Below are 144,179 nucleotides of genomic sequence, written 5' to 3'. Positions count from 1 at the left end.
AGGTCAGATACCCCGGACCTGGCGGCTCTCAGCTCCTCCTGTACCACTGAACGGATGCTTTCTGTAAGCGAGGGCTGTTCCTGGCGGATTATTTCCAAGATGCAGTCCTTGCATAAATTTTTTAGCATATCCCTCAGGTAAATTTTTTGAGCAAGTTAAGAAACGTGGAGGCTTTTAAAAAAAATTCTGTGCCTCTTTTACCTGGGAATATGGAAAAAAGAATGGAGGAGAGCCGACAGAGAAATACATCAAGAATGTAGTAAGTTAATAAAAAATGGGGGTCCCACCAGGGGAACTTACAAAGGGCAAAAATGGGGGCATCGAGTTCCATAGAACCCTGTAGCTCAGGACCAGACATGCTGGCGGTGCCAGTGGAAACTGGTACTTAAACCTCAGATCAGCGTCGGCCATGGCTTGCCCGCTTTTATCTGCTTTCCGTCCCAGAGATCTTCTGGGTTGGGTCACATGACCAGAACCCGGAAGTGACTGCAATTGTCCTCAACGTCAGCGTGCGTGCACGCTGGCCGCTACACTGCCTGCCCCACCATGTGAGAGGAGGAACCATGCGGCACGGGGGCTCCAGATAGACCGGAACGAGTCCTCCCGATATCCCCAGCCAAGCATAAGCACGCGGCTGCCGGCGGACTGGGGAGCTCCCGTCTGGAGCTAAGGTAATACCAGGAGACCGTCCTCGGAACCTCCTGGAGATGAGAAATAACAAAAAAGGATAATTTCCTCTTCATCTCCCTGGCGCGCAGGGAGACTCTTCTCAGCCCCTGGCCTCAGTAGGGACAGGAACACTTTAGAGTGGTGGTGGGAGGGGGCAATTTAACCTCTTCTCTGTTCCTGACCTTACATTAACCTCTTCTCTGTTCCTGACCTTACATGGTGAAAAAATGAATCCAGCCAGCAAAGGAAGCAATATGGATAATAACAATACGTTAGTAATTGCCCTGTATTAGCTTTCTCTACATGATAAATGCCACTTACTGAAGTCAGAGGACGCCTTTAACGTATACATAAAAAATTTTTTTACCAGGCTCTGCAGGATAAAAAAAAAGCATGGCATGCTGCCCTTTTGTATCCTTTTCCCCTCTCCCAAATGTATACATCTCAAACAGATGGAAAAACGTGTTGTGAACCCACACTCATCTGTCTGTGAAAAGGTGCTGATCAATCATCATGCAGTGTAAAGAATGATTCTGTATGTGATGGCATTAGTGATCACTCATTCCCATACTGTGGAGGCGACCGCGGCATGCAAATAAAGTGGTCTCCTCTGCTGACGTGCTCAAATAAGCAGTGTAAAATTAAGGCCCAGTTCACACTTCAGCGGTCAGTTATATCCATCAGTTATTGTGAGCCAAAAACACAGAAACAGAACAGTGTCTTTGAAGGTTCCAGTCCTGATTTTGGCTCAATCGTTGTAGGTAGGTTTAACGCCTCACTCACATTTCTTGCATGTAGGGTTGTCACGATACCAAAATTTTGATTCAATTTCAATACCATAAAAAAGAATTGTGATTAGGGTTGCACAGGGTATTAAATTATCAATACCGGGATTTGCCATTTCCTGATACTAGGCTGCGCAGTGCAGTGCTCCCAGCGCGCCATGTTCTCTTCAGCAGCAGTGGAGGAGTCCCTCCCCTGTGCCGCTGCTACCAATGAGGGGAGGGGCTGTGGCCACTGCGCCACCAATGAAGAGAACTTACCTTTTAATACAAATAGAGGCGGCGGGTGCTGGCGTCACAATCACATACCTGGCATCTGTGACAGGGTGCTGCGATCCGGAGGGGTTAATTGGATCACAGCGCCTTGTCATAGAGGTCGGGTGCCGGGTATGTGATTCTGCCACCTACAATTGTGTTCAAAATTATTCAACCCCCAATGCTGTAAAGGGTTTTAGGGAATTTAGTATACATTTGTAATTGTGTTCAGAATGAAATCTTACAAGGACTTTTTAAAGAACCAAATGCAACTAAAATGACATCAATTGTTTATGTAATACAGTATTAAATTTTTTTTGTGATTTCTTCATTGACACAATTATTCAACCCCTTAGACTACCACTCTTAAGAACAGAGGTTCATTCAAGTGTTTTCGATCAGGTATTGAAAACACCTGTGGATGTCAAGGATCAGCAATCAAGCATAATAAGCACCAATTAGGCAGATTTAAAAGGACTGTGATACTCAGCTCCTTCTAGACATTTACTGGTGTGTTTACAAACATGGTGAAGTCAAGAGAATGGTCCAGGAAGACAAAAGAAGAGGTGATTTCTCTTCACAGGAAGGGCAATGGCTATAAGAAGATTGCAAAGATGTTAAACATACCAAGAGACACCATAGGAAGCATCATTCGCAAATTCAATTCAAAGGGCACTGTTGAAACGCTACCTGGACGTGGCAGAAAGAAGATGCTGACTTCGACTGCTGTGCGCTACCTGAAGCGCAAAGTGGAGAAAAGTCCCTGTGTGACTGCTGAGGAACTGAAAAAAGATTTGTCAGATGTGGGTACTGAAGTTTCAGCTCAGACAATAAGGCGCACACTGCGTAATGAAGGCCTCCATGCCAGAACTCCCAGGCGCACCCCCTTGCTGTCTCCAAAGAATAAGAGTTGACTGCAGTATGCCAAAAGTCATGTGGACAAACCACAAAAGTTTTGGGATAGTGTTCTGTGGACTGATTAAACAAAATTAGAACTGTCTGGGCCCATGGATCAACGCTATGTTTGGAGGAGGAAGAACAAGGCCTATGAAGAAAAGAACACCTTGCCTACTGTGAAGCATGGTGGGGGGGGGGGGGGGGGGGTCAATCATGCTTTGGGGCTGTTTTGCTTCTACAGGTACAGGGAAGCTTCAGCGTGTGCAAGGTACCATGAATTCTTTTCAGTACCAGGAGATGATATTGGATGAAAATGTGATGCAGTCCATCACAAACCTGAGGCTTGGGAGACGTTGGACCTTTCAACAGGACAATGATCCCAAGCAGACCTCCAAGTCCACTAGAGCATGGTTGCAGATTAAAGGCTGGAATATTTTGAAGAGGCCATCGCAGTCACCAGACTTAAATCCGATTGAGAACCTCTGGTGGGACTTAAAGAAAGCAGTTGCAGCGCGCAAGCCTAAGAATGTGACTGAACTGGAGGCTTTTGCCCATGAAGAATGGGCGAAGATACCCGTAGATCGCTGCAAGACACTTGTGTCAAGCTATGCTTCACGTTTAAAAGCGGTTATAACTGGAAAAGGATGTTGTACTAAGTACTAAGATTCAATGTCACTTGGGGGTTGAATAAAACTGATAATGATGCGAGCACAGAAAATACATTTGTGGTAATTTCGTTATAAATGTTAAGTTATATTTGTCTGACTTACAAGAGCCTCTTTGATTTAATTGTAAAAGATGACTGAAATGATCAAAATCAATGTCAAACTGGCCAAAACACTCAATTTCAGTGGGGGTTGAATAATTTTGAACACAACTGTACATTTGTATTAAAGGGGGTTCTGCACTTTCAATTAACTGATGATCTATCCTCTGGATAGATCATCAGCTTCTGATCGGCCGGGGTCCGACACCCGGGACCCCCGCCGATCAGCTGTTTGAGAAGGCAGCGGCGCTCCAGCAGCGCCGCGGCCTTCTCACTGTTTACCGCCGGGCCGCCCGCCCACTGACGTCACGACTTGTATCAACTAGAGTGGGCGCGGCTAAGCTCTGTTCACTTGAATGGAGCTTAGCCGCGCCCACTCTAGTTGATACAAGTCGTGACGTCAGTGGGCGGGCGGCCCGGCGGTAAACAGTGAGAAGGCCGCGCCGCTGCCTTCTCAAACAGCTGATCGGTGGGGGTCCCGGGTGTCGGACCCCCGCCGATCAGAAGCTGATCTATCCAGAGGATAGATCATCAGTTAATTGAAAGTGCAGAACCCCTTTAAAAGGTAAGTTTTCTTCATTGGTGGCGCAGTGTCCCCTCTCCTCCATTGGTAGCAGCCACGGGGCGGGGGTATGGACTACCTCCTTCTCCACTGTGCTGCTGAAGAGAATCCATCTTTCTATCAAACACAGATGGATTTTGCAGATCCAAACTAGAAAGAAAAAAAATTGAACATGCACTATTTTTTTATCGGGGCAACGGAACGGCCATACTGATGCGGACAGCACTGAAATGAATGGGTCCGCATCCTATCCGCTAAAAAATGCAACTGACACTGAAACAAACATTTGTGTGCATGTAGCCCAAGTCTGAGGTGGGGTTTTTGCAGGGATTTCAGCTCGGACACTTGCTTCAGACTGGAGGGTAAATTCACTTGCAGCAGATTTGTGACAGTAATGTCAACGACTAATCCATTTGTCTGAATGAGGCCTGCAGAAACCACTGGACGTATGGAACAGACCTGTAGTCACAAAATTCTCTGCAACAATACCTTTAAAGGGGTTTTCCCATGACAAACACTTAACCGCTATCCACAGAAAGGGGATAAGTGTCTGGATAGGCATGGGGTCTGACCACAAGAATGGGGGGCATCGAGGCCCCGTTGGAATGAAGTGGTGGGCAGGCATGCTCACTACTGCTCCACGTTGCTCTCTCTGACTGTCCCATGGGGGTGAATGTAGCTGCAGCGCACATGAATCACGGCCGCTCCATTCAGCCAGGGGAATGGGCCTAGTCATAAATTATGCGCATCCTCTGCCAGTCCCTGCGGCTAGAGGAAATCTACTCCGGCCCGACTGTAGCAGACGTCAATCGTCACTTAGGCCAATAAAGTCGTGTAAATAATAGTGAATGAGTCGTCAAACTTGTCCAGCTGTTGCAAAACTACAACTCCCAGCATGCCCTGAGTTGTAGTTTTGCAACACCTCAAGGGCCATAAGTTTGAAATCCCTGCATTAGGCAAAAAAAAAATTATAATAATAATTGCTGTCATGTTGCAGGTGAGATGCAATCGCACAGGACTTAGGCCTCATTCACATTTCAGATTTCCACTGACACGTGCTGTCCACGTTTTCTGCAGACCACACGTAGCCATTGATTTTAATGTGTCTGTTCACATATGGGTATATTTTTACTTACTGTGGTCAGTGAACACAATCAAAAAAGAAAAAATGTAGCAGCACTACAAAAATGAGGATTGTTCCTTACTGTGGTGGTGCTTGCTGTGTCAGAAGCCAGTCTTGTGCTTCCCCAAATCCAGATGCAATTGTAATAGAAAACTGCAGCACTCTCCAGCCTTGATCTTTCCAAACTTTATTTCACCAATACAAATGCGACGTTTTGATCTGTGTGATCTTTCTCAATTACAATTGCATCTGAACACAATCAAAGAGACCTGCACTACTTTGGTCCGTGATGCGAACCGAACACGCCCACTGAAGTCTAAGGGTCCGTGAAAATCACTGACACAACAGATGGTATCTGGATATTACATTTCAGCTGAGCAGTGTTCGTGGATTATGGATGAGACACAGACACACGAACCAAACACCGATCCTTGACAGATGAAAAACAGATGGATTTTTTTCACGGACACACAAATGTGAACAAGGCTTTAGGCTGCGCTCACATCACGTTTTTGTCTCATGTTTAATGTATATGTTAAACAGATGCCTTACAATGGAATCCATCACCACTGTAAAGAACCTCCAAAACAAGCCACGTACCCGTTTAATGTATACACCTTCCTGCCAGACTCTGCAGGAGGGGAAAGTATTGTACGATCTTTTTTACATGATGTATGTTAAATGTGAGACACGCTGTGAACCGCCCCCGACACTGATCGCTCTGCTGTAATGTAGTCGTCCGCAGCACCGCAACCACTTTCACAGTCATTACCTGCAACGTGACAGGTGTGAAAGACGACTTATTCATATACAAACCGGCTCCCAAGTCCCCCGTGGGCAGGCGGTGCCCAAGCCGGCTGCTCTTCCCCGATGTCTGCTTCTCCCCACCCCAAACCTGCCAAGCACCTCCAAATATTAAGCAGGCGCCCCCTGCTGCTCTCCTGGCGCCTGTGCACTACAAACCATTTTGGAGGCCATCACATCAGGGACATGCTCTGAGACACATCAGGGACATGCTCTGTGCAGGCACCTGCACGCATTTAGGAGACACATTAGGGCCTGTTCACAGGCGGCATTTTGGTACGGACACCAGCACTACCAATGTAGTTTCTGCCTCCTGTTCACCTAATGGGAGGCAGTGCTGAAGATGGGGAGGGGCTTTTAAAGGCCGTGGTGAGAACAGACATCCCTTCTTCAGGACGGCCTCCCACTGAAATGAATTGGGTCCTTATTGTAACATCATGGTAAAAAGCGGAGGAGGCTAGAGCTAGGGCACTATGACCAGGACCACCCAGCTGGACACTTGATAGAAGTTTTGCTAATTAATAGGGAGTACAGCTACACTAGTGTGAGGGGAAAGTGGGTGACATTCCATGTAATGCATTTAAAGAGGACCTGTCATCTGGATATCTATAATCTAATTATCCTACCATATAGTGCGGCCCCCACTGATGTCTTTGCAAATTTTTATATTTTTGTCTAAATAATCCCCCATTTGTCCGCTGTGATCACGTATCTTTTGGTGCCTCATATGCTATTCCCGCAAAAACTTGAGCTCCTTCTCCCTGGCTATGAAAAAAAAAAAAAAAAATAATAATTGCTAAGACATCAGCGGGGGTCGCACTATACGGTAGGATAATAATTAGATTATAGATATCCAGGTGACAGGTCCTCTTTAAATGGGGTCGCAATGCAACATGCTGCTACTCCGACAGCCGCAAAAAATTCTGATTTGGAGTTTTTGGGACTGTCCCGTTGCCGTAAATCACATTGCGACATTTACATGGCTTTCTTGTTGGCGTTTAGTCCCAGCTTAAGGATACACGACATGTGTCACTCGACAAAAAGGGTACAACTACACTGCAACATGTTAATGACGGTCAATGGCGTGGCCCTGAGAGTGTCACATCGCAGTATGACACCAATGACTATGGTGCAACTTTTCTGCGCCAGCCCTAGCCTAAAAGATCATCTCCTGAAGAATCAATGAGCACCCACATGTCACTCAGGTAGGTTGAGAAAGCTTTTACCACGTATTGAGGGTCATTGCTGGCAGTTATCTTAACCGCCTCCGGACCGCCTAACGCAGATGTGCGGTCCGGAGGCGGCAGCCCTGCGCACGACGACGCATATACGCGTCATCTCGCAAGGGCCGGGATTTCCTGTGAACGCGCGCACACAGGCGCGCGCGCTCACAGGAACGGAAGGTAAGCGAGTGGATCTCCAGCCTGCCAGCGGCGATCGCTCGCTGGCAGGCTGGAGATCTGATTTTTTTTAACCCCTAACAGGTATATTAGACGCTGTTTTGATAACAGCGTCTAATATACCTGCTACCTGGTCCTCTGGTGGTCCCTTTTGTTAGGATCGACCACCAGAGGACACAGGCAGCTCAGTACAGTCGCACCAAACACCACACTACACCCCCCCCCCGTCACTTATTAACCCCTTATAAACCCCTGATCACCCCATATAAACTCCCTGGTCACCCCCCTGTCATTGGTCACCCCCCTGTCATGCTCCGTTCAGACGTCCGTATGATTTTTACGGATCCACGGATACATGGATCGGATCCGCAAAACACATGCGGACGTCTGAATGGAGCCTTACAGGGGGGTGATCAATGACAGGCGGGTGATCACCCATATACACTCCCTGATCACCCCCTTTCATTGATCACCCCCCTGTAAGGCTCCATTCAGACGTCCGCATGTGTTTTGCGGATCCGATCCATGTATCCATGGATCCGTAAAAATCATACGGACGTCTGAATGGAGCCTTACAGGGGGGTGATCAATGATAGGGGGGGTGATCACCCATATACACTCCCTGATCACCCCCTGTCATTGATCACCCCCCTGTAAGGCTCCATTCAGACGTCCGTATGATTTTTACGGATACATGGATCGGATCCGCAAAACACATGCGGACGTCTGAATGGAGCCTTACAGGGGGGTGATCAATGATAGGGGGGGTGATCACCCATATACACTCCCTGATCACCCCCTGTCATTGATCACCCCCCTGTCATTGATCCGTAAAAATCATACGGACGTCTGAATGGAGCCTTACAGGGGGGGGGGGGGGTGATCAATGACAGGGGGATGATCACCCTGATCACCCCCTGTAAGGCTCCATTCAGACGTCCGCATGTGTTTTGCGGATCCGATCCATGTATCAGTGGATTCGTAAAAATCATACGGACGTCTGAATGGAGCCTTACCAGGGGGGTGATCACCCTGATCACCCCCTGTCATTGATCACCCCCCTGTAAGGCTCCATTCAGACGTCCGCATGTGTTTTGCGGATCCGATCCATGTATCCATGGATCCGTAAAAATCATACGGACGTCTGAATGGAGCCTTACAGGGGGGGTGATCAATGACAGGGGGGTGATCAGGGAGTCTATATGGGTGATCACCCCCCCTGTCATTGATCACCCCCCCCCCCCCCCCCCTGTAAGGCTCCATTCAGACATTTTTTTGGCCCAAGTTAGCGGAAATATATATATTTTTTTGTTTGTTTTTTCTTACAAAGTCTCATATTCCACTAACTTGTGTCAAAAAATAAAATCTCACATGAACTCACCATACCCCTCACGGAATCCAAATAAATAAACATTTTTAGACATTTATATTCCAGACTTCTTCTCACGCTTTAGGGCCCCTAAAAAGCCAGGGCAGTATAAATACCCCACATGTGACCCCATTTCGGAAAGAAGACACCCCAAAGGTATTCCGTGAGGGGCATATTGAGTCCATGAAAGATTGAAATTTTTGCCCTAAGTTAGCGGAAAGTGAGACTTTGTGAGAAAAAAAACAAAAAAAAAAAATCAATTTCCGCTAACTTATGCAAAAAATAAAATAAAAATTCTAGGAACTCGCCAGGCCCCTCATTGAATACCTTGGGGTGTCTTCTTTCCAAAGTGGGGTCACATGTGGGGTATTTATACTGCCCTGGCTTTTTAGGGGCCCGAAAGTGTGAGAAGAAGTCTGGGATCCAAATGTCTAAAAATGCCCTCCTAAAAGGAATTTGGGCACCTTTGCGCATCTAGGCTGCAAAAAAGTGTCACACATCTGGTATCGCCGTACTCAGGAGAAGTTGGGCAATGTGTTTTGGGGTGTCATTTTACATATACCCATGCTGGGTGAGAAAAATATCTTGGTCAAATGCCAACTTTGTATAAAAAAATTGGAAAAGTTGTCTTTTGCCAAGATATTTCTCTCACCCAGCATGGGTATATGTAAAATGACACCCCAAAACACATTGCCCAACTTCTCCTGAGTACGGCGATACCAGATGTGTGACACTTTTTTGCAGCCAAGGTGGGCAAAGGGACCCACATTCCAAAGAGCACCTTTCGGATTTCACAGGCCATTTTTAACAGATTTTGATTGCAAGGTACTTCTCACACATATGGGCCCCTAAATTGCCAGGGCAGTATAACTACGCCACAAGTGACCCCATTTTGGAAAGAAGACACCCCAAGGTATTCCGTGAGGGGCACGGCGAGTTCCTCGAATTTTTTATTTTTTGTCACAAGTTAGCGGAAAATGATGATTTTTCATTTTTTTTCTTTTTTCCTTACAAAGTTTCATATTCCACTAACTTGCGACAAAAAATAAAAAATTCTAGGAACTCGCCATGCCCCTCACAGAATACCTTGGGGTGTCTTCTTTCCAAAATGGGGTCACTTGTGGCGTAGTTATACTGCCCTGGCAATTTAGGGGCCCATATGTGTGAGAAGTACCTTGCAATCAAAATCTGTAAAAAATGGCCTGTGAAATCCAAAAGGTGCTCTTTGGAATGTGTGCCCCTTTGCCCACCTTGGCTGCAAAAAAGTGTCACACATCTGGTATCGCCGTACTCAGGAGAAGTTGGGGAATGTGTTTTGGGGTGTCATTTTACATATACCCATGCTGGGTGAGAAAAATATCTTGGTCAAATGCCAACTTTGTATAAAAAAATTGGAAAAGTTGTCTTTTGCCAAGATATTTCTCACCCAGCATTTTTTACACATTTTGATTGCAAAGTACTTCTCACACATTTGGGCCCCTAAATTGCCAGGGCAGTATAACTACCCCACAAGTGACCCCATTTTGGAAAGAAGACACCCCAAGGTATTCCGTGAGGGGCCTGGCGAGTTCCTAGAATTTTTTATTTTTTGTCGCAAGTTAGTGGAATATGAGACTTTGTAAGAAAAAAAATTTTTAAATAAAAATCATCATTTTCCGCTAACTTGTGACAAAAAATAAAAAGTTCTATGAACTCACTATGCCCATCAGCGAATACCTTAGGGTGTCTACTTTCCGAAATGGGGTCATTTGTGGGGTTTTTCTACTGTCTGGACATTGTAGAACCTCAGGAAACATGACAGGTGCTCAGAAAGTCAGAGCTGCTTCAAAAAGCGGAAATTCAAATTTTTGTACCATAGTTTGTAAACGCTATAACTTTTACCCAAACCATTTTTTTTTTTTGCCCAAACATTTTTTTTTTATCAAAGACATGTAGAACAATAAATTTAGCGAAAAATTTATATATGGATGTCGTTTTTTTTTTGCAAAATTTTACAGCTGAAAGTGAAAAATGACTTTTTTGCAAAAAAAATCGCTACATTTCGATTAATAACAAAAAAAGTAAAAATGTCAGCAGCAATGAAATACCACCAAATGAAAGCTCTATTAGTGAGAAGAAAAGGAGGTAAAATTCATTTGGGTGGTAAGTTGCATGACCGAGCGATAAACGGTGAAAGGAGTGTAGTGCAGAAGTGTAAAAAGTGCTCTGGTCATGAAGGGGGTTTTAGCTAGCAGGGCTGAAGTGGTTAACGCTCTGTTCACAGTGGTGTTTTGGCTTTCCGTTTCTGAGATCCGTTTCTGAGATCCGTTTTGGACCTGAATGGATCAGTTTGCATTCTAATGCATTCTGAATGGAAAAGGACCCGCTCAGAAGGCATCAGTTCAGTCTCCGTTACGTTTGGAGACAGACACCAAAACGGATGCGTGTGGTTGCATTATTGTAACAGATCCGTTTTTGCAGATCCATGACTGATACGCCCAAAACGCGAGTCTGAAAGTAGCCTTAATTGAGCTCTGTTCACACCAGGACGCATTCCGTATCCATAGGTTTCTACTGTGCAGATGGCAGAATATGTTTACTTTCAGCAAAATGTCTGACAGGTTTATTGCATGAAGGACTCTAAATCCCACGAGACGCTCCACCACCGAACAACCATCCACAATGGAAACCCACGGCCGACAAATCCACCGCAGAGGTCACTACCTCATGAAAAAACGTAAAACGCACACTGTATCATGTCTGCGGCAACCAAACCTGCATGAAAAACCTCATCTGAACTAAGAGGTCCTTTCACTTCAGCAAGTGGCATGTATCATGCAGAGTAAGGCTAGGTCTACACGACGACATTTGTCGCGTGACATTTTGTTGCACTAATGTCGCGGGACAATTTTTATAATGGCAGTCTATGGTGTCGCACTGCAACATGCGGATGCGGATTTTTCTGCGACTGTCGCAGTGCGACACCATAGACTGCCATTATACAAATTGTCACGTGACATTAGTGTAACAAAATGTTGCGCAACAAATGTCGTCGTGTAGACCTAGCCTAAGGCTACTTTCACACTTGTGTTCGGAGCGGATCCGTCTGGTGTCTGCACAGACGGATACCCTCCTATAATGCAGACATGCGAACATTGTAAGTCTGGACGGATCCGTTTGGCTCCGCACGGCCAGGAAAACGCTGCAAGCAGCGTTCGGGCGTCCACCTGCTGTGCGGAACGGAGGCCAAACTGAGCGGATCCGCATCCACTCAGAATGCATTGGGACTGTGCGGATCCGTTCAGGGCCGCTTGTGAGAGCCTTCAAACGGAACTCACAAGCGGACACCCGAACGCAAGTGTGAAAGTAGCCTAAGTAAATACAAGGCACCTACTAATGTATTGTGAGTGTCCATATTGCCTCCTTTGCTGGCTTCATTTTCCCATCACATTATACACTGCTCGTTTCCATAGTTACGACCACCCTGTAATCCAGCAGTAGTGGTCGTGCCTGCACATTATAGGAAAATGCAGTGGCCTATCCACACTCCTGGCCACCAGAGAAGACTGTACTTTTTCCTATAGTGTGCAAGCACGACCACCACTGATGGATTGCAGGGTGGTCGTAACCATGGAAACGAGCAGTGTATAATGTGATGGAAAAAATTAATCCAGCCAGTAAAGGAAGCAATATGGAGAATCACATATAGTACATTAGGAAGTGCCTCATATTAACTTCCTCTAAGTAATTAATGCAATTTCCTGAAGTGACACAGCCCCTTCAAAGTGGTATTCCGGTAGGTAAAAGTTATCAGATCGGTGGGCGTCTTACCACTGGGACCCCCACCGACCGGTAGAACAGGGACCCCCGTACCCCCTGCAGTGACCGGAGCAGCCGGTTGCACATTCCTATGGGAGTTCCAGAGATAGCGGAGTGCAGCGCTCCCCTATCTCGGAACGCCCATAGAAATGAATGGGCTAAAAAATCTTTTTTTCAGTTGGTCTTTATTAAAAATATTGAGCCGTTCTGTCGCAAAGGGTTAACCGTTTTTCTAGACGTGTGACTGGTACTTTCACTTTGTGCCTCATCTAATAACCCCGATCTGTAATTTGGGGTCATAAAGACTTATCTGAGCCAAGGTAAGGACTGGGCGCTAATCCTGTATATAAGAGATAAGGAGCCGTCAGCCTCGCGGAGCAGAGATAAAAGTCAGATCCTGCTACTAGAGAATCTCGGGGCCGCACAGAGACAGGGGCTCACAATTTGTAACAAAGACCAATTGAAAAAAAAAGATTTTTAACTCACGAGTACAATGCAATTATATATATAAAAAAAAAAAAAAAAAAAAAAAAAAAAAAAAAGGTGTAAATAGCCTTTAATGGGGTACTCCCACATAATTTCATGGCAGAGCCTCCTACACGCGATCGTGTGTATTATGAGGGCTGCAAACCACTGATGAAGAAAATACGGAGACCGTTCCAAAAAGCCATCCACACGCTTTCCGCATTTCTTGTGACCAGATGGAAGAGAACCGGTCCACAACCTTAGCGTCACCGGAAGGTAGGCGGAGTTATGGAAACATCCGAGCGGCCCGCGCTCCGCCGTTCCCGTAATTCCCACAGCATTGAATGCACAAAATCGTGTTTTTTTTTTAAATACGTTTTCCCAAAGAATAACCACACATTTTATTATATGCGTCCTAATGCAAACTCATCCTGCAGAAAGAAAAACTTCATAGGGGTAATAAGAAAAAAAACTATGGAAGCTAAAAAATAAATAAATAAAAAAACTTTGAATTTATTAACTTCGTACAAACAATCGGCAATTCTCCGTTTCCACGCCGCCATTCCTGATCACTTCGGCCAATCGCAGATCACCATCACCAGCTGGGGTCAGGTGACGTGTTGTTGCTATGGGCAACCCACAGGGCTGGGGGGGGGGGGGGGGGAGAATTGACCCATACCTCCCAGGAGCCCATACACTCAGGGTCAGCTACGACTCCCAGCATGCCCCATTCACTTCTACAGGTGTTCTGAGAACAGCTAACCGAGCGTGCATGTTGGGAGTCGTAGTTTTACCACAGCTGATAGGGTGCTGAGCCCTGCTACTGCAAAGCACCTGCAGACGTACGGAAAAAGACGTAAAGTGAGAGTATGGACAGGGTAACGGCCAGAGCGCCCCTTGAAAACAAGTCTCATGATGGAATTAGTTTAATTTTTCCACATAAGGAACAAATACACACCGGGCGCCACAAAGTACCTCACATCAACAACCGACAAGACTACCGGAAGACGGCGCCATGACGGCGAAACTTTCCTCCCTCAGGCTCGGTCCCCGCTCCGCTACTTTACCTCTTTTCGATGGTTTTCTTCCACTAGAAGGTAGAACCGAGAAGCGATAGCCGCCCCTTCTCCGCTACAGCTCGGTGATGACACGACGTCCCGCCCGCTTAACGGTTGCGTCTCCGGAGCCGACCGACTTTGGAAAAGTAACTCTGGGCGCGAAGGGAGCTGATTGGCTGGCGGCAGCCATTTTACGTCTTCCCTTTGGCTGTGATTGGCTGACGGGAGTGGAGAGGAGGCGATGAAGCCACGCCCCCGCCCGTCCGTCTGTTTTGGGTGTTTGTTGAGGGTGAGAAAATGGACGTGCGGGAGGAGGGACGCTCTAACTGACAGACTGGGCACCGGCGCCCGTAAAAGTATCGTGTGCCCTCAATACCGCACCACTTTATGTAAAAAGGCAAAGTTTTCATACATTTATGGGAGGAAAACTTGTTTTTGAAGGCAAAACTATTAAAACGTCGTTATAAAAGTGCAGAAAATCGCAATAAATAGGTTGCAATTATAACTGCATCTATACAATTATACTGTGAGCCCCTCCATTAGTCTCTGTTCACACATTGCGGCAGATTTATGACGAGCAGCGGGGCGTACGCCGGCTTCTGACTGAAGTGCACTGACGTAAGACGTGCCAAAGGCCTCACGCACGCGGCCGTTGTGTGCCCGTATTGCAGCGCGCATACGGCAGGTCCGCAATACACCGGCCTGTGTGCACTCCGCATCACTAATGCGGACCTATTCACTTGAATGGGTCCACAATCACGGAGATGCGGATCAGAACCCCACAGAAGCACCACGGAGACGGAGTGCTTCCGTGTCATTTCCGGACGTGCCTCAACACCGCAAAAAATAAAATAGAACTTGTTCTTTTTTTTATGCGGTGCGGACTGATCACGGATCAGGCCTTAAAAAGGATGTTGCCCGTGCATTGGGGAACGCAAATTGCGGTCCCGAATGGACAGAACGGGCGCACAACGGCCGTGTGCATGAGGCCAAATGAAGAGGCACCTGTTAAATTGGAACACGTTTGCACCATTTCTTTTTTTATTTTTATTAAAATGTGATGTCAGAACGAGGTCGCCCACTTTTCTTGATGCTTTTTGCAAAGTGACGAGAGGCCAGAAAAGTTGCAAATTACAGCACAGATATAGCAAGTGCGACTTTTTCAAGCCAAAAGCGTTCAGGTAGACGTCGGGAACTAAATCTCCAACGAAAAGCAAAAGTCAAGTGTGCACAGAGGCTTAGGCCGCTCTCAGACCAGCGAGCGTCGCGCCCCAGACTCGCAGCACAGCTCCCGTCCTGACCTTCCAGCACTGCCGGGGTCACATAGCATTATATTCATTTATGATGCTATGTAACCCTTAGAGGTCTGGAATGTACTGAATAAGGGCTCACGCACAAAACCATATGTATTTTGCAGTCCGCAAAAAATACAGATGACGTTCGGATTCCGTATTTTGCGGAACGGAACAGCTGGCCCCTAATAGACCAGTCCTATCCTTGTCCATAATGCAGACAATAGGACATGTTCTATTTTTTTTGCAGAACGGACATACGGAATAAGTTCAGTTTTTTTGCGAAACCATTGAAATGAACACATACGGTCCGCAAAAAAAAAACTGAACGGACACGGAAATAAACTACATTTATGTGCATGAGGCCTAACTGACATAATGCTGTCAGTGTTTAGCTCCTTTCACACGAACAAGTTTTCTACGCGGGTGCGATGCGTGACGTGAACGCCTAGCACCCGCACTGAATCCTGACCCATTAAATTCAATGAGTCTGTGTACATGAGCCTTTTTTTTTACCATGCGCCTCCCCAACAGCACTAAGCAGGAGGGTTACCCCCGCCTCCCAGGGACAGGAAACAACGTGGAGAACCAACCTTTAAAAGCCTCCTCCCATGTTCCTTCTCCAGTTGTTTCCTGTCCCTCTGGGATGAAGTGGAGAACGGAGCCGGGTTTCCCTCCAGCTCTGTACCAATATCGCGCAGCCTAATACCTTCTTTTCTCCCTGTCCGGCTGTCAGGAGGGCTGCAGCAGGATGTCGGATCCTGGGGCAAGAGAGAGAGTCCCTTCCGACATCTAGGTATAAGCCCTGAGGTTTGCAGGCTACCCCGGGCGACGCGGTCTCCATTTGCGGCCTGCGTAGGCGGATGCCAGCAGGACAAGAACTTCCGGGCCGAAGTCTCACGAGATCTGGCCACATGGGTGCACGCATGCGCATGACCAGGAAGTAATACCTAAATGCCGGCTAGAGGCAGAGAAGAGCGCCTGTCTCGGGGTACAGCTCCAGAAGGGACCAGTATGTCTCTGTCTACGGAACTGCCCTCAGACCCTCCGAAGGCCCTGAGCCCGGTAAGCTTCCTCCTAAGTATACTCCTCCAGGAGTATTTTTTTGGGCATCTCTGCTCACCCCTGCCCTTTATAATTCACTGGGGGCTCTGTCCTGGGTGAAGGCTCATTTCACTGGCAAATTTTCCTTTATGAATACTTCCTAAAGGAAATTTTTTCTTTTAATTCTTAGGGAAAACCCAAGGTCGGGGAATCCGCTATTAAAAAGAAGTGTGCCATCTGCAAAAAACAGCTAGCGGGCCACTCCAAAAAGACACTCTGCCAAAAATGTGCAGATAAAGTAATGGCGGAGGAAACACTGTCTCTAGTGGACAGTCTAAGATCCATTATTAAAGAGGAAGTTTCCTCAGCAATCAAAACCAGGATAGCCTCCCTCCCACAGGCTCCCTCCACTTCAAAATCCATTCCATAGACTCCTTTAGAATCTGAATTTGATTTGGATGAAGGCGAACTATCCTCTGATTCAGATTCATCTGTTGATAATTCTGGTAGGCCCCTCTGATACCGCTATGTTACGGCCCAGCATTGCGCCCACTTGTACTGCCAGGACCCTTTCAATGTGGCCTGCCCAGTTAGAAGAGCATCTGCTTGCAGGTACTCCTACCGAAGACATTCTAGCCTCCCTTCCAGTCTTTAAGCAGGCCACTAGCTTTCTGTCAGACGCCTCTGCTGATCTGATAAAACTATCAGCCAGATCAGCCGCCTTGGCTAACTCAGCCAGGAGGTCAATATGGCTAAGGTCATGGTCAGGTTATAACACCTAAGAACAAACTATGTAATATCCCCTGCGAAGGAGACAGACTCTTTGGCTCTGTCTTGGATGATATCCTAGACAAAGCCTCAGACAAGAAAAAAGGGTTCCCATCAGAAGCCACATTTTTCCATAACCGCCTGTCCTTTCGTTCCCAAAAGGAAGGTACACCAGACCACAGAAAAATGGCAACCTTCCAGAGGAAGACGAAGGGGGGTTTCTCTTCAACCCGGACAACTCTTCCAAGCAAAATCGTATATATATAGTAGCTCACCCCTCCTGATATCATGAACAGGTGCTCACACTAAATGCGGTTCACCCCAACCACACAAGAAAGTTAAATAGTTATATAGAATATAGTGGGCACTCAATACCTGTAGCTACATATAGGGTACAACACATTTATTTATTATTATACAATATACATATATATAACTCAATAAAATTCTAAAAAATGACAATTAATATACTCATAAAAGTTGCAATTAATATATTCCTAAAAAAATTTCACTCCTATAAATTTATATCCTGTGTTGAAAGTTCATATGTCAAAGTCCGTATGCTGTATTAAAAATTCCTTTAAGGATTTGCCACATCAATTGGCAATAAAAAGTATTAAATTATAGTGCAGTTCACTTGATGTGCTGTATGCCAAAATTAGTACGGATATACGGGGTAATGTTGAATAATTCCAGGGATGGTATAATGCAGTATATTGACGGTACTTACTGCGTTAGTCCACTCTTTTTATATCTCTGACCGTAATGGCGTCCCACTACAGATCAGGTAAAGACCTGATCTGTAGTGGGACGCCATTACGGTCAGAGATATAAAAAGAGTGGACTAACGCAGTAAGTACCGTCAATATACTGCATTATACCATCCCTGGAATTATTCAACATTACCCCGTATATCCGTACTAATTTTGGCATACAGCACATCAAGTGAACTGCACTATAATTTAATACTTTTTATTGCCAATTGATGTGGCAAATCCTTAAAGGAATTTTTAATACAGCATACGGACTTTGACATATGAACTTTCAACACAGGATATAAATTTATAGGAGTGAAATTTTTTTAGGAATATATTAATTGCAACTTTTATGAGTATATTAATTGTCATTTTTTAGAATTTTATTGAGTTATATATATGTATATTGTATAATAATAAATAAATGTGTTGTACCCTATATGTAGCTACAGGTATTGAGTGCCCACTATATTCTATATAACTATTTAACTCTTCCAAGCAGCCTGGACAATGACGCCTGGAGCCCGGGGGGGGGGGGGGGGGGTGGTGAAGACTCCAAAAGTTTCTCCTATCCTGGGAAAAAATTGCAAAGTCTCCGTGGGTCTTGGACCTGATATCCTTGGGGTACAAAATAGAGTTCGCTTCCCCTCCCCCAAAAAGATTCCACATAAACAGGAAACTTTGAATAAAAGATCATTACCTTCTAAAAGCGCAAAATTCATTCCTTGCTCTTAAAACAGGCGGTGGCGGCAGTGCCCCGGGATCAGGAAGGAGAAGGCTTCTATTCACCTGGTGAAAAAACCGAATGGCTCCTACAGAGCAATCATAAACCTAAGAGACCTAAACAGACATGGTTTCTTACAAAAAATTCAAAATGGAAACAATAAAATCCACAATCAATCTGTTGTATCAAGACTGCTATATGGTGACCCTCGACCTGGCCGACGCCTATTATCACGTCCCCATCTACAAAGAACAAAAAATATTTGAGGTTTGCGATCTCTGGGCAGCCGTCTTGTTCATCTTAAATTCCAGGTACTTCCATTTGGCCTTTCATCCGCCTCTCGGGTGTTCACGAAAGTTATGGCGGAAGTATCGGCCTATGTCCATCAGCAGAAGAGCCTGTTCATCCCCTATCTGGACGACTTCCTGATAGCTGCTCATTCTCCGGAAAACCTTCTCAGTGACTTACAGGTAGTCAGGAACACGCTTCATTCCCTGGTGATGGATGTTAAACCTAGAAAAATCGGACCTCATTCCTACCCAAAGGAAAGAATTTCTAGGAGTTCTCCTGGATTCCCAAGTAATGACATCTTTTTTTCCCCAGTGAAAAAAAATTTAGGACCTGAGATTAAAAATCCTGTCATTCTGGTAGTCACCGAAAGGCTCCTTCAGACAAATTATGACTATCCTGGGGCTGATGACTTCAACCATTCCCTCCGTCAAATGAGCACAGTTCCACAGCAGGCCTCTACAAAATTTTCTTTCATCAACCTGGAACAAAAGCTCCCTTTCCCTGGACAGAAAAGCGTCACTCCCGTTTCAGATCAGAACGACTAATCTGGTGGTTAAAGAAAGATCACTTGACTCAAGGAGTCCAATGGAGACCGCAGAACCCAATTGTGATCACCACCGACACAAGCAGTTTAGTTTGGGGGGCTCACTGCGGAGACCTGGTTGTCCAGGGAGTTTGGAAGCAGTCGTACCTTCCCATGTCTTCAAACTTGAGTGAACTTAAAGGAATTTTCCTGGCCCTAAAATCCTTTCAATCAACCATACATCAAAAAGACGTAAAATTTTTATAGTACAGCAGTGGCTTATGTAAACAAGCAGGGGGGCACGAGAACCAAAAACCTCCGCCAGACAATTTACCTTTTTGTTCTCCTAGGCACAAGTCTGGGTAAATCTCAGAGGGAAAGAAAATCAGCTGGCAGACTACCTGAGCAGACAACCCCTAAAGTCAGGAGAATAGTCCCTGAACAAAAAGGTTTTCCAACTTCTGTGCGAAAAGTGGGGTACTCCAATCCTGGATCTTTTTGCCTAGAAAACAAACAGGCAAGTAGAACAATTCTTTTCCCTGTCTTTTCGGGACAACCCAAACGGGGTGGACGCATTCTCGAATACTTGGCCAACGGGCCTACTATATGCCTTCCCCCCCCCCCCTAGATCTCCAATCCCCAGAACCCTAGCCAAAATAATAGAGGATAGATGTGACATAATCCTGGTAGCCCCATTCTGGCCAAGGAGGACTTGGTTTCCCCTGTTAAGCCCAGCTAAAGGGAACTTCTGGACGCTTCCTCGGATCCCGGACCTTCATCTTCAGGGCCCTGTCCATCATCCGGATGCCCGGCAGCTGAATCTGACAGCCTGGAGACTGAGTGTTCCCTCCTAAGAGCTAGGGGTCTATCAGATGCGGTAATCAACACTCTTTTGTACAGCCGTAAGCCAATCGCCTAAAAAAAAAAAATCTACCTTAGGGTTTGGAAAGCCTATTTGCGATTTTCAGAGCATTGCTGGGATCCTTCAGAAAAGCCAGAAATTAAAACAATACTAGAATTTCTCCAGAAAGGTCTTGCAAGCAGTTTAAGAGTTAGTACTCTGAAAGTTCAGGTATCGGCCCTTAGTGCCTTTTAAGACTCTAAGCTAGCAGAGGTACCTCTAATCAGACCCCTCTTTAAAGGTGCCTGTAGGCTGAAACCTACAGTCAGAACCATGGTTCCTCCGTGGGACTTTAACCTGGTTCTTTCTGTTCTCTTGGACCCTCCTTTTGAACCCCTCTCAGAGATACCTCTTAGCCTGCTCTCCATGAAAACCGCCTTCTTAATCGCCATCATCTCTGCTAGAAGAGTAGGCGAAATCCAAGCCTTGTCCTGCCGTCCACCATACTTGACAGTGCTAGACGACAGAATACTACTAAAACATGAAACCTTTTCTACCTAAAGTGTTCTCTAAGTTTCATTGTGACCAACAGATCTCTTTGCCTACCTTCTGTCCACAGGCCAAGACTGAAAAGGAAGCCAAATTCCATAATCTGGACGTTAGAAGATGTGTCCTGGCCTACCTAGAATCCACAAAGGACTTTAGGAAGTCTAGCCGTCTGCTGATCCAATATGCAGGGAAAAATAAGGGCCTCTAACATGACTATCTCTCGTTGGATAAAAACAGTTATTTCCAGGGCATACAAAGAAAGCGGTTCTTCTCCTCCATCTCAGCTAACGGCCCATTCCACCAGGGCTGTTTCTACCTCCTGGGCGGAAAATGCTTCCGCCTCCCTAAATCAAATATGTCAGGCGGCCACCTGGTCTTGCCCAAACACCTTTTTCAAGCACTATAGGTTGGACATTGCGTCCAAAGGAGAGGTCCCTGTTGGAGGCAAGGTCCTGTCTGCGGTGGTCCCACCCTAAAAGGCCTGATGGCTTCTCTGATAATCCTCCTGCTTAGTGCCATTGGGGAGGCACATGGAAAAGCTGATAATTCCTTACCGGTAATTAGATTTTCCATTTAGCCTCCACAACGGCACTGGTATTTCCCACCCTTATGATTTCTTATGACAATTCTCGATGTGCCTTGATTATTTTTTTGCATGGTGCTTTGTTTCTTTCCTTTAATAAACTCTTATGTTCAGCATCATCTTTGAGTTACTCGGATACTTACTGGAGAAGGAACATGGGAGGAGGCTTTTAAAGGTTGGTTCTCCACGTTGTTTCCTGTCCCTGGGAGGCAGGGTAACCCTCCTGCTTAGTGCCGTTGTGGAGGCCAAATGGAAAATCTAATTACCAGTAAGTAATGATCATCTTTCACACATCAGTTCTGCGTTCCGTGAAAAACGCAGCATGTTCTATGTTCCGCGTTTTTAACACAGCCCTGGCCCCATAGAAGTGAATGGAGCTGCGTGAAAAACGCATTGCATCATATTGATGTCCTATCTTCAGGATAATCCATAGAAAAGTATTTTTCTTTGTATAATGAAAGTCATATTTTTATACTCTGTATCAGTTCCTCTTGGTCGTTAAGATCTTTCCTTGAGGGCTTAAAGGCACTTCTAGTGACAGAAGGACCTGAGCTGTGTGCGGGTCCCTGGTAGCCGTCCGCTCACCACTACGAGGACGCACCGTTACTCAGATGACAGGCTCATCACTGTTACAGCTGGCTGAACCTCTGCTTCCGGTATGGTACAGATTTCCTGTTTCAAGTATACCACAGCTTGCAACATGATATCATCAGCTCCCAAATCCGCGTTACTGTTACTTTAAGGATCAAAAAGTCATGAAGTGATGGGGGTCACTTTACCCCTGGTTCTCTTACACTGTAACATTTTGTATTGTGCAGTTCATTTTCATACGGCTATACAATTAAATGATCAAATTCTGTCTGCCTGCCACCACCACTAGGGGGAGCTCACTGCATAAAGCAATATATGTCTCACCTAGGCTAGTTTCACACTAGTGCTAGGGATCCAGCAGGCAATCTGTCTGCATTCCAGCATGGCCGGAAGCGTAAACGTCCCCCATTAACTGTAATGGTGACCAGCAGAGGTCTGGCTGCAACCAGGCAAATATCGGCCGGGAGAAAACCACAGCCACATAGTATGGTAGTATGGCCTCTCACTGAAAACAATGGGAGACTGTTACTTGACGGACAGAAGCCTTTGTGGATGAAAAACGTCATCACACCTGGTCCTGTCAATGAAAGTGCAGAGAGAGCAGAGCCTCTAGGTGTAATGGTAACACCCCCATTGCTCCTAGAGGCTCATTTGCATACATCAAAACATCATTTTTGCCTTCAGCTGCCAAGCGCACATGTAACAGGTCAGCCAGTGTCATAGGTACAAAACTGCTGACAGATGCCCTTTAAACATTGAAATTATAGCCACTGAGCTATTCAATAAAATCCCACCTGCCATTTGCTCTTTTTCTGATTTCTATGTCCAGCTGACGGAGATAGAAGCACAGCACCCGCTCAGCGCCATCCTTCAGCTGCAACAGAAAGGACACGCCCCTGAGAAAGGACACGCCCCCTGAGCTGCCAGCTTGGAATAAATCTAGCAGAGCAATGAATAGATAACCTCTGGATCCATGTGACGTACAGGGTTTTGCGCTGGTGCAATGCGTTTTGATGTGTTTTTTCTCACACACACACACACACACACACACACACACACACACGTGATAAAAAACAAGGTTTACAAACAACATCTCCTAGCAACCATCAGTGAAGAACGCATCGCATCCGCACTTTCTTCCAGATGCAATGGGTTTTTCACTGAAGCCCCATTTCACTTCTATGGGGCCAGGGCTGCAGACTATAGAACATGCTGCCATTTTAACGCAACGCAGAAGTGATGTGTGAAAAACAAACCGCTCATGTACACATACCCATTGAAATGAATGGGTCAGGATTCAGTGCGGGTCCAATGCGTTCACGTTACTCATTGCACCCGCGCGGAAATTTCGCTCGTGTGAAAGGGGCCTAAGGGCTATGCTCACCGCTGGCTGCAGCGTCTGGTGTTGGATTTAACACCTACCCCGGGCACCGAGGAGCTTTATGTTTCAGCCGATGGCACAGTAAGCCGTAAATGTGTCGTGAAGGAAGGGGTTAAACGCTCAGTGTCTTTCGTGCGCTCCTTGCTTATCCTTGGCATCTGCATTTCTTAAATATTTCTGCACTTTGTTGGAAAAACAAAAACCTGCCCGACTTTCCTTTGTACAGGATGTCTGCCCCATCTGCTGGAACGTAAGAGCTTACCATTTATCCTTCTGCACACAGGAGGCTTTCAGCTATTCTGCCTGCAGTCAGTCTCCAGCGCTCGTCCTGCTGCAGCTATACCCAATGCAAGTACGGAATGCGAAGAGTATTAGCTAAAGAAAACTGAAAAACCATTGCTAATAGCAGGGGAGTTGTAAGGTCCCAAAATATCTGTGCCCCAATGCATACGTGCCTAAGGCTTCCTTCACACTTGCCTTTAACTTTTCCATACGGGAGAAAAACGCTTCCGTTTTGTCCCCATTTATTGTCAATGGGGGACAAAACGTAACTTAACAGAACGGAGTGCTCCAAAATGGTTTGGTTGCGTTCCCATACCGGAGAGCAAACCACAGCAAGCTGCGGTTTTCTGTCAGACATGGAATGCGGAGCAAGACAGACAATAGAAAACAGATCCGGAACCCATTGACTTTCAATGCTGTTCATGTCGGATCCTTCCATTGCTATTTTACAGATAATACAACCGGATCCGTTCATAACGGATGCAGATTGTTGTATTATCAAAAACGGAGGCGTTTTTGCTGATCGCTGTCGGATCAGGCAAAAACGCAAATGTGAAGGTATCCTAATCCTCAAGGCAACTGCCCCATACAAACGAACCCCATCACTAAAGACAATTTACTTGCTGGATGGACATTATGTTCAGCTCTACCAAACATATCCTTAAATACAGGACCGACCAGGGCAAGGTTAATCATACACATATTTACAGATGCCTATACAGGCAATAGAAACCTATCTTGGCCCAAGTGTAATTAATACTTCACTTTTATTAGATAATTCGTAAAAAAGTATCACTGATGATTGTGATCCTCATATAAACAAACACAGACAACACACAAAATAACCTGCTAGGGTGTTAAAAACACAGTTTATGGCCCACTGTGAGAGATAGTATTTGTCATCAATTGGAGGCGACATGTGTAGTCACTCACTCCAGAACAAGTGAGAACAGCAGAAACCCTGCCGCATAACCATGGAGGTGTAATACGTGCTGGCTGTATTAATAGGCTGTTTACAGTCTATTAATTGCCAACACCCAGGGCGCTTAACATATGTGCCCTGGGATGAAGAGTGTGAATTTTTTGCTTAAATTGTGTGAGGGGATTTATACCATCCACCCTCTACACAATTTTGCCTACTCTGGGGTGACTGACCCTTAGATGCTGGCAATGGCTATACTGTTAGTGAACTGAAAGTGCGAGCTGCTGATGAATATCAGAGAGTTCACATCGGCACAATCAGTCATTGCTACTGATGCCGATTAAATGCCAGTGAACGAACCCAGCCACTATTTGTTATTGACTGGGAACATTGCCACGTCTCGGAATGCTGTTACCAACAATTAGCTGGTTAGCAGTAATAAGGCAACATTGGAAACCAATTGCTGCCCTTTAATTGCGAGGGAGGATTTGTTGCATCCAACCTTTACACTGCCAAAACGTGCTATTAGGGCAGCTAGCTCCTTAACAGAAGCGATGACTGCACTGTTAATGACCCAAATGTACAGGCTGCTGATGAAGCCAGACAATTGGTGTCAACACAGACAGGACCGGTGGCTCTACCAAACATACAGGAGAATACAGCACCAAGTGCCTCTTAGGCTACTTTCACACTAGTGTTCACAGATCCAGCAGGAACAGCCATGAATGGCTGGCAGCCCTAACAACTATAAAGTGGTCCATCAGAGATCTGGTAGCAACCCAGCAAATATGCCGACAATCGCCTGGACAAATAGGTTTTTGTCCGGCTGATTCCCAACTTTCCATGCCGGAAGAGCCGGCTAGAAGGGTGCAAAAGTAGTGTGAAACTAACCTTACATCCAGCGCCTCCCTTTTCTATCATCCTCCCCCTCCTGGTGTTATTCTGCTTCTACCCCCAATACTGGGCCCACTGTGCTCCCCCAAATACTATACTGCAGAAATAACAGCACCAAACAGATATCCCCATAGTAATATAAAAGTCTCACTAATTCCACATTTCTGTGCATACGCTCAACTGCTGCTTCAGGCAAACAGGGGACCCCAATTCTCGTGATCGGGCAGGGATCCAAGCATTTGGAACCCACCAATCAGACACATGTCATTCTAGGAAAACCTCTCTCTAGTGCGGTGTGAACAGAGGACGAGAATTACTGGACATCTGTGTGACTGCTGTTTGTCCAGCATCCTGCACAATCAATACAAGGAAATGTCCCCTCCCTAATAGGAACAGGTCCAGCTTCTCAGATTACTGCTCTGAATGATTCTTAAAGGGCAAACTATATATAAAAAGAAAGACGTATGTATGTTCCATGATCACTCAAAATCACAACCATCGATTTCAACAAAACTTGGTATACACCGCCCTAGCTACCTGGAAAGAAATATTGTGGGGGTCACAGCTCTGTAGGACATACTGTTCCTGAGATATTCCCAAAAAATGACCTGCATTAGCCAATACAAGCCTGCAAGTCTCTCTTCAAATCCCAACTGCCATACACACGGTCACATGTCCCTTATCAGCCAATAGAAGCTTGCAGGCCCTTAGTCTCCACATACACACAGTTTTTCTCCAGGTTTCCATAACAACCCAGCCATTTTTCTTCACTGCTGTAGGTCAGCTTTAGGCTAGGGCTACACAACAATAAGTCGCACGACACATAGGGCAGAACTACACTGCTACATGTGTTGCGCGACATTGATGTCGCACGACAATTTTTAAAATGATAGTCGTGTCGCAGTGCGACACCATAGCCTATAATTATAAAAATTGTTGAGACAAAATGTCACGCGACACATGTCGTTAGGCAGCCCTAGCATTAAGGCCTCCTGCACACGAACGTGTGCACCCCGTGGTCGTGCTGCAGGCCGCAATGCACGAACACCGTCTGTGGGGCAGCCGCAGCGGATCATGGACCCATTCACTTTAATGGGTCCGCGATCCGGCCGTTCCACAAAAAGATAGGACATGTTCTATCTTTTTGCGGAACGGAAGTACGGGACGAAATGCCACAGAAGCACTCTGTAGTGCTTCCGTAGTGTTCCGTTCCGCACCATTCCACCAAGTGTTTTGTTACATTACAGCCTTAAGTTCAATGTTTTGTAATTTTATGTGATTGATCAGAGCACAATAGTCTAAGGCCCCATGCACACGGCCGTTGTTCACAGCCGTGTGCGGGCCGTGGAACCGCGGCCTGGATCCCTCCTGAGAGCAGGAGCGCACGGCGTCACTGGTTGCTATGACGCCGTGCGCTCCCTGCTGCCGGCACAGTACATTAATACACTGGTACGATCTATACCAGTGTATTACTGTACTGTGCCGGCAGCAGGGAGCGCACGGCGTCATAGCAACCAGTGACGCCGTGCGCTCCTGCTCTCAGGAGGGATCCAGGCCGCGGTTCCACGGCCCGCACACGGCTGTGAACAACGGCCGTGTGCATGGGGCCTAAGTCAGTGAAATGAGAAAAATATATAAATAAAACTATTGTTTTTAAAAATAGAAAACAGAAAATTGGCATGTGCGTATGTATTCACCCCCCCTTTGTTAGGAAGCCCATAAAAATCTCTGGTGCAACCAATTACCTTCAGAAGTCACATTAGTGACATGATGTCCACCTGTGTGCAATCTAAGTGTCACATGATCTGTCATTACATATACACACCTTTCTTGAAAGGCCCAAGAGGTTGCAACACCTAAGCAAGAGGCATCACTGACCAAACATTGCTATGAAGACCAAGGAACTCTCCAAACAAGTAGGGGACAATGTTGTTGAGAAGTACAAGTCAGGGTTAGGTTATAATAAAAATATCCAAATCTATCATAACCAAATGGAAAGAATATGACACAACAGTAAACCTGCCAGAAGACGGCCACCACCAAAAAACTCACGGACCGGGCAAGGAGGGCATTAATTTGATAGGCAGTACAGAGGCCTAAGGTAACCCTGGAGGAGCTGCAGAGTTCCACAGCAGAGACTGGAGTATCTGTACAGAGGATGACAATAAGCCGTACGCCCCATAGAGTTGGGCTTTATGGCAGAGTGACCAGAAGAAAGCCATTACTTTCAGCAAAAAACCATAAGGAACTTTGTGAGTTTGGGAAAAGGCATGTGGGAGACTCCCAAAATGTATGGAGGAAGGTGCTCTGGTCTGATGAGACTAAAATTGAACTTTTCGGCCAAAGAAAACACTATGTCTGGTGCAAACCCAACACATCACATCACCCAAAGAACACCATCCCCACAGTGAGACATTGTGGTGGCAGCATCGTGCCGGGGGGACTGGGAAACTGGTCAGAGTGGAGGGAAAGATGGATGGTGCTAAATACAGGGATATTCTTCAGCAGAACCTGCACCACTCTGTGCGTGATCTGAGGCTCGGACGGAGGTTCACCTTCCAGCAGGACAATGACCCCAAACACACGACTAAAGCAACACTTGAGGGGTTTAAGGGGAAACGTAAATGTGTTGGAATGGCCGAGTCACAGCCCAGATCTCAAACCAATAGAAGATCTGTGGTCAGACGTAAAGATTGCTGTTCACAAGCGCAAACCATCCAACCTGAAGGAGCCGGAGCAGTTCTGAGACGGAATGGTCAAAAACCCCAGCGGTAAGATGTGGCGACTGCTCATAGAGACTTATCCAAAGCGACTTGGAGCCGTGATTGCTGCAAAAGGGGCTCTACAAAGTACTGACTTTAGGGGGTGAATAGTTATGCACATTGACTTTTTCTGTTATTTGTTGTTTGCTTCACAATGAATAATATATAAAAAAAAAAAAAAAAAAAAAAAAAAAAAAACACCTCTTCATAGTTGTGGGCATGTTCTGTAAATTACATGATGCAAATCCTCAAACAATCCATGTTAATTCCAGGTTGTGAGGCAATGTAGTGCAGACAGAACGAGTCTAACCTGTGATGTTCTGCGTTTTCCCCCATCACTGTGAATGCTTTTCTCTCCATGTATGCAGAGCGGACAAACTCCTCCGAATGTGAAGTTAGTGCTCAACACGCCACACATCTGCCCCCTCCCATGTGTGTCAGAAGCTGCAGCTGCATCCCCCTCCTGTCTTCTATACACTATTACTCTAGACCAGGGATCAGCAACCTGAAGCTGTTGTGAAACTACAACTACTAGCATGCTCCTTTCACTTCGGTGGGATTTCAGCCAAGCAGGTGTGAAACTACATCTCCCATCATGCACACCTGCTTGGATAGGAGCATGCTAGGAGTTGTAGTTTCATAGCACCTGGAATGCTGATCCCTGCTCTAGAGATGGATATTTATAGGTGACTGAGGAGATTTTGGAACATTTACAGCCCCTGTAGGGCAGGCACACGGTTCTTCCAGAGAGCTAGAGGAATATTCCACTGTTCCCTAATATATATGTATATAATTGGCTGCAGTGGTCACGTCTGTGTCAGGACTTTGTTTCTGCTGCAGGAAGGGGCCAGGCAGCCTCAAACAGGAGTTTATTTTTTTTTATTTACACCATGCTAAACCATTTTATAGACATTCCCCCCTATAAATTCTAATATTTTAGCCGTCTGCAGTCACCACTAGGGGGAGCTCACTGTATAGGAATGTCAGCTAGCACCATAGAACTCAGAAGTAAATGAGTCTTCAGGAAGTTCATACGATTTCCCCCTAGTGGCACCTGCAGAAAGATTTACGGCAAAGCCTTGGCAGACTTCTCTTGGCTATTGACTTGCCTACATGAACCACATCAGCCCATTTAGAGTAGGTGGTGTCTCGTTTGTGAAGGAAGGGGCTTTAAGCTGTGGCTTTTTACGTTGTTGCTTCATAATAAAGTGGGTCTCCTACCTCACAGAGTAATAGCATATTGCCATGACTTGATGATTGGGCCATGACTTGATGAGCTGTGCTTCCCCCCCCGTTTTCCTCTGCACCGTGGCACACCCCATTAATCTCAATGTTTCCTGCATAGCCAGGATCGGGTAAGATCCTCTCCAATTATAAAGTGATGGCATATCCTAGCAACACGTGATCACTTTCCGAGAAACCCATTTAACTTGTTTCTCATACACCGTCAACCCATTTTTTATTAATTTTTTTGCTAAAAATCCAGTTTTAAGATAAACCACGACAAGTGCGATTATATACAGTCTTCATTTATACATATTACATATTCTTACATTATCGGAGCGTATTCAATACTGGTAAAATGTATCTTCAAAATTAGAAAAATAATGATAGCGTATGTAAACCCTTCAAGAAGAGATACCGTAAAGTTATTTATAGGGCATTCAGCAATTTTTTTTTTCCATTTTTTTTGTTTAAAGTCACATTCAAGATAACCTGTCTGAAAAAGTTTTTCCCCCGCAGTCCAAAGATTAGAAGCCTTCACCAGACCAATGGTAGCAACACTTAATATTGCAATTTTATTTCATTTGCTCAAACAAAACAAAAAAAGTTAGCATGTAGTAAATTTAAAATGCAACAATGGTAAAAAATAGAGATGACATGAAAAAGAAAAAAAAAAGAAAAAACTAATGTGGTAAAAACAAGAAGCACGGGCAGGTGACATTCATAAGAGGATTCCGACTCCTGCTTCACATGAGACACATGTAACATGACCGGGATGACTGAAGGAGAGATTTCAGCACCAGCACACAGATTTTATACATTCAGTTTCATTGCAATTGATGATTTTTACCCCCCTTTGGGTATAATGGGTAAATATATATATATGTCACAGTGTTGCTAAAGAAAGTTCGCATAGGGCGGGATATCTCAAAACTTTGTAAGACACCCAACACAAACAAAAGACATAACCCCCTTGAAATGATTATCGTTTCCAGAATTTTTTTTTTTTAATTACGGTAGATTTTTAATAAAAATTAAGCTAGAAAATTTTAGAATTTTTTATTTTTTTAAAGAAAACAAAAAACCACCCTCTATAATTTATATTACAGAAAATCTCTAATGATCTAGTAATAACTGGTGGATATCCTTTAGTGTTAGCAAATATGAGACTATGGGGGTACTGCAAGAACATTTTGGAGGGGGAACTAAAAAGTAACTGATATCACATGAGATGTGAATGCAAGATGGAAAGACATATGATTACTCTAGAACAGAAAGATCAGGTTTCTTTTTTTTTTCCTTTTTTTTTAGACCAAGGCACAAAAACGCATAGTGCATAAAACCGGTATCATTCAAAAACACGGGGCGGAACCGTCCTCCCCGTCATGGGTTGTCATACTTTGGACTGATAGTCGTCGTAACAAAATGTTGGCTTTAGTCAGGGAGCCGACGGAAATGACCCGCGGGATCACATACATTGGCTGAACTCTTACAGCTGAAATGTCCACAGAAATGAACAGATAGTGGATGACAAATCCTCACGTGAGCCGGTCCTGGACAAGCCTGTCCCAAATAGTCCACAGTTCCATTACTTCGTACCATGCACGGCAGTTTATTTTTTTAGGAGGATGGGAGAGGGGTAATAGTGGCAGCTTGCACATTGAGATACTGGTTGAATCTTTTTTTTTTTTCGGTTTGGAATATCTATGGCCTTCGGTACAACATAGTAGATCGAGGTCCATATCTTCCAAGCTTGTAGAGGCATCTTGCTTTGGTGTCCAGCACTTGCTAGGGGGCAGGTTTCCCATTTTATGAGCTGCAGTAATATCCCATATATCCATAAGATCTCAGAGGTTCCATGTCAGTATGGCACAATTCCAACCAAGACTTCCAACATTACCAACGTCCTTCTCAAATCAGACATCCCACCAGAGTCACTTTAGCTGGTGACTTCCTTCAACCGCAGGAACCTTCAAATTCCAGACTAACTTTCCCTTCCGGCATAGAAAAACCTCAGTACCATCCAATCCGTCATCAGGGTCATGAACGAAAGGGCAGAACGTAAAGCCAGGTCATCATGGAGAAGAAGGTTACAAGAAGATGGCCAAGAAAAAGCTTATCTTAGATAATGGAGAGGTCTGGGACAGCCCGCTATCTGGACATGCAACTTTTAAATTTTTCTAGGTGCTGAGGATCCTACAATATTTTTCTCCGCATGCACGGTAAAGTAAATCTCTAATCATAGCTCTAATGGGTTTCTGATTTGGTAGAAGCGTTAACTTAAGAAAGGCTTTCCTTATTCTTTCACGCCCGTCACAGACACTTGGCTTGTCTTCTCGTCAACGAAACGACAAACACAAGTCGCCCTCTGCCAAAGTATCAAAAATTAGGTAGAAAATTAAAACGCTCAAGGTGCAACACTACGCCCCTGACCCCAACGTCTCCTAAATATCAGGCCTGTGACTGGCTTCCCCGAGAATAACTTAAAAAAAATATATATATGAGTGTGGTGCCCAGAATGTAGCGATAGTCTACACGGTGTGGGTGCTTCAAAAACCAAAAAATGATCAGATATCCTAGGAAGACGAACCTGAGTTACACTTGCAGTCAACGATCGGATAACTTGCTTGACTAGACACTTCTCTCCTCTGGAATACGTTATTGAAGGGCAATGCTTTTCTTTTTGAGGTGGTTGGATTCTCATATATATGTCAGCTCATTGGACAGGAGAAAAATATATTAAAAATAATCAGGAAATAGGAACTTCTGCATAATTGTTCAGTGTGTTTTTTTTTTTTTTAAGACCATCGCTCTTGAGGTGCAAGAAGGGGAAAATTTAAAGGCAGAAAACCATGAGAGATTCTGTATACATCCAAAACTGAAGTTTCTGAAAGGTCTTTATTTGCGGTTCCCAGGTTGCAGGATTCTCAGACTTCCTTTAAAACATCTTAGAAAAAAAGGAGAAGTCGTTTCTAATCAGGGCACTGCGTCGCCTCCCTTCAGTCTTTTCTATGTACTGTTTGATTTTCCGAGCTCTTGCCGGATGGCTAAAATAGGAGGAAGAAAAACAAAAACACGTACGTTAGAAAACCATGAGACGGTACGTGAAAGGTCTATAGTTAACCCCTTCTACCCTAGGCCAGTTTTTGCCTTCCTGTCTAGGCTATTTTTTGCTAATCTGACATATGTACCTTTATGTGGTAATAACTTTGGAACACTTACTTATCCAAGCCATTCTGAGATTGTTTTCTCCGGACACATTGTACTTCATGATAGTCATACATTTTAGTCAATATATTTTACCTTTATTTATGAAAAAAATCTCAAATTTACAAAACAAAAAATTGAAAAAAGTCACAATTTTAAAAATTTAAATTTCTCTGCTTTTAAAACAGAAAGTGATACCTCCTAAAATATTTATTACTTAACATTCCCCATGTGTCTACTTCATGTTGGCATCATTTCGTAAATGTCATTAAAAATTAAGAAAATTAAGAAAATTTCTAAAACCCACTTTTTAAGGACCAGTTCAGGTCTGAAGTAACTTTATGGGGCTTACATTGTGGAAGCCCTCATAAATGAACCCATTGTAGAAACTACACCCCTCAAGTTACTCAAAACCGATTTTACAGACTTTGTTAACCCTTAGGTGTTCCACAAGAATTAAAAGGAAAATGGAGATACAATTTCTAAATCTCACTTTTTTCACAGATTTTACATTGTAATCCATTTTTTTTCTTTAACACATCGAGGGTTAACAGTCAAACAAAACTCAATATTTATTACCCTGATGCTGGTTTATATAAACACCCCACATAGTCGCAAAGTGATGTAAGGGCACAGGGCAGGGAGCAGAAGAAAAGAAGCATCATATGGTTTTTGAAGGCATATTTTGCTGAACTGGTTTTTAGATGCCATGTCCCATTTGAAGCCCCCCTGATGCACCCTTACAGTGACCCCATTTTGGAACCTAGGGGATAAGGTGCCAGTTTTATTGGTACTATTTTGGGGTACATATGATTTTTAATTGCTCTGGCAAGGTAACCAAAAAATGGCTGTTTTGGCACAGTTTTTATTTTTTACAACATTCATCCGACGGGGTAGATCATGTGCTATTTTTATAGAGCAGGTTGTTACGGACGCAATGATATCAAATATGTCTAATTTCTTTGTTTCAGTTTTACATAATAAAGCATTTTTGAAAAACAAAAATATATGTTTGGGTCTCCATTTTCTGAACGCCATATTTTTTTATTTTTCTGCCGATCGTCTTGCAGAGGTTCGTTTTTTGCAGGAAGAGTTGAAGTTTTTATTGGTACCATTTTTGGGTACATATGATTTTTTTGATCATTCATTACTACACTTTATGGGGCAAGGTGACCAAAAAATTGGCTTTGGCATTTTTTTTTTTTACAACATTCACCTGAGGGATTAGGTCATGTGACATTTTTATAGAGCAGATCGTTATGGACGTGGCAATACCTAATAGGTATATTATTTTTATTTATTTCACTTTAACACAATAATAGCATTTTTTGGAACAAAAAAAAATGATGTTTTAATGTCTCCATGTTCTGAGAGCTATATATATATTTTTTTTTAGTGATTTTCTTATGTAGGGGCTCATTTTTTGCGGGATGAGGTGACTGTTTTATTGGTACCATTTTGTGGGACATACGCCTTTTTGATCAATTGTTTTTGCACTTTTTGTGAGGTGAAAAAAAAATTTTTTTTATTTTTTTTTAAATGGACGGGGTGGATTATGTGATATATTTATAGAGCCGGTCGTTACGGACCTAATGTGTATTTTTTTTATTATAAAATCAGGGGAAAGGGGAGTTTTTTTTTAATTAAAAATACTTAATAAAAATTCTCTCACCCTGGGACTTCAACTTTTGAGGGACTGATCTCCTCTGCAATGCATTACAATACATCTGTATTGTAATGCATTGCCTGTTAGTGTATTACACAGAGTAATACACTAACAGATTGCCTAGGAGACGATCCTGGGGCTTGACCTCCTCGGCCCCCGTAGAAGGCAGGCCCCGATGCCATGCAAGGCATTAGGCAGCCTCTGCACGGTATCGGGCTGCCTTCTCACCCATCGGGTACCCGCCACAGCAGCGCCGGCGGATACAGCAGGGGCCCAGCTATCAGGGACTGCCGGGAGCCTGCAGTGATCGGGCACACACTTGCCGCCATGACGTACTATTAAGTCATATGTCGGGAAGGGGTTAAACAAGATTATCACAACAATTAGTTCTGAGGGCAAAGAAAGCAAGGGTGCTTAAAGGGGTTTTACCATCACATACAATGCGGGCATATCCCTAGGATATGCCCCCATTGTCTGATAGGTGTGGGTAACACCTCTGTGACCCGCACCTACAACGGGAGCGGAGCGGGAAGATGAATGGAGGGAGAACTGCACGTGCGCAGCCGCCCTCTTCATTTCAATGGGGTGGCCGAAAATAGCCGAGCGATGGCTCTGCTATTTCCGTCTGCCCCATAGAGATAAATGGAAGCAGGGGCTGCACGTGCGCGGTGCGCCCCCCATTCACTTGTATGGGAGCAGCGCTTGGTGGTGCCACAGCTCTCCCCGCTCCATTCTCCTTGTACCTAACAAACAATAGGGGATTTTCTGAGTAAGATACTGATGACATCCTCAGGAATGGTCATCAATATCATTGTTATTTAAATGAAAGTGCCATTAATTCCATGGTGCTGTACATCTAAGAGGGGGTTCACACACATAATAAAAACACCACAAGTACAATATGCATGAACTTTGTAACAGACTGGTATGGAGCGGAGAGGGTCCTGCCTGCAAGAGCTTACAGTCTACAAGGGAAGGACACATCTGGCTGTGTGCATGCTTATTGCAGGTGGTAGGCTTTCAGGTTACTTTTGGAGGTTTGGATGTGGGGCGGGGGGGGGGAGTCTGATGTGTTGGGAGGATCAGAGATTACGTGTGGGGATGTATCTGAGAAGCAGGTTAGAGATGTAAGGAGGAGACTGGATGTGGACAGACTTCTATGGTGTTAATATCTTGCACTGAATTCGCTGGGCAATGGGGGGCCAGTGAAGGGATTGGCAGAGGAGTAACGGGGAGAGGTGGAATAACCGGACAGAAGAGTTATAGATTGGAGGGGTGTGAGGGTGTGATATGGGAGGCCACAGAGGAGAATGTTGCAGTAGTCCAGGCGGGAGATGTCAAGGGCATACACTGGCATTTTACTTGACTTGGGGGTGAGGAAGTAGTGAATACAAGAGATGTTCTTTAGTTGAAATCGGCGGGTGGAGGTGAGGGTTTGTATGTGTGGCTTGAAGGACAGGGCAGAATCCAATGTTATCCCCAGGCAGGAGACTGGAGAGAGCATAGCGCTGTTACCTGTAATGGAGAGGTCAGGTAGGGGGGCTGAGTGACATGGAGGGAAGAGAAAGAATTCTGTTTTCTCCACATTGAGTTTTAAGAAGTGGGAGGAGAAGAATGAAGACACCTGATCGGTGGGGTCTGACTCCCAGCACCCCGCGGCACTCCAGTAAGCACTGCAGCTACTCCGCACCGTACACTGTATAGCGGCTTTGCTTGGTATTGTAGCTAACGACCATTCACTTGAATGGGACTGAGTTACAACCACACCATGTGACCGATGAAAATGATGTCACAGGTCTAGGACGAGGTGCTCCCTGGCCTCTTCAAACGGTGTCCAGGCGGTGGTGCCAGGAGTCGGACCCTTACCTATCAGATAATAAGGGCCTATCCGGAAGATGGGTCATCAATATCAAATTCCTGGAAAATCCCTTTAAGTGCTGCCATGACACTTGATTCTCTCTGCGCAGTCTGACCAGCTCACTTTTTGGATGCTGGATAACAGGGGTTTCAGTGTACGGATAAATGTGCCAATTAAATGACTGCGCTCTTTTTTTTTTTTTTTTTTAGGTACGTACCGTCAATGAGCTCTTCTTTCAGTTTTGCTAATTCTTTTCTCATCTCTTCTAAAATATCCTGATAGGAGGGAAGGAAAACAAAAAATATAAGTGCATATATTTAACTGAACAGTCACAAACATCTCCCCGAAAAACTAGCAATTGGCGCCACAGGATCAAACAAACATGGCGATCTGAGTGGCAGGGTAACAGTATGACACTTGTAGGAGACGTTTCGGGGATTGTATTGTTGCCTTTAAAACAGATCACCAGGCCTGACGCTTCACTGTTGCATATGGCGCATCACAGCAGGAAATGCTACAGATTTTACGTTCAAAATAACCTCCCCCAAAAAACAAATTTCAAACAAAAATCAAGACCCTTGTCAGCAGGGACAAGAAACCTGAGTAGTCTGGTGTATCAAACCCCAGGAGGCTTGCAGTGTCGCTCTCTCCTACCTGTTTCAGTCTGTCGTAGTCCAAGGATTCGGACTGCACCCCGTTGGCACTTGGCTGCCCTGATGGTGTAGACTTTGGTCTGTGCAAACAAATTAAATAAATAGTTTTACAATTAACCTGATTACAGACTCCTACAGACAGACCTACTTCCCCCCCTCCCCCCCAGGCACCTGCTGATAACGCGTTTCGGGATTAATACAGTAACCCTGAGCTGGGAGAATACCAATGTAAAAAAAAATTACATCAAAAGATAAAAGCCCCTTCCAAACAACTTCTAGGAGCTTATTTTCTATACACGACGCCTACTATATCAATAAGTAAAAAAACAACAAAGGTACGCCTCATAAAGATTGCCATCCGACACCCATAGGATCCCCCCACCCAAAAAACAAAACAAAAAAAACAAACACCTGTACCACTGGATATACGTTTCTGCAAATGGCAATGTATGGAACGGCAAAGCAGACAGTACTATTCCATAAATCTGAAAATGTTATACCGATACATATCAGCAACTACGGTACATAATCTACTATAGAAATAAAATAGAAATACCAAGATTCTCCCAAAAACATAAAATAAAGTGTAAAAATATATACGAAAAGCCTAATAAATAAATATTCTTTCTGTGCATAGAAAAGTCTGAAGGGACTCATTCTCAGGATCCAAGGAGGTCCCAGGGATCAGACCCCCACTGTTCAGAATGTTATGGCTTAAAGAGTAACTACATTTTTGTTAACCTGTCCCTAATGTCCTAACACTTTGTGTAATACAGTTTCTTAATGTATGTTTATTACTCCATTTAATGGCGAAGGGAGAGAAATGGCTAACAAAATACACGTGCCTCTGCATAAAACTACACACGACACATGCCCTTGTATAGCAGTTGCTTTCCGAAACAAAAAGCAAAGTCTGTAGCAATAATACAGGCAGATCTGTCGTACCTGGAGATAACGGGGGATTTGCTACCATTTATCGTGTTGGTTCGTTCCCAAGGCTTTCTTGCAGGTTCTGTATAATATGAAAGATAAAAGGTTATAAAACTAACGCAACGGAGGACTGATGGGATTTTGAGGCACTGTGCAATTACCCAAAAACATTACGTGAAGTCATTACATGTCTGGATCGTACCTGGTGTGCCAGCAGAGGGCGCTTTTGTAGGTGTGGGCTCTTGCTCCTCCTGCATTGAAAATACACAAAAAAATAAAAAAATAAAAATAAAGAACTAGAATAATTCCCCGTAGTGCTTTCGTGGCCTTCCCCTCCTCGCCTCCACTTCAAATCTACCAGATTACGAAACTATTCAAGTGAACGGGTCCTCGTCCGTGGCACGGTGCACACGCGGCCTGTGCCCGTATATTGCAGACCCGCTGTTTGTGGGCCCCAATACGGGCCCGGACGGCACACGATGCAGTCTGACTCAGTAATAATAATAAATGAGCAGCACATGACTGTGGAGACACATCAGTCTGCATAGGAGCTGTATACACACACATTTCTTTTCGTTAAGACATTTTGCAGGTTTAAAGGGCTGTAAAATACAACATGGCTGCTTCCATTCAGACACAGCGACACGTCTCCCCATAGGTTATGTCCGGTACTGCAGCTGTAATTCCATACATTAACTGTGGGGTGTGGTGCTAGTTCTTGAAGAAAATGGCCATTTTGTTTTAACCCTGGACACACTTTTTTTTGCAAAGATGTACATACTCCAAAGGTGTAAACCTGTGTATAACCATAGGGGGCAGGAGACAAGTGTGTCTCAACATCTCTGCTTGCTGTCTGTAAATGGATGAAAAAAAATCTAGACCTGCTCACTGAAGGGTTGTTAGAATACGTCAATATAAATAACAGCTCAGATTCTGCTGAAAGCAGAAAACAAGCCAACAGTTATAAAAAAAAAATATATATATACTGCAGAAAAAAAAATAAATCAATGTTTGCATTTGCTGACTGCAAGCAGAGATCTCAGGAACTGAATGGAGATGAATTAAAGTATATTAAAAAGCTGCAGAACTTCTGATCATCTCAGGGTATTGAGATATGGTATGAAATGAAGGGGGGCGGTTTCAGGGTTTCTACTCAGACACTTGCACATTTCTGCACTCCCCACTCACCGTCTTGTCTTCTTTTGCATCAGGTTCTATGGTTGGTGCTTTTTCTACAATTCGTCTTCTACATATTGTAAAGGAAAATCATTTTAGTTGGGACAGTTAGTGCAGTTGTACGTATTACTACAGGTTTTACAGCACTGCCATAAATAGATAGCAATACATTAACCACTTTGCCCAAAAAATCTCCCTTCCCCCTATGTCGTACTTCCATGAGGCATGTGGTTTGTCTTAGTATTCCACGTTAATTCTTAACAAATGATCATGCAGTTCGGTGTCAGAGCAATTTCTTTAGCTTTCTGTGGTATAAAACGTTCACCAGTATTTGCCTAGAATGCTGTATAACAGTCCCAGCTCTCAATAGGTGACAACCGTAGATCTCCATCATCCTGTGTTGCTGTTGTCACTGGAATCCTCTGGGCCATCAATTAATGTTGATAATTTGAGGCCCTACGGTTATCCATGTTGCCCCCCCCCCCCCCTTTTCCACATTTTAACAATCTCTGTGCAGCACAGTTGCTTTGATGCTGACAGGGAGTGCTGTGGAAAGGAATACCAAGGAAAAGGACTTCATCTCCAACTGAAGATTTCTATACATGGAAATTAACTCCACAATTCTCAAGACTACTGCACTACAAGTCATCAATATTAACTCACCTTCTTGCTAATAATGCACTCATTTCTTCCATTAAACCTCCCCCAACCATTGGAAGAGGGCCATTCCCACGACTAGCTTCGGTCTTGGGAGGGGCCGAACTGGCTCCAGCAGAGCTTACACTGCTCTGATTTGACATATCATCAGTCTGGAAAACAGAGAATTAGTCATGTTAATATACATCAAAAACACATTTTGTACACCGTTTAGGCTACTTTCACGTTTTCAATTCCACTATTAAGATCCTATGACCGAAAACTCTTCCGTTTTGTCCCCAGTCATTGTCAATGGGGACAAAACTGAACTGAACGAAACGGAATGCACCAAAATGCGTTCTGTTCTGTTTGGTCGCGTCACCATCGCAGACAGAATAACGCTGAAAGCAGCGTTTTTCTGTTCGCGATTTGGTGCGGAGCAAGACGGATCTGTCCTGACACACCATGTAAGGCCTCATGCACACGGCCGTGGAACACGGACGTGTGTGGTCCGTGGTGTCCCGGCCTGGCATCCTGCTGACATTGGTTGCTATGACGCCGTGCGCTTCATGCCGCCGCTGCAGTACAGTAATACACTCGTATAGATCATATATGTCAACCAATGACACTGTGCGCTCCTGCTGTCAAGCAGGATGCCAGGCCGGGATACCAAGGACCGCTCACGTCAGTGTTCCACGGCCGTGTGCATGAGGCCTAAGTCAATGGGGACAGATCAGTTTTCTCTGACAATAGAAAACTGATCCGTTCCCCATTGACTTTCGATGGTGTTCATGACGGATCCGTCATGGCTATGTTAAAGATAATATAATAGATAATTCTTGCAACAGCGGTCACAATATAATAGTCTAAGAAGCTGAGGTAGAGAGGGACCAGTTTGTTAGTCCTCACAGTATACAACTTCTTTAGCAATACCTGTGCTGCCTGCGACATGAAAGGAGTGTGTTGGTCATAAGTAATAAAGAAACTGCCTTCTTTCACCCCGAAAAACCCTAAATCTAGACCGTTATGAGTATGTAATGTGAGCAGGATGTTGAAATCTGAAAAGGCTTTTAAAGTATAATAAAAAATAAAATAAAAAATGCTCATTAATAACATCACCATAGCTAAAAAAAAAAATACATATTTTCAATATTTTGCCCACCTCTGTGCAGCACAGTTGCTTTGATGCAGCCAGGGCTTGCTGTTGAATGGAAATGACTAAAGCTGCCATGATTAGTCTCCCAAAGACACTGCCCTCTATTAACAGCTGCATAGTCCTCTGAAAGGTAGTGCTGTAAGTACTTGCTGCCTTCACAGACAAGACACCTGCCTATCTCTAATAGAAAATATACTCTAACTTTTTTTTTTTTCCCTTAGGATTTAGTTATGACATTTTTTCCATATGCAAAAAGGTATCTCCCAAGAATTAGAACCATCTCGCTAGTGTTACTTCTTAGTAGTGGCTCCCCATCAGTCAAAATCCTGAAAGGTTCTTTTACGTGTGAATTTTATAGGCGTTTGTATGGACTTCCACAATATTGGGCAAGTTGTCATAGCCATCTGGAAAATGGCAAAAATTTTAGAATTCTCTTACCCGGGAAACTTTCCTCAGTCTGGCACCAGCCAGTGCAGCTGCCAAGCCCGATAACGGACGGTTTTCTTCTGAACTTGCGGAAGCCACAGAGAATGGAAGTGGAGGTGCAGGTGGTGGTGGAGGAGCCACAGCCATAGGTGCAGGTGGTGGAGGTCCTGGAGGAGGTGGCGGTCCAGGAGGAGGAGGAGGAGGAGGTGGTGAATGCCATAATGGAGGGAGGGGAGGAGGAGAAGGAGGTGGTGGAGCAGGGGCTGACTGAGACACACTTGCACCTAGAGGAAGAGGGGGTGGGGGAGGTGGTGCTGGTGGTCCCGGGACAACACCTACAGGAAACAGGAGTAAAAAAGTCAAAAAAACAATACTGGTATCAACAAAAAATAAATAAACACTAAATCCTGATCTAGTCTAGAAGATACTTAGTACTGATGGGCGCTATAAATTATACTTTTGGAAAGTCACATATTACAAAAAATGTTGAATGCTGTTAGTAAAATTAGCCAAAAATTAAAGTAAATAGAAAAATGCAACCAGATGAACCACAATAACAGAGGATGACCCTATAATGCACCAGCGTCATAGCAGAACTGACACTAGACCAGGGGTAGGCAACCTCCGGCACTCCAGCTGTTGTGAAACTACAAGTCCCAGCATGCATACTTCCTCTACTCTTCTCAGACATCTTATAGAAAGAATGGAGCATGCTGGGAATTGCAGTTTCACAACAGCTGGAGTGTTTACGGTCGCTGACCCCTGCACTAGACCAAAACATATGAGGCTGGATGTTCACACTGCACAGGATATACTAAAGTGCCACTAGAGGGCACTAGCTTCCTATAAGACAGGCAATGCTGCATGTGCCAAGATATCTGTGCAAAGGCAGACTTTTTGAATTATCATAAATGTAATACCAATTTTTTTTAAAACAAAAATTTTAACATTTGCACATATCTGAGCGCCGCCAAGTATGGTTGCAGCTGTGGGTTTGTTCCTTAGGACTAACTTGCCTATAGACGGGGATACGATACAATGTGTTTTTTGTCCTTTGCTGCTCAACCAAGGAAATTGCAAGAAATTCTCACCCAAAATGTAAAACCTGGCCATACATCAGTATATTAGCAGGAAATGCAGCCATATTGCTTTTCACTTATAAATTACGATCATGGCAACTCTTTTTTTTAGCCTGCTTGATCTTAATTCAGGACTGTTTTACCATTTCGACGTGCAACATGGCGGCACTTCCTGCTGCAACTATGGATGCCACATGGATATCTACCAAGATGTAAAGAGCAAGTAATCAAAACTGACAAACAGCTCTAAGTCCTGATCTACTAAAGGGGGTGGCCCACAAACGACACCCATCACCTATTCACAGGAGAGGAGATGAAGGTATGATCACCAGACGACCCCCTACAACTACTAGATCATCCCTATAGACTTGGAAAGGGACGCCAGCCCGCATCCTCCACCACTAGGCACTGCTCAATCTAGCAATGGAGGGGAGTCCCGGCGGTCATACATTTATCATCTATCTTGTGGAGAGGTCATAAATGTCATTTGTGGGACACCCCTTTAAATACATGACCAAATTTATACATTAGGTGAAAAAACAGTCTAATTTGGTCCATTCTGCCACTAACATGAATGTTCTACTTGACAGCACGCTAATCCCATGGACTAGAGGAAAAAGTCTGCAGGACCTGCAGAAGGACTATAGTACCGAAACATTGTCACATGTTCATAATGGAGAGAATTAGCTAATGTGCATCTAATCAGAGCTGTTCTATCCAGAGACTGTATAGACCTGACTACTGTCCCATGTGGGGCGGTGGTCTCCATCGAGTATGCTCTGCTGTAATGCATTGTGGGACATGTAGCATTTACACTAGGTAGTACATCAGAGTAGACATCTAAGACCTTGCAGACGCAATACACCCAGCCGACACCTCCATAGAACGGCCCATTTTTGAGTGGACAATAATAGGACAGGTTCTATTTTTTTTTTTCCAGAGCCGTAGACCGGAAGATCGGGGGCGCGCTCCAGAAATGCGGAGAGCACAGTGCGCATCAATTCCGTCCCTGTAGAGAATGAATGGGTCCGCACCAGTTCCGCAATTTGCGGAGCGGATGCGGACCCATTATACGGACGTGTGAATGGAGCCTAAAGACGTTAGTCTGCCACATGCTGGGCCAGCGGGTCCGCGTACCTTTTTGTTTTTTTTTACACTAAATGTGCTGTAGCAAAACAGATTTCACAATGCTACAGATCCACCTCAAACTCTGCAAGAGTTAATCTGTGTCAGATTTTGATGTGGAATTCACCCACAAACACGCTGTGGGTTTTAAATCTGCACCACGGGTCAATGCAGGTTTCTTTTTCTCTCGATTTGTAAACGTATCCACTTTTCTACGAGAGAAACAAAATAAGAGTCCTGCAGTTTTGATACCTTTTAATTTCTAACAAAATGATATAACATAGCAAGCTTTCGAGACAACTCCGTTCTCTCCCTCCACAAGCATAACCCTGGGTTCAGACCTGAGCGTTCTGAAACGAGCGCTCTGTATGCGCGATTGTACGGGCGTTTACAATCGCGCATACAGAGACAGGCGTGCACACATTGTCGCGCGTTCCCGAATATCTATGTGCGGGAAGGCGCGACAAACGCCCCAAAAAAAGCTCAAGAACTTGTTTGAGCGTCAGGCGTTTTACAGCGCGATCGTACGCGCTGTAAAACGCACAGGTGAGAACCATTCCCATAGGGAAGCATTGGTTTCTCCGTGTTGAGCGTTTTACAGCGCGTAGGAAGGCGCTGTAAAACGCTCAGGTGTGAACTTAGGGTAAAGGTGTTCTCCGGGCTTTTAATATTGATGGAAACAAAGGAATCGGAGCTCATAGTACCAAAAAATAGTATATAATTTATTGAAGCATGATAAAATAACATGGATAAAACACATGAATAAATGATGCCATAAACGAGATTTAGAAGCGGAGGACAGAAAAAGGAAAAGACGCCACCCTGGGGGCACAAGCACACGGATCCAAAAGACACGGTACAAAAAAACGTAAAGTACATGAATATCAAATAAGGAGTCAATGCTCAGAGTCATGTACAGTGTGCAGCTGATATATAGTACCTGGTGAGTCACCTGTCGAACGCTAAAACACCTCTGTGTATGTAGAGTAATCTAGTCATTGGTGTGCAGACAGCCCATGCAGTATAGAGCTGTACTGCAGACCAATGAAAAAAGGGAAAAAATGACAGTAATGACAATGGCCAGAGGGAAACAGCAGGAGACAGGAACTCACCAAGGATAGGAGCCGTGTGCCAGGACGACCAGGGTGGCGCTACCCCAACGCGCGTTTCGGCGTACCTTCGTCGGGGGGTGACGAAGGTACGCCGAAACGCGCGTACCTTCGTCACCCCCCGACGAAGGTACGCCGAAACGCGCGTTGGGGTAGCGCCACCCTGGTCGTCCTGGCACACGGCTCCTATCCTTGGTGAGTTCCTGTCTCCTGCTGTTTCCCTCTGGCCATTGTCATTACTGTCATTTTTTCCCTTTTTTCATTGGTCTGCAGTACAGCTCTATACTGCATGGGCTGTCTGCACACCAATGACTAGATTACACTACATACACAGAGGTGTTTTAGCGTTCGACAGGTGACTCACCAGGTACTATATATCAGCTGCACACTGTACATGACTCTGAGCATTGACTCCTTATTTGATATTCATGTACTTTACGTTTTTTTGTACCGTGTCTTTTGGATCCGTGTGCTTGTGCCCCCAGGGTGGCGTCTTTTCCTTTTTCTGTCCTCCGCTTCTAAATCTCGTTTATGGCATCATTTATTCATGTGTTTTATCCATGTTATTTTATCATGCTTCAATAAATTATATACTATTTTTTGGTACTATGAGCTCCGATTCCTTTGTTTCTGTTTATAGCTCGGGAGCTTTTTGCCGAGTTTCATTTTTGAGTGTCCCCACTGGGGGTGTACTGGGTGAACACTGTGTTCTTGCCCTTCCCCCTCTTTTAGGGACACCCTGGGTTTATCCTTTGTTTCCTTTTTTAATATTGATGACCTATCCTCAGGATGGTGGGACTCCGTACAGCTGATCAGCGGGGTTGCCGGGCGTCGAAGGAAAAGGGCGCGCACTACCGTCTCCCTTCCTGCTCGCCATAGACATAGGAGCTGACACACAGCTGATCGGTGCCAGGTGTCGGAGTCCCACCGATCTGATATTGATGACCTAGCCTGAGGATAGGTCATCAATATTAAAAGCCTGTAGAACCCCTTTAAAATGATATTATGCCTGAGGAAGAGACCAGAGTTGTCTGGAAAGCTTGGTAACATCACGGCTTCCATTTTTGTTAGCCATTAAAAGGCATCACACCTGTGAGACTCCTAGTTCACTTCTACTGGCTAACGTGGCACCAGACTTTCTTCTTTGTTATGACACATGCTGCAGGCTTTCCGACTGCAATTCTGCAGTGAAAAGTATGCAACGTACTGCCCTGTGGGAACATACCCCGATCCCCCCAAAAAAGGGGGGCACTGCACAGTATAATATCTGTATGTACACCACTGTACGCCTCTGACACAAGCAAGAAACTAGATGGGCCCATCAGGTATGTCTGACTCCAGGAGGACCATGTGTGTGTCAACCAGGAGAAGTCACGAAAATGTATATTCTCCAATCTCGTGCAGGCCTAGGGGCACACTTTCCGACCAACCCTAGGTTAGAACACAAGCCTTACGAATGCATGTCAAAGGTTAGTCAGTTATTGGCAGTGACAGGAAGCCTTACCCGGATGGGACGCAGGGTCAATCAGCTGAGAGGTTGTGGTCAAGTCTGGCTGAGAAGCACAGGCGTCTCCCAGCACAGAGATTAAAGAGTTCTCAACAGAGGCAGGAGAAGCTGCAGGAGAAGGCAGAACACTAGGCTGGGATGAAGGTGCTGAGACAAGAGGAGTGCTTGGAGAAGAAGGAGTGGTGGCTTGAGATGAGGACAGTGAGAAAGGTGGAAACAATGGTAAAGGTGGAGCAGGAGGTGGAGCAGGAGTGCATGACATTTCATATGAAGACGTATCAGCATGACCATTGGGTGCATTGGAGAGGAGAGCGAGCTGGGATGCAGACACCAGGTGGACCGCCCTAGGGCCAGTAGCCTTGCCAGGAGGGCTGCTGATCATGACAGGAGGGGATGGAGGAAGTGGAGCAAAATTAGAAGCAGACCAGGAGATAGGTTTAACAGGAGGTGGTGGCGGTGCAGGGTTGACTGGAGAAGGAGGTTTGGCGATCTTATTTATAGGTCTCGGAACCGTTGCATAATGGGGGAGGACGGGATGGAAGGCGGAACCCAGAGATGTGGCAAAACGCGACGCCGAGTGACGGAGGGGCGGTGTCGGCGGCGTCGAATTAATGGCCTGGGAGGTGACAATGACGTAGTCGGCGATGGAGTCTGTACATATAGAAGAGGCTGGGAGGGAAATGGCTTTAGCGTAAGATATGGGAGATGATGAGTGAGGCCGACAGGTCGGGTAGTCTGGATGCTGAGAGTTATACAATGAATTGTCGTAAGATGAGTCTGGAGTGAGAATGTGAGGACGACAAAAAAAGCGGCAACAGACAGGACAAAAAAAAAAAAGGAGAGAAAAAAAAGGAGCTAATGAAGCAACCAAACCAGCATTCAAAGAAAGTGCATCAATGAGATCTACTGTTAGTATAAGAAGATTAGATCGGTTACTGCATTAACAGAGATATCACCCCCAACACCACCACACATCATAATCGTCCACCGGCGTGCAATGGACGCTCGAAAATCTACCCAATATTTAATTTTAGTGGGTTATCCCCTTACTCAACCCATGATGCTGGCAGCGGTGCAGAGTCTTAGCTCGTTGCAATTATTTTCCATCTTGTATTCTTGCGACAGAGGAAGGTCTCAAAAAGTCAAACAGAGGGTAATAATTGGCGCAGGGCATCTACGCTTAAATTTTAAAGCTACCACCAAGAGATTAAGATCACGGTTAGGGCAAGGAAATGTCACCGGGATGTGTCATTCCAGTCTAAATGTGTCAAATGGGCTCAGGATTTTGCTGAAGTTGGCATGGAGCTTCCTTAAAGGCTATGAACACCTTCAGGGCCAATTTTTTTTAAATGATTGCATTCTTCTTATTTAGGGCTAAAAAAAATCATTTTTGCAATTGGTCTTTATTAAAAATTTTCAGGGCTTAAATCTCAGTTTTATTATTATTTTTTTGAAAGCGCCTTTAATTTCCTGGCGCTGTACATCAGGCGGGGGCAACACACAACATAAAAATACAAGAAACTATTAACAGATTGGTACTGAGGGGGTGAGGACCCTGCCCGAAAGACCTTACAATATTCTGCAGTCACTTTCTGTTTTCGGAGTCCTATCAGATGACGGCTCATATCTCTGATCTTCTCACCTCAGAGACACTCATTTTATGCCATAGCCATACCAATCTGATAACAATTTAGCTATAAATGGGTGTTTATAAGGTGAGGAGATCAGAGACTAGGACTCAACATGAGCCATTGTCTGACAGGAGAGAGTAAGCAGAAAGTGACGGTCTGCAAATGGACTGAAATTTTAACCCCTGTATCACAAATTGCTGAAAATCGTTAAGACCAATTGCAAAAATGACTTGGCCAAAAATAAGTAAAATGCAATAATAATTTAAAAAAATGGGCAGAAGGGTTTCCATAGCCTTTAAAGGCGGAAACAATAACGAGATCCCTCCTCGGATCCATCATTGGTGAGGAATAAGACCAGGGATAATCATAAAAAAAAAAAGGGTAGATTTTGCAGAAAATAGCAGAGCGAAGTTCTGCTGCTCCCTTTCCAACAACTCTCAGGTCCTCGGCTGGTGTCTACTTTTTGGTTCAATAGGTATGACCCCAGCCAATCACTGGTCATGGCAGGTCACCAACGTGGCCAATGATTGGCCGAGAAGTCACATTTCCTTCGTCAAAGAAACAGGAAGTAGAAAGACCATCGGAGGACCTGGGGAGCATCAGACCGGGAGTAGTGAGGTTCGGCAATGTATAAATATTTTCAGCAATTCTGACCCTTTTTTTGAAAATTTGGAACATCTGAACAACCACTTTAACTTTACTCAGACACCGACAAACTGGAAGCCTCTACCAAATTAAATTTCATGCAGAGCAGGAGGATCTACAATTCTCCTACCATCTACACATAATCGCTAGCCTACAAGTAGTGTCGACTGCAGGAGAACAATCACTCCTGGGGCATTAGAAAACGCCCAAAAAGTTAGCCACCAGAGGTAAATTTGCAGATACCAGACTTTTGGGATCAGTCCGCATGTGGTTGTATTACAGTGAGGTGACGTCTCTGTTATTGCATGGCATATTGGTGTAAGGGTGAGTGTTGGTAAGTACCTGAGTGGAGTATTTCTTACCCGTGTTAGATGCCCTTCTCTCGCGCTCCCACTTCTGGTGCTCCTTCTCCAATTGCTCCTGTAACGTCGTTGCCTCTTGTTGCTCTTGCTCCAGCCTTTCTTGTTCTTGAAGCTCGCGCTCCAGTTGCTCCTGATGTTCTCTCTCCTGCCTCTCGCGCTCTCTTTCCAGCTGCTCTTGCTCTAGGCGCTCACGCTCCAGGCGTTCGCGTTCTAGGCGCTCCCTTTCCAATCTCTCCCTCTCGAGGCGCTCCCTTTCCAATCTCTCCCTCTCGAGCCTCTCCCGTTCCATGCGTTCTCTCTCCATGCGTTCTCTCTCCATGCGATCTCGTTCCAGCCTTTCCCGCTCCAGCTCCTTCTGTCGTTGCTGCTCCTGCAGCTGCCTAGACACGGTAAAAAAGAAGTGGCGTTACAGGGGGGATAAAAGAAACCATGGTGACCGGGTAAATGCTCCGCTCAGAGGACATTAATATTTAAGAAGAAAACCAATCAGTTACCATTGTCAGAGAACGAAAAGCCGTGCTTGGCACAGGCAGAAATACATAGACGGCCAAACATCGCCTCCATAGATGCAAGCTCAACATTTAATTCCAAACCCGTGAGCGTGGAGTTGGCTTCCAGTATCCTAATACAACAACCTCCCCCATTTTTGGAAAGACTTTCCACTAGACTTGTTACAGGGCCGCGGCAGTGACGTCCTAGAAACGTGGAGCCCTTTACATGACAGCTGTTCCTCCCATAGACATGCAGCTGGAAAGCGTCAAAAACGCTCTTTACATGGCCACGCGTTTTCTGCAAGGTTTTTGGAGCGTATCCGTGCCAAAAACCATAAGCTGAAAATGCAGCTTATGATTTATGACACCAATTGGTTATAAATAAAATAAAAAAAAGCGTAAAAAAAAAACACTAAAAAATAAAACCCATGCGGATTCCACGCTGAATTTTGTAGGCGGATTTTGAATATTCCAATGGTGCTCTTTACACCACTTCAGCCCACACCTGGTGGTTGCTCAGCCAAGCCATGAAGTTCATATACGGGCAGCGAGTCCAGAGACATGTCCCCAACACATGCTTTAATCCTCGGCAATCCCTTCCTATGAGCTCGTGTCATGGCCGAGCCTCAGCGTTTCAATACCTTCCCTTCTACGCTGAATGGAGACCGATTGACTTTACGACTGATAGCAACTGGCATGGCTGAAGTGGACAAAACATGCACCGGACATCTACATATTCAAGGCGACACATCTGCTGGTGGCTACATAGAAGACCACATACAACTGGAAGAAGTCAAAGCAGACACTACAGAACCATAACAAGTACCTGGATGCTTCACTATATGACGTTACAATAAAAACCCACAACCCATTTTGTATGTAGAAGAATTTACCCGGACAGCCAACCTCTAGAAAATCCATTCTCCTAACAGACATAGCAGTGCTGGGTGAGCTACCGATCTGAAACAGGCCTGAACTGAACCTTGAATGCTCTGCCACCCCCATGACGCCCCATTTCAGGGGTCAGGCCCTTGCTCGGAGTACTTACAGGAGGAAGCGATCCACGTTTGGTCCATTTCCACCACCCTGGAGTACTATATAACAACCATAGGGCTTCATGATTCTTGCCTTGTGCCGCTCATCACCTTCTAATAAGTTTTGCCTTCGCTGTGACTCCCCCACTATAAATAGTGCGAGCGGCGCTCACGGGTGCAGGGAGGGGAGCGCAGCTCTGAGTCACCCTGAGGCCAGGCTTACTATGTACTGGGATCTAGATAATGCATCTGACACTGCTGTATGAAGGGGGGCTGACAACAAGTGACGCCAAACTTTAATCCTGGAGGTGACATCAGAAGACATTGCTCGGCTTCTCCTCTTGTGCAATGAGGGAGGCCCATGAAAGCCGGGAGCGAGGAAGACTCCGGAGCTAAAAATAATCCGTTACAGAGCGAGCCCCGGAAATATCTACCAGACCATCTGCTGACAACACCACGTGTGGATCGCAGAGCTTCAGAGGGGACAGAAGTCTGCCATGTTGTCTCTGTGTGATGATGAAGGCTACAGAGTCCGTGTGTCGTCGTCTCACTGCGTCTCCTCATTCTCTCCATCATGTTACAATCACCCATAACTCTGCTTTCTCAAAATGCACATTCGTAAAATTCTAACTAATCAACTAAACTGCTGCCCTTTTACTCACAAACTACTGGAAAACCCATCCATCAACTACTTGCTAAACTACCATCCAATCAGTACACTACCCCACCCATCACCTCCTAACTAGTGTTGAGCGAACTTGTGTTTTAAGTTCGGGTTATCGAAGAATCGCATTATGGATTCCACTACCACGGACCATAACGGGATACTTCGATAACCTGAACTCGAACTTTAGACACCGAACTTTAAAACACAAGTTCGCTCAACACTACTCCTAACCTACCCACTCAGTACTTGCTAAGGCTACTTTCACACTTGCGGTAGAGGATTACGGCCGGATCCGTCAAAACGCATGCAAACCGATGGCATTTGTCAGACGGATCAGGATCCTGATCCGTCTGACAAATGCATTGAAATGCCGGATCCGTCTCTCCGGTGTCATCCGAAAAAAAAAAAAAAGGATCCGGCATTTATTTTTCTCACATTTTTTTTTTCAGACGGCAATGCTGGATCAGTTTTTCCGGAACACTAGGGGCCGGATCCGACATTAATGCATGCCAATGGGAAGAAATTCTGGATCTGGCAAGATAACGGAGATAAAATCGCAGCATGCTGCCGTAATATCTCCATCCTGAAAAAAGTCAAAAAGACTGAACTGAAGACATCCTGAACGGATTGCTCTCCATTCAGAATGCATCAGGATAAAACTGATCAGTTCTTTTCCGGTATAGAGCCGCTCAGTGCCGGAAAAGAATAACGCTAGTGTGAAAGTACCCTAACCCACTCCTCACTAAGGCTACTTTCACACCTGCGTTAGGTGCGGATCCGTCTGGTATCTGCACAGACGGATCCGCACCTATAATGCAAACGATTGTATCCGTTTAGAACAGATCCGTTTGCATTATGAAGAACAAAGTCAAAACGGATCCGTCCTGACTTACATTAAAAGTCAATGGATGATGGATCAGTTTTCAATTGCACCATATTGTGTCAGTGAAAACGGATCCGCCCCTATTGATTTACATTGTAAGTCAGGACAGATCCGTTCGGCTCCGCATAGCCAGGTGGACACCAAAACGCTGCAAGCCCCCTCCCCCTACGAGGGTCATTTCTGGTCGGCTCTGAGGACGCCGTCAACCCGGCGTTATAACGGGGGACGTTCACTTTAAGGCTTCTTCCGGGTAAAGGATCTGCTATTTATATTTCCTTCCTACTGAATGTGGAATGTGCTGCGGACGCTCTGACCTTTCTCTGCCTGTTAAACAAGGACATGTGAAGAGGTGCCCACCACCAGCCGCCCGTATCTGAAGCGCTGGCACTGAGATGACCCAACACCTGTGTACAATTACCTAAGCAGTGTCTGGGCCTCGGTGCTTCCAAAATACCTGCCCTATTAAAGGGTTAAACATCTGGTTTAAGTAAAAGATATGATATTGAGACTCCAGTCACAGGGTCCTAAAACCAGTACCAAACCGCACTGTCAGTCTCAATACGGCCGCCTAACGAGGACATATTACAAGCCAGTATACCCAGTGGCTATACCATAAATGTTTAAAGGGCATCTGTCAGCAGTTTTGTACCTGTGGATGGCACCGTTATGGGGAGGAGGGGGATCTGTGGATGGCACATATAGCATAAGATACTACATAGTGTCATCCACAGGTCCCCCTCCCCATAACAGTGCGTCATCCACAGGTCCCCCTCCCCATAACAGTGCGTCATCCACAGGTCCCCCTCCCCATAACAGTGCGTCATCCACAGGTCCCCCTCCCCATAACAGTGCGTCATCCACAGGTCCCCCTCCCCATAACAGTGCGTCATCCACAGGTCCCCCTCCCCATAACAGTGCGTCATCCACAGGTCCCCCTCCCCATAACAGTGCGTCATCCACAGGTCCCCCTCCCCATAACAGTGCGTCATCCACAGGTCCCCCTCCCCATAACAGTGCGTCATCCACAGGTCCCCCTCCCCATAACAGTGCGTCATCCACAGGTCCCCCTCCCCATAACAGTGCGTCATCCACAGGTCCCCCTCCCCATAACAGTGCGTCATCCACAGATCCCCCCCCCCCCCTCCCATAACAGTGCCATCCACAGATCCCCCCCCCCCCCCTCCCATAACAGTGCCACCCACAATTTGTTTTAATATGGCCTTTGAACATCATAATTTTTCAAGTAAAATCATATAAACCCCCTTTTTTTTGTCATTTTGGTGTTATTCCCCGATCAATTAATTGATGAAATTATCGACAACCAATCGATTATTCAAATAAGTTAATCAATCGTTAGCCGTAGCCCTATTTGATTGACGGGGCCTGCCAGTGTAAACCTCATCACGCCCGGCCCTGTCAATCAAAGTGCAGAGGGAGAGGGATAACATGGTTCTGGCTTTGCTAGAAAGAGATCGTCATGTACTATATGATGTCTGATTTCCATTGTTTACATTAAAGGGGTTATCTTGGAAAAGATAAAGTTGACTTATCCTCAGGGTAGGACATCATTATGATATCTGGGGGGGGGGTCGTCTAAGTCCCGATGTTCTGCCAAATCTCTATACCGGAAGTGACGAGGCCGCCAAGGAATCAGCTGGAGGAGGGTGTGCGCACGCGCCCACAAATCATCAGTTGCAGTTCAGCTCTACTATGTGGTGAGCTCGGTATCCAGCACTTAGCTCTGCGGTAATGATGAACTGCAACTGATGATTTGTGGGCGCGTGCGCACTCAGGGGTAGGGAGATCTGATTAAACATTTTGCTCTGCAAAATCTCTATACCCCTAAGTGCGCACGCGCGGTGTACGAAGTACTTCTATTGCGGCTCTGCAATAATTCTTTGCTAAGCCGGTGGATGTGCGCTTGCGTAGCACACACCCTCCTCCAGCTGATTCCTTGGCAGCCTTGTCACTTCCGGTGTGGCCACGTCACTTCCGGAATAGACTTTTGGCAAGGTAGAGAGATTTGGCAGAACACCTGCATGCCCACTAATCAGCTGTTTCAGGGAGTCGCGGTGCTCCTTAGAGTGGCGAGCGATGCACAGTACCCGCAGTCTTCCAAGGACAGTGCCGTACATTGCATAGTGGCAGTGCTCGGTATTGCAGCTCCGCCCCTTGACTTGAAAGGGGATGAGCTGCAACTAGGCCATGTGACCGATGTAGAGTGACAAATACCGGCACTCACTTTATCTTCTGCTGGTTAAATCTCTTTATTCGTCACATATGAGATATTCTGTGACGCGCGTTTCGGCTCCAATACGAGCCTTTCTCAAACAGATACACATCTAACATACAAGCCAAAACGCGCGTCACAGAATATCTCACATGTGACGAATAAAGAGATTTAAACAGCAGAAGATAAAGTGAATGCCGGTCTTCTTTATCTATACAACTGGGATGATTGTCTCGGACTCGTGCACCACGCCTCTTGAACAGAGGAAGTGGCTTTGGCGCTCAAGACCTCTTCTAACAGCTGATCGGCGGGGGTCCGGGGCGTCGCACCCTTGCAGATATGACACTGATGACCTATCCTGAGACAGACCTGCCCTAAAGGGACAGACTAAGAATAAAAGAAAATAAAAGTAAAACAAAAATGAATGAAATCAAATACACAAAATATTCCCCCCTCCCCACCAACTGCCGTCATACAGGTATTAATAATCATCTGCCGTAGACCACAAACAAAACTATGGATACAAGTCCTTCAAAAATCCGTAAGTTGTGTATAAGAAACCAAAATATGCAAAAATTAGGAAACCAGCCCAATCAAAAAAAGTAAAGCCGTTTTGTATTTTATGTAAAGTGTTGCAAATAAAAATAAAAAATTTCGGAGAATTAAATATAAAAAATATTTTTTACTGCTCTAGTCCACCAGAGGTTTTTTGCTAAAAACAAAACAAAAAAACAAACAAAAAAAATAAAAACACACATTTCCCTTTAAACCGCTGAACCTGTGTATAGTCCTGAAGTTCCAAAATACCCCTAACCAGAACCAGTTATGGAGTTGGCCCATCTCACACTTTGGTGGCATATACACCTATGTCTACTGATAGAATGAAGTCCCCAATGCGAAGGAGAGCGCAGAGCACCCGCGCCGTGCGCTCTCTATTCACTTCTATGGGAGTTCCAAAAAGAGCCGAGCGAGTGCGCTCTGCCATTTCCCGAATTCCTTGAGAGGTGTGCAGAGTGCACCGGGCCAGAACCTCTCTGGGAGTTCCGGAAACAGCCAAGTCTGCACTCCCATAGAAGTGAACGGAGGATGGCCACGTTTGTGCGGTGCGCCCTCATTCAGTTTGGGAGCCCCATTGTAGAGGACTGGTACCCGCACCCGACATTGGTGGCAAATCCTAGCGAGATGCCCCTATGCTTCTCTAAGGCTGGAATCAGCAACCTTCGGCACTCCATCTGCTGTGAAACTACAACTCCCAGCATGCAAGGGCTGCTCTTTCAACTCCCATAGAAGTGAAAGGAGGATTCTGGGAATTGTAGTTTGAGAACAGCTGGAGTGCCGGAGGTTGCTGATCCCTGCTCTTAGGTCTCCTTTATTTCTTGGCTAGTTGCAAAGTTGTTTTATTACAGAAATAAAAAAATAATAATAAAAACTGTTGCATAAGTCTACACATCCATCATAAAAAAAGTGCTTGGTACCTCCGCTGAATGTCCAGCTCCTCCTGTGACGGGCCATTTTGTACTTGTAGGGGGATATGGGAATTCTGCCGGGACAACGTCGGACCTTAGAAAGAAGAAACAGAGGAAGATTAAGAGAAAAATCAAAACAAAGCTACGCGTCTGCCATCATGGGGTAGGGGGGGGGGGTACAAAAACAAGAAGACTGTACAGAAAGCGGAGATCTACAAGGCACCGACAGGACACAAGGACTGGACGCACGCCTCGGGGCAGCAGCTAAAAGAGGCTAACAGAACAGGGAGGTCACTCACCTAAAAATAACACTGAGCATAAAAAAGAAAAAAAAAGAAACATCAGAGGAAAAAACTGAGCGTCCAAAGAGGAGAAAAGATATACACACAAGTGTACAGACGAGACAACATGTAACCAACGGACGCTTCCTCTGAGGGGGCGACACGATTGCTCTACACAGAACCAGGATTGAGGTGGTAGGAGACATGCAGGACACAGACCCTGCCAGATGCTCAGGTAAATGCAGACAACTTAAAGGGGTTGTCCAACGCCTAAAATAAAATAGGTGTGGTCCCATGCCGTTCTTCCACATGTCACCAATGAGGCCACCGAACGGCGGGCAGTCCGTCGGAGATGGGAGCCAGGAGGCTCCGAACAGGTGACGGGTGTTTTTTTTTTTCCCCCAAAAATTTATTTAGCTCTTCGACCACCGGGTTGTCCAATGTAGAAGACTAATTTTTATAACCCTATGAAGAAGCCAATAGGGGGGAGGGGGGGGGGGAATCCACAGGATCTTTAGAGCACAGCCAGTGTTACAGAGCGCGTCTCCGCGGAGCACAGCCTTACAGAGACATCCCATTGATGTGAATGGACACTGTAATGCTTTATTTCCCCTGTGGAGGCGCTGCAGAGAAACTGCACAGATCACAGATCACTTTGTAAACAACTGACTGTCAAGGGGGAGCCTTCTGACATCTTTAGGCCATGTTCACACGTGGCGGTTATGTTAGGGAATTCAGTAAATCTCATCCACTTGGTGTGGAAAAAAAATCTGTTAAATCCGTAAACCGACTCCAGTGAATATTTTAAATCTGTGGCATGTCTTTTTTTTTTTGCTGTTGCGGATTTACACTGCAAATTTCCACCATGCAGGATTTGCCGCAGTAAACAGGATAAATTTGCAGTAAATCCTCCATCAAAAATCGGTAGGTAACTAACACATACCCTTAAATGGGTTGTGAGGACTACATACATCGATGACCTATCCTCAGAATAGATCTATAGCCGAATGGTGGGGGTCCAACACTAGGCACCCCCCGGCAATCATTTGTGTGGGGCAGCCACGGGGGTGTACACTATATAGTGTATAGAGTTGGAAGCAGAAGGCTCAGCACGCCGTGTAGTGGCCGTTCCCGGTACTGCAGCTCAGCTGTTATTCAAGTGAATGTGAGCTGCAGAACATCAGCGCTAGAAACTACACACTGTATGAAGCCGTCTGCTTCGTCCCGTACACTGTATAGTTTCTGGCGCCATGACTGGCCCAAACAGATGATCTCCCACGACCTGCTATCCCGAGGTTAGGTCATTAATATCTGTAGCCTGGAGACTTAAGGACAACTGGTGTACATGTCTAGAGGAAATCCAGAGTTTAATCATGCACCCATTGGTAATGTCTGATCAGCAGTATCGCCAATCATGGACGTTTAACCACTCAGATGCAGTAGTCAACTGATCATGGCATCTGGGCGGTGAAACTCAGAGCTGTGCTCCTGGGGCCTGAACGGCTCGCTCATGCCAAGATCTAGGGAGCCATTTGGTTGCTGTGGCAGCCTCTGTCCCTCTTAAGGATCTGAGGCCCACCACAGCAACCAAATGGCTCTCTCCATTGCAGGCTAACTAGAGACATGATCAGATGATTGCAAAAAAAAAAAAAGTTTAAAAAGTAAAAGTTTTTACAAATATTAAAACATAATAAAAAGAAAGAAATTCAAATCATCCCATTTCCCAGTATTAAAAAAAAATATAGGCATCGCTGTGTCCCACAACCACCTGAACTATTAAAATATACATGTATTTATCCCGTACAGTGATGGCAGATTTGCTTTATCGCTCCTTTCTACCTCAAGAATTTGAATAAAAAGTGATAAAGTTGCACACTAAAAACTGGCATCAATAAATACTACAGATTGCCTTGCTAAAATGAACCCCACATAGCTCGGCAGATTGAAATTATGGAAATCTATATAAAAAATAAAAAAAAAGTTATAGGGGGTCAGAATAAAGCGAGGCAAAGAAAAAATGTATTTTACCCAAAAGCTTATTTATGTATTAAAAACACAACAAACAATATAAAATTGGCATCGCGGAGAATGAAAGTAGCAGGTCAGTTTTACCACATAGGGAACACCATAAATACTATGGCAAAATTAAAAATTCTCTTCCCCTAATTCCACCAGATCCGGAATTTTTTTTCCAGCTTCCCACTGCATTGTATGTAATAGTAAATGCTACCAATAGAAAAGAAAACTTGTCCCGCAAAAAGAAAAAAAAAAACCCTCATACAGCTATGTGAATGGAAAAATACAGTAAAAAAAAAAAAAGTTATGGCTCCGGCACAGTGCAAAAAACTAAAATTACAAAAATATAAAATCGCTCAGTCCTTAAAAGGGAATCTGTCACTCAGATTTTGGGCCATTATTTACAGAATAAAAGGGGATGGGGCTCTTGCAGTCTTTCTTGCAGGAAAAAAAAAAATCCACAACACAGCCGCACTTTCAGTCAAGCGCAGGAAAAGCAGTATGAATGCCATGCATATCTCTATAGTGATGGGGGGGTCCTAGAGGCCGTGCATGGCTCATCACACGAGGCTGTGCACCTGTGTGACCCGGACTACCAGAGGTACAAATACAGAGAGGCTCATGCATACAAACATTTTTTTGGGCCGCATCAGATCCACATATTTTGCGGGTCAGATGCGGACTCATTCGCTTCAACAGGGCTGCAAAAGATGCAGACAGCACACGCTGTTGTGTCCACATCCACTGCAACGCAAAAAAATAAAATATTATTTATTATTATTATCATTATTATTATTATTATTATTATAAATGCCCTATTCTTTTCCATCTTAGGACTGTTCTATTAGGGGCTGGCCATTCCGTTCCACAAAATGCGGAACGCACAATGTGCGTAGTTTGCAGACCACAAAAAAAAACAGGGCTCCATGCCCGCAAATAATGGTCTGCAATGCACGGGCACTGGCCGTGTCACTCCGTGCTGTGGATGAAGCCCCACTGACCTGAACGAGTCCGCAATCTGCAAGACACAGCTTATCTTTTGCGGTGCGGAGGCACGGACTCGAAAGCGCTTTGTAGTTTTTATGTGGGCTTCCGATGTCTTCTCTTTTGCCTCATCTTGCAGATCGCAGACCCATTCAAGTCAAGGTCAGGGGCCGCATCCGCAGCCCAGAGTGCACATGGCCGGTGCCCTTATGCTGCGCGCCCAGCTGTTTGCAGTCCACAATATGGGCACGGAGCCCTTATGGCTCATAGGCATGAGCCCACACTGCAACATTTGAAATGGAATGCAGCGAATGATACATTGTGGCATTAGATTAGTATACAACCTGGTAAGTAGTATAGATTGTATTCCGCTTCCCCTGCACCAGCATGATGGCCTCCTGTGCCCGTTCACACCTGTGTACACAGCTCTAATCCTGCAATTTACACAGGCGCACCCTCTTAGGTAAGTGATAATGAGCTGTGGAAATACCCGTTTTGACAAGGCCCCCTTATCGTACTGGAATAGTAAATGCCCCCTCCGAGGTATCTTATACAAAAGGCCTGCCAGTCAGGGGTACAGACCTGGCTACACCCTATAAGTTTCTAGGCACCTCCAGATACCACAGCGCAGGTACACAGCACTGCAACCCTACAGTACTTGAAGGCACCGCGTCCTTCATCAGTAATACTAAATTAGCCAAACTATGAAATCCATTTTCCTCAGACCGGTTCTCAATAAAAACCCAGCAAGATCAGCAGTTAGACTACAGAGAACCGGAGAAGGTACGGACGTGTCCATTCACACCAGATCTCTGCAGATGGAGGATACTTACAGGAGAATATATGAGCGGTGTCTCGTTTATGGCAGCACAGGTATTTCCACATCCCATCGCTGGCAGCGTCCGGAGCCGCCTCATGGCGACCATCAGAGTGCAGATACAGGACCATTGTAGATACTCTTCTCAGCAGGTCATGGTCCGAGTAGCACTAAGTGTCAATTTTCAGAAGTTCAGCTTGGCAGGTACCCCTTTAGGCTCAGGGGGTCACTGGGTCATGTGGCACAGGTCTTCAGAAGCTTAGCCTACGCTGTGCTCTGGATGATCATGGTTATGCGCGGCAGTTTACGGTTTAGATGGCACAAAGCATCAGTCTTCAGAAGCTTGGCATACGGGTCCTACAGAAGGTCACTCTAGCACCTACCTGGCTATGCTCAGCAGGTCATAGACCAGATGGCACAAAGCATTGGTCTTCAGAGGCTCAGCCTTACATCCACCTTGTAATGCTCACCAGGACATGGTCCAGATGGCACAGGGCAGTGGTCTTCAGAGGCTCAGCGTTCCATCCACCTTGTAATGCTCACCAGGACATGGTCCAGATGGCACAGGGCAGTGGTCTTCAGAGGCTCAGTCTTCCTTCCACCAGGTTATGCTCAGCAGGTCATAGTCCAGATGGGCACAGGGCATTGATCTTCAGAGGCTTAGCAGTTCATGGTTTAGACGGCACAGAGCATCACAAGCTCGGCAGGTCATGGGGCAAATATTACACAGATACGGTCAACTTTGAACCCACCTAACTATGCTCAGCAGGTCACACTCCATATGGCATTAGTCTTCAGAGGTTTCACCTTGCACCCATATCTCCAAGCTCAGCGTGGTCCAAGTGGCACAAGTTTGGTAGGTCCCGATCTAGGAGCGCAGAGTCTGGGTCTACGGAGCCTCGCCTGGCACCCGCAGCCTGTTTACACTGCGATGAGACTGCCTGAAGTCAGATTGCAGTTTCCCCGAATCTACTGAATAATTGATGCTTCTGCATCCATAATCCTAATAGTGCTCTACCTCCTCCTCCTCCGAAGGCATAATGCAAACCCGGGGCTCTCAGAGAAGAAGGAAGAAGCGCTCAGCATATTACCAAACATTACTGCAAGTGGTCCATTATCGATTCATTAACCTCCAGCTAGAAGCGCCGGTGTCCTTCAGACGGAGCCATTATCCTTACAGACGCACGGAAGATCTGGACACCGGCTCAACAGAGTGACTTAGCTAAATGGACGCAAGAGATCGATGCTGCCATTCTGAAAATAAAAAAAATGCACTTACGGATCTGGAATAAAATATTTGTCAATTTGCAATTCACCATCTAATAGGCGAGGAACTGTCTTGGTGGTCCGGAAACCGGAGTCAAGAGACCCAATTAGGCAACTTCTATCCCCAAACTCAAATTCATACAAGTATATTATTATCTGAATGCATGATCTAAAGGGTTTGTGAAGAACATGGCTACTTTCTTCCAAAAAGAGCGCCATCCCTGTGCAAAGGTTGTGTCTGGTATTGCAGTCCTCATTCCTGTTACTATAAAACTTTTTGGGGACCTTAGAAAATCCTGCAGAATGCAAGTGCAGCCACCTCTCCAGTGACCCAGATGGAGCCTGCGATGGCTGGAAATGCGAGTTAACAGACCACCATTATCCAATAAGACGAGGGTCCTAGAAGTGGGAGCTGCACCTGTCGGGCATTTCTGTCACACGCTGTGACTATGCACCTGGGTATTAATAATCTGCACACAACTTAGGTGCCGCCTGAGAGAGTTACTAGTACGGAAGGATACAGGTATACAGGACACCTGCACAATGCCAGTCAGCTGCCGCTAAAGCCATCAGGATGCTGTTGTGTATTAAGAGGTGTGCAGCATAATCTTTATCCCAATGTGGACTCCTATACAATAAGTAGATTCTTTCTGGGGACAGAGTCATCACAAAGATCCCTTGAAGTCATAAAAAGCACACAAGATTTTTGATAGATCTTCAAGGCACGCCATAAATGACTGATAGCTGCAGGTCCCACCTTTGGGACCCTCATCCATAACCAAAATGGGAGTCCCCCAACTTCTTGTCCTGCTGTGAATGGAGCGGTTTCTAAACCGCTGAGCAAACCTGTAGATGGAAGTCCCATAGAAGTCAGTGGTGAGGGGTCATTGATCCAGGGAGGTATTCTGATTGCCTGATTGGAGTCGGGAAGGAATTTTTTTCCCCCTTAAGTGGGGAAAATTGGCTTCTACCTGACAGTTTTTATTTTTTCCTCCCTCTGGACCAACCTGCAGGATAACAGGCCTATGCAGATGCTTCCCCAAAATCAGCCACATTTTTCTGCTGCTTTTTGCTTTCCGGGGCCTGGAAAGAAATAATTACTCATACCGGTAATAGATTTTTCCGATAGCCTCCACAACGGCACTTATTGGAGGGATGTCCCCGCCCCGAACAGGAAATGACGTAGAAGCAGAGGATTTAAGAGCCTCCTCCCCTTACCTAGTCAGTCAATAAGAGAGGACACGGAAGTGATGGCAAAAAAATAAATCATACGTATTAATAACCAAGGACAATTACATCATTAGAAAGAAAACAATAAATCTTAGCAGAACTTACATTCATGTAACAATATATCAGGGAGGGAATCCCAGTGCCGTCGTGGAGGCTATCGGAAAAATTAATTACCAATGAGAGTAATTTATTTATTTTCCCCAACGCCTCCACAACGGCACTTATTGGAGGATTAACAGAGTAATAGGATCAGGGAGGGACAGCAGCAGAGAGTACCCTGCGCCCAAATGATAAGTCCTGGTTTTTAAGGATGTCCAGTCTGTAGTGATTGAAAAATGTCATAGGATTAGCCCAAGTTGCGGCTCTACATATCTGTTCTAATGATACTGATGCCGCCTCAGCCCATGAGGATGACACTGCTCTGGTGGAGTGAGCCCTTAGCCCAACCGGGGGCTGGAGGTCTTTCTGCAGGTAAGCTAGCGCTATCATATTTCTTATCCATCTGGATATCGTAGGTTTGCTAGCCCCGCGACCTTTGTTGGGCCCTTGGTACTGTAGGAACAGTTGGTCCGAGTGCCTGAAGAATGAGGTTCTGTTGAGGTAGCAGATTCTTACATCCAAGTTGTGATATTTCTTCTCTTTTTCCGAGGTTGGTGAAGGACAGAACGAGGACAGCGAAATGTCTTGTTCGCAGTGAAATCTAGACACTACCTTAGGTAGACAGGCTGGGCAATGTTTCAGAATTATGCGGTCATCGAGGATCGTTAGATAAGGAGGCTTATATGAAAAGGCTTGGATCTCCCCGACTCTTCTAGCAGTTGAAATGGCCAAAAGGAACACGGTCTTCAACGTGAGAAGTCCCAGGGATATTTCTTCTATCGGTTCAAACAAAGGAGACATTAAGACAGACAGTACTAAGTTAAGGTCCCAGGGAGCAACGGTAGGACGGGCTACAGGAGTCTCTCATAGCACCTTTAAGAAAACGCTTTACTAAAGAGGACTCTGACAACTTGACGTCCAAAAACACACTTTTAGAGACCAGCAAAAGAACCATCTAAGAGGCCAGACCCTTCACCGGTGGTGGAAAGCAGCAGGCACCAAGTGTGCAATATAAGGCAAAGAACCGAATACATAACAGTTATAAGCATCTCTCTCCTCTGGGAGGAGGCTTACCGGGCAGAGGGATCCACGGGCTTTCTTGCGGTGTCCATTTCTCCAGGGCCCAGCATGGCTAAGCGTAGCATGAGGACGCTGTGCTGGTTGAGGGGAACTTTTAAAACCCGCGCCGCTGGAGCTCCGCCTACTTGCGAGATTCTCTTGCCCAAAGAGAATCTCACCCGCTGACGTTGGATCCCGCGATAGTTCCCGAGAACTATCGCGCATGCGCCTGGGGACACCTGCAAGCAGGACTTACTCCCAGGAACGGGAAGGGAGGCCATGCGTCCCTGAGGACCCATTCCCTGCTCCAGCCCTCCCACATGAAAGTGGGGAAGGACCCCAGGAACCGAGGTGAGGCTGGGCAGAAAAGACAAGGTTTCTCCTGAGCTTCAGAAGCGGCTTCCACGTACTTCCGCCAGACAGGAAACGACGACTGACTAGGTAAGGGGAGAAGGCTCTTAAATCCTCTGCTTCTATGTAGTCGTTTCCAGTCCGGGGCAAAGCCATCCCTCCAATAAGTGCCGTTGTGGAGGAGTTAGGGAAAAAATGCAGTTACGAGAAAAGACTAAAGAGGTAAATGGTATAAAATGTATAAAATAATGTAAAAAAAAAAAACCTTACCTGTTAATTCCTCCACCGATGTTACATCATTCCTGTTACCACAGAAGCCATTCATTGACCTCAGCGATGACACTTCTATGTATTGGAAGTGACCGCTGAGGCCAGTGATTGGCTGCAGCTAAATGAGAAACATGACGTCATCACTACAGGATCAGTGACAGAGGACTCAACAGGCAAGTCATTTTTATTTTATTTTTTAAAAAAATATCTTTTGCTCATAGGCAATCTTCTAGAAATCCCATACAATTCCTTTAACATATTAAAGGGGATTGTCACCAGCGACCTCCCTGTCCAACCGTTTGCATAGACACATAGCTAAGCTTCACTTGATTAAAGCGCCGTTTTTCTTTTGTTAATCTGAGGCTCTGTTCCCGACTTGTAATACTTTTTCTTAATATGCAAAGTAGGCATCACCATTGCTCTTGTTGCACCCAAGCTCCACTCCTCTCTGTGGCCAGCCCTTCCCTCGCTGCTTTTATTGACCGGGCCAAGCAGAGGCAAAGCCGTGAGGAAAGGGCTGGCCACAGAACGGAGTGGTGCTTGGGAGCAACAAGAGCAATAGTGACACCCTCATTGCACCAAACACCTAGTTTGCATATTAAGAAAGAATATAACTCTGGAATGGAGCCTCAGATCAACAAGAGAGAAAAAAACAGCTCTTTAATTAACACCTCGCCAACATCCTTCTGGTCATGTCTTTAAAGATGACATGTGCTCTGAAGCGGCACCATTTATACCAGGTGCCTGCTGTTTAACACAGGAGACATCAGGGGCTAACATCTGCGATTGGCAGTAATGCCGATCATGGAAATTTAATCCCTTAGATGCTGCGGTCAAAAGTGACCATAGCATCTGAAAAGTCAAAAACCCGGGCAGGAATGCCTCCCCCTGACTGAGACTGGGGAAGGCTACCATTGAAGTGATAGACCAGAGCCTGTTCTAGGCTTCCAGGCTAATTACTGGTATATTCGGATTCTGGCCTGCAGGTGGCAGCACTGCTTTGTAACATAACGATCTTTGTATAGTGTAATCGATACAATTTCATTACTTTATACAAAATGCAATCTAATGAATGCCCCTTGGGAGCCTAGAAAGGCAAAAAAATAAAAAATAAGTTTAGAAAGAAATTTTAAATCACCCCCCTTTTCCACAAAATTAAAATATGCAATATGAAATGGGTACATTAGAAAATTAGAAAGTACAACTTGCCCCTCAAAAAACAAGCCCTCATACAGCTATGTGAATGAAAAAAAAAAAAAAAAAGTTATGGCTCTGGGAAGGCAGGAAGTAAAAGATGGAACTGCAAATACTGAAAATTGCCATGTCGGGAAGGGGTTAATTAGGTGAACCACAGCTGTGTGTCTATTCAAACAGTTGGATGGGGAGGTTGCTGGTGACCAATTCCCTTTCAAAAACTAACTAGGTCAAAGAAACTTCCATCTGTTCCATAAACGGCCACAGGGGGGCAGTAGAAGAATGGGAAATAGGCAGTTCCACCAGCTCAGTGCCTAAAAACGGCGAGCAATGACGAAAATAAACAAATAACACATCCGGTTGTTAACAATTCCCCTTCTTTCATTCTGTCCTTAAATCCCCTCACTACGAAAACTAAGGGGGGAGCCGTGGTCGGCCACTACTCTAGGATTTCACTGGTTAGAGCCCAGAGCCTGCAGAAGGTCTCCTTGCATCTCTGCGGTGGGATTACATCATCGTGGCTCGGGGAAGATTAGGCTACAAGACGTACAGGAATTAAGATTCTTGCGGAATCTCAGAACAGAGGACAGGTCCGGTCAGGCATTACCAGAAGACGTGCGGAAAATTCTAAGCTTCCAGCTGGGGATGGAAATGGAGCTGCTCTGCAGCGTCTGATGGACGACGCTCCCTGTTACTCCTCTGGGGTGGGAGATGGACAACCTCACCTGGAGGTGAAGCATCAAGCATCTGGGCCCCTGACGTAAAATCTGCAACAGAGCCATATATACTACAGTACTGATCGCCTCATTGATGGCGGCAACACCTGCTCTCCTGTAGATACACCACATGGCAGCTAAATTACAGAACCATATTCTATGGGGGTATCCATACACAGTGAAGGCGTTAAAAGAGGGATGTCTGGCGGGATAAAACCGTTTAGAAAAAAGGAGCAGAATGGTTTAAAAAGGGGGGGGGGGGGGAAGAAAAAGAAAAAAAAAAAAAAAAAAAAAAAAAAAAAAGCAACACTCTACTCACCTTACCGATCCCCCACCATTGACTTTGATGCTTACCGGGCTCCCATTGGTGTCTGCTTCCTGCTCCCTACTGCACACACAGGAAATGGCTGCTCAGGTAGCGGCAATGAGGCCGCAGCACCGGATCAGTGGCGTGAAAAATGCTTATTTTAATTTTTGTTGCTTCTTTTCTATTACAAGGAGAAAAAAAAAAAAAAACTGTCCCTGCAAACAACCACAAACAATTTTGCGGACCCTGTGTGAACACCCCCTAATTGGGCATTCTCATTTTAGAACATCCACAGGTGGCAGCAGCTGCCTGAACGGAGAGGACGCAGTTCCCGTAAACTTCTAGACGTTGCTCTAGCGGCACAGTACGGTGTCCTTGGCGGCTTCCGTAATCATGGCCGCCTGTCTACATTTTCAAGCGGTTGGTCCAACATTTCGTGACTATTATTTTTTAGATATTTAAAGTGGTTTAAGGTCCGATTTTTTCCGAGACAGAGCACCGAACCATCTACATAAAGACGTGAATAGACAAACAACCGGGCAGGTGCCACAAGAAAAATGAGGATATCAATCAGTTACATAAAAATCTATCCTTTTACGGATATTTTCTTCTCCATTCACACTCAAAACGACAGCACAAAACTGTTTGCAGACAAACCGTATGACCTGACAGCCGAGCGCTAGCTGTGCAGCCCGAGCTCCCACAATGCAATGCTCAGAATGTGTGAGCAGAGAATAAATCATGTGTTCACCAGGGTCACCAAGCAGAAGCCTGTACGCAGCTTTCGCTGTGACAGGAGTATAAGATGATTACTACTAGAGAAGCTACCTTTCACACTATAGGACAGCGCTCTCTGGCAATGGGGAAGGTCATTGTGGATGCACACAGACAAAATCCATGGGGGGGGGGGGTTATAGGAGGACCCCGTTCCTAGGTATAGGGGATGGCAGCACACAAGGAATAGAAAGTCATTTGCGCCTCATGTGAAAGCTTTGCTCACCAGATTCCTGCGCGTTCAGCACTTCCAGGGCATGCATCATGGCACTTGCAAACACATTGGCATCTTCTTTGCTCCCAAAATTGAGCCCGTAAACTTGTCTCGCGTCCCGCCATTGGTGGAAGGTCTGCGTCGCCTGGTTGTATTTCAGCCCCTTGGGAATGGCACAGTTGATGACCACCTGAAAAGGCAAAAGAACAGCCATGAAGAAAAGATGAAGCCAAAGTGGCCGAGAGATCAGGTGCCCACACCAAGAGCGGCATCGTGGATAGTGCCGCCCTCCGCTGAGGAGTGGAGACAATTGTATCCAGTCCAGACAATGCTCTGTGAGCCAAACACATCGGCAGAAGCTGCTACAATGTATCAGTCTGGAGTCCAGCATTGTCTAGACTGGAAACAATGTCCACTTCTCAGCCGAGAGGCAGGACTAGTCCTGTACAGGTTTACTGCCTCTCAATGGTGACAAGTGTGTTCGCATTCAGTGACAGCAAGCAGAGAACTTGAAAATGGAAAGAAATAGAAGTAAAAACTATATTAGAAACTGCAGAACTTTTAATTTGAGCATTTGAAGGTATTTTATAGAGCGGCACATGTATACCGACGAGCTGCATGGAAGACATAGGGGCTATAGAATGGCTTCATGTATACCGACGAGCTGCAGGGAAGACAGGGGTTACAGGATGGCTTCATGTATACCAACGAGCTGCAGGGAAGACACATGGGTTATAGGATGGCTTCACGTATACCGACGAGCTGCATGGAAGACACAGGGGCTATAGGATGGCTTCATGTATACCGACGAGCTGCAGGGAAGACACAGGGGTTATAGGATGGCTTCATGTATACCGACGAGCTGCATGGAAGACATAGGGGCTATAGGATGGCTTCATGTATACAGACGAGCTGCATGGAAGACATAGGGGCTATAGAATGGCTTCATGTATACCGACGAGCTGCAGGGAAGACAGGGGTTACAGGATGGCTTCATGTATACCAACGAGCTGCAGGGAAGACACATGGGTTATAGGATGGCTTCACGTATACCGACGAGCTGCATGGAAGACACAGGGGCTATAGGATGGCTTCATGTATACAGACGAGCTGCAGGGAAGACACAGGGGTTATAGGATGGCTTCATGTATACCGACGAGCTGCATGGAAGACATAGGGGCTATAGGATGGCTTCATGTATACCGACGAGCTGCAGGGAAGACACAGGGGTTATAGCAGGGTTTCTCAACTCCGGTCCTCGGGACCCACCTACCAGTCTGGATTTGAGACTATCCCACAGAATGAATACCTGTGGTAAGTCCTGATGCATTGACACTAATTATATCACCTGCTCAATACTAAGGAAATCCTGAAAACATGACTGGTAGGTGGGTCCCGAGGTCCGGAGTTGAGAAACCCTGGGTTATAGGATGGCTTCATGTATACAGACGAGCTGCAGGGAAGACATAGGGGTTATAGGATGGCTTCATGTATACTGACGAGCTGCGGGGAAGACATAGGGGTTATAGGATGGCTTCATGTATACCGACGAGCTGCGGGGAAGACATATGGGTTATAGGATGGCTTCACGTATACCGACGAGCTGCAGGGAAGACATAGGGGTTATAGGATGGTTTCATGTATACCGACGAGCTGCAGGGAAGAGACAGGGGTTATAGGATGGCTTCATGTATACCGACGAGCTGCAGGGAAGACATAGGGGTTATAGGATGGCTTCATGTACACCGACGAGCTGCAGGGAAGACATAGGGGTTATAGGAAGGCTTCATGTATACCGACGAGCTGCAGGGAAGACACAGGGGTTATAGGATGGCTTAACTAGGAAAGGCATGAAGGGCAATTCCCTAAGGGAAGCGCTGTAGTAATAATATGTAGTGTGGGTTCAGCAAATGCACAGCTACAGTTCAACCTCCGATGATCCCAGAGTCACAGGAACGAGGTGCAACTGCAACCATCCAGGGAACGTCTTCAGAATAAAGCCCCTGGTCGTAGCAGGGAACACAATTTAGCAGCGCGGTTTTATGCTCCACCCCACAAGAACCAGCAAGGCTGCATTCATAGACCAGATGGAGGGCGATCTATCAATAATGGCGTAATTTGCGATAAAAACATACTAACGTTACAAATCAAAAGTAGTGATTTGTTTCAGCTCATATCAAAAAGGCGCACGCTGCTTGTAAAATGTGATTTTCTAAAATATCAACTTGATTATTCGCCTATTTCTCTTGATTTGCGACATTTTAACACCAATAGCACTAAAATTAGACATTTTTTTTATTTTTTTTAAACTGAAATGTGCCATTTCAGCCACCCCTGTACAGACCACACTTGCAACTTCTGAAGCATATCTGCGACATTTCCAGTGGTAAATTGCTACTTATGTCTCAGACTCCAGACGTTTGTGTCATTGTTTTTGTTGAATGACAATTTACTGACAAAAGCCTGCGGTTCAGCTCATTTATATCATCCTGTTAATACTTACCCATCACTCTTTCCCACGACGAGTTGGTGTTTCTTCTCAGAAACGCAACTGACAAAAAGTTGCATCTGTATGCCAAAAATGCAGTATAATACAGGGTGTAACTCAGGATCAGTAATGTATGTACACAGTGACTCCACCAGCAGAATAGTGAGTGCAGCTCTGGAGTATAATACAGGATGTAACTCAGGATCAGTACAGGATAAGTAATGTATGTACACAGTGACTGCACCAGCAGAATAGTGAGTGCAGCTCTGGAGTATAATACAGGATGTAACTCAGGGTCAGTACAGGATAAGTAATGTATGTACACAGTGACTGCACCAGCAGAATAGTGAGTGCAGCTCTGGAGTATAATACAGGATGTAACTCAGGATCAGTACAGGATAAGTAATGTAATGTATGTACACAGTGACTGCACCAGCAGAATAGTGAGTGCAGCTCTGGAGTATAATACAGGATGTAACTCTGGGTCAGTACAGGATAAGTAATGTATGTACACAGTGACTCCACCAGCAGAATAGTGAGTGCAGCTCTGGAGTATAATACAGGATGTAACTCAGGATCAGTACAGGATAAGTAATGTAATGTATGTACACAGTGACTGCAGCAGCAGAATAGTGAGTGCAGCTCTGGAGTATAATACAGGATGTAACTCAGGATCAGTACAGGATAAGTAATGTATATATGCAGTGACTCCACCAGCAGAATAGTGAGTGCAGCTCTGGAGTGTAATACAAGGTGTAAGGGAATGTCTATAAGACCTCTTCTAAGTATCTGAACAAGATAATACAAACAGAGGTTAAATAAATGTATTTTTAGGACACTTTTCTTGTAAGACCAGTATTACAATATTGTGAGGCTCCTCGGTCTCTCCCTCTTCTGCAGCTTTACATTGTTGCTGTGTACGTTCCACTTCGCGCTGTACAACCTTGAACTTACCTTGCTCTCGTCACTACTGCAGCTGAAAACACACACAATTACGTCTGCACGCTTCACAGACGCCTCAACGAGCCGATAACAAAGATGCCTCTGCCTACGGGAACACGTGGGGAATCTTGTGCGCCTCCACACTGCTCTGATAAAACAGCAATCCGCAGCACGCCAGGTGCGGACTTCTAGCAGGAAAGCCAAGAAGTAATCGGCTGGCACTGCACAACCAAATCTTCTGGTGCTCAGTGGTAGGGTGGCTGTCCTGATATAATATATAGAGGAAACCACAGCGCTCAGATGAATTTGAGATTTTGAATGCTTTAATTTCACATCCAATTAAAATTACATAGATTGGGCAGGCCAACGTTTCCGTCCATACCTGGACTTCATCACGGCCCGAGTTGCCGAAGAAGCAGCATGGAGTTGATGGTGGGAGGAACGCCGACATCCCACAACTCCATGCTTCTTCTCAGGCAACTCAGAAACGGAAACGTTCGCCTGCCCAATCTATGTAATTTAATTGGATGTGAAATTAAAGCATTCGAAATCTCAAATTCAGTGCCATGGTTACCTCTATATATTCTAGCAGGAAAGCCCAGGCCCCTCCAAATAATGTAAGGGACGTACCCCGGAAACGCACAACATGCAAGGTGCAGCAAGCCAAAGCCGGGGGGGGGGGCGTCGGTGGACGAGGCCGCAGCAAGCCAAGGCACGGGGGAGGGGGGGGGGAACGAGGCTGCGGTACCCAAGTGATTAGAGAAGCTCTGCAATACCCAAGTTCTTGGGACAATACCTCAATACGCAGAACAGCCACCACTGGGTATACAGAATTCTAGTGTATGGACCAATGTACACATTTTAGTCAGGTGTGCCAGGAGTCAGACACCCACCTATCCGATATTGATCTCCTATCCTAAAGATAACCATTGTTATTGTGTTCTCGGACAACACCTTTAACCCCTTAGTGACCACACACATTTTTTTAAAAAAATCGCATTACAAGAGCTACACCTTTGTTTTTTCATCAATGTACCTGTACTTGTTTTTTGCAGTCACTAAGGGGTTAAAGATCATATAGGGTTAGAGAAAGGAAGCCCAGCAGCTGACCGCCCCAGAGCTAGAGAAAAGCAGCTGCTTTCAATAGGAATCTATAAGGTCTCAGAAATGTACTGAAGAGGTGAATAAACCGTGCTCTGTAGCGGTCGTCAGGATAGGTCATCAGCATCAGATCATGGTGGTGGTGGTGGGGTGGTCTGAAACCTGGGACCCCCGTCGATCAGCTCGTTGAGGAAGCTGCAGCACTCGCCGGAGCTCTGGTGAGCACCGCGGTCTCCTGACAGCTTACCAAGCACAGCGCCGTACACTGTACAGTGGTTGTGTGTGGTATCGCAGCTCAGCACCATTCACTTGAATGAGACAGAGCCGCTTCTAGGCCACGTGACCGATGAACATGACGTCACCTGGCCTAAGCTAGGCTGCGGCACTCGTGAGGCCTTCTCAAACAGCTGATCGGCAGGGGTCCCGGGTGTCTGACCCCTACTGATCAGATCCTGATTACTAATCCACAAGATAGGTCATCAGCATAAGGGTCCATTCACACATCCGCAATTCTGTTCCACATTTTGCGGAATGGAATTGCGGACCCATTCATTTCTATGGGGCAGCAAAATGTGCTGCCCGGATCCGAAAATGTGGACCCGCACTTCCGGGTCCGCAATTCCGATCCCGAAAAAAATAGATTATGTCCTAATCTTGTCCGCAATTGCGGACAAGACTAGGCATTTTCTATTAAGTGCCGGCGATGTGCGGTCCGCAAAATGCGGAACGCACATTGCTGGTGTCAGTGTTTTGCAGATCCGTAAAAAACACACAGATGTGTGAATGGACCCTAAATGGCTTCCTAAGATGTTGGCCCGAGCGTGCGTCCAATACAGGAAACAGACTGTGAGCACCAATGGAGACCTGTGGGCAGCGCTGCTCGGAATATACTGGCACAATACTGTATATGAAACGGGAGAGGCAGTAAGTGCTGCAATGGCCACTTACCTGGTGGTCCTGAATTTTCCTGCCCACCACCCGGAAGGTGTTATTTCCTGTATGGTGATAAATATGCACTCGGCTGAATCCTGTCGACCCTCCTGCCGGGACCCATTTCTTGTTGGCATCGTCATAAACCATGACAGCCGCCCGTGCTTGGCAGATGCTCTGCTCACTGCAAGGATATAAAACAGTCTATATTTAGTTTAATGAGATTTTTCTTATTCCAAAGCCATTCTACAAGAACTGACTAATACAAGTCACCCTGCTCCAATATACCACCACAGTGCACCGGGCCGCAACACTCCACCATACAAAGCATCCGCCTCTAGAACTAGAGACTGCGAGCTCAGACCGGCCCTCAGAGAGAGGCAGGCGCTAGAGACAGAGAGAGGCAGGCGCTAGAGACAGAGAGAGGCAGGCGCTAGAGACAGAGAGAGGCAGGCGCTAGAGACAGAGAGAGGCATGACAGAGAGGCAGGCGCTTGAGACAGAGGCATGACAGAGAGGCAGGCGCTAGAGAGGCATGAGAGGCAAATTGCGGATCCACAAAAACAAAACCGGAACGGACACTGAAACAAAATACGTTTGTGTGAATGGACCCCAACTCTGCTGCTGGTCTCCCTAGAGCAATGACCTACCTTACTACCCCAGGTGACTGCTGAGGCCAGTGACTGGCTGCAGTGACCACATGGTGCAGTCCTGACAGACCGCGGGTGGTTGTGCAGGTGGGTTATTTTTTCCCAGCCTTCACTCAAATTTTTGGGGTCCTGGAAAAAAACCTTTAACCCCATTGTCTTCTATAATTTTATTTTGGGTCTCAATCCTTACTAATGAGCTTCATCTTCATTACAGTCAATGGCCAATCATCCAGAATATCTGATAATCAAGCACCTTTTTTTTGCCTATGACCTGCTGCTGTCAGGCATTGCTGGGAGTTGTAGTTTTGCAATAGCTGGAGACCACTGGGCTAGAGCACAAGCCAGGAGCGCCCCCTGTGTTTTTGCACAAGTGAATCACAGCGACACCACAGAGCCATCGCTCCTCCATGTCACACCCCGCCCACGAGCGGCGGGGCCCCCGGCACGTACACACGCGTGCGGCCGGGCGCTATATATAGTGCGGGCCAAACAACATTCACATTTCGCTCCTTTGTTTTGGAAGAAAAGGAGAAGCCACCTGTAGGACTATGAGTCAGAGACATGTGTACGTTGGGGAGTATTAGGGAATCGCCCACCTAAATGTCAGCGCAGACTGAGATCCAGGCTTAATACGAGGTTATTAATAACACTTCTCCATGCGCTTCCAGAAAGCAGGAACGGAAGGAGAAAAATCTTCAAAACCTTCGGCAGACAGGGCCAAAAGGGGATCTGGAGGCACGGCGGAGGGCCACGTAGCAGGCTATATAGGGGAGACCCAAAGGGTGTAAATGTGCACGACTGGCCTGCAAACCACTGATACCGGCCATAGGCACGCTGCAATTTCTGTGGGCCCCATGGTCAAAATGTCTATTTTTGGCCGCAAGACGGACAAGAACAGCACATGGAACGGATATACGGATGTGCAGAGTGCAGGGCGTGTTGTCTGCGTTTTTTGTGGCCCCATTGAAATGAATGGGTCCGCATCGGATACGCCAAAAAATAAAAATAAAATAAAAATGCAGATCAGATGCATAACAAAAATACGGTTGTGTGCCTCAGTCCTGCCGCATTTCAAGATCTCTGCTTGTCATCAGCAAATAGGAACCTTCCCATCTTTTATTGGTTTACCCCCAATTTGCAGTGATGGCATACTGCTAGAAGAACCTATCGCTTCATGATGTGAGGGTCTGACCTCTGGGACGACCACCATCATCTTGTGAACCATGGGAATGTAGTTCTGCATCCTACTAAGCGTCACCTGCACGGAGGCGCCGCGCCTCTTCCCCCAGACATCCAGCTGTGCAGGAACTGCTGCTCCATGCACATGAAAGGGGAACAGAAGACGGCCGGGGCAATGCAGTGAGGGGGCTGCACCAGTCTCAGGATTGTGGGGACCCCCAACCAACCACAAAGTGATAGCATATCCCAGCAATACACCATGACTTTATAAGACAAGCTTCAAGGGCATCGCTCCTCCTTGTGGGGCGCGCCAGAGATGGCACAACGAGCCCTGGGAAAAGGATATGTAAATTAGCTCTCTTCCAAGAGAATGGAAGCCGTCTCTGTAGTGCCACCTAGTGGAGGTAGCTCCCCCTAGCCTTAAAAGGGTTATCCAGGAATTTGATATTGATGGCCTATCCTCAGGATAGGTCATCAATAGGAGATCGGCAGGGGTCAGAATCAAGGGACCCCTGCCGAAGAGGCCGCCGCGTTCACTGGAACTCCGGTGAGCGCTGCTGCCTCCTCACGGCTTACCAAGAACAGCGCCGTACATTGTGCAGTGACTGCGCTTGGTATTGCAGCTCTGCGCCATTCAATTGAATAGGACCAAGCTGATGTACGTTGGCGTCACTGGCCTACGCACTGAGAGCGCCACGGCCTCTTCGAACAGCTGGGGGGTGCCGGAATTGGGACCCCCGCTAATCTAATGCTGATGACCTATCCTGAGGATAGGTCATCGATATAAAATACTAAGGATATTAACCAAAGCAGAAGCCTTCCCCAAAAGGGAACCATCAATACCTTTTTATCATCCACCTATACAGACAGCTGAGCATCCAGACCAGACAATCCTCGGCAAGCAAAAACCTTTCCTCTTCTGATAGTTTGCTACAATGTACCAGTGCAGATTTTTAGCTCACAGAGGATTGTTCACAGGAGGGTACTATATTGTACCAAACCCTCAGCTGTGTAAAGTATTAGATATGTATGGGTCGTCACCTAGACTGACTGACTATGCGGCGGTCCTCCGGAGTATTCAGGACTGCACGAGATGGGGGTAAGGGTTACCGCCCAAAATTCAATCATACACTGTCTAAAAAAAATTATTCTTCCATCAGGAAGCTAATGTGGGCCGGGGACGTCCCAAAAACCCACCCAAAAGGACCTGAAATTGCAGTTTTAAAGGAAAGTAAGACACATGGGTGCTGGGAGGGCTCATGTGTCTGTCCTGCCCAAACCCCCTGGAGAGTGCATGCACCGTGACACAGGACGGGGTATGGCCCTTTAAGAGACTGTATTCTCGCAAGTCTAAATCGGACCATGTTTGAACAGGATGCTCTGGTTTCATGTAGTGTGAGCGCCAGGGAGCAGGAATGTGTCCATTCCCCAAAATAAACTAAAAGGCTGAAATTTTAGCCGACAGTCAGCGTTCTCAGTCCAGAACCAGGCAACTTCTCAAAGCTGCATATGGATTACAAAATGATCTAGTAACCACTAAAATAGGCAAATACCAGCCCGGCACTGCTATATTCAAAGACACAGCCACTTATGCTACAAGCAATGGGGGGGGGGGGGGGGGGAGTAATCGTGAGAGTAATTCTCTATAGGTATTACACTAAAAGATCACCGTAAGTCCTGACTATAAGATGCACAACAATAACACAGCAAGAAGGGGGGAAAAAGAAGATTTTAGGCCAAGTTAGATTTTCCTGGCCGGCTAGTCTAGTCTAGTGGAGGAGTTTGTGATAGTATCCCTAGTGGCCTAGGGGGCCTAGGGTAGTGGAGACGTTCATGATACCATTCCTGGGGACCTAGGGTAGTGGAGACGTTCATGATACCATTCCTGGGGACCTAGGGTAGTGGAGACATTCATGATACCATTCCAGGAGGCCTAGGGTAGTGGAGTCGTTCATGATACCATTCCTGGGGACCTAGGGTAGTGGAGACATTCATGATACCATTCCAGGAGGCCTAGGGTAGTGGAGACATTCATGATACCATTCCAGGAGGCCTAGGGTAGTGGAGACATTCATGATACCATTCCAGGAGGCCTAGGGTAGTGGAGACATTCATGATACCATTCCTGGGGACCTAGGGTAGTGGAGTCATTCACGATACCATTCCAGGAGGCCTAGGGTAGTGGAGATGTTCATGATACCAGGCTACCTGCATATGACGAGGATTTGCATGCAGAAAATCTACATGAAAACTGCATTAAAAAAAACGCAAGAAAAAAAAAAATGCACATAAATCCACAATATCGCAGTTTGTTTGCCTGATTTTATGCAATGTTTGTTGCAAATTTTTTGCCGACTTTAAACAAAAGCTTTGAAGTCTATGGGGAAAACCACTATACCGGTATATAATGTGTGAAATCGCACCAACAATTAACATGCTGCAGATGTTAATGTTTGTGCAGCAGCGCAATTTCCACGTGTACAAAATACGCCATGTGTACATATATATGGTACTGTATTATGCTGCAGTTCTTCTGCACGAAAAACGCACGTAATCCACATTGTGCCCAGTTTCCCCCAAGTGCCCGTTCACACAGCGGGTTTTATAGAGGAAGTTTTGGTGCGGGCAGCCGCAGCGATATTCCGCCTGTAAACCTGTCCGTTGCCACATCCATCTAAATGGGAGGCAGTGCTGAGGATCGCTGCGGCGGCTTATAAGCGGCCGCTTCACAATCCTCAGCGTTACCTCCCCTTGAAAAGAATGGAAGCCAGAAAGGACGCGGCCGCTGGAGATTTTTGTTTTGTTTTTCCAATAAATAAAAAAACCTAAGAACCAGTTCACAGTTTAGGGAGCCTATTTTGCTGCTTTTCCACCTCAAAACAGCTTCTCATTTCAATAGGAAGCAGCACTCTCCCCCCATGTGGAAAACAGAAGCAGTGACCTATTTTGGGACGGACATAAAAAAAAAAGCAATATATGTGTCCATGCAGTTTTGGCGCATTATCTGTGTGTTTTTTGGTAGTGATCCGCACCCAAAACCACAAGCTGAAAATGCAATTTTGTATCGGAGTTAACACCCATTGGTAAAAAAAAAAAATTTGGGGTAAAAACACACGTCATTTTGTGCGGGCTCTATGCTGAATTTTGTAGGTGGACTTTTGAAATCCATCGTGTGAACATACCCTAAGAGTATACTCACGTGTACATAAATGGCAGCAGCGAAAGGTCTGCTGAATCCACCGCAAAACCCGTATCAGTTATACATGGACCAGCAGCATATTTCATCCTATGCCCTGCAAAGAGCGAAATCCGTGGTTTAAACGGACACGCAGATAACGGAGTGCCAGACACGCAAGTGCCCAGTTTGAATAGAGCGGTGGTCACATGGGGGCGTTACCGCTCTTACAGGAGACTGAGCGGTACTGCGCGTGTGTGACCACCTCTATTCAAAGGGGGAACCCCGTTCTTGTGATAAAACACTTAAAGGATAGGGGATAAGTGTCTGATTGGCCGGGGTCTGAACGGCGTGGCGGACATGTAGGGGTGTCTGCCGCTCCATTCAACTCTGCAGGACTGATGGAGATGGGCGAGTACAAAGGCGCAACTATTTCTGACAGCCCTGTACAGCTGAATGGAGGCACACGCGAGATCTCCCCTCCATTCAAATGGGGGAGTACAGGCCCTCGTTGTAGTGAACGGTCATGGCCTCGGTGGTCGGACCCCCGCCTATCCTGTGGAGAGAGGATATGCGTTTACGACTCTTTATGGGTCTTGCATTTCAAAGCCAAGTGGAGTCGTAAAACGAGGTGGATTTATTAATGCCCATTCTTTCGGCTCAAATGTTAGTGAGAAGTAAGCCAGCCAGGGGTGACGTCTGCGTCAAATGCTTTATAAACTTGGCGCGGTCTCTGCCCGTCTCATCTGTTTTTTTGCTGTCTAAATTCAGACTCCAAATAAACCCGCCCCTAATGTGCTCATCACAACGCCTCCCATATAAGTGCCGCAGAACGCCCAATACGTTGTGGTGCCAAACCCTCCTCGCCGAGGCTCTCTGATCGGACTAAGAAGAGGCGCCCATCTATGACGTCCATATGCCCGAAGGTGGAAACAGTAGTGGGTAGCGCCCAGTTACACGCTTCCATGGCCGAGATGAGAGCGACCATTCCCGGTTACTTCACCTGTCGCACCTTTATGACAAAAGGGGGCAACCATCTGTGGCCAGGTGGTCAAATGTGACTCCATCCCGGGGCATAAAATGCTAAAAACCCGACAGGAAGACACTTTACAATCACTATTTTCGGTTTAATCGGCGAGGACAATGTCCACAGCAGTGTGATGCCGGCTCACAAAACTGAGATTAGGCGTCCTCGTGTTCACTAAAAGGTCATTCATAAACTTTAAAAACTAATATAAAAATGGCTATTGCGTCTTGGCCAAGAATAGATTTCCAAATTAATTCACAAAGAAAAAAAATAAATATAGGATTTAGCCATTTACGTGGAAACTGGACTCTTCCCAGGAGCCGGGTGACAGGGGTGCTGCCAGGCGGGCGACGCGCATCTAAAACAAGAAAAGCCACTTCTATTCCTGTGAATGAAAACATACCCACGTCTCCCAAAAATATCCACGGGGCTCCACTGACCGGCTCCTGAGGTCACGTGGCGGATAGGCTGTGGATTTTCCATCCGGATTTGCAAGCAGACAATCTGTGGACTATTGCAGCGGCAGCAAAGGAGATGAAATCTTACCCGATATCAGCCAGGGCGAGCCAAAAACAAACTGACCTGCCGCGCGGATTCCAATTCCTCGGCGTGTATATCCTTTCTGCGGATTTCCACCTTTGCAAAAAATTGGGAAAAAGCCACAGCAAATCGGCACATAAAAAAATATAAAAATAAGGATTTTGCTGCACATTCGCCCAAAAAATCCAATAGATTAATTTTTTTCACACCCAGGTAATTCCCCCCCATACTTTACACCCATGTGTCACACCAGGGCGGGTCGCTTTAGAGAACTCCGTAGGGGCAATATGGACGTTACAGGATGGGGGTCGCGCCAACTGAGAACCCTCTAAAGAGCCACCTTTAGATCTCTGCTGCTCAGCTGACTTAATGGTGGGAGGGGGGTCAGAGATGATGGGGGTAATTGTCTGCCCATTGTCAGAAACTTCACACATGAGCACAAACCAACGGACACGTGGGTAAGTTCACATGGTGCCGTCAAATCGTGATCTACAGTGTAATGGCTGTAAAACATATGCCGCGTCTGCTGCGTGTCTGAACGGCGCACTACCGCAACATCTGAACACAGCGAAACAGCAGGGGACTACTTGGGCCCTACAAGATCTAGGCGGGGGGGGGGGGGTGTTTGAGGGCCCGAAATGTTGCATTTATTGCATGGGAAGAAGGAAACATTTTGTCGGATACAAACTGAAATGCGTTTGTCGGGAATCTGTCACCAACCAGGACTGAGATGTCCATCGCCCCCCTAATGTCACTTACACATATGCCTTTATGTGCTCAATCTTTTCTAGCTCTCGGGGGGGAAAAAAACACTTTTTTATAATTATGCAAATGAGTTGTAAAGAGCCCAAGGGGCTAGACTTATCTTTGCCGGAGCCCAGCCGCGCCCATCCAAATGGCGCTCCACTCCTCCCCACCGCTTGTTCTCTGCGCCTCACTGCCTTGGCGATGTCATCACGAGGCCGCTCGAAATCTTGTGCGGGCGCATGCCCAGTGCAGTTATTGCAGGTAACCGACGGTGCAGGCGGACACAGGAAGGAGGAGTGCACCTGCCCGAGATTTCAAGCGGCCTCAGGAGGACGTCGCCGAGGCGGGAGGTACGGTGCTCTTTTTGGATGGGCGCGGCTGGGCTCTAGCACCAATAAGTCCAGCCGCTTGGGCTCTTTTCAGCTCATAGGCATAATTCTGAAAAGCTTTTTGAGGAGGGCTAGAAAAGATTGCTGGGCATATATGGAAAAGACATCGGTAGAGCAATAGACATCCCAACCCTTACAAACGGTCCTGGTTGGTGACAGACTCCCTTTAAAGGGGTTTATATTGATGACCCATCATGAGGATATCAGATCGGTGGGGGTCCGACACCCAGCACCCCGCCAATCAGCTGTTTGACGAGGAGACAGAACCAGCGCTCGCATGGAGTGCCACCTCCACAGCTAATTGCCAGGGGGTGCTGGGTGTCGGACCCCAGCCGATCAGATACTGATGACTTATCGTGAGCTGTTTGACGAGGAGACGGCGCTCCATGTGAGTGCTGCTTCCTGGTCATTACACTACACGTCGTCTCCTGTGTATCGGAGGCACAGTGTAATTACAAGTACTCGTTCCTTTCAAGTGAACGCAGCAAATACTTGTAATTACACTCGCTTCCAAGACGAAGGGTAGCGTAATGAAGAGGAACCAGCGCTCGCATGGGGTGCCACCTCCACAGCTAATTGCCAGGGGGTGCCGGGTGTCGGACCCCAGCCGGTCAGATACTGATGACCTATCCTGACGATAGGTCATCAATATTTAAATCGCAGCACAACCCCTTTAACGCGGGCCAGGGACCAAGCCAATTATTGGAAATAAATGCCCCTTTTCCTGGCGATTTCCTATTCACATTGCGGGTTTTACCACAAAAGTTTAGTGCTGAAATTTTGCCGAAATCCTGCCGGGAGCAGCAGGCCTTTTGCGTCCCATTCAAAGGGAGGCAGCGCAGAGGATCAGGGAGTAGCACCATAAAGTTGCTGCGAGAACAGACATGTCCCTTGTGTCCACCAGTGTCTGCGCCAAAGTCCTATAGCAAAAGATGCCGTGTGAACAAACCCTGAAGGTGACGCTAATCACCTGAAAACGGACCGACGCGCTGATTTGTCGTCTATCAGCAGATCGCCCCATGTGAACAGAGAATGCACTGGAAACAGTCCGCAAACTGAAAGGGGGATGGGGGCAAATCATTAGTATGAGCAGCACGGTGGCAGCGCTGGGGTCCTAAGTTTGTATGGGTTTCCTCCCGCACTCCAAAGACATACTGATAGGGAACTTAGATTGTGAGCTTCACTGGGGGAGATTTATCAAACTGGTGTAAAGCAGAACTGTGAAGGTGGAAGCTGATTGGTTGCTATGGGCAACTAAGCCAGTTCTACTTTACACCAGTTTGATAAATCTCCCCCAGTGAGTGTTAAAGGGGTTCTCCAGATTCGGAGCTGAACCCGGACATAACCCCTTCTTCACCCATTCAGCCCTTATGAATGGAGCATTGGAGCTTTTCATGCTCCGATACTCCCCCTTGCCCTATGCTTTATAGCGCAGGGCAAATGCTTTTTTTTTTTTCAGATGGGTGAACGAACCGGGGTAATGCCAGGTGGAGGCTTCTACCTACGAGTGAGCCCGGTGACTTCACCAGCACTAATGGGACTGTAAAACAGCTTAGGGCAGCGCTAAAGCCCGCCCATTAGTGCTGCTGACGTCACAGGGAACACTGCTAGGCAGAAAACATCCGCCTAGCAGTGTAAAAATGTAAATAAAAAGCCCTTGCCTGGCGAGATACAGGGCATGAAATGCTCATCTCAGAGGTGCCGAGTGGGGGAAGAAGGGGTTACCCGGACAACCCCTTTATGACTGAAGTGCTGCAGAATACGTTGGCGCTAGATCATCATCAAGTAAAATAAATAGAATACCAACACTCTAACACTCTTCTGTTCCTGTTCCACTTTGCACTGGTCTGTGTGAAAGCCCTCTAAATGAGCGCCAAACAGGGCTTCTGAATGGCCCATGTAATAGCCCCCACTGCCAGAGTCTGTTCACATGCTGTGGTCACACTGTGTGGTTTTATTAATGCAATTTTTTGAAAGTCAGTTCCAAAACAAAGGGGCACCAAAACGGCAACAATGTGATGCTTGACAACCAGTCCCAATTTTGACAGGGTACTCCTAGAAATCAGACTGCAAAAGGGACAAAGCCCACCTGACCATGGACGTTCCTGTCCGGTTTGGGAGCGGTCCCGGGGGCGGGGTTTAGGCATACAGATTTTGGCTTTTCAGAAACTGGCGAGTATACGCGTGATCAACACATAGGCGAGACTTATGGCTCCTACATTCAGCAGGACGTCATCTTCTAGGTCTGTCAAAAACCCTACTGCACAGTCCACGCACTCTCCATCTATTGGCTGGCAGTAGGTAAACAGCCGGGGTCAGACGGTGGGTAAACAGCCGGGGTCAGACGCCCTCCCCACACCGAGGAGCAAACATCAAGAGTCTGGGAACCAAAGCTTCACTGCCGACTCCTAAATTCCTTTGAGGTAGAGATCACAGATTCTTCAGGAGGAGGACGATGCAGACAGCGCCATATACAAGGAGGAGAAGGAAAGCAAGGCCCCGAGTGAAAATCTGTGGGCCTCCGGACAGGCCTCAGGTAAATCCCTGTGTGTGGTGCCGCCAACTGTATCCTCGCCCAATAAGCAACGTTTTTACATGAAACAGAGCACATTGCAACGTGTCAGAAATTATTTTCACAGATTTTGTGAGGAACAAGCATATTTAAGCATCTCCATGTAAAAAATGGAAGCCTAGATAGATACAGCAAAGACGCAGGGCAGGATACGGGTCCTGTGTGGGCCATTTTCACCACGCTCCATTTTTAGTGAATGAGATGTGTTGCCGATAGCAACTAAGCAACCAATCACAGCCCAGCTTTTATTTTAGATTCTGCTCATGAAGAATGAAAGCTGTCCTGTGATTGGCTGATGTAAGTTGTGATAAACAAGGCCAAGTGAAAACTGAAAGAAAATCTATTAGTTGCCCAGGTCAGCTTTCATTTTCATCAACTGCTCTTGAAAAATAGTGTTGGTGACTATTTTTTTTACCTTTGGCCTCATTTCTCTAAGGCCATTTCAATTTGCTGCCCATAGCAACCAATCACAGCGCAGCTTTTATTTTTCAAGCGCAGACTCTGAAATGAAAGCTGGGCTGTGATTGGTTGCTATGGGCAACAATCAGTTTTCTTTGTTTTCATGTGGTCTTGTTTATCCAAACAATTTTTTGCTGCCCATAGCAACAAATTACAGCGCACAGTTCACTCTTCAAAAGCTAAATCTGACATGAAAGCTGGCCTGTGATTGGTTGCTAGGCAGTTTCTCTTTTGGCCACTTTCATACCACATGGGCTGCTAGATGGCCAATAGTACATCTTTAATACCCAGTCCCCATAGCTCTGTGTGCTTTTATTGTGTAATTTTTTTTTTATACATATGCAAATGAACCTGAGATGAGCCCTGTCCTTGACTCATCTCAGGTTTATTTGCATATGTATCAAATCGTGTGTTTTTTTTTTACACAATAAAAGCACACAGAGCTATGGCGACTGGGTATTGCAGGTGTGCTAGCGGCCATCTAGCAACCCATGTCCTCAGCTCTATACAAAAAATCCCGGTGACAGGTTCACTGCATGACTTTGCTGACTAAATGTTTTGCAGCGTTCTAATGTTTTTAATGTTTCACTCATTTCAAGATCTCTGCTTGCTTTCACCAATCTAATACTGAATTAAAACCATACCCGACAGCTGAGGGTTTGTTACAATGGTGCCCAGTCTGAACAATTTTTTCTGAAGTAAATCGTCTGGACTGATACATAGTAACAAACCGCCAGCAAACACGGGAAGACTGGTGTTGCCTGTGGCCTATTCGATTTTCGTGCTGCAGCCGGTTAGTAGCGCCAGCCTTGCAGTTCTCCAGCGGGACCCATATACGAGGACACCTCCTTGCCAGCTATGGTGCCCCTGCCGCAGCGGAGGTCCATCTCTGCCCATATGTCAGGAAGAGTTTCGTGCCCAGCTCTTAATCAAGTCCCACAGAAGTGATGTAGGCGCAGCGATAATTACTGGCATCCGCTGAGCCTGGCATGGTCTCCCATCATTAGCATTAAAGAGGGCTCAGCTAAATATAAGCGATACCCACTGTATACCTCGGAGCGGACCGTTACCAAAATATAAGCAGGAGTGAGGACCCCCCCCCAGATCTGCAGGAGAATCAAACACAATGAGGGAGATTTATCAAAACTAGCACAAGTGAAAATGGTTCAGTTTCCCATAGCAAGCGAAGGACAATCGCACCAGTTTAATATATAACGTGGTTCTATGGCAATTTTAATTACTTTAAAATTAAAGAAAAACTATAAAAAATCTGCCGTTTTAGGTTCACAGATTCTGTGCAGATCTGAGCGTCTCCATGGTTACAGACTACAAACAAACCCTGTGCAGTCTGGTCCTGCAGCCAAGAGTTAAATTTTTTCAGTTTTTGTTTTTTTACATTTTGCTAAAGTTTTTTTGTTTAAGTAATGCAAAGCACACAAAATGGAACCCGATCCACCCCCCCACATATGCAAGTGCAGCCATCCAAGCAATACGCCACCAATGTGCGAGATGGGCCAACCCCTTGAAAGGGGTTTCAAGGCTGATGATTTTGATTGCCAATCCTAAGGACATGTCATCGATATCCAATCAGCGGGGGTCGAACATTCCGCATCTCCCCCCCTCCCCCCATCGATCAGCTGTTCCCTCCAGCACTGGAACCAGCTATTGATTGGAACAGGAAGCACAGTGCCGTTCTAAATGTAGTGGCCGCACTGGGTTACTGCAGCTCAGCTACCATGGAAGTGAGTGGGAACTGCAGTAACCCAGCATGACCACTGTCTTTGTTCCAATCAAGAACTGGTTCCAGTACTGGAGGCTGCTGGGATCAGCTGATTGGTGGAGGGTGCGAAGTATGTCAAAGGATACTGATGGCTTATCCTGAGGATAGGTCACCAATATCAGGAGCCTGGAATAAAAAAAAACCTTAGAGGGCTTGTCCCACAAAAAATATTCTACAGTTTTTAAACCAGAACCTGGATCTGAATACTTTTCTAATTGCATGTAATTAAAAATTTGCCATAGCCACTGAGTTATTCAATGAAATGTATCTGCATAGCGCCACCTTCTGTTTGTTCTTTTTCTTATTTCGTTGACCTGCTCACTGAGAAGGCCGCACATGCTCAGTTTCATCCTTCAACTGCCTCCTGAGCTGTGATAGGCAGAGCATGGACACGCCCCCCCCTGAGCTGCAGCAGAGAAGACACTCCCCTTGAGCTGTCAGCTTGATATAAATCTAGCAGAGCAAAGAATGGGGAAATCTCTGAATCCATGTGAGGTCCAGGGCCGGTTCTGGCTTTGTTAGAAAGAGACTATAGGATGTCAGATTTTTTTTTTTTCACATTATTCATGGGACCACCCCTTTAAATCTCTTCTTGTTTACAACCAAAATCTAGCAACCCCACTACATTTAGAGGGGTACTTCCATTTCAAAGACACTCCCTAAACTCTGTAGGTTCTGTATGTATATGGCCAGGTGACTGTCTGCAAGCATTACATGAGCATGCGTAGCATCTCCTGGCCTGACTACCTCCAGGGACACGGATATCCATCGACACGCCACTTGCTGGTTACATGCTGAATGGGCTTTGTGTTGCCCACAAAAGCTTAGAACCTGGGGAAAGAGGAGCAGGACCGTAAAGCCAAAGGGACACCTGTGGTAGAACAGCTGCAAACTTGAGCCGTGGCACTCATCTGAATGGGCGTCATGTAATGCAAGAATAAACGAGCTGCTGGTCAACTCCTTGGCATGACCTGTTTACCGGCTCTGATGAGATCTGATTGGACGGCTCCACCCCATTGCGCTAGCCTTAAGTCTTCTGCAGCACATACAATCACACGTTAGTGACGGACATTGGATCCGTCATCGCCGCCTGATATGAAGACAAGAGGCCATTTGTTAACAGCGCCGCCTTATCAATACTTAATGCAGCGTGGGTGACGGGAGCCTCCAGTTACAGCAACACACTGAACCTGATAAACCGCCATATACTGCCGCCTGTTCATTGCCTGCAATCAGTCTGGAAATTCTGATCCTCATCTCCAGCGGCCAGATGATCTGGAATCTTGCAAGATCGGGAGCAGGAGTCTGAGACCGTTACAAAGAAGAACGTCTCTCGCCCAGGAGGACCTGTCCTGTATTACCCAGGCATCCTATTCATTTGAATGAACCCAGTGTAATACTTAGTTTCGCCTGTGGTGGCGCTGCAGGGAAAGGAATCGCAGTGCCAGGTTTCAATACAGATTATAGGCGATCGCTGGAGGTCCCAGAGACCCTCTCCGATCATCTTATTGTAGAAGGGGGGTGGGCTCTAAACTTCATTGTACAGTCATCTCTCTTGGACGAAGGTGGTCAAAGTCTATGGCACCATTTTTCGAAGAAGGTAGCCATGTTTTTCTACCCCTGGACAACCCCTTTAAGATGGAATGAGGATTCAGAACTGCAAATTGTTGCTCAAAAGAGGAGTTTTCCTTTAAGTGAGAGAAGCTCTGTAGACGCCGGTGGCATTCCTGGTCACTTCAGCTGTGCTGACAACACGTCTATCACAAGCGAGCGCGACAATTTACACATATCTCACCAGGGTGTCACCGACTGCCAAGTAACGGAACGGAAAAAGTAGAGCAGAAGATAATTCGGTTATCTGCGTCCGTTCTCTGTCCTCACACCGTCCGCGGCACCTCTGAAGGACAAGAACGGGTTGTGGACGCTTTTTTTTTTATAGTATAAAAATTCTGCTTACGCAGCAAATGACCGGGCTGGAAGTGAAGGCATCCTGCATGTAAACAGTTACGTAAAGCACACCGCCCCCCCATCTTGTTTTATAGTCCGAGGGTACAAAAAAAAAAAAGGGACATATGAACGGGCAGACGAGAAGGAGTCATAAAGCCTACTCCACCTGTCTGCGCTCGCAGGCTCCGCCGCATAGAGTGACAACAGCTGTAGTCTCACCATTTAAAAGCCGCGATGACCAAAGACAAAAAGATGTCATCGTGCTCATTCATACCGCACAGCTGTCTCACCCCCGGGGGGATATCAAGTGGGAAGTGGTGAGCGCAGCCTGAAAAAAAAACAAAAAACTATAAAGTGAAAAGTGAGGGGGGGGGGGGGGGTGTCTTCAAATACTCCTGACCTCCATTGTTCCCATCCTTATCCCCCATACCTACCCAAGGGCAGGGCCCCGAAATCACCTCCAGCCTCCCCCAACTTTTTGCAAACTGAATGGCCAGAAAATGTCCACAGTAAAGAAAATGACAAATAATTTACTTTCAATTAAAACTCTCAGCTGCGAGCAGTGATGCGAACATGGAGGTTTCCATTCACCAACAGCAAGCAGAGTATGAACATGGATGAACTGAAACAAAAATGTACACTATAATTTGGCGTTCTGCTACCCAGCGGAAAAGGGATCACTATTAGGGCTCGTTCACATGAACGGTTTTTTGCGTTCCGTATACGGACTGTATTTTGATTCCGTATACGGAACCATTCATTTCAACGGGTCCGCAAAAGATGCGTACAGCACTCTGTGTGCTCTTCCGAATCCGTTAGTCCATTCCGTGACCCCGCAAAAATGATGACATGTCCTATTCTTGGCATTTTGCGGACAAGAATAGCCATCTCTTTAATGGGCCTCCTGTTCCGTTCTGCAAATTGTGGAAGGCACACGGGAGGCATCCGTTTTTTGCGGATCCGCAAAAAACGGCACAGTCGTGTGCATGAGCCCTTAGATTGTGTGCATCCAACCAATCATGAAAATGGGACGCCCATAGCCTGCAAGCCCCCCATCCCAAATAAAGAGCAGCAGATCTACCATGCGCGCTGCTGCTCGGTTCATCTCTATGGGACCCGCATACAGCATTGTACTTCGCCATCTCTGGCAGATGACCAAACTGACCCTTCCTTCATTTAGGGGGGCCCTTGAGGAAGGACCCCCACCACTCTAATAGTTATCCCCTATCCTGTGGATATGGAACACCCCCTTAAAGAACTTTCAATATATAGGGGCCTGCAGGGCACCGGGCCACAGTGGTAGGACCCCCACCACTCTAAGGACTCCTGCACATGAGCGCATCTGGTTTGCGGTCTGTGTGCATCCCGCACTTTTTCCGAGTCCCATTGTAGAAACGGCTATTTTTGTCTGCAAAATGGACAAGAATAGGTCAGGTTCTATACTCTGCAGCACAGACACATGGATGCGGACGGCACACAGATGGCATTCATTGGCTACCCGCATTTTGTGACGCCCGGATAGAAATGAATGTCTTCATTTGATCCGGATAAAAAATAAAAATAAAATGCGGATCAGATGTGGACCGAAAATATAGTTTTATGCATGAGGCCTAATAGTTATACCCCAACTTGTGGATAGAAGACAACTTTAAATTAGGGCTTGTTCACATGAACGTAAGGGCTCCGTGCCCGTGCAGTTCCGCAATACACGGATCACCAGCCGTGTGCATTCCGCATGACGGATGCGGACCCATTCACTTGAATGGGTCCTCAATTCCAGAGATGCGGTGCGGAACAGAAGCACAGAATGGAACCCCATGGAGAGCTTCTCTGGTGTTCCGTTCCGCAAAAAGATAGAACTTGTTCTCTTTGCGGAACGGACGGATCGCGGACCGCATTCAAGTGAATGGGTCTGCGATCTGCATGCGGCTTCCCCGCGGTCGGTGCCCATGCATTGCGGACCACAGCACAAAGCCCTTACATTCGTGTGAACGAGCCCTTAATGGAACACCCCTTTAAAGAGCTGAAGAACTTCTCAATGTACGGCATTAGGGTTCATGCACCTGGCAGTAGACGTTTGTGCAGTCGGCAAAACATGGATACCGGCCCGTGTGCATTCCGCATTCTGTAATATGGACAAGAATAGGACATTTTGTGGGTGCCATGGAACAGACATACGGATGTGGTGTGTCCCTGCATCTTTTGCGGCCCCTTTGAAGTGAAAGGGTTCCGCATCTGACCCGCAAAAAAATACGTATCGGACACAGACAAAAACAACGGCCGCGTGTATGAGCCCTTAGGCTGGTTTCACATTAAGAACCCCCATTGCAGCTCATGCAACACAATCAAAATGCAGGACATATTGGCAAGCCCAGCGGAGTTGACATGGGGGTCTGCCAGTGCAAAAAATCTGGTGAAAGATGTGAACAGAGCCTTAGACTGCTGTATTGTACGTGCCTGGAAGGCTCCCATGTACATGTCATGTATATCTCTAGGTCCCCAGGCACCTGATGGGCTGGTCTACCATCATATTTAACATATGGAATAGCACCGTCTGCTGCACTGTTATATACGGGCACGACGTCACATGGGAGCCCAAGGGTGATGTATGTCAATGCACGCCTATATGGCAGCATACAACCAGGGGCACCCAATGCAAAATCCACTGGACATTACTGTGGCCCCAAGGGGAGGAGAAGTATAGAGTAAGGTGGAGTAGTAATGGTATGTGCGCTCGGGAACTTGGCGGCAATCAGGATTTAACCCCTCGGGCTGGAGCAAACGCCGGCGATCAATACAAAAACCATTCAGCCAAATGTCAACAGAAACTTGGATCAAAGCGACGCAAGCGTAAAAAATAGGTGGCGCGCAAACAACGGCGAGCAAGAGGAACAAATGTATGCCGAGATAACAAGGTTCTGATCCTGCTGCTCACTCCTGACGGTATGACACTCCTGACGCACAGACCCGTCAAAAGGAGATGGATTTTTGTTCACTAGATGACCAATCACTGCCTCGCTGACCTACTTACTGGCATCCCCATAGAAACTAAGGGAGTTCTTGTCCCACCACAACCTGGTCTCTTATTAGCCTCTCTGGGAAGAAAGACATGTGTGATCTGGTGCTACCCGACTGGTCCAAGAAGGTGGCCAACTACTAATATCTAACTTATCTACATGCACAGAAGAGAAACTCCCCCCACATTACTTATCCTGTACCAACCCCGAAATTACATCCTGTATTATACTCCAGAGCTGCACTCACTATTCTGCTGGTGCAGTCACTGTGTACATACATTAGTGATCCTGAGTTACATCCTGTATTATACTCCAGAGCTGCACTCACTAATGCAGACAACCCACTAACAACGTAGCTGAGCTCCTATAACACAAGGTGGGGGCTGCTGTCATATGTCACCATTGAGCGTCTACAATTCTGTGCAGACACTGATCAAGCAGGGAATACCAGGTGATTTCAGCTCTACAGAACTGCAGCCATAGCTGTAGACTAGGGCTGCACGATATGGGAATTTTGTGCGATTGCGATTAAGGCCCTAAAAATTGCGATAACGATATGCGATATTTTAAGGGAATTGTGCTAGAGGTCTATTTGCTTGGATTTTCAAGGCAAAAGCACACAGAAATTACTGATAATGCAGAAATGTAGTTATGCTTATCTCAATAACTGAAATGCACAGTGTTTTTTAAAATAAAACATCTTTTACTAAATTAAATAACATATTTGCATTACTGCAAAAGTACAAAATACAAAACATTTTCTTACTAGCGCTGCACAGAACAGATAAATAAAATAGAATAAATAGAACATTTGTTTATTAAAATAAGGACTTGCCTCCAGCCCCTCCTCCCTCCCCGCACAGTAACTGATGTATCGCCGGCCGCGCGGTGCAGCATAGCGGACAGCGATACATCCATGTCAGCCACGTAAAAAGTCAACCATCGCTTTATAAGACGCACTGCCATTCCCCCCCACTTTTTTGGGGGGGGGGGGGGGAGTTGGTCTTATAAAGCGAAAAATATGGTAATACAATTGCAGCATTTTTGGGTCGACCAATTGGCGATTGCGATATGGCGATTTATTGCTTTGGCGATATATTGTGCAGGCCTACCGTAGACCATTGCTGAAGATAATAGAATGCATTTACCGGGCAACTACTTTCAATGTTGACGGATTCTATACGTGAAATGAAAAGTGGCATCCAGCGTACATTATAGGCCTCATACACACAACAGTATTTTTTTTTCCGGTCCGCAAAAAGGGGTTCCGTTGTTCTGTGATCCGTGTCCGTTTTTGTTTCCGTGTGTCTTCCTTTATTTTTGGAGGATCTCCAGACATGAAGGAAAGTAAAAAAAAAAAAAAATCTAAGGGCTCCTTCACACTTGCGGCAGGACGGATCCGGCAGGCTAGTCTCCCTGTCGGATCCGTCCTTCCGCTGTTTCGCCGAGCCGCCTCTCCGTCCCCATTGACTAATGGGGACGGGGGCTGAGCTCCTGCGCAGCACGGCGGTGCATGGCGAAAGCCACCGGACTAAAAAGTCCTGCATGTCCGACTTTTTAGTTCGGCGGCTTTCGCCGTGCTGCGCCGGAACTCAGCCCCCGTCCCCATTATAGTCAATGGGGACAGAGCGGCGGTCCGGTGGAAGGACGGATCCGACAGGGAGACCAGCCAGCCGGATCCGTCCTGCCGCAAGTGTGAAGGAGCCCTTAGTCAAGTTTGCCATGCAAATGATAGGAAAAAAACGGACGCGGATGACAATCTTGTGTGCCTCCGTGTTTTTTCACGGACCCATTGACTTGAATGGGTCCGCGAACCGTTGTCCGTGAAAAAAAAATAGGACAGGTCAACTTTTTTTTTTACGGACTGGAAACACGGATCATGGACGACAAACGGTGCATTAGCCGAGTTTTCCACGGACCCATTGAAAGTCAATGGGTCCACAGAAAACTGAACGGACACGTGACACAACAACGGTCGTGTGCATGAGGCCATAAGCGTACGGCCGTTATCGTTTTCATTATGTCAGATTCCTCCGTGGCCGTATATAATCAGACCGCCCGGGGATACACTGTTCGGGATGGAAACGCACAGGGTGCTCAGTTCTCTGTTCCCCCTCGTACATTTCGCGGACCCCTCCCTGCGTTGTTTCCAGCGGCTCCTCCAAGGTTACTTACAGAGGCTCCTGCAACTGTTTGTCATTAATCTTTAACACAGGTCGGGGCACAGCAACTGTGTGCGAGGCCGATCCTCCGCCCGGGCACGCCGCTCATACGGTTTTGTTTAACCCGATTGTTTAACCTTAAAAGGGCAGACCTGGCAACCCGGGAGAACGCTTTTCATGAAAAGACAAAAAAATAAAAATCCCGTTGTATATATCTGCCCCCCTCCTGTACTACGGGGGGGCGGCAGGATTAGCACGATCAGACCGGGTATTGATCTCACAGAGGGCAACATCTACTGCAATGCAACAAACAAGGAGGACTACCCAAAAAACATGCGTTCACTTTCGGCCTAGACACCTGTATGACAAACGGCGATTACAGCTCAGCAGCCCGACCCCATGAGTGGCGCGCGTGGTACGGAATAGTCACCGCCATTAAAAACCGCAGGCAAAACGTGTGCGAGTCCAGAGCCCGGCAGCCGGACGGACCCTCCAGTAAATAGCAGCCAGGACCGCATACAGCAGGCGAATGGTGCAGTCACTAATGCAAAGCAAAAAGCAGCAGACGGGGGAAGGGGGGGATTCCTGCTCTGAAACGCTTGTGACAGCACCACCACCCGCAGCGCCCTGCGCGGTACATGGCTAATATTGGAATAACGCCATATGCATAACCATAGCAAACGAAAAGCAGGGGGGTTCCCCAACGTTAACCCCAAAACAGCAAATAATTACACTATAGAGAGGGTTCATGGACCCCTGACAGGTGGGGGGAGGTCACCCATAACAAACCTATGGGCAGACCCCCCCCCCCCCTCGCATTACTGCTAGACATGAATAACACATTGCAAAGCTTGAGAGAGAGAGACCGGGGGGACCGAGCACAGCTGTCTCATCCATTGAGAGCAAATTCCACACACTGTATGAGTCAATTATTACCCTGCACACAGACATATGTTTCCTGGGGGCTGCTGGGACCCGCGCACCCACAGTGATGATATATAGGAGTCACCCAGCGGGTGTCTAGGCAAGTTCTAGTTTCCTGGAGCCAGCGCTGACTGTGTTAATAGAATCTTGTTACTTTGTATCTTCTAGGTATAGATTGTTTTCCTTTTAAATTTGGATACATTGTTGCAAACCCTGAGCCCCCCAGGTGCATGTGACAATGCACAGCGCAGCCATTGTCCCACACAATGACACTCTCCCTGTAAAGCAAACACCGGTTTCACCCAGACGTGGCGGGCGACCAGCAAGAGACGACACATTGCTAACGAAGGGGCTTCCCTGGGCACAAAGGGGGGGAGCGGCACGTTATCTTGTGCACACAGGGAGAGTTTCATAGGCCGGATGCAAGCAAAGCCCAGGCCGGGGCATTATGAAGTAGGCAAAGGGCACAGACAGGTACCCAGAATTCAACACTCCATGTACAGTAGCTCATATACATGAAGCCCCCCCCCCCCCCCCCAAGGGCCAAGGGGTGAAGCAGGGAATCTGGCAGTGATCATGGCCAATCTATCAGGTGGAGGGGTAAAGGAGACCAAGTGCTGGTCCAATGCCAAGGACACAGCAGATCAGGACGTATGGGGGCAAACATGGCCGTTACTGCACTAACCAATGTCACTGACCCATCGTGCCACCCTGGACAGGGTCCGAGCAGACACTTACCCCTAATCTAATAGAGTCCACCAGATGGCTGCGGGTACCCACTCATAAATGGGGGCCCAGAGGGGAATAAAACCTTAGATGTCTATATGCACTAGTTAGGAACCTTAGCAACCCCTTTAAGGGGTGCATGCACCCATCGGGCACCGTGAACAACCCCTTTAAGGGGTGCATGCACCCATCGGGCACCGTGAACAACCCCTTTAAGGGGTGCATGCACCCATCGGGCACCGTGAACAACCCCTTTAAGGGGTGCATGCACCCATCGGGCACCGTGAACAACCCCTTTAAGGGGTGCATGCACCCATCGGGCACCGTGAACAACCCCTTTAAGGGGTGCACGTTGGAGGGTTGCTGGTTGGCAGTATGCTATGCCCTGAATATTGTGGGCTCTGCCATGGGCTAGGGTTTCCAGCAGGCCAAGGGTGAAGCAAGGCATCTATGGGCGCCTCCTGTGCGTGTAGGGGCCCCAATGTGCTAACACAAGCTGCAAAATGACACCCGAGTGCCCCGCCGGTGGCTGATGTCACTGTCGGATATACTGGCAAGGATGTGGTAGGGATATGGCTTGGAGAACTATACGGGCAGGGTGGAGCAGGTACTAAGGCGGTGCAATGCCAGGTGGGTGCTAATCATCAAGTCATATGAGGTGACTGACAGAAGTGCAGGGCCAGTGACCCCCCCCCCCCCCCTATTGTATGGCACATGGGGTACAGCAGACCACCAGGGGGAAAGTTGGCGGTCACACGGTAGGCCTACTGCTTGCTCCAATGGGGACAATAAGGGACCTCATGTAGGGGTGCAGTAAACACTGGATGGAGGTGGGAATAACACTGGCATATGGTGCCCTGGGTACAAGTGTGGGGTGCAGGGTCAGGGAAGGTGCTGCTGGGGACAAGAGGAAGGGTTATTGTGATGCATAAAGGAGCAGAGCTGTCAATCATTCCCAGGATAAATGAATGGACATTTAAAGGGATACAGGCGGGGGGGTCGCTCTCCCCTCCAGCAGACCCCCTGCCTGCCACAAGCGTGTAACCCAGGGTAGTCTCACCTCATGGTGTCTGTTCTCCTCCTCTTCCTCGGCGCTAGTGAATGGAGGTTCTCCTCTCCCCGGTTACCGGAGCCCAGTCAGGGAGTGGCATCCGAGCACGGTCGCGGGGGGTCCACCAATTATTCCGTACAGGGCAACAGAGACGGAGGAGAATGGGTCACAATAGGGGCTCCTCCTCGGTGCAGCTTTCTCACAGCAGCCGCCGCCGTCGCTACTGCGACCGCCAGACTGTGCAGCGACCCGCAGCGCGCATGCGCAGACACAAAAAGAAGACAGAGAACAGGCTCTGGGTATGCGCGCGAGAGTGTGTCCCCCCCCTCCTCCTCTGTCTTGACCACGTGACGTAACGCGCTCCTCTAACAACTGCAGGGGGAGGGCGCGCGCGTGCTCGACGCTGGTTTGAACCACGCCCCACGGGTCTTCAGGCCGCGCCCACTGTGCCTTCCTCAGCTGTTCTGAGGGAAACCTGTGGAGGGCGGTGACGTCATCGTGCATTAGCTATACCAGTGGACACGTGACTGCTCAGCGTGCTGACATGAACGCAGTGCAGGCTCTGTTCACACTGGGTGCGTTAATTTGTTAATTAGCTCTTAAGACAAGCATAGGAGAAACCAGGATAGATTATGAATGCCATCTCTTTGTACATAGGTGATAAGCGGTGTCAGGTGGCGGCAGCTTATCCCTCACAGGCTTCAGCAAATTCAAATTTTTTGATACTTTGGAGAGAGTTCAGAGAAGAGCTACTAAACCGGTACATGGATTGCAGGATAAAACTTACCAGGAAAGAGGAAAGGACCTTAACATGTATAGCTTGGAAGAAAGACGAGACAGAGGGGATATGATAGAAACTGCTAAATACATAAAGGGAATCAACAAGGTAAGGCTCCATTCACACGTCCGCAAAATTTTGTGGAACGGGTGCGGACCCATTCATTCTCTATGGGGATGGAATGGATGCAGACAGCACACGCTATTAAAGTCCTGGTTGCCATAGTAGTAGTGGGGAGCGGGGGAGCGGTATACTTACAGTCCGTGCGGCTCCCGGGGCGCTCCAAAGTGACGTCAGAGCGCCCCATGCGCATGGATGACGTGCCATGCGATCACGTCATCCATGCGCGTGGGGCGCCCTGACGTCACTCTGGAGCGCCCCGGGAGCCGCACGGACGGTAAGTATACTTCTCCCCCGCTCCCCACTACACTTTACCATGGTTGCCAGGACTTTAGCGTCCCGGCAGCCATGGTAACCATTGAGAAAAAGCTAAACGTCGGATCCGGCAATGCGCCGAAACGACGTTTAGCTTAAGGCCGGATCCGGATCAATGCCTTTCAATGGGCATTAATCACGGATCCGGCCTTGTGGCAAGTCTTCAGGATTTTTGGCCGGAGCAAAAAGCGCAGCATGCTGCAGTATTTTCTCCGGCCCAAAAACGTTCCGGTCTGGAACTGAAGACATCCTGATGCATCCTGAACGGATTTCACTCCATTCAGAATGCATTAGGATAACACTGATCAGGATTCTTCCAGCATAGAGCCCCGACGACGGAACTCTATGCCGGAAGACCATAACGCAGGTGTGAAAGAGCCCTAAGGCCACTGGTTTAAATGCCCCGATTTATTGTAAATCTGCGGGTCAGCACAGTGTAGCCTTATTCTAAGGGTGTGAGCACTAAATGTTAAGGACCCCCTTACCACCCACCACAGCAGTCACAGCCAGTGGCAATATACAAGAGGCATGAAGGGACCACCCCCCATTGAATACGGGAAAACTGTAGAAAGGGGGGTCCTACCACGAGACCCTGCTTCCCCTGTCCACTCATAGAGAAAGCCTGTGAGTCCAGCTTCCCCATCTACTCATAGAGAAAGCCTGTGAGTCCTGCTTCCCCATCTACTCATAGAGAAAGCCTGTGAGTCCTGCTTCCCCATCTACTCATAGAGAAAGCCTGTGAGTCCTGCTTCCCCCATCTACTCATAGAGAAAGCCTGTGAGTCCTGCTTCCTTCACTCACTTATAGATAAAGCCTGTGAGTCCTGCTTCCCCCATCCATTCATAAAGCCTGTGAGTCCTGCTTCCCTGCACCAACTGATAGAGAAAGCCTGTGACTCCTGCTTCCCCCGCCCACTCAGAGAAAGCCTGAGAGTCCTGCTTCCTTCACTCACTTATAGAGAAAGCCTGTGAGTCCTGCTTCCCCGCACCAACTGATAGAGAAAGCCTGTGAGTCCTGCTCCCCCCCCCCCCGCCCACTCAGAGATATCCTGGAAGTCCTGCTTCCTTCACTCACTCATAGACAAAGCCCGAGAGTCCTGCTTCCTTCACTCACTTATAGAGAAAGTCTGTGAGTCCTGCTTCCCCGCCCACTCATACAAAATGCCTATAAGTCCTGCTTCCCTCCAGCCATTCGCAAACCCTGTGAGTCCTGCTTCCCCCGCCCATTTATAGAGAAAGCCTGTGTCCTGCTTCCTTCACTCACTTATAGAGAAAGTCTGTGAGTCCTGCTTCTGCCGACTCATAGAGAAAGCCTGTGAGTCCTGCTTCCCTTTATCCATTCACAAAGCCTGTGAGTCCTGCTTCCCTCAATGCATTCACAAAGCCTGTGAGTCCTGCTTCCCTCCATCCATTCACAAAGCCTGTGAGTCCTGCTTCCCTCCATCCATTTACAAAGCCTGTGAGTCCTGCTTCCCTCCATCCATTCACAAAGCCTGTGAGTCCTACTTCCCTCCATCCATTCACAAAGCCTGTGAGTCCTGCTTCCCTCCATCCATTTACAAAGCCTGTGAGTCCTGCTTTCCCTGCCCACTCATAGAGAAAGCCTGTGAGTCCTGCCTCCCCCACCTACACAAGTGATTGGCTTTTCTTGTACGCTCTCATATTTCTGTGGACCAAAAGGGCGTAGAGAGTGTAGTAACAGAAGAGTGCAGGATCAGACTACACACAGGGTTTGTTTGCAGTCTGTAACCATGGAGACTAGGCTTGAGCGAATCGGGTTTGGATCGCTGGAACTTCTTCTGTTGTTCGCTAAAATGTATGGGCTCTGCTGAGGCCTGGCAAATCTTGCTGCAAATAACGCGAGACTTGCTTCGTCTTGCGTCTATGACGTTACACTTCCGTTATGCTCATATAAATGACTTCAATTACCGTTCCATCAAATCTCATTAACGAAGCTTCGGAATTTGGAACAGTAAGTTATGCGCATAAACGAAGTGTAATGTCATAGACGCGAGATGATGCTCATGAAGTCTCGCATCGTTCGCAGCAAGATTCGCCAGGCCTCAGCGGAGCCCATACATTGTAGCGCACTACGGAGGAGATATTGTAAACAACGCTTTCAAACGAATCGGGTTCGAATACAGCGATCCGAATCCGATTCGCTCAAGCCTAACGGAAACACGTAAGTCTGCATAGGGAATGTCTACAGAGAACGGAAGGGGGGCCCATTAACAGTTTGGAAGGTTGCTTCATTTTTTTGGTTGCAAAAGTCCACACACCCTTTCAAAACATGCATCTTGACACGCAGAACATGTGATTTTACATGTTACACGCTTGCAGCGCTTGGTACAGACACGCACACAGTACCAGCCAGCGCTGTGCCCCTTGGTCATGTGAGACCCTGGCACGGATGGGGTTATCCCTCCGGCGGTCATTGTGAAGGCCGTGTCCCCCCCATTTTCTGTGTTGTATACCGTCGTCATGGCGACGGCTCAGTCTTGTCAGGGAAAAGCCGGCGACTGTCTCACACTTCATCAGCAGCCTGGAGAGATCAAGGCTTAGATTAGAATACAGTCAGAAATCCCTGCGCTCTCCCGGAAAACAGCGTCACACGCGTCCCCCCCCCTCCCCCGACCTCATTCACATGGGCACGCCAGGCGGCAAACCACGTGAAGACCGGGCTCATTCTCTGCAGGGGCTGATGCACAGGGAACAGGGAGCGTTCCAGGCGATGCAACTATGGCTGCCAAATAACATCTCCTAATTAATGAAATACTTAAACCTTAAAAGTTCTGCAACTTTTTTTGTTTTTTTTTTGTTTTTCAATCTGTCGCTGTTTTTAAGATCCCCGCTTGCATTCAGTGAATGGGAACATTCTTTTTTATATCCAAATATTAGAAACCCATAACATAATGCTTCTCTAAACTCAGGGTTTGGGTCCATTCACACGTCCGCAAATTCTGTTGCGCATTTTGCGGAACGGAATTGCAGACCCATTCATTTCTATGGGGCCGCACAATGTGCTGCCCGGATCCGGAATTGCGGATCCGCACTTCCGGGTCCGCAATTCCGTTCCCGAAAAAAATAGAACATGTCCTATTCTTGTCCGCAATTGCGGACAAGATTAGGCATTTTTTATTAAGTGCCGGCGATGTGCGGTCCGCAAAACACACACGGACGTGTGAATGGACCCTTAAAGGGCATCTGTCAGCAGGTTTGTGGCTGACCTGGTACATGTGCGCTTGGCAGCTGAAGACATCTGTGCTGGTCCCATGTTCATATTGTAACACCCCACAGTGGTGTTACCACTTCTGCACCTTGCTACTGTCTTTATTGGTCTAACCTCATGTCATCTTATGTATTTATTCCAGGTCCTCCACACTGTGCATTTCTAATGTTATGTAACTGTTCAAATGTAATGTACCTGGTTCACCAGCAGGTGGCAGAAAACACGGCAGAGCTGTACTTAGATAGAATGGAACCTTCCATTCCATTCTAACCCCCCTCTGGAGAGTCCTACTTCCTGCAGGAAGGGTGGGGCAGAAGTTCTAGCCAGTCTAGCTTACCCCCTGCTATGGGAAGGGTGTGCAGGGGCACGTCTCTGCTAGACGTGCCCACGCCAGCCAGAGCACCCTAAGCTCTGCTGGCCATGGAGGCCAAAGCTTAAAGCCTCAGAGCCAGGAGAAAAGTTCCCTGGCATAACCTAGAGTCAGACTACAGAGAGAGAGTGCAGTTTACAGAGGAAGCCTAGTTACCTATTCAGCTTATCAATACAGCAGAGAGAGAGAAAGCAAGCAGAGTTATTGAAGAAGCCTGCCAGTTTAATGCTAAAGCCTGCTGGAACCAAGACAAATCCTGAAACTGTTTGGAGAAACATTTGTTCAAGTAAAGCTGCTGTTCAACTACATACAAGGTCTAGACTCAAGTTATTCTATTATCCCTCAATTATTCCCCCTATTTATTGCTTCGGAGCCAAAGCCTGGGGTCCAGCGGTATCCAGGTAGGAGCACCGTGACACACATAAAGAGACATTTTATATCACTCGGCATTCGTACACCTGGGCCCTAGGGGGAGGCCGCCCGTTGCAATATGTGCCCGCAACGCTGAGAAAAATGATGTTTTATTATATGCAAATTAGCCTCTAGGAGCAACAGGGGCGTCACCATTACACCTAGAGGCTCTGCTGTCTCTGCAACTGCTGCGCCCTCTGTAGTTTTTTTGACAGGGCCAGGCAGCGACAACATCATCATACCTGGTGCTGTCAATCGTAGTGCAGAGGGAGCAGAACCTCTAGGTGTAACGGTAACGCCCCCGTTGCTCCTAGAAGCTCATTTGCATATATTTAAACAACATTTTTCTCAGCAATGCGGGCACATAGGAACATGGGACCAACACAGATGCCTTCAGCTGCCAAGTGCACATGTAACAGGTCAGCCAGTGTCATAGGGACAAATCTGCTGAAGATGCATTTTAAAGGGGTTCTCCGGAATTTACATATAGATGGTCAACCCTCAGGATAGGTCATCAATATGAGATAGGTGGAGGTGTGACTCCCGGGACGCCCGCCGATCAGCTGTTTGAGAAGGCACCAGCTCTCCTGCGAGCTCCTCTGCCTCCTCGCAGTTTACCAAGCACAGCGCCCGCCGTACATTGTATAGCGGCTGCACTTGGTATTGCAGGTGACGTCACATGACCTAGGAAGAGGCCCAAAAGCGCTCACGCAGTGCCAGCTGATCGGCGGAGATCTTGGCAGTCGGACCCCTGCCAACCTCATGTTGATGACCTATCCTTAGGACAGGCCCATCAATATGTGAATCTCAGAAAACCCCTTTAAGATGTTGGATTTCAGCATGGACTGCACTTTAATCCAGACCCCCTGTTACGGGCATTTAAAATCTCCACAATGGGTTTATTACAAGAAAATTTAGACTAGCACATTCATAATGGCAGGTAAACATCCATAAAGCCAACATACAAACAGAAAACGAAAAACGTATGGCAGCACACCATTACACGTGCAAACGATAGAAGTAGGGATTAGGGATTATTCTGGATTAAAGTGGTACTATAACTACTATACATAAAAAAAAATATAGAAGCTCTTTCGCGCATATTTTTGATCAAACCTGTGTCGGGCCCATCTACCGCTATCAAGGTGCTCATTTACACAGACCCATTGAAATGAATGGGTCCGTATTCAATGCGTTCGCATCACGCATTGCACCCGCGCGGAATACTCGCCCGTGTGAAAGGGGCCTAAATGTAGCTGGTTCCGCCCTGAACATTGTAGGCTTAGGTTTGGCCCAGGAGAGGCAGTTCTGTTAGGCCCCTTTCACACGAGCGAGAATTCCACGCGGGTGCAATGCGTGATGCGAACACATTGCGCCCGCACGGAATCCGGACCCATTCATTTCAATGGGTCTGTGTACATGAGCGGTGGTTTTCACACATCACTTGTGCGTTGCGTGAAAATCGCAGCATGTTCTATATAATGTGATTTTCACGCACGCTGGCCCCATAGAAGTGAATGGGGCTGCGTGAAAATCGCATCGCATCCGCAAGCAAGTGCGCAGGCGATGCGATTTTCACGGATGGTTGCTAAGAGATGTTTGTTTGTAAACATTCGGTTTTTTATCACGCGCGTGCAAAACGCAGTAAATCGCATTGCGCCCACGCGATAAAAACTAAACAACTGAACGCGATCGCAAACAAAACTGAATGGCTTTGCTTGTGAAATCGCACAGTTTTCACTGAACGCATCCGGACACGCTCGTCTGCAAGGGGCCTTAGTGTTAGGTACCCATCTGTGGAAGCCACCTTAACGCTGGTAGATGGGCCCGACACACTTTGATCAAAAATGTGCGCAAAGAGCTTCTATTTTTGGAGTATAGTAGATATAGTACTACTGTAATCCAGAATAATCCCTAGTTCTGTTGTTTGCAGGTGTAATGGTGTGCTGCCACATATGTCTGGAAACGCAGAGGATGGGCCCCACTGAATGATAACAAGACCGATCCTCGTACAAATCTGCTGCGGATCTGAGACACACCTGTAGTAAATCAGCGGCAGACATCTCTGGATTCCTAGCATCGCCTTTGCTACAATTGTATCTCGGCCAGATAATCTGCGGGTTGAGCTGTGTTGATCTGCACTGATACATTGTAGCGAACTATGAGGACCAGAAGGAGATTTGTGCTGATGATGATTGTCTAGAATGGATGCAATGGTAACATTACAATGGTATTTGATGCCGGTTCCGGTATCTTTATTTTCAATATGATACAACCGGATCCGTTCTGAACGGAGGCAGCAGGTTGTATTATTAAAAAACGGATGCGTTTTCATGTGGTTTTTAGATCCTCTGACAGATCTCAAAACCGGAAAGGAAAATTCAGATGTGAATAAGTCAATGGGTGCCGTATCCGGCACCGTAGATTTACATGTTTTTAAAACCGGATCCGGCGTATTCAGATTCCCAGAAAGTTTTTGTGTCTGGAATGGGCCTCAACATAACGGAACGGAATGCATTCTGGTGCGCTCTGTTCCGGTTTGTTCAGTTTTGTCCCCATTGACACTGAATGGGGACAAAACGGAAGTGTTTTTCTCCAGTTTTGAGATCTTCTGACGGATTTCAAAACCGGAAAGGAAAACGCAGATGTGAAAATAGCCTTAATTTACCAACAGCAAGCAGAGATCTTGAAACTGGTGAAGAATTGAAGAGCAAAGTACATGTGCCGTCCAATTCAACTACCCGATCTGGATTTCCTAACCTCCAGTAGAGTCGGCCGGAGGTGCTCCTACACATTAACTGGTCGGCCCCAAGATTGGTCGGTTAGGGCTCATGCACACAACCGTCGTTGTTTTGCGGTCCGTTTTTCAAAGATCCATTCAGTATCTGAGGTTTTTTTTTCTCTGATTTGTCCACTTCTGTTCCGTTATTGCACAAAAGATATCTGTATGGTTTCCGTATTTGATCAGTTTTTTTTTGCGGATCGGAAACGGAAACAGTGACTTATTAATGAGTTGAGCATAGCATTTCTACAGTATAGATCCGCAAAATACAGATGACATACGGATGTGTTCTGTGTGCGTTCCGTATTTTTTGCGGACCCATTGACTTGAATGCGGCCTCGGACCGTGATTTGCAGACAATAATAGGACATGCACTACTTTTTTGTGGAACGGAAATACGGAAACGGAATGCACACGGAGTAACTTCCGTTGTTTTTGCGGACCCATTGAAGTGAATGGTTCCGCATACGGTCCGCAAAAGAAAACGGAACGGAAGAGGAAAGCAAATACGTTCATGTGCATGAGCCGTAAGGGTCCATTCACACGTCCGTAGAATGGATCCGGATCCGTTCCGCAACGTTGCAGAACGGATCCGGACCTATTCATTTTCAATGGGGCCGGAAGAGATGCGGACAACACACAGTGTGCTGTCCGCATCCACATATCCGGTGCGCCCCGATCTTCCGGTCCGCAGCTCCTGAAAAAAATAGAACATGTTGTATTCTTGTCCGCAATAGCCGGCTGATATTTGCGGATCCGCAATTCACAGCGGATGTGTGAATGGACCCTTAGGCCTCTTGCACACGACCATATGGCTTTTTCAGCTTTTTTTCCGATCCGCAAAAAATACGGATGACGTCCGTGTGCATTCCATTTTTTGCGGAACGGAACAGCTGGCCCCTTATAGAACAGTACTGTCCTTGTCCGTTATGCGGACAATAATAAGACATGTTCTATCTTTCAACAGAAAAAAACGGAAATACGGAAACGGAAGACATACGGTATACTTTCCCTTTTTTTTTGCAGATCCATTGAAATAAATGGTTCTGTATATGATCTGTATACGGAAGGCAAAAAAAACGGAAAAAAAAAAAAAAACAGTTTGTGTGCAAGAGGCCTTAGGGCTCATGCACACGAATGTATTTTCTTTCTGTGTCCGTTTTGTCTTTTTTGTGGACTGTATGCGGAACCATTCATTTCAATGGGTCCGCAAAAAAAACGTACTCTGTGTGCATTCCGTATGTCCGTATTTTCCCAAAAAATAAAACATGTCCTATTATTGTCCGCATTACGGACAAGGATAGTACTGTTCTATTAGGGGCTACTGTTCTGTTTCGCAAAATACGGAACGCACACGGACGTCACCCGTATTTTTTGCGTGAGCCCTTAGGCCGATCTTTATCTGATGTGTATAGCCAGCTTTAGGATCCGCACGGCATTGCCGATGAAAGCCAAACCACAAGTCTCCAAATGAAAACTTGTGCTGCAACTTCATTGATTCCCAATGGGAAAAAAAACACGTGATCACAAAAATTTTTTTACTTTTTTCTTTCCTGTTGAGAAACACCGCACTGAGTCACAGTCATCATCACACCGCTATACTACTCCTGTCAGCGTGGAGCCCCAGGCTAAAGAAGGCCCCATATATTCTCAATGAAGGTTTCTGCAACTCTCATGGATTTCAACACAGAGACACTTTGTAACGCAATTCTCCAGTAATGACTGTTACCCTGACAAACCCATCCTCGGGTTCAGCAAGGTCACAGCTGCTGGATCAACACAAAGCATATCTAAGGCCTCATGCACACGACCGTTCCGCTTTTAGTGGTCCGCAAATTGCAGATCCGGAAAACACGGAAGCCGCCCGTGTGCCTTCCGTAATTTGCGGAACGGAACAGGCGGCCCATTGTAGAAATGCCTATTTTTGTCCGCAAAACGGACAAGAATAGGACATGTTCTATTTTTTTTGCTGGGCCTCGGAACAGAGCAACGGATGCAGACAGCACATGGAGTGCTGTCCGCATCTTTTGCGGCCCCATTGAAGTGAATGGGTCCGCACCCGAGCCGCAAAAACTGCAGCTCAGATGCGGAGCACAACAACGGTCGTGTGCATGAGGCCTTAGTACTAGGGATCTATTTCCTGTCCTGTGTGGTGTAGTATAGAGGATCTGTCAGCTCTCCTGTGCGGTGTAGTATAGAGGATCTGTCAGCTCTCCTGTGTGGTGTAGTATAGAGGATCTGTCAGCTCTGCTGTGTGGTGTAGTATAGAGGATCTGTCAGCTCTGCTGTGTGGTGTAGTATAGAGGATATGTCAGCTCTCCTGTGCGGTGTAGTATAGAGGATCTGTCAGCTCTCCTGTGTGGTGTAGTATAGAGGATATGTCAGCTCTCCTGTGCGGTGTAGTATAGAGGATCTGTCAGCTCTGCTGTGTGGTGTAGTATAGAGGATCTGTCAGCTCTGCTGTGTGGTGTAGTATAGAGGATATGTCAGCTCTCCTGTGCGGTGTAGTATAGAGGATCTGTCAGCTCTCCTGTGTGGTGTAGTATAGAGGATATGTCAGCTCTCCTGTGCGGTGTAGTATAGAGGATCTGTCAGCTCTCCTGTGTGGTGTAGTATAGTGGATCTGTCGGCTCTGCTGTGCGGTGTAGTATAGAGGATCTGTCAGCTCTCCTGTGTGGTGTAGTATAGAAGATCTGTCAGCTCTGCTGTGTGGTGTAGTATAGAGGATCTGTCAGCTCTGCTGTGTGGTGTAGTATAGAGGATCTGTCAGCTCTCCTGTGTGGTGTAGTATAGAGGATCTGTCAGCTCTCCTGTGTGGTGTAGTATAGAGGATCTGTCAGCTCTCCTGTGTGGTGTAGTATAGAGGATCTGTCAGCTCTCCTGTGTGGTGTAGTATAGAGGATCTGTCAGCTCTCCTGTGTGGTGTAGTATAGAGGATCTGTCAGCTCTCCCGTGTGGTGTAGTATAGAGGATCTGTCAGCTCTCCTGTGTGGTGTAGTATAGAGGATCTGTCAGCTCTCCTGTGTGGTGTAGTATAGAGGATCTGTCAGCTCTCCTGTGTGGTGTAGTATAGAGGATCTGTCAGCTCTCCTGTGTGGTGTAGTATAGAGGATCTGTCAGCTCTCCTGTGTGGTGTAGTATAGAGGATCTGTCAGCTCTGCTGTGTGGTGTAGTATAGAGGATATGTCAGCTCTCCTGTGTGGTGTAGTATAGAGGATCTGTCAGCTCTCCTGTGTGGTGTAGTATAGAGGATCTGTCAGCTCTCCTGTGTGGTGTAGTATAGAGGATCTGTCCGCTCTCCTGTGCGGTGTAGTATAGAGGATCTGTCAGCTCTCCTGTGTGGTGTAGTATAGAGGATCTGTCAGCTCTGCTGTGTGGTGTAGTATAGAGGATCTGTCAGCTCTCCTGTGTGGTGTAGTATAAGGATCTGTCGGCTCTGCTGTGTGGTGTAGTATAGAGGATCTGTCAGCTCTGCTGTGTGGTGTAGTATAGAGGATCTGTCGGCTCTCCTGTGTGGTGTAGTATAGAGGATCTGTCAGCTCTCCTGTGCGGTGTAGTATAGAGGATCTGTCAGCTCTCCTGTGTGGTGTAGTATAGAGGATCTGTCAGCTCTCCTGTGTGGTGTAGTATAGAGGATCTGTCAGCTCTGTACATGGTGTAGTATAGAGGATCTGTCAGCTCTCCTGTGTGGTGTAGTATAGAGGATCTGTCAGCTCTCCTGTGTGGTGTAGTATAGAGGATCTGTCAGCTCTGTACATGGTGTAGTATAGAGGATCTGTCAGCTCTCCTGTGCGGTGTAGTATAGAGGATCTGTCAGCCCTTATGTGTGGTGTAGTATAGAGGATCTGTCGGCTCTGCTGTGTGGTGTAGTATAGAGGATCTGTCAGCTCTCCTGTGTGGTGTAGTATAGAGGATCTGTCAGCTCTCCTGTGCGGTGTAGTATAGAGGATCTGTCAGCTCTCCTGTGTGGTGTAGTATAGAGGATCTGTCAGCTCTCCTGTGTGGTGTAGTATAGAGGATCCGTCAGCTCTGCTGTGTGGTGTAGTATAGAGGATCTGTCGGCTCTCCTGTGCGGTGTAGTATAGAGGATCTGTCAGCTCTGCTGTGTGGTGTAGTATAGAGGATCTGTCAGCTCTCCTGTGTGGTGTAGTATAGAGGATCTGTCAGCTCTCCTGTGCGGTGTAGTATAGAGGATCTGTCAGCTCTCCTGTGTGGTGTAGTATAGAGGATCTGTCAGCTCTCCTGTGTGGTGTAGTATAGAGGATCCGTCAGCTCTCCTGTGTGGTGTAGTATAGAGGATCTGTCGGCTCTCCTGTGTGGTGTAGTATAGAGGATCTGTCAGCTCTCCTGTGTGGTGTAGTATAGAGGATCCGTCAGCTCTGCTGTGTGGTGTAGTATAGAGGATCTGTCGGCTCTCCTGTGCGGTGTAGTATAGAGGATCTGTCAGCTCTGCTGTGTGGTGTAGTATAGAGGATCTGTCAGCTCTCCTGTGTGGTGTAGTATAGAGGATCTGTCAGCTCTCCTGTGCGGTGTAGTATAGAGGATCTGTCAGCTCTCCTGTGTGGTGTAGTATAGAGGATCTGTCAGCTCTCCTGTGTGGTGTAGTATAGAGGATCCGTCAGCTCTCCTGTGTGGTGTAGTATAGAGGATCTGTCGGCTCTCCTGTGTGGTGTAGTATAGAGGATCTGTCAGCTCTGCTGTGTGGTGTAGTATAGAGGATCTGTCGGCTCTGCTGTGTGGTGTAGTATGGAGGATCTGTCAGCTCTCCTGTGTGGTGTAGTATAGAGGATCTGTCAGCTCTCCTGTGTGGTGTAGTATAGAGGATCTGTCAGCTCTCCTGTGTGGTGTAGTATAGAGGATCTGTCAGCTCTCCTGTGCGGTGTAGTATAGAGGATCTGTCAGCTCTCCTGTGTGGTGTAGTATAGAGGATCTGTCAGCTCTCCTGTGTGGTGTAGTATAGAGGATCTGTCGGCTCTCCTGTGTGGTGTAGTCACCCGCGTGAGAAAAATCGGCATGTTTGGTACCCAAACCAGAACTTCTTCACAGAAGTTCGGGTTTGGGTTAGGTGTTGTGTAGATTGTATTATTTCCCCTTATACATGGTTATAAGGGAAAATAATAGGATTCTTAATACAGAATGCATAGTACAATAGGGCTGGAGGGGTTAAAAAAATAATCATAATTTAACTCACCTCATCCACTCATTTGAGCAGCCCAGCTTCTCTTCCCTTCTTCTTTCTTCAGGACCTGGGTAATGGACCTGTGATGACATCACTGCGCTCATCACATGGTCCATCACACGATCCATCACCATGGTGATGGATCATGTGACGGACCATGTGATGAGCGCAGTGACGTCACCACAGGTCCTTTTCCTCCTGCACAGCAAAGAAGAAGACAGAAGAGAAGCCGGGCTGCTTGAACAAGTGGATTAAGGTGAGTTAAATTATTATTATTTTTAACCCCTCCAGCCCTATTGTACTATGCATGCTGTATTCAGAATGCTATTATTTTCCCTTATAGCCATGTTATAAGGGAAAATAATAATGATCGGGTCCCCATCCCGATCGTCTCCTAGCAACCGTGCGTGAAAATCGCACCGCATCCGCACTTGCTTGCGATTTTTCACGCAGCCCCATTCACTTCTGTGGGGCCTGCGTTGCGTGAAAAATGCACAAAATAGAGCATGCTGCGATTTTCACGCAACGCACAAGTGATGCGTTAAAATCACTGCTCATGTGCACAGCCCCATTGGAGTGAACGGGTCCGGATTCAGTGCGGGTGCAATGCGTTCACCTCGCGCCCGCACGGATATCTCGGCTGTGGGAAAGAGGCCTTAGTTAGAATGTGCATTGTGCCATTCCTCTATCATTCCTCCTGGAAACATAAGAATACCTTTACAGCTAGGGATTACCTACACACCGTCATTGTCCGATTTCCCAATGAAATGGGGAATGTTTATTCTTTCATGAGGACTACAAGTAACTATTAATACAGTATTACATCACTGGGGAACTATTCTTTTTTATGTACTTTTTGGGCCAGCCCTAGGATTTTTCTACACGGACCTGATGAATGTGAAGGCAGCGACCACTGGGGTCCTGAGGAATGTGACGGCAGCGACCACTGGGGTCCTGAGGAATGTGATTTCTTAAGATCTGAATCATGGCCTAGAAGCGCCTGATGATTTCACCTTCACAGGATACACCGTGGAGAGATGGTGACACAGATCCTGCGGCTACAATATATATGACACGGTTACCTCACCTCTGACTCAGGGGGGCTATTTCCATGCTGATGTCTTCCATATGGCATCTGAGCTCCGGCAATAGCTTAGTTTGAAGAGTTCTCAACTCAGATGCAAAGAGATGCAACCTGTAAAGGTGACGTAAGCAAAAGACAAAGGGATCCTGTTCTTAAGGCATCAGGAAGACATTGGTTTGCGAGTGCAATCAGGGTCAATGCAAATATCTCACTAGCTTGCCACGCATTGGGCTGAGAGTTCAGGATTTGCTACTGGCCCTTTAAGAAGCCAAAAGCCCAGGCGTGGGCTGATATCAAAGAAGAGGGACGAAAAAGATGTGTCCGTGTTGCCCCAAATTCTTGAAGTGTCGCTTGTTCTTTGAGAAATTTGGCGCATCTTCAAACTTGACACTTTTGTCTAGAGAAGTGACTCCATGTTTTGTACCCCTATACCCTAACTGGGGTAAGGTTGCATCTTTTTAAAATGACTCTAATTAACATAGCTAACCACACCCACATTTCCAAGAGATGCATAAAACCACACACAAAAAAATAAAAAATAAAAATTGCTAAATTTATGGCGCAAAGATGGTGGTCAGAATTCTGGCAGACAGGGAATGAACAGCAGTCACCACTAGAGGGAGCTTAGGAGCTTACTGAAGACAGAGGTCAATACCAGCTGTATGAATGCATAAGCAGTGAGCGCCCCCTAGTGGCGGCTATAAATGGTGCAAACTGATCGTTTATCATAAAAATGATCATTAAATTGCACCATGGTACGTGACCTTTTCTTGGCCCGTGGCACTGTATTGCTAGTTCCCAGTAAGTGGGATGTGGACACCCTATGGGCGGCTTAGCATCACCAGTTTTAAAGGCTGATGCAGAAATATTGCGAAGAGCGATATATATATATATATATATTTATTTTTTATTTTTTTATTTTTTCGCCATTGACAAAAAATATTTTTTACAGAATGAGCTTCCTGTTTTAAGGACAAGATCCATCACTTGTGCAAGGCCTCGCAGGCGGAATACATGTGATATACTAAAGTCAGCACAAACTCCTGCCAGCCCTTACCCCACAAACACATTCAGCATTTGCTTACTCGGAAGCTTACTGACGCTGTGCAGAAGGTTAGTGCCGTATGTCCTTCACATTGTGAAGTTCATCATGTGCTTCCAGATAATTAGAGACCTGGGTCATTATTAGAACACATTGTGCCAATGCAACCTTGTTTTTCTATGGGAATAGTGTACAGTAAGCATGTCCACTGCAAAGGACCCAAAACCAGGGCCCGACTTGCCCACCAGAGTATTCTACGATGGACCCAGGCTCTGATACCAAGGTCCAGGAGAAAAAAAAGCCAACTTGGAGCAAATCACTTGCCACTAGGGTCTACTTCTTTGATTCAAAACCTTAGACTTTATTGGTGATATAGAAATTGGTCCCCGAGAATAATTTCCTTTGGTGGGACCAAGGAATCCCAGTTCGAAACTGCCTAAAAACACCGGTCATGGAAGGCTAGGAGGGCAACACAGAGGTTCTATAAGCAGCTGGCACGGGACAAAGGGCCCACACCTTCTGTTCCATTGCATATAATTAGGCTACTTTCACACTTGCGTTCGAAGCAGATCCGTCTGGTCTCTGCACAGACGGATCCGCTCCTATAATGCAGACGATGGGATCCGTTCAGAACGGATCCGTCTGCATTATATTTCAGAAAAAATTCTAAGTGTGAAAGTTAGTCAGACGGATCCGTCCAGACTTTACATTAAAAGTCAGGCGTTCAGGTGTCCGCCTGCTGAGCGGAGCCCAAACGCTGCCAGACTGATGCATTCTGAGTGGATCCGCATCCACTCAGAATGCATTAGGGCAGTACGGATCCGTTCGGAGCCTTCAAACGGAACTCACATACCAATTAGAGTTTGCCATATCCTTATTACTCCATACCTAACCCCAAAAACCAGTATCTCCAATACTCCATACCCAACTTCAGTAACCCATACTGCCGTTACTCCATATCTAACCCCAGTAACCCATACCTCAGATACCCAACTTCAGTAACCCATACTACCAATACTCCATACCAAACTCCAAGAGCCCATATACCCAATACTTTATACCCAACCCTAGTAACTCATACTCTGAGTACTCCATATTAAACTACGGGAGCCCATACCCCTAGTACTCAATGCTAAACTCTAATAAACCATGCCCACTCCAGTCCAAACTCTAGTAACTCAAAACCCAAATACTCTATAACCAACCCCAATAACCTCTACCTCCAATATTTTATACCCAACTTCAGCAACTCACACCCCAATACTCCATACCTAACCCCAGTAACCCATACCTTCGATACCCAATGTCAGTAACCCATACTGCCAATAGTTCATACCAAACTCCAAGAGCCCATATGCCCAATACTTAATACCCAAACCCAGTAGCCCATACCCTCAATACACCATACCAAAATACAATAACCCATACCTCCAGTACTGTATACCCAACTCCAGTAACCCATACCTCCAGTACTCCATACTAAACTCCAGAAGCCCATACCCCTAGTAATCCATGCCAAACTCCAATAACCCATGCCCCTAGTACCCCACACTCAACCTCAGTAGCCCAAACTCCCACCACTCCAGTCCAAACCCAGCTCCAGTAACCCAAAACCCAAATACTCTATACCCAACCACAATACCCTATACCCCCAATACTCCATACCCATCTTCAGCAACTCACACCCCCAAGACTCCATATCCAGCATCAGCAAACCATTTCCTGTTTCACTGACATTTGTTGTCTGCATTTTGAACTTCTGTCATGTGCTCCTTTGTATGATGCTGAGGAGCACATGACTACAATTTAAGAGGAATAAAGTGGAGTTTCCGATGTTATAGGAAAGGTAACAAGTTCCCTTCAGTATTAGATTAGGTCCCTCCGGAGGAAATGATTCTCGAGTCCTCCCCCCATCTATACAGTGCTGTGCACGTCCACCATATATGTCACCGTTGTACACGCAGGACGTATCATCTGTAAGATCTCATAGGTTATTTGTGATTACTACATAAGAAATAGAACCCAGGGACAAGTGATTGGTTGCAAATGGTGTTGTCTTCTGCGGAGGGTCCTCTGAGGGGTCACACTGACCATGTCCACAGAGGAGGGTCCTCTGAGGGGTCACCCTGACCATGTCCACAGTGGAGGATCCTCTGAGGGGTCACCCTGACCATGTCCACAGTGGAGGATCCTCTGAGGGGTCACCCTGACCGTGTCCACAGAGGAGGGTCCTCTGAGGGGTTACCCTGACCGTGTCCTCAGAGGAGGGTCCTCTGAGGGGTCACCCTGACCGTGTCCTCAGAGGAGGGTCCTCTGAGGGGTCACCCTGACCATGTCCACAGTTGAGGATCCTCTGGGGGTTCGCCCTGACCGTGGCCACAGAGGAGGGTCCTCTGAGGGGTCACACTGACCATGTCCACAGTGGAGGATCCTCTGAGGGGTCACCCTGACCGTGTCCACAGAGGAGGGTCCTCTGAGGGGTCACCCTGACCCTGTGCACAGCAGTGGATCATCTGAGGGGTCACCCTATCCACAGAGGAGGGTCCTCTGAGAGGTCACCCTGACCGTGTCCACAGAGCAGGGTCCTCTGAGGGGTCACCCTGACCCTGCTCCCCTTGTTTCCGGCTGCTCGGGCTACATACTGTGCTCCTTCTAGGGTCAGCACCTCGCCCATCTCCTCGCCATTCTATCATCTTTGAGGTGTTAAAACTTTTTGTGTGCATGAGGCCTCTGCTGTACTCTGGAGGCTCCTGCCCTGGTGGAGTTCTCCTGAGATGCGAGCCGCGTCTTGTTATTAGCCTTTAATGCTTTTAGCGATGACTCACGGGCTCTGAATCGCAGACACTCATCATGTCGGCTGTGTAATCTTGAAAAACATAAATGAAAAGCAATGACAAGACCACGGCCCATATACCTCCCACCATCACTTCTGACGTGTCTGACAAACACAGCACACAAACACCAAGAAAGCTGTAGGACCACAATTGTAGTGTCTACTTCCACCCCTCGCCCAACTGGGCCACGTCTGCCACCGGGGGTCGGCACTGTAGGGAAGCATTATAAGTACTGGAGGCACTACAAGAGGACATTATAACTACTGGGGGCAATACAGGGCGACAATATAAATACTGGGGGCAGTACAAGGGATGTTATAAGTACTGGGGGCAGTACAGAGGACGTTATAAGTACTGGGGGCAGTACAGGGGACAATATAAGTACTGGGCGCAGTACAGGGGAGCATTATAACTACTAGGGGCAATACAAGGAGGCATTGTATTTGCTGGGGGCACTACAGGGGGACAATATAAGTACTGGGGGCAGTACAGGGGACATTATAAGTACTGGGGGCAGTACAGGGGACAATATAAGTACTAGGCACAGTACAGGGGGACAATATAAGTACTAGGCGCAGTACAGGGGGACAATATAAGTAATAGGAGCAGTACAGGGGAGCATTATAACTACTAGGGGCAATACAAGGAGGCATTGTATTTGCTGGGGCCATTACAGGGGACGATATAAGTACTGGGGGCAGTACAGGGGACATTATAACTGCTGGCGCAATACAGCAGGGGGACAATATAAGTACCAAGGGCAGTACAGGGGGCATTAAAAGTATTGGGGCAATACAAGGAGGCATTCTAACTGCTTGGGGTACTACAGGGGACATTAAACCCACTGGGGGCACTACAGAGGAACATTATAATTACTGGGGGCACTACATGAGTGCATTATAACTACTGGGGCACTATATAACTACTAGAGGCTCTATAGGGGTACCTTATTGCTACTGGGGGCACTTTTGGGGGCCTTAATGCTACTAGGGGCACTTTATGGGGCCTATTGTACTTAGCGTACTGCATTATTATTGGGCACATCATCATGGACACTATTACTAACAGGGGCAGTCTCGGGGAGCATTATCACTGTAGGGGGCGCTATTAGTAATGAGGACACTATGAGAAAGAATTATAATTGGTGGGACTTTTGGAGTACTGTTACTATGTGGGGGACTATCCATATGGTACTGTTATCTCTGCAGTATAGTATTAGGGGGCATTGGGGAGCCCATCAGGAACAGTATTGGGGGAGAAGCAGGATACCAGTGTTGGGACATCAGGAGGAGGAGGATGGAAAAGTGAGGAATCTAAGATATCTGTGTGGCAAACTCTGCAGAGAAATCATCATGCCGGTCTGGGTCGAATGGAGAAAACGAGGAAAGAGAACATCAGAGGAGAAGTCGCTGGATGTAATAAGTATGTAGTGCAGTATACTCCTGTATGTTTGGTAGTGCTGAATGTAATATCTGTCCATATCTATCTATCTATGTAATTCCTATCTATCTATCGTGAACTTTTTACTCCGGTCACTGATAATAATTGGAGTTGAATATTTGCCCTGCAGTTATAATTTCTTCCACATTTTTTTTGTGCTTAAATGCGATCAGATGTGAACTTTAGAAAATAAAAGCAAATCTGCCTTGACTGAGACTGACCTCGAGTGGAGACAACTAGCTGAACCTTCGGTGACTGTCTCTTTAAATATGACTGACTGCACAAAAGAGCACAATATGTGATGTCTCTCTTCATCTGTCTGGAAAACAGGATTCTATTTGTGGAAAGCTCATTGACATTCGGCTCTGCCTTTCACAATGAACTAATATGCCGCATGATGGAAGTGGCAGCCTGCAGGGTCAGACTACGCGGGGTTTGTTTGTAGTCTGTAACCACGGAGACACATAAGAATAAAGACTATTTTCAAAGTTGCTTCCACTGCTAATGAAGCAATTACAAAATGGTTCTAAAAGTATGGACACTTCCTAATGAATCAGAGGCGTATGAAGGTCGTGTTAATTTGAATAAATAAGTTCTATGTTTGTCACATGGAGCCTCAACATCTGTGGCACAGAGGATTTCAGGAGAGCAGTATACTTGTGGGGTGCAGTAACCTGTCCACTTGTGATGATATTAATGAGGACAGGGCTGGATGTGTCATGGGGTAAGAAGGATTATAATCGACTGAGAGTTACATAATGGACGTTTCAGGGTCTCTCAGCAGCACAAAGTATTTAAGGAGAGTGTCTGTGGAGGCTGTGACCTGTCCATCGGTGAGTTAGTAATGACAAGATTGCTCATGACAAGCTCAGGGTCATGATGTGGACAACTGGGTGGTCGTTGGCTCATAGATGAAGAAGCACAGTACACAGCAGCACCAAGGAGTGCTGGCTCATAGATAAAGAAGTGGGATCCACAGCAGCACAGAGGAGTGTTGCTAATAGATGAAGAAGTGGGGTCCACAGCAGCACAGAGGAGTGTTGCTAATAGATGAAGAAGTGGGGTCCACAGCAGCACAGAGGAGTGTTGGCTAATAGATGAAGGAGCGGGGCCAACAGCAGAACAGAGGAGTGTTGGCTAATAGATGAAGGTGCAGGGTCCACAGCAGCACAGAGGAGTGTTGGCTATGGATGAAGGAGCATGGTTCACAGCAGCACAGAGGAGCATTAGCTAATAGATGAAGGAGCGGGGCCGACAGCAGAACAGAGGAGTGTTGGCTATGGATGAAGAAGCATGGTCCACAGCAGCACAGAGGAGCATTGGCTGATGGAGAAAGGAGTGTGGTCCACAGCAGCACAGAGGAGTGTTGGCTATGGATGAAGGAGCAGGGTCCACAGCAACACAGAGGAGCGTTGGCTAATGGATAAAGGAGTGTGGTCCACAGCAGCACAGAGGAGTGCTGAATTAGAAAACTGAATGTTACAACGCACGCACATTTCTGTAAGGGCTCATTCACACGGCCGTTGCCGTGGAACGGAAGCACTACGGAGTGCTTCCTGGGGTTCCGTTCCGTGCCTCCGCACCGCAAAAAGATAGAACTTGCTCTACCTTTTTGCGGAACGGACGGATCGCGTACCCATTCAAGTGAATGGGTCCACGATCCGCATTCGGCTGGCCCACGGTCAGTGCCAGTGCATTGCGGACCGCAATTTGCGGTCCACAGCACGGAGGGGCAAAGTTCGTGTGAACAAGCCCTAAGACTTGCATGTTTCTGAGCCCCTGTGGCGTTCCTGTACGTTGGGGCACCACGCCCTGCCCTCGGTATCTCTCAGGTTCAATGTGCTGACGACTCGTTTAACCAGGTAATTTTCACATAATGAGAATCCAGAGGCTTAGAGCAGAAATTAACTCTCTCGCTGAGGGATTTTATGGGTTGGGTACTTCTTAATTGCCGCCAGTATAAAGGCAGTATGAAATGATTGTCTTGTGACGGCTTATGTCACCTAGCACGGTATCTGGTCATGTCGGTGGTCCTCCTGCTCAGCTGATATTATCCCATTATGCTGACCACCAGCTAATAACCGCCGTGTGCAGCACGGACAGCAGCTAGGCGGGCGGGGAGTGACTCCATAAGGTCCTGGTAGGTTGTCACAGGTATCTGGAGCCATGCGGACTGCTGTGCATCCCACATCTGCTGTAGGAGGCGTTTGGGGGGATCCTTGGAGTGGACACGACTATTGAGGTGGTCCGACAGATGCTCAATAGGGTTCCAGGGAATTAGGGAGCCATGGTAGTATTTGGAAGTCTTGGGCATGCTCTTCTAGCCGTGTGACATGTCGCATTGTCTTGCTGGAAGATCCCATCCACCCCAGGAAAGACAATCAGCATGTAGAGGTGTACCTGATCTGCAAGGAGGGATTCATACCCAGATTGGTTAAGAGCACCTTCCATATGGATGAGTGGCCCAGAGAATGCCACAAAAACATTCCCCAGACCATAACGCTGCCCCCACCGGCTTGTGTTCTCTGATGTGTCTCACCTGACACGCCAACGTCCATCCGTTCCATGAAGCAGAAAACGTGACTCATCGGAGAAGACAACCCTTCACCAATCAGCGGAGGTTCAATTCCGATACTGCCGCAAAAATTGAAGCCTTTTCTGCTTCTGCTTCAATAACAGAGGAGCAGTGACCGTCCGTCTGCTTTGGAGGCCCATACACAGTAGGGTTCTCTGAACTGTTGTGTTATACACACGTCTGGTAGCCCCTGGTTCATTTTGTTGGTGGTCTGCTGAACTGTAACGTCAGTCTGCCCTGGTGCACCTTCAGAGCCGACATTCACCAATCACATCCGTGGTGCTCTGCAGATTCTATGTCACTTATTCACAATGGTGCCATTTCTCCACTTACCGTACACTTTCACCACAGCAGCACGAGAACAGTCCAGAAATACTGTCACCCTCGGCCTAGAAGCCGATAATTATCCCTTTCTGCAACTCTGACAAATGTCTCCTTTTACCCATGACAGCAACGAGGGATATGTGTGCAACAGCCTATCACACACCTTATATACCCACTGAGCCAGCTCAGCACACAGGACTTCCTTCATGAGCTACACACCCCACAGTACATGGATAATTTACACAGTGATGTCACAGTACAGAGAAAATAAATACAGTGATGTCACAGTACAGAGATAATAAACACAGTGATGTCACAGTACAGGGATAATATACACAGTGACGTCACAGTACAGGGATAATAAACACAGTGATGTCACAGTACAGGGATAATACACACAGTGATGTCACAGTACAGAGATAATAAACACAGTGATGTCACAGTACAGGGATAATAAACAGTGATGTCACAGTACAGGGATAATAAACACAGTGATGTCACAGTACAGAGAAAATAAATACAGTGATGTCACAGTACAGAGATAATAAACACAGTGATGTCACAGTACAGGGATAATAAACAGTGATGTCACAGTACAGGGATAATAAACACAGTGATGTCACAGTACAAGGATAATAAACACAGTGATGTCACAGTACAGGGATAATAAACACAGTGATGTCCCAGTACAGAGATAATAAACACAGTGATGTCACAGTACAGAGATAATAAACACAGTGATGTCACAGTACAGGGATAATAAACACAGTGATGTCACAGTACAGGGATAATAAACACAGTGATGTCACAGTACAGAGATAATAAACACAGTGATGTCCCAGTACAGAGAAAATAAACACAGTGATGTCACAGTACAGGGATAATAAACACAATGATGTCACAGTACAGGGATAATAAACACAGTGATGTCACAGTACAGGGATAATAAACACAGTGATCTCACAGTACAGGGATAATAAACACAGTGATGTCACAGTACAGGGATAATAAACACAGTGATGTCACAGTACAGGGATAATAAACACAGTGATGTCACAGTACAGAGATAATAAACACAGTGATGTCACAGTACAGAGATAATAAACACAGTGATGTCACAGTACAGGGATAATAAACACAGTGATGTCACAGTACAGAGATAATAAACACAGTGATGTCACAGTACAGGGATAATAAACACAGTGATGTCACAGTACAGCGATAATAAACACAGTGATGTCACAGTACAAAGATAATAAACACAGTGATGTCACAGTACAGAGATAATAAACACAGCGATGTCACAGTACAGAGATAAAAAACACAGCGATGTCACAGTACAGAGATAATAAACACAGTGATCTCACAGTACAGAGATAATAAACACAGTGATGTCACAGTACAGAGATAATAAACACAGTGATGTCACAGTACAGGGATAATAAACACAGCGATGTCACAGTACAGAGATAATAAACAGTGATGTCACAGTACAGAGATAATAAACACAGTGATGTCACAGTACAGGGATAATAAACACAGTGATCTCACAGTACAGGGATACTAAACACAGTGATGTCACAGTACAGGGATAATAAACACAGTGATGTCACAGTACAAAGATAATAAACACAGTGATGTCACAGTTGTGACACAGTGAGGGGTTGTGTCTGGCAAGACAGGTATTTTCCTCCCAGCATATGCGGCTGGGCTGGTTTCCAGCCAGGTGAGGTCAAATACCGGACCGGAGTGTAAGCGCCGGTCCGGGTTTTGGCAGCACCTGGCTGTCCTTAAATAGGCAGCTGGCTCAGCAGAGATGTCTCTGTTTTTGGGGATCTGAGGCTTTGTGCCGTGCTGGAGGCCTGAGAGCAGCACGCTGGGGAAACAGGACTCCTAAAGCTTGCTGTGGACTACTGGAGCCACAACTGCCTGCAAGGTGACTTATGTTATATGAACTTTCCATTGTGTGTGAATTAACACCAAGACTGCAAAGTGACGTACTGTTTTGTGCAATTGCATCAAGTGTGAATAAACACTGACGTTTTGAGTTAAGAACTTGTATTTTGCCTCTGTACTGCGCCCACTAACCCTACAACCCCACGATTGATGGAGGATGTGGGCAAAAGCAGTGAGGCTGGCGTGAACGCTGATATTTTTAGTTTCTGCATTTTTCCAGGCACGATTGTATGTTGTACATTAAACCAGCTGTATTCCAACCAGGGCCCCATGACAAAATGGAGGCTGTTGCAAAGGCCCTCATGGAGGCTAATCTTCAGCAGCAGGAGACAAACCAGTTGCTGCTACAACACGTGATGGCTTTGCAGACAGCAGGAGCAACCCCCAGCATCCATGATGCCCGGAAAGCAGTCCATGCTGCGATTCCTAAGAGGACCCCTGCAGACGATATCGAAACCTACTTTGCGATGTACGAGAAAGTGGCCATCAGAGAAAAGCTACCCAATGACCAGTGGGCTGAGGTCGTCGCTCGGTTCCTGGCATCCGATTCCCAGCGGGTGTATTTCGACTTGCGGGACGATCAAGAGGCCGACTACCAACGTGAGATTTTGGCAAAACTGGGGGTGAATGTGTTGGTACAGGCCCAGTGGGTACATCAGTAAGGGTTTAAGCTGGCTGAGCCTGTGAGACCCCAGTATTATGACTTACTCTACCTCTTGCAAAAGTGGCTACAGCCTGATGTGCTGAGTCCCATGGCTATGCTGTATAGACTATTGGCTGATATGTTCTGGAGGACTTTGCCACCCCCTCTCCAGCACTGGATCGGCCAGGTGTCACCTGGCAACGCCCTAGAATTGGAGGACCTGGTGGAGCGCTATGAGGCTACTAACACTGTTACAGGGGGTTCTTTTGGGAGGGTGGCAGTCAAACCCCATAAATCTCCATCCTAGACCCGGCGACTTGTACCAACCAAACCCACCCAGGGTGTACCCTCTACGGACCTGGCTCCAATAGTCTGCTGGCAGTGTCAGGAGCCGGGTCATGTAAGAGCTGACTGTCCCCATCAGGTGGAACCCATGGATACTAACTATGGCTACCGTCAGTCGCTATATGCCAGGAAGCTGTGTGCAGCAGGTACCCCAAAAACTCTAAACCACCTGTGCCAGGTGGAGGTAGGAGACACTCCAGCGGAGGCTCTGCTGGACTCAGGAAGTTTGGTGTGCCTAGTAAGGGCTCCCCTGGTATGGTCAGTGGAGTATACTGGCAGGAAAGTCGGGGTCATGTGCATCCATGGAGACTTAAAAGACTATCACACCGCCCTTGTGTCTCTAACAACAGGGGCTGGCAGATGGACTCACGAAGTGGCAGTTGCCCCAAATCTACACTATGAACTTACAAGAGGGAGAGACTTCCCGGCACTGTAGCCTGCTACTAGAGTGACTGATACCCATGAGACAGGGGTAACCCTAGCAGTGTGGCCCGACTCAGGGGGGAGACCAGAACCCTGGAAACCTGAGACCGAAGGGACAGCGGTAGGGGTGACTGCCACTTCAGTGGAAGAGGGGGAGACAACCCTGCTAAGTGTAATGGTGAAAGATGTGGAGGACTTGCCACCGGGTCCTAAATTGGCAGACCTCAATGTCTCCGGGGATAAGTTTGGTACCGCCCAAAGTCAGGACCCAACAATATCCCGCACCTGGGAAAATGTGTTAATATGGTGAACCACAACAACCTGGGGCAGAGTCAGTGTTTCCCCATATTGTGGTTCATCAGGATATGTTGTATCGGGTAAGCAAACTACAGGGTGAGCCTATTGAACAGTTGGTGGTCCCCAAGGTTTATTGAAAGCTTGTGTTAGATCTAGCCCACCAACACGTTCTCGGGGGTCACCTGGGGCTGCAGAAAACTCAGGATCGTATTCTACAGCGGTTTTACTGGCCCAGTATATTCAAAGAAGTGGAAGAGTTTTGTAAGTCTTGCCCAACCTGCCAGATAACTAGCCCCCAGCCACATTTCCGTAGCCCCATAGTACCTCTCCTGATTATCGAAGTACCGTTTGACCGAATAGCTATGGACCTCATAGGCCCAGCACCGAAGTCCACCAGAGGGCATCAACACCTCTTAGTCATTCTAGACTACACCACTCGGTACCCGGAGGAGTTGCCACTGCGACATACCTCGGCAAAACTCAGAGCTAAGGAATTAATGGAGATGTTTTCCCGAGTAGGACTACCTAAAGAGGTTCTGACTGACCAAGAGACCCCTTTTATGTCTAAGGTGATGAGGGAACTCTGTAAGTTGCTGCACATAAAACAACTACGGACGTCTGTTTACCATCCACAAACGGACGGTCTGGTAGGACGGTTTAACCAAACATTAAAAAATATGTTGAAAAAGGTAGTGTCTAAAGATGGGAAGGACTGGGACCTTCTTCTGCCCTATCTCATGTTCGCAGTGCAAGAGGTACCCAAGGCCTCTACTGGGTTCTCGCCCTTCGAACTGCTATATGGCAGACACCCTCGCGGTCTCTTGGACGTGGCCAAAAAGGCGTGGGAACAACAACCCACTCCACATAAAAGTGTCTTTGAGTATGTTACCCAGATGTAAGATCGGAGACAGTGTTGCCTCTTGTTAGGGAGCATATGGAGGCAGCTCAGAGAGCCCAGAGTCGGGTCTATAATCGGCAGGCTCGGGTCTAGATCTTTAACCCGGGTGATCGGGTTTTGATTCTGGTGCCGACCATGGTACGAGGTACTCGAGAAAATTGGAGATGTAAACTACAAGATATACCAGCCAGGGAGGCGAAAGCCGGAGCAGGTTTACCATGGGAATTTACTCAAACCGTGGAAAGATAGGGAAACCTGTACCGAAGACAGCCCACGGCCGGGTTTTCTAGGAGAAGATGTACTGGCCCCTCTGTCTGATGCAAGAGAGGCGGCTGCCACAGTAAAAATTGCTGACAGCCTCTCCTCTAAACAGGCTCAGGAGGCCAGGGAGTTCGTGAGTCGGAACACGGATGTGTTCTTGGACCTCCCTGGACGCACTTCCATAATCCAGCATGACATTGTCACTGAACCTCAGGCAAAAGTCTGATTAAAACCATACCGTGTGCCCGAGACTCGACGACAAGCCATATCGGAGGAGGTGCAGCTAATGTTGCAGCTAGACGTCATTGAGGAGTCAAAAAGTGAGTGGGCCAGTCCTATAGTATTGATACCCAAGCCGTACGGGACGTTGCTGTTTTGTAACGACTTTCGAAAACTTAACAAAGCTTCCAAATTTGATGCATATCCAATGCCCCGGGTGGATGAGCTCATCAAGAGGTTAGGACAAGCCCAGTATTTTTCTGTTTTGGACCTCACTAAAGGGTACTGGCGGGTGCCCTTAACGGAGGCTGCCAAAGAGAAAACTGCCTTAATCACGCCTGAGGGGCTGTATCAATATAAGGTTTTACCCTTTGGTCTGAATGGCGCCCCACTTTTCAGCGACTAATGGACATTGTGCTTCGTCCACATCGTCGGTACGCTTCGGCTTACCTGGACGATATTGTCATCTACAGTACCGATTGGGAAAGTCACCTACCCAAAGTGCAGGCTGTAGTAGACTCCCTTCGGAAAGCTGGCCTAACCGCTAACCCAAAAAATGTGCGATAGGGTTAGAGGAGACTAAATACCTGGGGTATGTCATTGGGCGCAGAGTCATCAAACCCCAAGTGAACAAAATAGAGGCGATACGGAATTGGCCCCGACCTGTCACCACTAGGCAAATAAAGTAATTCCTGGGAATGGTGGGCTATTACATGAGGCTTGTTTCCCACTTTGCTTCTCTAGCTGCGCCCTTGACAGGGCTCTTGAAGGAACGAAAATCAGTGATGGTTCGCTGGAATGACCAGGCGGAAGAGACTTTTGCCGCTTTGAAGTCGGCCCTGTGTGGATCACCGGTTTTGGTGACGCCCAACTTCAAGAGGGAGTTCGTGGTACAAATGGATGCCTCTGAAGTAGGCCTCGGTGTTGTACTGTCTCAGGAAGTCAATGGGGAGGAGCATCCCGTTGTCTTCCTAAGCTGCAAGCTCACCCCAGCCGAAACCAGGTACAGTATAGTGGAGAGAGAGTGCCTGGCTATCAAGTGGGCACTCGAGTCTCTCCGTTACTATTTGTTGGGGAGAAAGTTCCGCCTGGTGACCGACCACTCCCCTCTAGAGTGGATGAGCCAGGCCAAAGACAGGAATGCCCGGGTCACCAGATGTTTTTTGTCTCTGCGGAACTTTACGTTTTCGGTGGAACACAGGGCAGGCTGATTGCAGGGAAACGCGAATGCCCTGTCCCGGGTACATTGTCTGGCGTGTGTCCACGCTCTCAGGGTTGAACAAAGGGGGGGTATAAGACACAGTGAGGGGTTGTATCTGGCAAGGCAGGTATTTTCCTCCCAGCATGTGCATGTGCAGCCAGGTGAGGTCAAATACTGGACCAGAGTTTAAAGAGGACCTTTCACTCGTATACAAACTAAAAACTAACTCTATCTGTGGGCAGAGCTGCGCCCAGGGGTCCCCCTGCACTTACTAGTATGCCTGGGCGCCGCTCCGTTCGCCCGGTATAGGCTCCGGTGTCTCAGCTCCGTCTGTTGTACTGGACTGATTTTTTGTAGGAGGCGTGTCCCTTGCTGCAGCACTGGCCAATCAGAGCGCACAGCTCATAGCCAGTCTATGAGCTGTGTGCTGCGATTGGCCAGCACTGCAGCAAGGGACACGCCTCCTACAAAAAATCAGTCCAATACAACAGACGGAGCTGAGACACCGGAGCCTATACCGGGCGAACAGAGCGGCGCCCAGGCATACTAGTAAGTGCAGGGGGACCCCTGGGCGCAGCTCTGCCCACAGATAGAGTTAGTTTTTAGTTTGTATACGAGTGAAAGGTCCTCTTTAAGTGCCGATCCGGGTTTTAGCAGCACCTGGCTGTCCTTAAATAGGCAGCTGGGCTCAGTAGAGATGTCTCTGTTTTTAGGGATCTGAAGCTTTTTGCCGTGCTGGAGGGCTGAGGGCCGCACGCTGGGGGACACAGAACCCCTAAAGCCTTCTATGGACTACTGGAGGCAGAACTGCCAGGAAGATGACTTATGTTATATGAACTTTCCATTGTGTGTGAATTAACACCAAGACTGAAAAGTTACGTGCTGTTTTGTGCAATTGCCTCAAGTGTGAATGAACACTGACGTTTTCAGTTAAGAACTTGTATTTTGCCTCTGTACTGCGCCCGCTTACCCTATCTACCAGAGCGAAACCCCACACAGTACAGAGATAATAAAGTGATGTCACAGTACAGGGATAATGCACACAGTGATGTCACAGTACAGAGATAATGTCACGGTCAGGGGCGTCACTAGGTTAAAACATTCGGGGCCTGGGCCCCGGATGTTTTGTCCCATGCCCCGAATGTCCTGCCTGCCTGCTAGATACAACTGTATTGTCATACACAGAACGGCAATACAATTGAATCTTACACTGGGAAGAGGCGAAGGACCTGTGGTGACATCACAGGTCATGTGATCAGCAAAACAGGCTGTGATAGGATGACCTGGATGATGTCACCATCATGTGACCAGTGCAGGATTGGACCGGAATTGTAAGTCAGGACGGATACGTTTGGCCCTGCAAGGCCATGCGGACACAAAAACGCTGCGTGCAGCATTTTGGGGTCCGCCTCCAAAACGGCTGCACGCAGCGTTTTTGTGTCCGCATGGCCTTACAGGGCCAAACGGATCCGTCCTGACTTACAATTTAAGTCAATGTGGACGGATCCCTTTGCATTGACACAAAATGGTGCAATTGTAAACGGTTCCGTCCCCCATTGACTTTCAATGTAAGTCAGGACGGATCCGTATTGAGACTTAGAAATTCAAATCTAATACAAACGAATCGGTCCTGAACGGATGCATTCGTTTGTATTATCGGTGCGGATCCGTCCTGTACAAGTACAGGACAGATCCGCATGAACGCAAGTGTGAAAGTAGCCATAGGGGGTGATGTTTACATGGGATTGTGCGTTGGAGGCGGCTGGGGAGGAGGTGATGTTATTTACATGGGACTGTATGGTGGAGAGTGGAGTATAACTGCAGGGGGCACTGCAGATCCAGGGGACATTATAGGCGGTCTTATTACTACTGGGGGCTCTATAGGAGAGTCTTATAGATCCGCCTTATTTCTACTAACTGCACTATGGTGGCCTTATTACTACTGAGGGGTCTGTAGGGAGCTTTATTACCACTGGGGGAACAATAGGGGCCTTATTTCTACTGGGGACTCTGTGAGGGTATTATTAATAAGGGAGGGCTCTTCTAATAATGGGGGCATTGTTGAGGAGCATTATCACGGTTGGGGCAGTGTTACTAATGAGGGCATTCTAGAAGGGAATTACTATTGGTGGGACTATGAGGAGCACTATTACTATGGGGGGCAGTAATGTTTCTTCAGGATAGTATTTGGGGGTATTGGGGGGGCAGGGGCGTAACTAAAGGCTCATGGGCCCCGGTGCAAGAGTTCATCTTGGGCTCCCCTTCCCTCAGTGCTTTGTGTGTCTTCTTATGCGGCACAAGTGTCTTTAGGCCCCTTCAGGCTCCTGGGCCCGGTAGCGACTGCTAGCTCTGCACCCCCTATAGCTACACCCCTGGGGGGGGGGGGGGGGGGGGGGGGCACAGCAAGCAGCAGGATAACACTGTGGGGACTCCAGTTGGGGAATAATGATAGAATGTGAGGAAGCTAAGATGTCTGTGTGTCACACTCTGCAGAGACGAGGCGGCTGAGAGAAGTGTCCGGACCGAGTGGAGAATATCTACAGAGAAGATGATGACAGAGAGGAGACGTCACCTGGAGGCCCTGGATGTGACAGGTTAGTGCTGCTGTATAGTAAGTACAGCAAAGTGCGGGGGCAACATATTTATTGGGGCTTGTGCCCCGGATCTTTTGAGACCCTAGCAACGCCCCTGGTCACGGTGCAGGAATAAGAAACAGGATTGTCACCCAGTTTCCCCAATTTCATTGCAGCTTGAACGGGCGTGTCTGGGCTGTGTAGTGCAATGTTCGCTGTGGTTCCAGCACCGGCCTGTAAATCCATCTATCTGCAGCTTTCTCTGTGCAGCACCTGCCCTGTTTTGCATGTCTTGTCATGGCTGCAGATGCCATTGCTCAATGTTTCACCTTGTTATTCCTATACAATGTGCAAGCTGAGATCCATATAATTAAATATTACATCATACACTAAGCGTGTACAGTGAGAAAAACACGTGGGGTAAAGCATCGGTGGGGCTCGAACTGTCCTGAGACAAAGTCATTAGGTAAAGCCACTAAATTGCTATAAGCTATCGAGACAGCAAATGTTAATCCCTCGTTGTAGGCTTAAAAATAGACAGTCACAGGCGGACTTGGCCGAGCTTCATATGTGTGTGCAAAGCAATTAGTTTATATCACATACCAGAGCTTATAATCTTAGCTGGGAACTTGAAAAGTTCATGTCAGAATGGGTAAGAGGATTTAATGAACATGTCTGCATCATAATAAAAGTCATAAAAAGTTATACATTATATTACTTATCCTGTACTGACCCTGAGTTACATTCTGTATTATACTCCAGAGCTGCACTCACTATTCTGCTGGTGCAGTCACTGTGTACATACATTACATTACTTATCCTGTACTGATCCTGAGTTACATCCTATGTTATACTCCAGAGCTGCACTCACTATTCTGCTGGTGGAGTCCCTGTGTACATACATTACATTACTTATCCTGTACTGATCCTGAGTTACAGCCTGTATTATACTCCAGAGCTGCACTCACTATTCTGCTGGTGCAGTCACTGTGTACATACATTACTTATCCTGTACTGATCTGAGTTACATCCTGTATTATACTCCAGAGCAGCACTCACTATTCTGCTGGTGGAGTCACTGTGTACATACATTACTTATCCTGAACTGATCCTGAGTTACATCCTGTATTATACTCCAGAGCTGCACTCACTATTGTGCTGGTGGAGTCACTGTGTACATACATTACTTATCCTGTACTGATCTGAGTTACATCCTGTATTATACTCCAGAGCTGCACTCACTATTCTGCTGGTGGAGTCACTGTGTACATACATTACTTATCCTGAACTGATCCTGAGTTACATCCTGTATTATACTCCAGAGCTGCACTCACTATTCTGCTGGTGCAGTCACTGTGTACATACATTACTTATCCTGTACTGATCTGAGTTACATCCTATATTATACTCCAGAGCTGCACTCACTATTCTGCTGGTGCAGTCATTGTGTACATACATTACTTATCCTGTACTGATCTGAGTTACATCCTGTATTATACTCCAGAGCAGCACTCACTATTCTGCTGGTGGAGTCACTGTGTACATACATTACTTATCCTGAACTGATCCTAAGTTACATCCTGTATTATACTCCAGAGCTGCACTCACTATTGTGCTGGTGGAGTCACTGTGTACATACATTACTTATCCTGTACTGATCTGAGTTACATCCTGTATTATACTCCAGAGCAGCACTCACTATTCTGCTGGTGCAGTCACTGTGTACATACATTACATTACTCATCCTGTACTGATCCTGAGTTACATCCTGTATTATACTCCAGAGCTGCACTCACTATTCTGCTGGTGCAGTCATTGTGTACATACATTACATTACTTATCCTGTACTGATCCTGAGTTACATCCTGTATTATACTCCAGAGCAGCACTCACTATTCTGCTGGTGCAGTCACTGTGTACATACATTGATTGTAGAAAGCTGGAATATATTTCTTACTGCCCACATTTACATTTTAGGTTTTCGCACCCACTACAACTCCAGGGAAGGGGCAGGATGTGCAGCTGGATAAGGATAACCAGGGATGTGCTTACTTATGTGTTTACCACTGAGGGGGGCGGGGGAGGGATCTGGCATGGGACTTCTTCTTTTAGGAAAGCATGTATTGGCCTCAGACACACGACATTACAGTATTGGCAGATGCAGAAAACATCGCTAATCCTAAAACTATGTTGTCCAAGCATCTCGTACAGATTGTCCAAAGGGGTGACCTCATGCATATCCCGAAACATGTTCATCTCATTACACGCCGGAATAGTCAGGAGTCCTGAGCGAGGTGATTACACAGCACTCCTATATATAGGCATGAGGTTTTTTTTGGAGGGGGGGTGGGGGACCTCGCTATGTAATTATACACATATGTAATTTACTTTTTATATGCGTGTTCCGGGGAAGAATTCGCTGTTAGCAGTCTGCATTACAATTTTCCAACCAAATATCCAGACTGGACAAGTTTACGGCTCTGTCTTCCAAAAAATCTAGTAAAAATACACAAACATCGCATAGAGCAATACATCTGGGAGTAAAAGAAGGAGGAGGGAGGGTATAAGTACCACTCACAACAACCCCACGTGCCAAAGGAAGAATATTCGGAGATGCTGCCGCCGTGGGTTTGGACGTGTAAAAACAACGCGTTTCAGGGCTGGAGCAGGTATAGAATTGGTGTAATACCTGAGGAAGGGGCTTGTCCAGCCCCGAAACGTGTTGTTTTTACACAGCAATAAACCCATTGTACCAAGAATCTACCTTTAGAGGTCTGTTTGATGAGCAGGGCGCACAGGATGTCTCTTTTTTCCTTGCTGCAATTGAAGTTAATCGCTCTGGACACCTTTGAAATGTTTTGTGGGTTTTTTTTTTTTTACATATGTTAGTGGTTACCTTAAGTAGAAAAAGTTGCACTAAGTTTCCATCTGCAATAATAATTCCTTCTTTCATGTTCAGACCCCCTGATATTCAGTTTATAACTTGCTCCTAGTGTTATATTTGTTCATGTGGATGTGTCCCTCCCAGTAATACATGCTGGATTTGAGATCTGTCTGTTCAAGATACTGCTGCCTTCACTAGCTCTCATCTGCACAGCTTCATTACTGGACTGATTTCTTCTTCTTCTATAGCTAATGAAGGATACTAGTAGGGGCTGATGCTGAGGTTTGTGATTCCCCCTCCATCCCCTGCAGAGTTTGCCCTGGATGCTCTCCTCACCCTTTACATGTATACACAGCAGGTGTGATTCTTCCCTGCAGACTGCTTTGTCTGTGCTTTCCTTTCCTATCTACAGCCTGTGTGATCTGCCCTCCTTGGGTGTTTTCCTGCCTCTCCACACTCTGATCTGCTGTATATAACAACCTCCTACTCCTGCCTGCTACTATCTCTAAGCGCTTATGCACACTAATGTTTTTTTTCGATCCGTGTCCGTTCAGTTTTGTTTTTTTGTGTGGACCGTATACGGAACCAGTCATTTCAATGGGTCCACCCAAAAAACGAAGTTACTCAGTGTCCATTCCATTTCCATATGTCTGTTCTGCAAAAAGATAGAACATGTCCTATTTTTGTCCCCATTACGGACAAGTATAGGACTGTTCTATTAGGGGCCAGCTGTTCCGTTCTGGCAAATATGGAATGCACACGGACGTACGGTCGTGTGCATGAGCCCTAAGCCTGAGAGTAGGGAGGGGGAGAGCAGAGGGAGACGTCGTACTTATTTTTTGTGATGAGCACGGCTTAAAATATCCCATGATCAATTTGACTTTTGTAAACTGGGACTGATTACATTGTATTAAATATATATTCTATCAAGCCAAACATCTAAAAAGTTTAATGGATCCCACAAATAAGGTGATCACAGGGTACTCTGAGCGATCAGCTGTGATCAGAACCATGCAGCAAGAGATCTGTTACCCTACAGCACCCCCACAGGTGGACTGAAGCATTACATGGTACCTACTGAATTTAATGGCCTGTCTGTGTAATGGAAGTCCTCCAGTGGGAAATTCTGTCTTTCTAGACTCTCTGCTAGGCTGACCATACACATTAGATGAATGTCGGCTCAAACCACTGATTTTGATGGGACCAGCAGCCCATCTAATGTGTATGGGGGTCTTATGACCTCTCCTGATTGCTGATATGGAAGGAGCGAAGGATCAGGCAGTTTGATTTCAACACGGCCGATCAGAAGATATAAGCCACTGCCTGAAGTGTTTGATGACATCAGCTTTCCCCCTTCTTCCCTTTGAAAACACATGCATGCTCGGCCAAGCTGAGCATGCATGCATATAGGGGAGGGGTCTACCTGAAGTGTAGGGTCAGCTTTATTCTCCTGCTCTGGCTAAGAAATTGGAGATCCAAATGAAGGACTGTAGCCTAATGGTCCTAATTATTTCCTAATGGTTTATTCTAAACCAGACGGTCCCTTTAATTATCTACTTAAAGGGTTTTTTCAAGCAATTTAAAGTTAGTGCATACCACGAGGCTGAGGAACCTACCTTATCCCAAAGTTACACTTACCAGGTACTTGCTCCTTCACCAAGCTGCCCTGGAATCTGTCTAGGAGATAAATGATCCATGTCTCAAGAATCTCCAAAACAGCAGGAACCAGACCAGTATAGCTTTGGGGGAGGGCTAGGTCCCTTTCCACAACTTATCCTAGAAGATCCCTTTAATCCTTATCCTAGAAGATCCCTTTAATCTACTTACAAAATGCATTAGGTTTCATGCACATGGCGGTATTACATGCCTATAAAGTGATGGTAAGAAATCTGCCATTGCACGCGGTGCTACAGAGGTACATGGCAGTGCTGCAGGACAGCACTATATGGCGGTAGTCTCTCATATGGAACCACAGGGACTCATGCAGCTTTGTTATGTGTGTGAGACTGAACTAACCAAACAGCTAGAGGTAGAGCGCCATTTAGGTGTCACCGTCTGGATGAGATCCGTGTCTTATAGTCTCTCTCGGTGAAACATTTATATATTCTGTTTGTTTCAGACATCTGGATGACATTAGGACACTCCATTTGGAAGAAGCTGGATCTGACATCATAAGACAAGCTTCGCCTTAGGTTACCATCTGCTTATTTATAATGTATCTTCCTTCGCTTTTGCTGTTCTCATGTATTTTCATGTTTGTTGTTACCTGGAAACAGTCAGCAAGCTGCTGTTGACAGATCTATTTGTATAAGGACATTGGCTGCTGTCCGTGGCCGACGTCCTCCTTTACTGAATTGTCACAGTGCACCCTGTGCCCATCCTCCATATTGACATACAGTTAGGTCCATATATATTTGACACAAATTTTGTTTGTTTTTTTACCTGTTTACTAAAACATATTCAAGTTATAGTTATCTAATGAACATGGACACAAAGTCCAGACTTTTAGCTTTCATTTGAGGGTATCCACATTAAAATTGGATGAAGGGTTTAGGAGTTTCAGCTCCTTCACATGCGGCGCCCTGTTTTTAAAGGGACCAAAGTAATTGGACAATAGACTCAAAGGCCGTTTCATGGGCAAGTGCGGGCAATTCCTTCATTATTTCATTCTCAATTAAGCACATAAAAGGCCTGGAGTTGATTTGAGGTGTGGTGCTTGCATTTTGAAGATTTTGATGAGAAGTAAAGATGCGGTCAAAGGAGCTCTCCGTGCAGGTGAAACAAGCCATCCTTTATCTGTGAAAACAGGAAAAACCCATCCGAGAAATTGCTCCACTATTAGGAGTGGGAAAATCTACAGTTTGGTAAATCCTGAGAAAGAAAGAAAGAAAGCACTGGTGACCTCAACAATCCAAAAAGACCTGGACGCCCATGGAAGATAACGGTGGTGGATGATGGCAGAATAATTACCGCGGTGAAGAGAAGCCCCTTCACAACAGTCAACCAAGTGAACAACGCTCTCCAGGATAAAGGCGTATCAATATCCAAATCTACCATAAAGAGAAGACTGCATGAAAGTAAATACAGAGGGTTCACTGCACGGTGCGAGCCATTCATAAGCCTCAAGAATAAGAAGCCTAGATTGGACTTTGCTAAAAAAAACATCTTAAAAGCCAGCAGACTTCTGGAAGAACATTCTTTGGACAGATGAAACCAAGATCAACCTCTACCAGAATGATGGAAAAAAGTATGGTGAAGGCACGATACAGCTCATGATCCAAAGCATACGACATCACGGCGGAGGAGGTGTGAAGGCTTGGGCATGCATGGCTGCCAGTGGCCCCGGGGCCCTAGGGTTTATTGATGATGTGATCTGGGGTTTTCATACCGTGTGCTCGAATCCAGCCAAACTGATTGGTCGGCGTTTCATAATACAGATGGACAATGACCCAAAACATAAAGCCAAAGCAACCCGGGAGTTTATTAAAGCAAAGAAGTGGAATATTCTTGAATGGCCGAGTCAGTCGCCGGATCTGAACCCAATAGAGCATTTCACTTGTTAAAGACTAAACTTCAGACAAAAAGGTCCACAAACAAACAGCAACTGAAAACCGCGGCAGTAAATGCATTAAAAAGGAGGAAACACAGCGTCTGGTGATGTCCATGAGGTCAAGACTTCAGGCAGTCATTGCCAACAAAGGGTTTTCAACCAAGTATTAGAAAGTAACATTTTATTTACAAATATTTAATTTGTCTAATTACTTTTAAGCCCCTGAAATGTAGGGATTGAGTTTAAAAAATGCTTTAGTTCCTCACATTTGTATGCAATTATTTTGTTCAACCCACTGAATTAAAGCTGAAAGTCTGAACTTCCATTGTGATACTGTACAGAACAAAAATTAGAAAGTTGTCTCTGTCTAAATATATATACGGACCTAACTGTATATACCAAAGTGTGTGTTCACTGCACCCTTCGGGGTTTGAAGCCTCTATCAGCAGTGTCATCGCTGCGCTCAGTGATTTGGGTTTGGCTATGTCACAAAAAAAGAGAAATTTGAAATCATACTTGCAGGCAGATTGGAGGAGTCTGCATATCTGTGCATTACTAAGACAGCCCACTGATTTCAATAGGCAGCTTGCAATACCTCATTTCTCCAGTGGTGGTGCTGTGGGGAAATAGAACGCTTGTTGCTGGCTTCCCTCGCAGCTGATCGCTGGCGATCCTAACAAAATAGGGGAATTTTAAGGTGTTGTATTTTTAAAGATGCACAACCCCTTTAGCCTGTATTTGAATGGCCGGCATGCAGTACTACACTTCTCCTGTAGTGGCCGCTATGGCTAGTATAAGATTTTAGTTTCATGGGGTTATCCCATATTGGACAACTCCATGATATCCATACTGAATACTGGACTTTCCTACTGTATATGGATAAAATACAACATCAATGTCTGATGTGTGCAGGTCCCACCTCTGGAACCCGACTCAAGAATGGGAACCCCCTGTGAATGCAGAGATCACCGCATAAGTGCAAGGTCCACTCTATTCATTACTATGGGACTTCTGAAAATAGCTCACCCAGAGATGGGACCCCCCACCCCACCGCACCTATCAAACTTTTATGGCATATCCTATCAATATGCTAGATCATGTGGTATTTTTATAGACCAGGTTGTCACGGACGCGGCGATACCTAATATGTATACAATATTTTTTTTTATGTAAGTTTTACACATTGCTTGGCACTATTTTGGGGTGTGTATGACTTTTTGATCGCTTACTATTACACTTTTTGTGATGTAAGTTGACAGAAAATGTCTTTTTTTACACCGTTATTTTTATTTTATTTTTACGGTATTCACCTGAGGGGTAAGGTCATGTGATATAGAGCAGGTTATTACGGACGCGGAAATACCTAATATGTATACTTTTTTTTTATTTATGTAAGTTTTACACAATCATTTCATTTAAAAAAAAAAAAAAAAAAGATGTTTTAGTGTCTCCATATTCTGAGCCATAGTTTTTTTATTTTTCCGGCGATTGTCTTAGGTAGGGGCTCATTTTTTTCGGGATGAGGTGACGGTTAGATTGGTACTATTTTAGTGGGCGTACGCCTTTTTGATCGCTTGCTGTTGTACTTTTTGTGATGTAAGGTGAAAAAAAATGGTTTATTTATCACAGTTATTTTTTACGGTGTTCATCTGAGGGGTTAGGTCATGTGATATGTTTATAGAGCCGGTCGATACGGACGCGGCAATACCTAATATGTCAATTTTTTTCTTCCCCCTAATTTTTACCAATTTTTTTTAACTTTATTTGGGGAAAATGACGTTTTTGTTTATTTTTACTTGAAACTTTTAATTTTTTGGGGGGAAAACGTTATTTTTCAACTTTTTTTTATACTTTTTTTGTCCCACTTTGGGACTTTAACTTTTGGGGGTCTAATCCCCTTCACAATGCATTCCAATACTTCTGTATTGGAATGCATTGGCTGTATGAGTAATACAGTGTGTATTACTCATACAGCTTCCGGCCTGTGAGATCCAGGGGGCTGGATCTCACAGGCTCGTCACCGGAAGGCAGCGCCGATGCGTAGGGAAGGCATAGCGCTGCCTTCCATGCCATCGGGTCTCCCCTACAGCCACACGGGGACCCGATGGCACCGCCGACCGCTGCCGCCGCAACCTGTAAAAGCCGCAAACCGCAGGCGGTGATCGGAACTACACATGGCGTACCGGTACGTCATATGTCCTTAAGTACTGGGACATCATGCCGTACCGGTACGTCATGTGTCCGGAACAGCTTAAGGGACGATTTTCCATGTATACTGCTCCATGGAATCCGCTTACGATGCACCTCCTGCTGGGAAATTCACAGCTTAATTTAAATGGTGAATATTTTTCCATACATGGAATTGAAAACTGCATTGTGGGTGGAAAAAAGCGGATTTTTTTTTAAGAGTCACCCCAATTATATGTTAAACGGGGAAAGTTTCAGAGTTAGGTCGGGCTCCCCTCGGTAACGTCCATATGTCCTAATGAGACATATCGTAATAAGCTGCCATGACAATACAAGCCCCTGTCTTCTTCAGTTCCCAACATGCCCCCTGCAGAAGATCTTGGCACCAAGTCTATCAATGTAATCAATGTGTCCTCCCAATTTAAAGGGGACTCCTCATGAAGGACTCCGTTGTATATGGCATTAGTGAACGAGGTGTCTTGACTACAGAATAGTGTTGGGCGAGCATGCTTGGCCGAACACTTTTTTACTCGAGCATCGCGATGCTCGGCATATCACGGTATTCTGCCGAACACCGGTTGTGCTCGAGTGCAATGCCCGAGTCTCCTCTCCGCACGTTTGTTGGCTGCTACACAGCCAATAAACATGCGTGGAGGTACTGGCACTCACTGTAATGCCGTAGCCATGTTGGCTACTGGCATTACAGTGATTGGCTGGCCGGAACGCATCATCGGGTGCTATATAGCACCCGATAACACGTGGTTCGGCTCAGTCTTAGTCAGGGAGAGCTGCAGCAGAAGGGACAGACAGTGTAGGGACAGGAATTGGTGTGTTTTTTAGGCAGGGTTTACTGGTGAAAGGTGTTAGAGACCCAAAAGTCCTTTAAGGACTTTTTATGTGGCTGCCATATATATTATTAGCGCAACATGCGCTAAATTGCGTGCAATTGTTTGGCCGCTGCTGACAGTGACACAACCTCTGCTACATCTGTTGTGTTACATTTGCGCTGTGAAATTCAGTGTAATTGTTTGGCCGCTGGTGACAGCGACATTACCTGCGCTACATCTCCTCTATAACGTTAGCGCATCCTAAATATCAGTGACATTCATTGTAATTTATTTGCGCATACACTGTGACATACTTTCAAGCATATATACCATTTAATATGATGAAGGCGACCAGTAAGGGACGGGGAAGTGGCCGTGCTGCTGATGTTGCACTCAGAGGCCGTGGCCCTGGGCGCGGTGAAACTGTGCCTGCTGCCAGAGCACAAGAAACACACTCATCCACGATACCTAGCTTCATGTCCCAGTTTACAGGGCGGCGCAGGACACTACTCTCGACGTCACACCAGTGCGACCAGGTGGTCGGTTGGATTACAGCAGGTAATGCTTCCAGTCAGTTGAGCACCACCCTGTCTTCCACAAAGTCCAGTCTCAGTAGCCAGGAGTCTGGTCAACAGAATCCTCACCCTGATCTTCCTTCCTCCCACCATGGAGAGTCTTGGTAAACAAGTGATCCCACACTCAGATATTCAGAGGCAGTCTTTTCATCGCCATTCCTTAATTTGGGCCTCTCGCCAAGCCCGCTTGAAGAGGGACATGAGGAGATCTTGTGCCCTGATTCCCAAACTCTTGAGCATCCACAGTCATAATAAGATGACGGTGGGGAACGGCAATTAGTGTTTCACGAGGTGGATGATGATGATGAGACACAGTTGCCAATAAGTCAACGGCAATTAGTGTCTCAAGAGGTTGATGATGAGGATGAGACACAGTTGTCAATAAGTGAGGTTGTTATTAGGTCAACAAGTCAGGAGGATGAGCAGAGTGAGGAAGTGGAAGAGGAGGTGGTGGACGATGAAATCACTGACCCAACCTGGGAAGGTGGCAAGCCGAGCGAGGACAGCAGTACAGAGGGAGGGATCAGCAGCACTGCAACAGGCTGGAAGAGGCAGTGGGGTGGCAAAAGGGAGAAGGCGGGCCACACCAAACAGGCCCGTAACTGTTCCCCGCAGCACCCGTTCCCCGCAGCACCCCCTTGCGGCAGTCTTCCTTGCCAAGGGGTAGGTGTTCCGCAGTCTGGCGCTTTTTTGAGGAAAGTGCGTACGATAAAAGAATTGTCATTTGCAACCTGTGCTGTATCAAAATGAGCAGGTGCGTGAACACTAGCAACCTCACCACCACCAGCATGATCCGCCACATGGCATCAAAGCACCCTAATAGGTGGGCTAAACGCCTGGGTCCACAATCAGTGTCTGCGGGTCACACCACTGCCTCATCTTCCCCTGTGTTACGTGCTGGCCAATCCCCTTTCCAAGACGCAGGCCCGGATGCCTCCCGCCATGCACCTGGGCCTTCGCAAGCACCATCAGCTAGCACATCCATTTCTGTGTCCCAGCGCAGCGTACAGATGTATATACCCCAGGCCTTTGAACGAAAGCGCAAATACTCAGCCACCCACCCACAGGCCATAGCACTAAATGCGCACCTTTCCAAATTGTGGAGGCTTGGAGCGAGTCATACCCTGGGATGGCACAGGTGCTACCTACACCAAGGTCTGCGGGCCCTACTTCCATCAGGGTTTCCGCCGCCACCTCCGTTAGTGGCTGCAACCCCCCATTCTCCTCCTCCACCTCCTCCTCTGAATTCTCATCTTGCAGCACCAGTCAACCATCAGTCAGTAGCTGGAAGCAGTGTAGCACTGCAGTGGGGAAGCGGCAACAGGCCGTGCTGAAACTGATCTGCTTAGGTGACAAACAGCACACCGCCATAGAGCAGTGGCAGGTTATAAGGGACGAGACTTAGCTGTGGCTCTCGCCACTCAACCTACAACCAGGCATGGTTGTGTCTGATAATGGCTGTAACTTGGTGGCGGCTTTGGAGCTCGGGAAGCTCACACACATCCCATGCCTAGCCCACGTGTTCAACTTAGTGGTTCAGCGGTTTCTCAAAACCTACCATAATTTGCCTGAGCTACTGGTGAAGGTGCGCCGCGTGTGTGTCCATTTCCGAAAGTCATCTACAGCTGCCGCCGGTCTGGCAACGTTGCAGAAGAGCTTGCAATTGCCAGCTCACCGACTGTTGTGCGACGTGAACACGCGCTGGAACTCCACGTTCCACTTGTTGTCCAGGCTTTGTGAGCAGCAGAGGGCAGTTGGGGAATACCAGCTGCAACATGGTTGTCGCCTTTCCAGTCAGCTTCCGCTGACAATGCTGGCAGCAGAGTCCATAGTTCCTTGGGCAACCGAGGAGGGGAGACGAGGGGAACACACAGCAATTCCAACATGGGCCAGGCTACAATCTCCAAGGTCTGGGACAGTTTCATGACACCCCGCCAGCACCCTCACCCTGATGTGCGGCCTAGTGTCACAAGGAGAGAAACGTTTTGGAAGATGGTGAAGAGGTACGTAGCAGACAGTGTCAGCGTCCTCAATGATCCCTCTGTGCCTTACAACTATTGGGTGTCCATGCTGGACACGTGCCACGAACTGGCGTTCTACGCCTTGGAGGTGCTGGCCTGCCCTGCCGCCAGCGTTTTGTCAGAGCGGAATTGTACCACAATGTGAATGAGGCCCTCCTTTATGTGATATACAGGTTGTATCGGAGTGCCTCTTCCTTGTAATTTTTGGCAGCACTTGCACTTTATATACAAGTAAATACAGGTCCTTCTCAAAAAATTAGCATATTGTGATGAAGTTCATTATTTTCTGTAATGTACTGATAAACATTAGACTTTCATATATTTTAGATTCATTACACACAACTGAAGTAGTTCAAGCCTTTTATTGTTTTAATATTGATGATTTTGGCATACAGCTCATGAAAAGCCAAATTTCCTATCTAAAAAAATTAGCATATTTCATCCGACCAATAAAAGAAAAGTGTTTTTAATACAAAAAAAAGTCAACCTTCAAATAATTATGTTCAGTTCTGCACTCAATACTTGGTCGGGAATCCTTTTGCTTCGATGCGGCGTGGCATGGAGGCGATCAGCCTGTGGCACTGCTGAGGTGTTATGGAGGCCCAGGAGGCTTCAATGCGGCGTGGCATGGAGGCAATCAGCCTGTGGCACTGCTGAGGTGTTATGGAGGCCCAGGATGCTTCAATGCGGCCTTAAGCTCATCCAGAGTGTTGGGTCTTGCGTCTCAACTTTCTCTTCCCAATATCCCACAGATTCTCTATGGGGTTCAGGTCGGGAGAGTTGGCAGGCCAATTGAGCCCGGTAATACCATGGTCAGTAAACCATTTACCAGTGGTTTTGGCGCTGTGAGCAGGTGCCAGGTCGTGCTGAAAAATGACATCTTCATCTCCATAAAGCTTTTCAGCAGATGGAAGCATGAAGTGCTCCAAAATCTCCTGATAGCGGCTGCATTGACCCTGCCCTTGATAAAACACAGTGGACCAACACCAGCAGCTGACATGGCACCCCAGACCATCACTGACTGTGGGTACATGACACTGGACTTCAGGCATTTTGGCATTTCCCTCTCCCCAGTCTTCCTCCAGACTCTGGCACCTTGATTTCCGAATGACATGCAACAGTCCAGTGCTGCTTCTCTGTCGCCCAGGTCAGGCGCTTCTGCCGCTGTTTCTGGGGAATGCGGCACCTGTAGCCCATTTCCTGCACACGCCTGTACACGGTGGCTCTGGATGTTTCTACTCCAGACTCAGTCCACTGCTTCCGCAGGTCCCCCAAGGTCTGGAATCGGTCCTTCTCCACAATCTTCCTCAGGGTCCGGTCACCTCTTCTCGTTGTGCAGCGTTTTCTGCCACACTTTTTCCTTCCCACAGACTTCCCACTGAGGTGCCTTGATACAGCACTCTGGGAACAGCCTATTCCTTCAGAAATTTCTTTCTGTGTCTTACCCTCTTGCTTGAGGGTGTCAATGATGGCCTTCTGGACAGCAGTCAGGTCGGCAGTCTTACCCATGATTGCGGTTTTGAGTAATGAACCAGGCTGGGAGTTTTTAAAAGCCTCAGGAATCTTTTGCAGGTGTTTAGAGTTAATTAGTTGATTCAGATGATTAGGTTAATAGCTCGTTTAGAGAACCTTTTCATAATATGCTAATTTTTTTAGATAGGAATTTGGGGTTTTCATGAGCTGTATGCCAAAATCATCAATATTAAACCAATAAAAGGCTTGAACTACTTCAGTTGTGTGTAATGAATCTAAAATATATGAAAGTCTAATGTTTATCAGTACATTACAGAAAATAATGAACTTTATCACAATATGCTAATTTTTTTAGAAGGACCTTTATATAGGAAAGAATGTTTCCTAACAATTTTTCCTCTAAAATCGATCTTATCTTTGGTTTGGTGCGTATTATTTCAATCTGTAAAATTGGCGCACTACTCGGACAACATCGTTCCCAGCAGCTACCTGGGAGTCCAAGATGCATCCAGACATCCTCCCCATGCTGTTCACGAACCATTTCAATGGTGTTTCCATCAATTTCTGACCTTTTCCTGTGAACCAGACACCCTCCCCTCTTCAGAGCAGGGGTTGCCTGGTTTAATGCTTGGGTTCTCCCATTGACTTCCATTGTGCATCCCGAGGTGTTCTACTCGAGCACCCGAGCACTTTGGTGCTCGATCAACACTACTACAGAAGTAAAGTACTCCTTAAAGGGAACTGTCCTGACATCCCTGAATGTAACAGAAGACATGGACTCTGCAGGGGGGAGGATTCTGTATTTTTAAACTTAGAGCTCAGGACTGGAATGTGTGATGGAGTCAGTGGGGAAGATTAGATAAACATGGAAAAAGCTGGCATGTCCCCTCCGCAGCGGCCTGTAGTGTGCACAGGATTCCTATCCTGTTTGTAATCCATTGCCTTTTATATACCGAGGTGATGGCAGTCTCTTTGTTAGTCTCAGGAATTAGAGGGGAACATTCATATCCGGGGAGGTGACCACACACCTCGCCTTTATCTGCGGGATTCCCAAATTTGGAAACTTGTGATCAGGGATTATTATTTTTTTTTTTAGAACTTCTTTTTTATACTCATCCTATAAAGGATCCTGGGGCTGGCTGGGGCAGAGGTAGCAGTTGCACCCGAGCCCTTGTGCCTAGAAGAACCCAAAGGTCTCCCTACAGAGGAGCCTTCTACAGATCTTGCATTGGGGCCCAGGGGCTTTAATTTACACCTCTAGGCTCCAGCTACTTGTCCACAAGACCCTTTGCCTTCAGGATACTGAGCTGTGTGATAGAATAGGACCCTCTTGGACTATGGGGGCGTCAAAGTGACAACAGTCGCATCTCATTCACATACCGTTTTAATGATTAGTGTAGCTCTAGGGGGTCACACCCAAAGTGTCCCAAAAGATTCCTCTTCCCCATAAGAAGTCAGTATTATTATAAGTGGCACTCGATACATGGGGGGCTTTGTTACAGATTTATATTGGGATCCAATAGCTTCAGGTTCTGCCACTTTCTAATATATTTTGTGTTTTGGTTCCTCACCATTTTCAAGAACATTTAGGGCTGAAAACTCATCTAGACCTAATACTTCTGAAGTTTTGTTCCATTTGTATCCAGTCTAGAGTCTCTAGACAATCCTCTGTGAAATAAGAACACAATGTATCAATTTGGCTAAAATGTATCAGTCTGGAGTCCAAAACAAAGAATTGTTTAGACATGGACACCATAGTAACAAACCCTCAGCATTGGAGAAATAGTTGGCTGTTTGAGATGTTCCTTTTCACTGACAGCAAGCAGCATCCAAACTAAAGACTTAGTACCCGTAAAACTTAAAGGGGTTCTGCACTTTGTTTAAAGGGATGATCTATCCAGAGCATTTGAACACCCGGGACCCCCGCTGATCAGCTGTTTGAGAAGGCAGCGGCGCTCCAGCAGCGCCGCGGCCTTCTCGCTGTTTACCGCAGGCCCAGTGATGTCACGACTAGTATCAATGGCCTGGGCGGAGCTAAGCTCTGTTCACCTGAATGGAGCTTAGCCGCGCCCAGGCCAGTGAGACTAGTCGTGACGTCACTGGGCCTGCGGTAAACAGCGAGAAGGCCGTGGCGCTGCTGGAGCGCCGCTGCCTTCTCAAACAGCTGATCGGCAGGGGTTCCGGGTGTCGGACCCCCGCCGATCAGAAGCTGATGATCTATCCAGAGGCTAGATCATCACTTTAAACACCAAAAGTGCAGAACCCCTTTAAAAATATGGGGGCAAAAAATATCAGGTCCTTGCGGCAGGTTTTAAACGTATCTCCCATTTACAGGATAAAGGGCTCATGCACACGACCGTATTTTTTTTCCCCGTTTCTGTTCCTTTTTTTTTACAGGTCCGTATGCGGAACCATTCACTTCAATGGGGTTCGAAAAAAATGAAAATAACGTATGTCCTGTCCATGTCAATTTTGCGGACAAGGACATGCATTGTTACAATGGAGCCACACAAAAAACGGATGTAACACGGATGCCATCTGCTTTTCTTTTTTGTGGATCCGTGTTTTGCAGACCGCAAAATACATACTGTCATGTGCATGAGCCCTAAGGAAGTAATAAAGGCTCTTGGGCCCCAGGGTCTGGTGACAGACGTCTCATATAGATATATATAACAGGGGGGTCGGATAACACTGAACTATGTGTGACACTCCGGCGCTTCCTCGCGTTTCCCGCTGATTCCTTGGCCAGGATCAGAACCCTCCGCCGTGTTTGGCGGTAGGAATGTCCAGTCATGTCTGCTATGTCGATGAGATGCATTAAGCATGGCCTCACCTTGTCATCTTGTGGTATACACAGAAGCCCCACATGAAAATAGCAGCCGGAGTAGTCAGCTGGAATCCATTTAAAGGGCCAGTAACCTTTTTTTTAATACATTTTTTACAGGTTTCATATTTAACCCGTTCACCGTCAGGGGTGTTCGGACATGTTGCACCTCTGGCAGCCATGACAATTCTCATACTTTTGACATGTACAAATAAAACTTAAATTACAAAATTTAAAAATACTAATAACCCACCCATACCTATATATTTTCTAAAATAAGATTAAGATGCCCAGCACATTGTCAAAATGTCACTTAGTACTTTATACACACAAACACCTTCATAATAATGTAATATACGGTCATCATCCACATTAAAAATGTATACTGTACACAGAAAACAGTTTAGCTTACCAAAATCAAAATTTTTTGAGTGTGCACAGCACACCCTATATCCAAAAATTTCAGGTAATAATTATTACGCGCAACCACCTTCATGCAACTTTGCAACAAACAGTGATTATGAGCAAAATTGCACAGAAATTCAACTAAAAGTCCTTATGCAAATAATTCTTTTTAAAAACAGCTTTTGCGTGCAGATATTGGGAATTATATAGGTTGGGACACAATGAGAGGTTTGGTCTGGGACAACAGGTATTTTCCTCTAAGCATGTGCTGCTGGGCTGATTTACAGCCAGGTGAGGTCAAATACCGGACCAGATTTTAAATGCAGGTCCGGGTTTTGGCAGCACCTGGCTGTCCTTAAATAGGCAGCTGGGCTGAGAAGCCAGGTCTCTGTGTTGGGATCTGGGAGCCTTGTGTCTGGATGAAGGCTTGCTACCTGTTTGGCATGAAAACAGGTTGGTGCTGCTATGGTCAAGGACTTGTTGAGGCAGAATTGCCACATGGTGTAAATTACCACCAACACCACAAGGTGACTTTTTGCTTGATTATGACTGCTTGTTTTATCACTTGCCTAAAGTGTGAATAAAACACTGAACCGTTTGATCCAAAGAACTTGTTGTTACCTCTATATTGCATCCGCTAATCCTGTCTACCAGAGCGAAACCCCACAATTGGTGGAGAATGTGGGCAAGAGCAGTGAGGCTGGCGTGAACGCCGATATTTTGGGTTTCTGCATTTTTTAGGCACGGTTGTATATCGTACATTAAACCAGCTGTATTACAACCAGTGCCCCACGACAAAATGGAGGCTGTTGTAAAGGCCCTCATGGAGGCTAATAAGCAGCAGCAGGAGATTAACCAGTTGCTGCTACAACACGTGATGGCTTTGCAGACAGCAAGAGCAACACCGAGCATCCACGATGCCTGGAAAGCAGTACGTGCCACGATTCCTAAGATGACCCCCGCAGACGACATCGAAACCTACCTGGCGATGTACGAGAAAGTGGCCATCAGGGAAAAGCTACCCCGTGACCAGTGGGCTGAGGTCGTCGCTCCGTTCCTGGCATCCGATTCCCAGCGGGTGTATTTCGACTTGCCGGGCGATAAAGCGGCCGACTACCAGAAAGTCAAGGGTGAGATTCTGGCAAGACTAAGGGGGAATGTGTTTGACTGGGCCCAGCGGGTGCATCAGTGGGGGTTTAACCCGGCTGAGCCTGCAAGACCCCAGTATTATAACTTACTTCACCTCTTTCAAAAATGGCTACAGCCGGACGTGCTGAGTGAGTCCCACTGCTATGCTGGATCGTCTGTTAGCCGATATGTTCTGGAGGGCTTTGCCATACCCTCTCCAGCACTGGATAGGTCAGTTGTCTCCTGGCAATGCCCTTTAGATGGTGGACCTGGTGGAACGCTATGAAGCTACCAGGAATCTAAAGGAGGGTTC

At 46.7% G+C, this 144,179-nt stretch overlaps 2 protein-coding genes across 5 annotated transcripts in view; both read right to left on the bottom strand.

Moving 5' to 3' along the window:
• Nucleotides 1–14,127, bottom strand: part of LBR (lamin B receptor) — an 82,683-nt gene extending 68,556 nt beyond the window's left edge. The window contains exon 1 of one of the 2 annotated variants that reach the window (XM_044288857.1): nt 13,958–14,127. The gene's annotated coding sequence lies outside the window, so the exon portion shown is untranslated. The remainder of the gene's footprint in view (nt 1–13,957) is intronic. The other variant, XM_044288859.1, reaches the window with a different exon arrangement.
• Nucleotides 14,128–29,658: 15,531 nt separating this feature from the next.
• ENAH (ENAH actin regulator) lies at nt 29,659–94,983 on the bottom strand. 3 transcript variants are annotated; one of them, XM_044288701.1, is made up of 14 exons: nt 94,704–94,983; nt 72,369–72,534; nt 66,902–67,079; nt 55,321–55,405; nt 48,541–48,920; nt 45,900–46,679; nt 41,095–41,417; nt 39,528–39,673; nt 38,877–38,934; nt 37,891–37,939; nt 37,704–37,770; nt 36,760–36,838; nt 36,323–36,380; nt 29,659–32,421 (listed from the first exon to the last, which is right to left on the bottom strand). In XM_044288701.1, the coding sequence occupies exons 1-14, from the start codon at nt 94,706–94,708 to the stop codon at nt 32,384–32,386; spliced, it is 2,412 nt and encodes an 803-aa protein (XP_044144636.1). In that variant the 5' UTR covers nt 94,709–94,983; the 3' UTR covers nt 29,659–32,383. The 3 variants fall into 3 exon arrangements, with proteins under 3 accessions (XP_044144636.1, XP_044144637.1, XP_044144638.1); XM_044288702.1 differs by having other exon boundaries at nt 45,900–46,010; nt 94,704–94,977; XM_044288703.1 differs by lacking the exon at nt 45,900–46,679 and having other exon boundaries at nt 94,704–94,969.
• Between the last annotated feature and the right edge of the window lie 49,196 nt (nt 94,984–144,179).

Source organism: Bufo gargarizans, chromosome 4 (genome assembly GCF_014858855.1).
Source record: "Bufo gargarizans isolate SCDJY-AF-19 chromosome 4, ASM1485885v1, whole genome shotgun sequence".
Taxonomy (NCBI): Eukaryota; Metazoa; Chordata; class Amphibia; order Anura; family Bufonidae; genus Bufo; species Bufo gargarizans.
Note: the sequence above shows the minus strand (reverse complement) of the source record. Positions and strands in the feature narration are given on the sequence as shown.

Coding starts and splice junctions, on each gene's coding strand:
- ENAH (XM_044288701.1), bottom strand. Junction 38,935..39,527: donor AGTGCATTATTAGCAAGAAG/GTGAGTTAATAT, acceptor TACAATATGTAG/AAGACGAATTGTAGAAAAAG. Junction 36,839..37,703: donor AAATCCCCCGTTATCTCCAG/GTACGACAGATC, acceptor TTGTTTGCACAG/ACCAAAGTCTACACCATCAG.